The 144179-nt window shown below is 36.6% G+C and overlaps 2 protein-coding genes across 2 annotated transcripts; one reads left to right on the top strand and one right to left on the bottom strand.

The window, feature by feature from the left end:
- Nucleotides 1–32594: 32594 nt before the first annotated feature.
- On the bottom strand, nt 32595–44433 carry RBM11 (RNA binding motif protein 11). The gene is made up of 5 exons (XM_046648314.1): nt 44330–44433; nt 40616–40778; nt 39328–39400; nt 35243–35336; nt 32595–33599 (listed from the first exon to the last, which is right to left on the bottom strand). The coding sequence occupies exons 1-5, from the start codon at nt 44423–44425 to the stop codon at nt 33312–33314; spliced, it is 714 nt and encodes a 237-aa protein (XP_046504270.1). The 5' UTR covers nt 44426–44433; the 3' UTR covers nt 32595–33311.
- LIPI (lipase I) lies at nt 44433–123924 on the top strand. Its single transcript, XM_046648331.1, has 10 exons — nt 44433–44622; nt 61746–62131; nt 71068–71176; nt 73060–73161; nt 87599–87688; nt 88653–88820; nt 90474–90575; nt 100347–100458; nt 106292–106468; nt 123837–123924. The coding sequence occupies exons 1-10, from the start codon at nt 44433–44435 to the stop codon at nt 123922–123924; spliced, it is 1524 nt and encodes a 507-aa protein (XP_046504287.1).
- The last annotated feature ends 20255 nt before the right edge of the window (nt 123925–144179 follow it).

The following is a 144179-nucleotide window of genomic DNA, read 5'->3' as shown; positions in this document are numbered from 1 at the left end:
TCTGAGTGCTATATTTGTACTCACGTTTTCTCAAAGTAAATCTGTGAGCAAGAAACTATAATTATCCTCATTTTATAACTGAGGAAACTGAGGCACAGGGAGAAAGTCTAAGAACCTTGTGCCAAATTGTACAGAGCCGAGTTTGAACCCAGATTGTTTGTACCCAGAGCCTACGCTTTCAATCATTTTGCCCAAAACAATTAAATCCTTTATATATGATGACTTTCTTCAACTTTGTCTAGCAAGTCCTTTTGTCTATAGCTTTGCAGATTTAAATTGAGACCCTTTGAAATATCTTGACTATTCGTTTCAGCTGATAGAGGATTCCAATAAAAGATCAAACAAGACTTAACAAATGTTCTTGTTCAGGATTAAAGCCTCACCCTAAAACAAGACAGTGTGCATAGTATGGATCAAATATAGAACACGCCTTTCAAATATGACTTTCCAATTAAAACTATGAAATATGATTATAAGGTGTTGCCCTTATGCCTACAATACTTTCTGATTTAATTTCAAGACTATTTTATGATTCCATAAAAACTCTATCAGTGAAAGTCTATAAAAGCTGTAAAATATTGGTTTGACCTTTATTCTTTCTACACCAAAAGTAAAACTAGCAATTACACTCAGCTCCTATAAAGAGGCAGGTAGCTGTCCAGCCAGCATTAACAACTGCAAATGCAGCCTTCACCATTCTAAGGAGCAAATCAAGTCTCGGATCAGCCAGGAGGGGCCCCCAAGTTAACTATGCGTGTTACTTGGGCACCATCTGCTGGACACTTTGAATAGCAATCCATTTGCTGTGGACTTGGGAATCCTAACAGATACAGGGAGAATTCCTGAATTCCAGATATACTTCTACTTATGCCCCCTGCGTAGTAGCAATCCATTTCCTCCAGCTATTCAGAATTAATTACCCAGCCAGGACACGCTCATCCTTCTTTCCCTATTGATTTACTGGTGTGAGGAGTTCCAAGTGGCCAGGTGGTAGGCTCAACTTCCGGTTTAAAGGAACCATATCACTGGGTCCCCTGATGGAAGAATTCCTCCCTTCGGAACCAAGATCACTAAACCAGAAGAACCACAAATCCTGAGGGCCCTTAGGTCTTTGACGGAACTGCTTAACTCTGCCATTGTAGTGTGAACGCAGTCATGGACAGTGGTGTGGCTGTATTATTATAAGAAAAGTTTTTAAAAAAATAAGCTGCAAGCTGAATGTGGCTCATGGTTCATAGTTTACCAACCCCTGATATATATGATATAAATCTTTACAATTTTTAATGACTGCTTTTATGACATAGTATAAGTTCACCTCTGTTAATTGTTCAGTATTCTTTTTGGTACCATGGTAGATAGATGGACATATAGAGATAGAGATAGATAAATAGTCAGATAATTGAATTATTGAATATAATTGATATTAATGACAATATCAAATATGAATTATCAATATATTTGTATCAATATCAGTTACATCAATTATAATTGATAATTGCTTTGTTCAACTCTTCTAAATCCTTTATTGATTTGTTATCTGCTTCTTTACATTAGATATAAAGATGTGTAAAATCTCTCACTGTAAGTGTGAATTTGTCCATTTCTCCTCGTATCTCTGGCAATGTTTTGCTTTATCTGTTTTGAGGATGGTATTAGGTGCATACAGCTTTAGATTTATGTCAAACTAACGAACTGAATCTTTTATTATTTTCAAGTGCCCACTTTATCACACGTAATAGTGTTTGCTTTAAAGTCTCTATTTCCTGATATTAATAAAATCATGCCAGGTTTGTTTTTGTTCTCGTGGTATATAATTTTCCATTCTATTACTTTCAACATTTCAGTATCCTTTTCCATTAGTTGGTTTATCGTAAATAGCAGATAGCTGGACTTTTAAAAACATCTAGTGTGAAAATGTCCTTTATCTAGAGCTTTTGTATTTCATGTTATTATTGATATATTTAGATTTAAATATACCATCTATCTTGTGCTTTTCTTTTTTTTCTGTCCTGTGTTTCCTTTAGTTGTCACTTCCTCTAAGATTGCCTCAGCTGCAGGCAGTAATCTGGCCCATGGCCATGCGTTTCTGGGAGCAGCCAACATTAAATGACTGTTGGAGGTTGGGGTATAAAGGCCAGACCATTCCAGTCCAAACAGTATAGCTTTAATTATGATGGGAATGTGGGCTCAATCAGGCTTACATCTCCCTCTGCCCATTACTGATCACATCTCCCTCGTTTACAAATGTTGACCCCAAGGACACTCTGCTGTAAACATCCTACACAGTAAACTGCCTGCAACACAACCTTTAAAGAATGAGACAGCCAGACCAAAAGACTGTACAAAGCATGGCAGATGTGAGAGGTGAAGGACTCTCAGTATAATAGACACGACCAGATCAGTATAATAGACACAAAGCGTTATCGAGTGAGTGTCAGGGTTACAGAGTATGGCACCAGCTCTGAGAGATACGCTGCAGAATTCCACGGGAATAGTTCTCAAAGGAAAGGTGTAGAGAGATGATATATATTGAAGGGGATTTGGGCAGAAGAGGCCCAGACGAGTCCAGGCTTGGGTTTGATGTTGCTCTGATAAGAGAATACCTTCCGAATGAGAAGTTCCAATTCAACGAGATGCAGTTGGGAAATATTTGTACAATTGATGCTTTTCACAGATGCATAATTAATTGTGTATGTTTCATAAATTTCTCTTACTGTGGGTGGCCCCTCAAAACAAGAAAACTAGTCTGGGCCAGAAAGCAAAAGAAAACTAAAAGGAGCACTAAGGTCCAGCCAACATTAGAGAAGAAAAACTAATGTCCTTCTGAGACAGGAACCAGCCTAATGAGACAAGGCCATCTGCAAGGCCCCGGGCCTAACAAGATAAGGTCCTGACAAGATTGGCCCTAACCAATCGGCAGGCTAGGAAAATCAGATAGAGGCCACCAAGGTCCACATTCCACAGGCTCTGGACTTTCCTGTGCATACACATGTGCCCTAGAGTGCAGGAGTCAACTAAAGGTGACCCCAGCCCCATTAGCTTAGTAAAAACTACACGCAGAGGCGGAGAGCTAGCATGCTAATGATACATGCATCACATGTAGTAGCATGCTATGCGACAGCACAGGTGCAAGCACAACACCATCTCTACATGCCATGATGGGAAACATAATCCTCTGCCGTAGCCTGAAAAAGACCCTAGCAGTGTGACTATTTGGGGAGCCACTCACCTCTCTCTCTCTCTCTTCTCCCCTTTCCATGATTGGCTCCCTTGTGCACAAGCTAATAAACTTTCTGTCTTCTCACTCTTGCTTCTTGTCTCTCTTCATTTCCAACATGGGGGACGACAAGAACCTAATAGGCAGGTAAAACATCAAGGTTGAATTCTCAGGAACAGCTGAGTCTGGCTATAGCAGTAGGGGAGAGAGCAGAGGGCAATCACACAGTAGAATACATGCAGGTGCTGTGGATGTATCTTCCTTGTATAGCCTCGGCCCACTTGAGTCCACCAGCAGCTAGGTACAGTGCCTGGTAGCTCACAGTTTTCTCCCTCTAGCCCTGCCGGTCTCTCTTCTCTGTTTGAAGTTTCTCCAGAGCCCTGGAAACGCTGGAGTTGGGTAGTTAATGTGCCCAGGGTGATTCTTGATTGATGGGGGATGAGACTTCAAGGACAAATGGCCAAATCTCCGCACCCTTCAGTGGAATGATGTTGAGGTATGATCTTGTGATCTTGTGATTTGTAATAAGAAATATATATTTGGTCTTCATCTCTGTTTCTGGCCCAGAGCTCCTAAAACCCTTGGAATTTTCTAAGTGATGAGAGCAATAAAGTTGTCTCTTGTTATATTAATGAGACGACTTTTGGAACCCACCTAAGGGTGGGGGCTGGTTGCCAGGAGAACCAACCATGTGACTAGAGGGTTGGACCTGACCTCAGGGAAGGGGGAGGGCTGGAGGTTGAATCAATCACCAACGACCAATGATTTAATCAATCGTGCCCATGTTATGAAGCCTCCATAAAAACCCAGAAGAACAGATTTGGAGAGCTTCCAGGTTGGAAAGCATGTGGAGATTTGGGGAGAGTGGTGCACTCAGAGAGGTCATGGAAGCTCCGTGCTCTTTCCCTATACCTTACCCTACACATCTCTTCTTCTGGCTTTTCCTGAGTTATATCCTTTTATCATAAACTGGTGACCCTGTAAGTAAAATGTTTCTCTGAGTTCTATGAGCTGCTCTAGCAAATTAATCAAACCCAAGGAGGAGGTCATTGGAGTATCCAGTCTCTAGGTGGTTGAGCAGAAGCAGAGGTGACAACCTGGACTTGCAACTCTGAAGTGCGGGCCTTAGAGGACTGAGCCCTTAACCTGTGGGATCTGATGCTGTCTCTGAGAAGAAAGTGTCAAAATTGAGTTGAATTGTAGGACACCCAGGTGCTGTCAGAGAACTTGTTGGTGTGGGGAAACCCGCCTCCCACACTGGAATTGGGTTCAGAGCCCTTTAGATCTATATTGGATCTCAGAGGATCCCATGGGATTGAGCCCCAATTGCTCACAGCAATAATCTGTTCGTTTATCCATACTTTGCTGGATTTCCTCCTTTCCTTGTATCATTTTCCCTACTTCCTCACTTGTGCTTCTTAGGATCACTTCCCAAATAACCTACCTTCACTCAGTCTTTATCTCTGGGTCTTTTTTTTTTCCAGAAAACAAACTAAGATTGGGTATATTTCACTTGTGCAAGAAAGAATGCAGCAGAAAGATTCACACAGAGTCTAGAGCACTGAAGTGCTGAGCAGGGTCCTGTCTTGAGGTCAGCCGGCAGAGGCTCTGGTCTTCACTTGGCCTCCACAGCCACAGCCTTCAGAAATTTTACCAGCACCTACAGTTCAGAAGTCTGCTGAGGATGCGAGGGGAATCCTCCACAGAAGCAGTTTGCATGAGCCTAACCATTTTCCTAGCAAAGGGTGATGGAAGCAGTCACTGTGTCCAGAGACCAAGAACAAACCACAAAATGTCTAGAGGGAGTTCCCCTTCCATGCAGGCTTAGAGGATGAGAAATCAAGGTTGAAAGGGGAAATCGAAACCATAAGGTTCTGGATATTTGGAAGAGTCCCAAAATAAAGAACGTCAAAAAACCTGGGGATGGTGCTATCACTATGGGAATTTTCTAAGTTTTACAAGTAGGAAATAATCTCTAAATGTCTCTGAGACAGGAAATGGGTGCTCAGATGAACTTTTCCTTCCAGATGTGATAAAACATATTGCCATAATAAATCCTCTGATGGAAGCTTTCTCCAGTTGCTTTTACTGGATCTGGAAAACCTTAGAGACTGTGAGGCAGAGCCCAGGTGTAGCCCGCAAAGTAAACCCAACTCCCATGAGGCATCGAGAACTGCTTGGGCTGCTATGGGCAGAATACAAAACCAGGAAATATTTTAATTTCTTTGGGATCCAACTAAAAATTTTCAGAGAATTTTGGGACCATTAACTCATAAGGGCAAGATTATTTGATTTCAGTCTGTGGGACTTTAATTTCTCTTAGGTTGTAAGGGGATTAACTTTGTTAGTTCATTTCTTACTGGAAACATCATAAGGAATTATATTGAAATAAAGGAATCCTTTATTGGCATCTTATTACTGAAGCATTTATGCATCTTATTGTTAGAGTATCTTAATGTGATTTGATTTCCTTGCATCACCTCTTGTGGTCTACATTAGCTAACATGGCTAGACATAGTGGGAATGCAAAGTCAGAGCTTGCAATTCCAATTCTAGTTTCTTGACCCTGAATGAAAGACAGAGCTTAAAATTCCAAGGTGAAAACAACTCTTTAGCTATGAAACACAACATAAGCTGCAAATGAGGGTTCCAAGGAGGGCCTTTAAAAGAATCAATGAAAACTGGAAAGACCTATGAACACTGCCTCCCATCAAGTGTAGACATTGACACAGCCAAGTAGTGAAAAGTTTCGTTCTACAGAGCAGACATATATTCCCAGGGCTGTGGCCTCATGTGAGTCCAGGGAAGATCGGGAAGAAGATATGAGTTGAATCCCAGGACTTTTGGTTTTTATGAATATGCTCATACAGTCAGGAAATGTGGATTAACCGGTTTCTTCAATCAAGAACCACACACCTCTGTAAGGTCAAGTGAGTAAGATGTAGGACAAGAGGCCACAAAGAATTACTTCAGGGCTGTCCGTGGAATGGAAACATGAGGTGAGTGAACAACATATCTCCCTCTCACATCCCTGTGCTTTTTGTTCTCTCCATCTATTGGGCTTAATCCTTAGGTCAGTAGTCAGCCAGGGACAGGAGGAGACCAGCATTCTATCAGGGCAAACAGCTTCCACCTTTAACAGCCGACTTCTCCAATACCCAACACTACTCTTTGGGATTTGCTCCTAGGCCCCTTAATGAGCAGTTTATGTTTCCTCCTAGGAAAATCATGAAATGGGGCAGAAACTAAAATTCAAAGAACCCCAAAGTGAGTTTCAAGGTAACAGTATTATCTCAACTCTGAGAGAGATGGTCCAGAATTCTAAAGGAATTCCAAAGGAAGGCACAAGGTATCACCCAAGCGCTTAATTAATGAATTCCCTATATATGAATTAATGACTTTCCTATATTCTAACTATATTAACAACTCTTTAGCAATGTTAGGAATTCTGTAAAATGAAACTGTTTTTATTAAATTTACCTGTCCAGCCCACAGTACTGGAATTAGTACCGATATTAATACAGTAATAGTAGAGTTTTCTTTCTATCATAAAAATAGAAATGTAAATGAAATAGAATCAAAGAGCAGTCTACAAGTCCTTGGCAGGTGTGACACGCCTCTCCCAGATCTACCTGGAGGCGGAGGCCCTGGTGCTGCTGCTCGCAGGAGGAGCTCACAGTGGATGGGCTGGAGTCACCCAGCCTGGGTGATCCTTCTGCAAATAGCCCAACAGATCACTCTGTCAGTTGCACCTGTACCTTCTTTGGCTTTTGTTATCTGCAGACTCTGGGTCTAGGGTACTTTTATTGCTGCCCCCACTCTGAGGAGCAGTGTGTTCCATAATTGTTTTGGGGTTCTGCTTCTCTTCCAGGATTTCTTACGGTTTCTTATCCCCTTGTTTTTGGCAGATAGATGGATAGAAAAATTTCTAGTAATTAGGGACGTCTACTTGGCTGCCAAGACTATTGTATCTGCCACTGTGAACCAGTAACCCCTTAAAAGCCCTATGCTAACCTTTTTCTTGGTAACCGAGGTGTGTGTACATGTCTCTGTGTGCATGTGAACCTAAACAGTCTTGTCACAGCTAAACTCTTCCTGCTACTTTAGGCTGTAAAATTGATTCAAATCCAAAACCCATGTGTTATGAAATATTCAGTGGTCCTCAGAAGATTTCTGGGAATACTCAGAATAGTCATAGCCATAGTCATGTTTATTTTCATACTCCTGCTTCCACTAAATTAGTACAAATGATATATTGGTACTGCTCCACACCTTGTTATCTCAGTGAACTCAGACTTTTCCTTATTTTCAACACACACACACACACACACAATTCACAGAAGTCCTTTGCTGGCATAGCTGACTTTACTGATGCTCCGGACAGATGACCTAGGTTGGTACTGCTGCAAAGTAAGTACTCTGAAATTGAACATTACTATCCCGTGGTGTTTTCCACCAATAAAGGCTCCAGTCTCGCGCCATTTTGATCAGTTGGCTTCTCTCTTGCTCCTCTTCCCGTTTTTCTCAGTTTCTCTTCTCTCTTCCCCACCATTCTATTAATTTCTGGCTGTTCTGATAACGGTTTTTTGTCCGCGTTTCCCTCTGACCATTGCCCTCTAGTGGCTTGTCAAGGTATTTTTCTAAACACAGACTTCCCGATCTAGTAAGAACTCAGGCGTCAGCTATTACGATTAATTCATTTTTAAACAGCATTTCACTTGTTACAGACTAAGCCAATTTTCAGAAAAAGTTTTATGTAACTTTATTTTGTAATTTATTTAAGTTCTTGAGGAATAGCTAGGAAGATGTTAAGTATTTTTTCCACTATTTTGCAGAAACATGGCTTCTCTGGAAAGAAATGATCTGTCAGTAAACAATAGCAAATAAAAATATCTTCCAGTAGGACGATTCACTTAACTACATTTCATAGTAGTTCATCTTGCCTTCTGTAACAGAAGATTATAATTAAAATTAGAACGTTTAAAGGAGCAATATAGAAGTTTTTGTTTTGTTTTGTTTTGTTGAACGATACTGGCAACTGGATTTTGCTACCCATCTGTAAGTTTCCGAGGCCTGAAATAATGTTTCATTCTCAATGATCAAATCTCAGCCAAATACCTATACAGACACTTGTGTGATTAAAAATACCTTTTTTTTTTTTTTAAAAAAAGCTATCCATCGTCACCCCTATGATACATTCATGAGGGGGCCCTACCTGAGGAGGAATCTAGAGATGACTCATTTTTTGGAGCAGAGCTGTAACTTTGGCTTTTCTCCTGTTCTCCAAAACATCAGCTACATCAAATCTCTGCAGCGAAGGCACAGTATGGGCACTCGTAAACAAGGGCGTGGTATTCAGGAGCCAGCTCAGGGATGGAATATGGACTCAGCTAGGAGTCACAGAGATCATGGGCGAGACTTTTTTGACAAAGAGCACAGTGAGAGAAGAGCAAAAGGTCAGGGGGATTTGTCGATCAGTGCTAAGATATACTGGGTGCCCTTGACGCCATACATTTTACTAGAAGCTCGATATCTAAAGCTTCTTGAATTAAGGTTGTCAGAGTGAAGTTTGATTTTGCTTAATACAGAGTTAACTAGTTGTTACTCTCTACTGGACTTGATCATTCAGACCAAAAAAAAAAAAAAAAATCCTGCACACAGGATTGCTGGATTAATAACCAAAGCCTGTCTTTAAGGTTATTTACAAAACCCCAAAGGAAGTGCCAGCGAGGGAACTCAAAATAAGGGGTCCTATTCTCTGCAGGTAGTTTTTAGTTTGCTCTTGTAGTTCTTAGGACTCAGTGCTTTCCTTAGCCTTCTTTTGATATCTGCTAAGAAGGATCAATGATTCTGTATAATAGTTCTATACGCAGGACTGCCATCCATCTTCTCAGAAAGCCGTGGGATTATAATATTGCAACTCTAAGACATGTGCAAGATGCAATTTTTCTCTTTCTCATAGCAAAAAATGAATTTTGTAAGGGATTTTAGACATTGTTATATCCACGGTAGCAAAGGGGATGATGGGTATAAACATTAATGTTGTCTTTGCATAGAGAAAACCATAGAATAAAGTGAGGTGGTCCGTTGAAGACTTGGATGATCTAGTCACGTCCCTCCATCGTCACAGCACTCTGGGACATGCTGATAGTTGCCTTGGGTTTGCTGAGAAGAACTTTAATCACTATTTCTGCTGTGTCACATCATAGCAATTTATTTCTTACAATCTGATGATGCTAGTTAGATAATGGGTAAAAAATTTACGGAAATGAGATATATCTCTCTTCTCCTGATCATGTTTTTTACAGGATGAAAAATATTAAAATTCTTCCTTGCACAGATAACTTGAATTGGGGAATTGTATCAATTACCTGACTCAATGGCTAAACACAGGCACAGACATATGGAAAACTGAACATAGTTATAATATCTTGTTAGTACTCATGAGTGGATTCCAACTCCTGGCGCCCCTGTGTACAGCAGAGGGGAACCCTGCCCCTCTTTTTGTGCCATTCTCTCACCTTCTGGCGCTATAATCAGAAAATATTTGCAGGGTTTTCATGGCCAATTTTTTTGGAAGTGGGTGGCCAGTTCCTTCTTCTGAGTCTGTCTTAATCTGGCAACTCTGCTGAAACCTGTCCACCGTGGGTGATCCTGCTGCTATTTGAAATACCAATGGCATAGCTTTCAGCAACACAGCAACACGCAGCCACCACAGTATGACAATCGACAGATGGGTGGTGTGGTTCCATGACCAGGAAATATACCTGGGCCACAGCAGTGAGAGCGCTGAATCTTAACCACTAGACCACCAAGTTATAGTATATCCTTGTGTTAATATTGAAAGCTATTAAACGGCACTGCTGTGTTGAGTGTTTTCTCATTGTTGTGGAGCAGAACCTTTTGCTTTGAAGTGTTTGTCCTGAGAAAGTGTCAGTCCACTTCCATGCACCCTCTCATGATTACAAATGGAATTCTAAAAATAAACGTGGGATATTAGAATTTTTTTGAGATCCAGAGTGAAAATAATATTTACTTAACATTTGTAGGATGTCTAGGACATTCTTAGTTGCTTTATCCTTAATATGTGAAATAGATCATTGTTTGTACATTTTGTGTGTGAATAAACTGAGAATAGAAATGAGACGAATTTCCATTATCCATGTTTCTATATTTGATATGGATTAGATATAAATTTGGGGCTTTCAATCTCTTGAAGAAATGTTAAAGGATCTGTTATAAAGGGAAATTAGAACGACTAGCATATGGTAGTTTCTGAAAATGTCCTCAGTAACATTATAAGACAATTTAAATGCATATGTTCCTGCAATCAAATTATTTATTACTGCACACTGACTTAAGTATTAAGTATTAGTAAACAGTGATATCTTCAGATGAGTAGTAACAAGAATCGATACCCAGTCTACTTGACTCAAAGGTACCGTATCTTCCTCAGAAGCTGTGGTGACAGAACAGATGAACTTGTCCTCATAATATAAGATTGCCATTAAGAGAAGTCATCAGGACTAATGTGAGTTTTATAAGGTATTTACTCTTTCTCATTAAATTAATTGTACCCCTAGCATGTGTTTAAATGCTTTTCTCAGTAAAAGGTAAGGTAAATGACAGAAAGTATCAGTAGTTTAAATTTTCTTTTGAGACAATTTGAAAACAAAAGCAATCTTTTATACAGTACTTTTTCCCACCTACTTGCTTTCATGTCCTTTTTATGTCTCATGCATAAAAAATGTTTAATTAATGACCTCTTATCTTTTTAAGAAAATGGCTATAATTAATTTTCCTCACTCAGCTTCCGACTCAGATAACTAGTTCTAGAAGCAGAAGAAAATAATAACTCACAACAAACGTGATAGTAAACTTGTCTGACTCTCAGAAAATTTTCTGCAAACTGCCAGATTTTCTGCAAACTGGTGGAAGCAAGAAGCCAAGCAGCTCAGCTGTGGGAGGCAGCGAGCTGCTCTCTCTCCATCCTCTGCCATTTTCTTCCTGTTTCAGAACTGGGAGATTTTCTATCAAATAGAAAAATTGACAGCCATTCCTCTACTTCCTAGATGCTACTTTGGGATGTCAACATCTTACATCCAAGCTCAACTTTTTCTACATCTAATTAGAGACCAAAATTCCTGTAATACTGGTGGGATGGCAGCAGGGGCCACCCAAAATCGAGACTGTTGGTGGCCACTTACTATCTTCTGAAAGATGTGATGGTCACAAATAAAGCAGTAGAAACAGGGCTAAGGTCTGGAAGATGCCTGGTCACAGTGCACACTGAGGGTTCTACAGATCCATGCACATCGTGTGTTCAGAATATTAAAACCCAGATGGTGAATGCAGACAGGGCTTGTCTCATTCCTGCAGAACCCAAATAGATAAAAGCCTTCAAGTAATGAAAGAGCATATGGACTCAGCACATGTCCTGAAATGGTGTTCTGGATAAAGTCCCAAGCAAAGAATGAAACTTGCACCCAAGTTGGCCCATAATGGATATAAAGCCATTCCTCATTGCATGCAGTTTGGTAAACACTGTGCTTGGGAAGAATTCTCAGTTAAGAATGAGTTCACTTTTAAAAGAGGGAAATAAAAATGTATGATAAAGCAACAGAAAAGAAGTCTTCATGAAGTTTCAGAGAAAAAGGAGACTCCAAAAATTATTTACTTTAAGAAATGTAATAATGAGCATGATTATTCTCTTCAGGACACAAGATGTTTCCAAATTAATTAAATGTGGCAGAAGACCACCCATAAAGACCAGGTTGGCATGAAAGTGAATAAGAGATGATAAAAAGAGAGATGAGTGAGGAAAAGGGATTTTATGTATCTCCTAAATGAAAAAAGAAGCCAGATTGGAAGAAGAGTACACCTTATTTCAGGTAAAGTCAATGAGAATAAATTCACACCTTTAAATATCCTGTAAATGAGAAGAAATTAACACTTTGGATATACCTTCAGGTTTTAAAAACAGAATAGTAAAGAGAAAAGTTCTAAAAATATTAAGGCAGAATAACTAAATTGCTTACAAAGAATGAAAGGATACTTATACTGGCCTCAGAATTCATCTTGGGAAATTTTTTTCACATATTCATTGGCAATTTGCTTTTTTTCTTTGTGACTCAATGGTTAATATTATTTGCTATTGTTAAAGGTAAAAGATTTTGGTTATATAACTAATTTGTAAGTGTTGGTTCTTATTTTAAAACTCAAACAATGGTAACTCCTCTGACCAAAGCTAGCCATTTTCAACTCATGTAGTAAGAGTAGCAAAAGAGCTCATCCTTCTGAATCTATTAACTCCTGGAATTGCATGTTAAAATAAATCATTAACAATCAGCACTATGCACAAAAATGTCTAGCACAGCATTATCTACAATAGTGAAACTTGGTTCAAATTCCTAACAATAGAGTAATGGAGCAATATTATGAAATATGTGTTTCTGTAGCCTACATTAGTTCTGGGTTTAAAATTTGATCAGATCAGCTCTAATAGTCTCTCTCTTGCTCTTGTACACACCTATTAATGGAAAGACAGGAGTTGGTTGGTAAAGAGCAGGATTCTTGAAATTGAAATATGGACAGATTGCATTTTTTGGTAATGGGGCAAGGTCTGAAATATGACCGTGGGAGTGAGTGCATGAGGTAGGGTAAGACTTGAGATCCTTAGAGAAGAGTTCAAGGAACTCAAGGACCAGTGTTTTGGATGGATCAGATAGGTGTACATTGAAATCACTGAGAAATTTGGCAGGAACAGCATTGAAGAGACTAACAGTGAGCAAGGAGTTAAATTCAAGAAATGAGAGACCATTGTAAATGAGGCAATGAGGAGGCATGGCAGGTGACAATGTTCCAATGGATAGCAGAAGGGAGAATGATCTTGCAGTGTCAATGTTGAGCAAAGAGACAACTCTCCCTCCTCTAGACTGAGCAGTATGAGGAAAGTCCAAGAGAAGACAGACACCACCTGAGAGGGCTGCAAGACAACCCGTGTCTTCAGGGTAGGATCTAGGTTCAATTAGAGCAGGAAGGTAAGGGAACTGGTTAAAGATATAGGGGATTTTATTATTGAATGACTGAGTTCTAAAAGCACAGCAGGAAGGTTCAGGAATTGGGAAGAGGTGGGATATGGATTAGAGGAGGGACGTTCACATACCATAAAGTATGTTCTGAGAAATGAGATAAAGTAAATTCTGGGAGGTGAGAGATGACCTGATGTGCTTTTTGTAGCATCTGAAGTAAATCAAGATGAACACCATAATAAGACTGATCGTCATGGTCTCAAAGGAGATAAGGAGAAGCTATGAGTACCAGGGTTGGAGGTACGGGCAGAAAGAATAATGAGGCTCTTGGCAGACATTATAGAGATATGGAGCCTTCCTTTACTCCTACTGAGGAGGCCAGAGGAGAGGACATCTTGTCAGTACACGACTGTCCCTTTGGATGGAACTCCACAATAATCCAGTCTACTGAAGGATTTAGAACTATGATTTAAGCATGAAATAACTATAGATTCCAGATTTTTATTTATAGATTGCTTTATTTTCTATTCTTTCTTTTATCTAGATTCTTATTTAATGGTTTTAGGAAATATTGGGCAATCAAATACCACTTTGATGTTTGGAGGTGGAAAGCCCGAGAGTGACAAGGCTGGATCTGCATGGCAGTCACTATGAATAAACAGGGCGGATTTAGAAAGAAGATGGGAAGGGACTATTTTGTCTCCCTGAATGAAATGCAAAGAAATAGAAGGCATTTAGTGAGATAAACTGTACTTTTGTAATCTTACTTGACTTGAGAAGATTAAACTGGGTCTGAAGCTTTCTAGGTTGTGTAGCTTGTGGTGGCTGGAGTTTAGATGTAAGGGAAGAAGTCCAAGAGATAGCCACACAGACGGCCAGCTCAGAGAGGAAACCAAAACCCAACAGTAAGCAGAATATGCAAATTCTTAGAACAGCTTTAATGCAAGTTATTTCCTAAGACTTTTTAAGACCAGGTTTTAAACATATCTGTTTATGGATATAGCATATGATTAAATGGGAGTTTTTATGGTTAAAATTAAATGAGCAGTAAAAATTTTGCAGATTAACTCTGAGGATTAAAGCTATATAATTTTACACACTCTCTAAGCATAAGGAGGGAGAGGTGTTATGTAGATCTAAACTTCCCAGTTAACGGATATGTTGCAAAAAGATTAAAGGCAGGTTGACGTGCAAAAATGCATTTAAATTGTTCAGTGAGCATATGGAAAGTTATTTGTGTTGGTTAATGGAACGTGACCAAAAAAAAATCAGTTCTTTCCTTCCCATTTCACTGGTATTTAAAAGCAAATAAAACCAATCTGATTGCACTAAAATTCTGAAAGTTGGGCTTGGAAGAAATACTTTAGAGAGGGATGAAAAAAAATATCTTCCCAGCATCTCCACCTGAGTTCTGAAGATATGAGAAGACAAAAGCATGGCAAATGGAGGCCAAAACATAACGATTATTATCCGTAAAGCTCGGGAGGAAGACATAGTTGAATATTAGATCCAAATGGCTTCCAATTATTGGACTCCAAAATCAAAAAGCTTACTAAACCAGTAAAGGTGGTGCTGGTAAAATTTGTGCTATGGGGACCAGAGAATACCTCCACCTTGAGGCCATCTTACATCCAAGAAGCCCAAGACCACTGGAAAGAACAGGGCTTCTCCTTTTCCATATTAAAATGACGTGAATGCCTTTTTCTGTATCCCAGCGGTTACAGACGGGGGTGTCTTACATGGAAATGTTGTTTCAGTTATCTATTGCAGTGTAATAAATTGCCCCAAACCTTAGCGGCTAAAAACAAAATATTTTATTATATCTCATGATTCTGTGGGTCAGAAATCTAGACACAGCTCAGCTGTGAAATTCTTCTCTTCCTGTTGTTAATTGGGGTCGTTTGGTAGTATTCAGCTGATCGACTGATTCAGAGGTGGAAAATAGATTCACTCACATGCCTGGCCTGAGCAGGGATTGTTGGAAGGCTGGGTTCAGCTGGGCCCTTCTCCCTCTCCGTGTCATCTCAGAACCTCTTCACGTGGTCGCTCTAGCTACACTTCTTACATGCTCAAGACTTAAAGGTGATTATTCCAAGATACTGGAAATGGAAACATTAGTCAATTGGACCTGAGCTCAGAAACCGGCACCATGTCACTTTGACCATATTCTGTTTTCCAAAGCAGTCAAAGAACCCACTCGGATTCAAGGAGAGGAGACACAACACCCTAAAACTCTGTGAGAGAGGTGCCAAAGAACTTATGGTCATCTTTATTGTATGATAGTTTGCCTGTCCTCTACCCACACAGAAAATACATTCAACCCCTCCCATGACCCCCAGAGTTCTCATTGCATTACAGCATCAAGCTCAGGCCAGGTTCCAGGCGGTCATCCTCTAAATCAGGTGCAGGCGTAGATGAGGCTCCTTGGCTCCTGGGGCATGGTTCCTTTCTAGCTGATGAGCTGTGAACTAGAGACAAGGTTTCTACCACCACACAATGGTGAGACAGATAAGTGCAGTAGGAACTCCAGTTCAAATGGGGAAGGACTAAGAGGCACAGCGGTTACTGGTCATTAGTTGTTGTGAAATCCAGGATTGGGGACTGTTTTGCTTCCTGGGAATAATTCCCCTCGGCTCTTGGCATTGCCCTCTGAGCTCTTGGTTCTCCTTTTGGGTCCTTATCTATGTAGAATGGCCAATCTTTTGCAACTAAGTGACTTTCTCAGCCTGCTTCTTGCCTATCATATGCTAAGAAAGTCCAAAAACTCTTCTTTTCATTTTATACTTTTTAAATTCATGCCATTGGCATAAACCATACCTACATTTTTTACTGAGTCAGGCCCTTTTCTACCTTGGGCCAAGAGTAGGGATGTTGTGGGTCAACATCAGAAAGATCCTTTAGAACCGTGGGAGGCGTGTCCTTAAACTCTTCTGAGGTCTCAACAAGAGAATTTACAAGAGCCACACACTTACAATCTTTACCTTGAATTTCTTTTAGTGTTCTCAATTTTATATTTGCTAAAGCTATTTCTTTCTTTGAGAACCCTTTTCTTGGAATAACTGGTGATGAAAAACAACGTTATTTTCAAGCCCAATAATCCCTGGATCCTTTATATTTCCTCTAAATTCCTAAAATCTGAATGAAAATAGTACAGTTCCTTCTTTAGTTTCTCTTTCTCTTCCCATTCCCCCTCCTATTTTGTACTTAATTATTGGAAGCTAGAGGAAGCCTGTTGGAATTTTCCACATCTGTCTATAAATCTCTTCAGCTAGATCCATGAGTTCACTAAATACCCTATTTTCCACATTATGACAGGGAGCTATGTTATCAAACATTTCAATAACAATTTCCTTACTGTTTCTCAAATCCTGTCTTCTAAAACCCCTCCCATCTTCTGCCCACTACCTTCTTCCTGCCGTCTTATCCCAAAGCCAATGTCACCTGTTTGAGGTTTTTGTTATGACAGCACTTCCATTTCAGGCACTGACCTATGTAAGATGCAACCAAGGAAGAAGAACTACTATGAGTGATAAGGAATAGGGATTCGACCTTATGCAATTGTGGAAATTGGGGAGAAAGTCTACGGACGAGTGTTGCCTTCTGCATCTGGTGACAGCCTCAAGTTGCTATAGATCAATATGGCCAGGAGTGGGGAAAAAAAGCTGGATGTGAAGTGGAGTGACCAAGGACAAACTGGAGCCCCTATCTATTTCTCAGTATCTCTAATCATGATGAAGTGCGTGGTTGCAGAAGTAGCTGATGTCTTCACTACAGAACTGTACACATGCCTGCCTCAGGCCTCAGAAAAGCTGAACAAGGAGATCCAGGGTACACAGAGAAACTGTGGGCTTGGCTGCTGCTCTGTGCTGGTAACGTGACCCAATTATAACCCTGATCATGTGTGCAGCTCATACATGATCAGTAACTAACATGTGTGAGCTACAACAGTGTCTGACACCCTACATGGACCTTCAAAGCCTAATGGTTGTTGCTTCCATGCTTACTTTGGAACATTGCTTCTCTTATGGCTAACCTGACCTGGGATTACAGAGAAAAGAATTCCGGGAAATGTAGTTCCAGCTTAGCTAAATTGACACACTACAAAATTACTGAAAATGGATGTAATTCCTTAGAGGTGAGTTAATTCACCACCAAATCTCTGATGTACCTCAACTTTTAAAGAGTTCAAAGGATTAATAGGATGCTTGTGAATATCACTGCACTGACTCAACCTCTAGCAAATTTAGAAAAAAGCAAATTCCATGAAGCTTCATTGCATGAAGGCTGTTGTTCCAGAACTCAATATTGAGCATTGCCAAAGGCTATTTTAAGAGACTTAGTTGTCAATGAGTGAAGATGGGTAGATGGGAAGATGGGTGGAGTATCCTGGTTTCGGCCCTGATGCAATGCTAGTGCTATTCATTAAATGCTAGGCAGTCAATGCTCATTGTAGAGATACATGCATTGTAAACTTAAACCCTTTTAGGATGTTTTCTGGTAAGAGAATTATTTTGATACAAACATTTACCATATTTCTGTGGAAAATTCGCCTAGATATACTCTCTCCTTTTTCTGAGAGTGGCAATTGAAACATTGCTAATGTCTTATAAAGTGTGAAAGTTTGCAAAGGTGGGTGGCTTTCTTGCACTGGAAAATCCCCTTCATTTTTGTTTTCTGGCTTTTCATTGCTGCATCAAAGGGGAGCTTTGCCAAGTAACGTGTGCTCCACATGTGGGCAGATATTTTTGGCCCTGTTTTAGCCTCTGCCTTTTGTTACAGAATTGCCTAGACCTACAAAACTTTCCTACCTTCACATTTGTTTCAGCTAGAAAACACTTTCTCTGAAGATTTCTCAGTTGAAGTTGTTGATGTTTCTGGTGCCCATGCACCTCACAGCCTAGAGAGAACAGGTAATTGTGTCATGAGCTGCTCAACAGTCTCTCCACTTTTGAATTCCAGGACTTGCATGGACATGTTCCTTTAGGACACAGTAGGTATTTTCACGTCCACCTGTAATAACTTTACCACCTTGGTTCTCCCTCCGATAACACTAGTATTACCTGCTCTTGAGCTGAAGATCGTGTATACAACATATAGTATTCCAGATCAGCCTCTTCCTGGTGTCTGGATGCTAGAGGACCACAACAATGGAGGTCTCTCTGTGAGGAAACACTTCTCTAACATAGATATAAATGTTCTAGGACTATAGGATTGTTGATGCAAATAATCAATAACCATTAAGAGCGATATTTAAGGAGCTAATTTTGAGGACTAGCCCGGAAGTGTTCCTTTCTCAGGGAAGAATGCACTGCAGAGAAGCATGGTTTACAGCATGCTCATATACCTTTTCAGAACAAAGAACACATATGAAGCACAACAGGAATACAATTTTTTCCCAAATTCACAAGAAGATGTTTTGCTGCAGCTTAGCACATATACAGCAAGTCAACTTGACCTTGGTTGTCTGGGAAGAACAGCTTATCTTCAGGGAAATACTGGTATTGGTTTCAGAGAAAAGAAGCCATTCATCTCTGTCTTTAAAGAGTACATTCTTTGCTTTGATAAAATGTTTGAAGCAGATGCATGGTCAGTGGGCATAAGCCAGGCTGCTCTGGGAACAAGTTTTAGGCTGAACCAGATTTAAACCAGAATACTTCCCCATATACCTCAATATGTGAAAACTTCTTATTCTTCTTATTTTCATCAGGATGTTTAGTCTTTTTTAAGTATTATATGCTAATACTGCTGGAAATAGGATTGGCACACTTTTGTAATTGGAAAAGAATTTGTAGAAAAAAATAAATTTTCGTGTTACAAGAGCTATCAGTTGAACAAAGATGAGAGAAAAAAGAGAGAAAAGAAAAAAGCAATCTTAGATTGTTTATTTTTCTTTATCGGTAATGATACATTCACAGAAATGTTCAAAAATATTGATTCTGCTTTATTATTTATTTATTTACTTATTTATTTATTTTTTGGTGAGGAAGATTGGCCCTGAGCTAACATCTGGTCTATCTTCCTCTATTTTGTATGTGGGTTGCCTCCACAGCATGGCCTGATGAGTGGTGTAGGTCCATGCCTGGGAGCTGAACCTGTGAACCTGGGCCCCCAGAGCAGAGCGTGCCAAACTTAACCACTATGCCACGGGGCTGGCCCCTGTTTTATCTTTTTCACCCTAAATGGAGACTACATGAAACTCATACGATTGATAAAAATGTAAATTATATTGTCACAAGAGGGCAGCCTTTTCAAATGTATTTTTTAAATGAATTGCTGTGACTTCAAATAGTTTCAGAGATATTTTAGCTTACATTAGAAAAAAGGGAAAAAGAATCCAAAGCAAAATTAACCAAGGTGTTTATTTTGCCAGGTTCCTGATTTAATTATTGGTAAGTAATTCTTGAATTTAAACTATTTTACATCGAAGAAATAAAGCACACAGAAAAATTTTAACTACAGAAAATTTTATTAATTTAAATGTTTTATGGAGATGCAAAAACCTGTGGAGATACCATCTTGTATTCTTAAGTTTGAGTAATTAAAACAATGTAGTATTGTTCTAAAGCCAGATAGTTCAATGGAATAGAATAAAAAGTACAGAAATACCAATGAGTAAAATTTTATTATATGACAGAGGAGAAATTTTAACTATTTGGAGAATAAATAAGATTTGATTCTTAACTTACACAATAACATTAATTCTAGGTAGATTATACATACGAATGTTAAATAGAAAACAAGTGTCAAAGGAAAGGCTGGAAATAGTCACATAACTTAATAACGAAAATGCCTCCCAGAGAATGTCACCCAAGGGAGGTACCACAGAGGAGAAAATGGTAGATTTGAGTATGTGGACAGTGATAACAAAATGGAGTAACATATGTCCGGCTTCTAAAATGGAGCTAGGAGGCTGTTGAGGAAATGGGCCTTGTGCACACACACCACATCTCTACCCAGATGAAATGTAACTTTTGAACTATGCTTTTCTGTTGTCATCTTGACCTTCTTTCAAGAAATATGCTTACTTCCATAGATGACAACTTTTTGCCTTAGAGATGGCCTTAGCAATAAATCACTTATAACCAAGAATTAACAGTAGTTGGCAGGACCAATCACAAATTTTGCAAAACAACCTGTGTAACTTAGCTCTTTCTGCCTTTATAAACCCTTGCCTCCTTTGTCTTCCTCGGAGCGTATTTTCCGTTTGCTGCCAAAGGCTACCTCTCCCCATTTTGCAAACTGTATAAGCAATAAAACTTTCCAAACTAAATTCTTGTGTTCTAAAGATGTTTGTTGACAAGTACAAACTGTAAATCCTCCTTCTCAAAGATACCTAAACAAAATTGAAAGCAAATGACAAACAGAGAAAGCACATTTGCAACAATAATAAATGTCAAAGGGCTAATATTCCTTCTATATGAGAAATCCTTAAAAATAATTAGAAAAAATATGATCCCTCAATAGAAAAAAAAGGACAAAGAACTCAATTCACATAGACCAGGCAATGGTCAATGAATAAGAAAAAAGATTCACCCTCTTTTTCCCTGTAAGTTTCATTTATAATAAAATATATGAAGATTTAAATAACAACAAAATAACATACTTACTAGATTAGTGATTGGCAATTATAAAAAAATTTAAATATCTAATGAGGGTAAGGTTGTTGGAAAATGAGCTGTCTCATATTGTTACGGACAGAATGTTTCTACCCCCCTAAAATTCCTAAGTTGCAACATTACCCTTGATGTGATGGCATGAGGAGGCAGGGTCTTTGGGAGGAAATTAGGATTAGATGAGATCATGAGGGTGGAGCCCCCATGAATGGGATTAGTGCCCGTCTAAGAGTCAGGAGACAGCTTGTTTCCCCTCTCTGCTCTCTGCCATGTGAGGATACAACGTCAGCCATCTGTAAGCTGGAAGAAGGTCCTCACCAGAACTTGACCATCCTGACACCATGGACGTCCAGCCTCCAAAACTGTGAGTAATACATTTATTTCATTTACAAATCACCCAGTGTATGATATTTTGTTATAGCAGCCTGAACTGACTAATAATGCTGATAAAATGTAAATTACCATAATCTTTCTGAAGCGAAAACCCAAACAAGAAATGTTAAGCAACTTACCCCAAGTAACAGATGAGAAGAGGGCAAACTCAGATTTTAACCCAGTGATCACTACCAGTTAGACATATGGTCTTTATTTTACAATAAATGCTTAGATTTAGGGAGTGTGTTATTTAGAATCTAAACTGAAAAGCTAAACAAAAAGAGTGAATTTGCTGTAAACTGAGAGTCTTAGATAGATTCTTGACCAGAGTCTCAAATGCTTTTCTTACTCTCTTTTATTTCTGCTTTTCTCTGCATGTCTATGTTATTCTATTCTGTGAAGGACTTCATCTGTTTTTCTTAACCACGGATGAAAAACCGCTACAGACAGCTCCTGAATTTACATTTTCTGAATAAAACTACTCTTTCTCTTCCCTTTTTGTATTTTCCAGCAGAAGAGATCACGACTGAGCCATCTTGGATTGGGTGCCAATCTGGACCCAGCACTTTAGGACTGAAGTGGGAGATGGCAAGGAAGAGGTTCTGATTGGCTCAGCTTGGGTTTTCGTACATTTAGCTGGTTTGAACATCTGTGACTAAGGACACAGGGTCCTCTTACCAAAACTGGTCTTTAAATGAGATTATTAAATATAAGGCAATCCACAAGAGGTGTGCAGACGTAATCAGGTTTCTGAACTTCAAAACGGAGGACTAGAGTCTTCATATTGAATTTAACAATCCACCTTGTAAGGCTCTTGTCAGGGAGCTGGTCACTGTCTCTGGGCAATAATTTTGCTTTATACTGTACCTTTCTTTCAAATTTCAATACAGTCAATATGCCTCAATTTCAAGTTTCTTTAAGCAAGTGACAAAAATTTAAACAAGCAAAGACAAAAACTGAAGTATTTAAAAATCATTAGGAATGTGGCATGCCATTGTCACTTATCTATGTAGGAAGTGGTTTTCTTGCATTTAAAAATTATTTTCAATTCTGTTTTTTGTGTTTTTTTGCAACTGATGCCTCTCTTCTTAAATACACACACACACACACACACACGCTATGCTAGTCCTTTTAAAATTTCTCATCTTTATATTTCCTAAATGGCGCATATTGTATGGAGAAAAGAGAATCGAAACTTGAGGAAATATGGAACTGAAATAGGATAACTAGGGGATCAAAGAATAACAAAGCAGTTTTGTTATGAAATGGTTCCCTTGTACAGAATATTGTAGGAAAGCCTCCATTTAACTTGCCCAAAGTAATTTTAATAGATTTGACATTTATATTAAGTTAAGGCAGAGTCTCATTTTCAGTCACATTGACCATTAGGCCCAGGTTTATATCTGTTTAGAAGAAGTGACAATGAAATCAATTCTGGCAAGAGGTAATTATGATATCTGTTAAACGAGTTTCCATTCAAAAGCATTGTCCAGGTGTTATAGATCCTGCAAGTAAATCTTTAGGACCAACAGTGTAGTAATATATTTAGAGCACTGAACAGCTCTTGTGAGACTTATGTTCTAGATTTTCTCTGCTGAAAAAAGATGTGCTATTTTTGGCAACTGAACTTCAGCTTCTTCATTTGCAAGGTGTTTTTCTCAGGACTGATGTGTGGTATTCAGTAGCCTGAATAAATAGTAGTTATTGTGATTATTAACCTCTTAAAGCTTCAGTCCCTTATTCATTCATTCATGCATCATCATTCATTCATTTATTCCTACTCTCAAAATCAAGTAACGAACATCTCTGGCAGTAAAGAAAGCTTGACTAATGTTCTTTTCTACTATTGCTTGAAAATTTAGTTCTTTGAAGCAGTTCAGTGAATTTTATCTGCAGTGTTCTTCAGAAAAGTACATTATGGTATCCTGCATAATTCTTTCATAAGGTTCCCAATTACTTCTGGGGTACAGTGGATCAGAATGGTTGTCTTACTTCTGCTTTGATGGGGGACAAGGAGAGAAGAAGCTGCTGTGTGGGCAGCTGGATAATCTGTGGGTAGAAGGTGGAGGTGGTACCAGTTTATGAAAAAGTCAGACCTGAGATTTTCATCAAAGTAATGACTTCTAACTGCCTCTCTCCTATTTTGACATACAACCCACAGGCTGAGGTTTTGAAGTTTCTTATCTTCTTATTTTCTGACTATGACATTTATTTTAATCAGATTCTACCTGTGTGCACACATTCTGAGGGAGGAATTGGGGCAAATGGCTGGTCTGATTTGCCATCCAAAATCTTGTGACATGGCCCTGAGCTTTGCCAGTACCTAAGAATGAGGTTTCAAGCTCAGGAGATTTTAACTGAGTTTTCAAGCATTATAATTACTAATTTAAGAATCTCTAGTTAAAGAAATATGCCAATTTTTGAAGCCAAAGTATTATGCAGGCCTTTGAATAATTAAAAAATGTACAATCCATGTCTGGATGTGCATACAGAAGTATACGTTAGTTGAACCAAAAATGCCCTAGCTCCTAATAAATACAGGTTAAGGGTTACTGAATTTTTACCATTTAAGAAAGACTTATTTTTTTCAAAATGTAGTATCAGGTTCTTACATTAATCTAGACAGGCAAGTCTATTTGCTATTAAAGGGACCAAAACCCTATCAGAATGGTATGTACAAGGATTACTTTAAACTGAAAACATCTGAATAAACAGCAGCCTCAGAAAGAAACCTTATCTAAACTTCCTTTTACTGACTTAAGCAGAGCCATAAACTCCCCTCTCAAGGAGTTTCCTGTTCTGGAGAAGACTGATCCTTATCGCTGGAATGTGAGAGTTCAGTTGCCATAAACCCCCATGGGAAAGCTTCCGGCCAGGGAAGAGACTGCTCATCAACACCTGGATGAAAAATTGTGTAAATGAGCCGAATAGAAACTTCCATACGTTCCCAGTGAAGCCTGAGCCCCTCCCTCTTTTGTTAAGCTGGTATGTAAACCATTACCCCTGGCAATTTGAGGAGTCACTTCTTTAGAGTGTTCCCACATACCTGTCAATTAAACTTTCCTCCTATATGATGGTTGATTTTGTGTATCAACTTGACTGGGCCAGAGGTTGCCCAGATATTTTGTCAAACATTGTTCTGGGTGTTTCTATGAGAGTGTTTTTCAATGAGGCTAATACTTAAATTGATTGAGTATAGCAGATTACCCTCCCTAACGTGGGTGATGATGTGGGGTCGGTGAGCCGAGAAGTTGAAAGAAAGATTTCTTAGACTATTAAGATCTGGCAGTACTGCTCTTTTATTTAGAGAATAGTATAGAATAGCATGGGGACAGGACCCACGGGCAGTCAGAGATGCTGCATGGGGACAGGACCCATGGGCAGGCAGAGCTGCTGCGGGCATGTTGATGCTGCCGCCGCTTCTGCTGCCCCAAGTTGAGGGTTAGAGCTAAATTTAAGGCATAGGTATGTGAGTTATCTCTTTACAAAACAAAGGAAAGAATATGTAAAAAAGTTAAAATGGTATCAGTGCCCTTAGGGTCTGGCTATTTGGCGGTCCCACAACTTTTAGATAAGACTCAAACCGGATTGAGTAAATGGCAGAAGTCACCGCTTAAATATTATCCTCAGCTAAAGACAAAGGAGGATTTGGGGGCGGGGTCAGTTACATGAGGTTGCCAGACAGTAAACAACTTAAATTCTTGCCTCTGGCATTGATTAAGAGTTTCTAGAGATAAGGCAATCCCCCCTTCTTCCTGGCACAGACAGGGAGGCATCTTCACAGATAGAGGTTTCCCTTAGAAATGTAAATGTTTCCCAAGAAAGGGACAAGCAAATTCCACTCCTGGGAGCCTGCTTCTCATCTGTAGTTTTAAAATTAACCAGCCTAAAAATCCTCATCATAAACCGTTTTAAAATTAACCAGCCTAAATCCTCATCAGGTGAGGCTCATCCAATCAGCTGAAGGCCTGAATAGAACAAAAGGCTGACTTTTCCCTGAATAAGAGGGATCTCCTCTTGTCTGGATGCTTTCAGCAGTGACACTGGTTTTTTAAGGCCTTCAGACTGGAAGTCCACCATTGTCTCTCCTGGTTCTCAGGCCTTCAGAGTTAGACTTGAACTACATCCTTGGTTCTCCGGGGTTTCCAGTTTGTCAACTGCAGAACTTGGGACTTGTCAGCCTCTATAATCACATGAGCCAATTTCTTATAATCAATTAGTCAATCAATCCTATTGGTTCTGTTTCTCTAGAGAACTCTAATACATCCTGTTAATCTGTATGTTGTCAATTAATTCACAGGCCCTCAGCCACTTGGACATAAGTCGGTAGGGGAAAAGTCCCCCCCGCCACAGTTTTGATGATGAGGATGGGGCGCTTGGGACTCCCTACTCACTCTGGAGGCTGCAGTTGAGATTTTGAAACCTCTGACCAAGAGAGAGAAGGTGAGCAGTCCTACCAGTCAGACTCTTGGTTCTCTGCCCAGTGTCCAGTCAAGCAATGGCGGTAAGTGATGCGGGGTTGGTGAGCCGAGTTGTCGAAAGAAAGATTTCTTGGACTCTCAAGGACTGGCAGTGGTGCTCTTTTATTTAGAGAATCGTACAGAATAGCATGGGGACAGGACCCATGGGCAGTCAGAGCTCCTGCTGCTGCTGCTGCATGGGGACAGGACCCATGGGCAGTCAGAGCTCCTGCTGCTGCCGCATGGGGACAGGACCCATGGTCACTCAGAGCTTCTGCTGCTGCCCTGAGTTGAGGGTTAGGGCTAATTTTATAAGGCATGGGTACGTGACTTATTTTTACTGGAGAAAAGAAAAGATGATGTAAAAAGTCATTAAATGATTTCAGTGCAGATGGGGTCTGGTAATTGTGCGGTCATATAACTTTAGATACAAATCTGGCCATGTAGATCGGCATGTAGGTGAGGATGCCCTGGGCTTCTCTCCCTGGGGCGGTCCTAATTCATACCATAAAAAAAGTCCACTGGGTCATATAGTTTGGCATGTAGGCCAGGTCCCCTTGGGCTTCTCTAGCTGGGGCAGCCTTAATACACATCAGTAAGCACTTCCCTTTGACTTTTCTAAAAGGGGAATAGCCATAATTTAGATTTATAGGAAAAAAACTTTTTGGTTAGAACCAATTCTTTTCGTATTGTGAATCTTGGTTTGGATTCGTCCATCCAATGAGTGGGGAGAATAAATTCAGTCCGTTGGAGTAGTCACTCCTTTTGTCAGGACTGCATCCTCCACAGAGTTGCTTAATATAGGAGCACATTTGCTGTTTTGATGTAAAAAACCTTCATGCAGGCATTTAGAAAGAAACTCAAAATTCCTTACATTGTATGAAAATCGAAATATTTTACCTCCTCATATCCTAATAAAGTACTCCATGAACCAAGATTTATACGTAACATTGAATCTGCTAAAAGCCTAAAAGAAAAGATGAGATAGATTTTTCTTAATCTTTGACTGTGAAAGGCTTTTCTAAGTGTGATAAAAATCCCAGAAACCATAAAAAAGACTGACAATACATGAACTAAATGAAAATTAAAATCTTCTGTTCTGGAGAGAAAATACAAAAAAAAAAAAAAAACCTGGAAAATTATTTGAAACATATATAACAGATAAAGAGCTAATTTTCTTAAGATAAAGAGGATTTTAAAAATCAGTAAACAGAACTTCTTTTTAAACCTGGTATATTGGACCAGATAGTTTTCTCTCTTCTTTCTCCAAAAACCCTATTAAATGAAGATTAATGAATTTCTAAAAAAAAAAAAAAAAATTAAACCACAGACAATGGGAAGACAGACAACAGCAACATTTTAGACATTTTTTAGGTCTTAATGAAAACAAAGCAACCAACCCAACAAAAATCTCTCTTAATCACGTATCTTCCTTGAGTTATGCTCCTATTTCTCTTCTTTGTTTCATAGCAAGACACTTGAGTAAATTCTCTCTTCTTGCAGTCTCCCAGTTATTTCCTCCATTTTCACTTGAAATCACTCTGATCATGCTTTTGCCAGAATCATTTATCCAAAATATCTTAAGTGAAAGATCACTGCTAAATCCAACGATCAATTCTGAGTCCTCATGTTACCTGACATATCAATAGCATTTGATACCACTCATCACTTCCTCCTGGAAACACTTTCTTCCCTTGGGTTCCCAGGCACCATATTCTGCTCATACTCCTACTTTGCTGGCTGTTCCTCTTTATCTCCCCAAGGTACAGATACTGGCAATACTCAGGGCACAGTCCTTGGGCCTCATCTCCTTGCACTTCCTGGGTGATCTTATCCAGTCTCAAGGTTTGAAATACCATTGATATGCCAGTAATTCTAATGTTTAAATCTTCAACCTAGACTCCTCGTCTGGACTCTAGACTTGTGCGTACATGCTTCTTGATATCTCCTATTAGATGTCTAATATGCAAATCATAAATAACATATCCAAAATTCTCTTCCTGATCTTCCTCCAAAACTTGCTCCTCCATATCACTAAATGATAACCTCATTCTTGCAGTTGCTCTGACCCAAAATTTTGAGTCATTGTTGACTCTTCATTCTCTTTCCCAGTGTTAAAATGCTTGGTGAATTGCCAGCTATACCTTCAAAATCTATCCAGAATCTGACCACTTCTTACTACTTCCACTGCTACCACTTTGATCTAAGCAATTATCTTCCCTTATCTGGGTAACTTCTACAGTCTCAATATTTCTGCCATTGTCACAGCCTCACCCCTCACTCCCCATTCACAAAGCATTACCACTCAGAGTCTTAGTCCTTACAATGGCCTATAATGTCCCAGTATCTTCTCATCTCATCTCTCCCTTGATCGACCTCCTTCGCTACACTGGCTTCCTCCTCTCTCTTCCACCCACGCTTCCTCCATGCGGCCTTTGCTTCAGTTTTTCCCTTCACCTGGAGGGCTCTTCCCTCAGATAGTCACATGGCTTACTTGCTCTCCTGCTTTTGCTTTTCAATCTCTAAACAGTTCCCTGTATTTTTTCTTCAGTGGTTGTCAGTTTTTAACATCTAACTTCATATTTTGTCTTATTTATTCTATCTTTCCATGAGAGTTTTCCATCAGAACAGGGATCTTTATCTTTTTCATTTATGCCATAACCCAAGCTCCAGTATTCTAAGAGGATGGAGTGATACCAACAGAGGCAAGCCATTTTTCTTGTACTGGCCTAAAACTTGAAGCCACCCCTCCAAGGAGGGGTGAAGAGCAGGGCTGAAAATGTGAGAACAGTTGAGAGTCAGGATAGAACGCTGTTGGACTGTTAGATCCCCTCCTTTTTTTCTGTGTAGTCAGGTGATTGACTCCCTTCTCCGAAGATTTATTTTCTTGAAGAATGGAGACTCTGATACACTCCCATTGCACTGTGTTTACCTCGACTTTGTTATAACACCATCCTGAAATCACCTTTCTAACTGTCCATCATCCATGCCAGGAGACCGTAAGCTCTTTGAATGTTGGGATCACGCTCTTTCAGTGACGTAGTCTCAGCACCCAAATCTGTTTAGAATGATGTTCATTCACTGTTGACTTGCTTAATGAAAACTCCCAGCAGGAACTGAAGAGAACCTGAACAAGGTCACGATGAGGATCTAATGACCACTTAGAAACAGTGAAGGGAATTATCTAGAATAACTCCCAGGGTTTTGATATTGGCATGCGAGAGAATCTGCAATGTTTCCCTTGTGATTAACTTGAAGGTGGGATAACATAACAAAGATGTTGTCAGCCTAGAGTAGGCAGCCGGGGTGAGGGTTATTTTTCTATCCAGGATATTTCCACTTTTCTTGTATGGAAACAGAAGCAAAGACATTAATTATTAGGATTCAAATAGTAAGTGTGTTGGACTGATCAACACTGTTCATTTAAAGAATGTTTTCATGAGCCAGCACTGATGGCCTAGTAGTTAAAGTTAAGGACTCTCACCACTTCGGCGGCCAGGGTTCATTTCCCAGTTGCAGAACCACACCACCCATCTGTTGGTTGCCATGGTGTGGTGGTGGCTCACATGGAAGAACTAGAAGGACTTACAACTAGGATATACAACCATACAGTGTGGCTTTGGGGCGGAAAAAAAAAAGAGAAAGATTGGCAACTGATGTTAGCTCAGGGCAAATCTTTCCCTGCAAAAGCAAAAAAAAAAGAGAATGTTTTCATTTATTAAGCTCCCCAAGCAAGGTCAGGTAGTTGAGCCAATTGTTATAAATCTGGGTTCCTTACAGTAGATTCTATTATGTAGACTATTGGGCTCAGTCCTTCCTAGAGTTTATAACACATGAAATACATTAGTATCCTTACATACTGGCTATGTTCTCGAATATAATGCAAGTTGCATGCATGTTCCTTAATCCTTATATAATTTGTTGATGCTCTAACAAGATAGTATTGGAAACTCAAAAGGAAGTTTTACCAGGAACCAGATAACAGATCATTGTCCTCACTTGCTAAGGCTGCTTTTGCACGCACATGAAGTAATTTTTGCAGGTTAGGCATGACTGGCAATAAAGAGACTGACTTAGCCCACAGTTGGGGCAACATGTGACCTTGGAGAACTCCTTCTGATCAGGCAGAAAAACATCATCACTAACCACCTCAGCAAATACTGCTTAGCGCTAACTGGTGAGGCTGTGCTCGCTGAACTTCCCCAAGCTTGAGGCATAGAAGCAGACATCCTCTTTGTTAAAAAGATGCTTGCTTGAGCTTTCTGCGGAAAACTATTTCTAGAGAGATTTATATGTTAGTGCTCATTTTCACCAAAATCACACCCAGGCTATTAATCACTTTTCTTGATGGGAAATAAATTAACGAGAGACAGGTTCTGATTTCTGATGTAACCAGCTTTCCTGGGACGTACAGAAATAGAAAAGAGGCAGAATACAGACACTTTATAGAGCCTGAGCTTTGACCAGACCTGAGCAGCTGCAGTTAGTGTTCCACTAGTTCTTTAGTGTGATATTCTGGGAGCCAACTCTGCTCCTCCAGCCTTCCTTCCCTTCTTACAGAAGAGAAGATGGCGAACCAAACAGCCAAGCCAAGCTCCAGGAGTAGTTATTTAAACCACGTCTGCCATGAGCCACACCCACTCTGAAAGAGAATATGCCCAGCCCTTAAACATGTTTAAATAGAGATGGGGCTGAACAATGGCTGTCACTTCTCTCTTTTCATTCTGTATGGGGCTATTTTCATTTCTTTACGTGCCTGACATCAAGAGTTTTTCCTTCTCATTGAAGCATGCAAGTGGGCTAAGAGGGACTGAAACCGTCTGTTCAGTCACTGAAGTGAGGTCAACAACTGTCGCAACCTTCCAGCAACCAGTCCATACTGGAATATTGGCCCACACTGGTCAGAGAAGAAAATACCTGGGGAGAAACAGGGCAAAATGAAAGTGTTGAGTGTGTGGTGCTAATGAGACACTCAGCTGTGTACGCTCAGTAGGCACTGGAGAGAAAAGACTGGAGACACAGTCTTGGAAGTATTGGCAAGAGAGAAATCTCACTTTCTAATCACCCATAAATTTATTAGTATTTAGCCATAGAAAGAAAGAGGCTGACCACGTATCAGTGGACAACGTCACTGCACCCAGACGGTGCTCCAGAAACTGTAATAATTCTTAGTTGTTCTTCTTTCATTAAACTCTAAGCAGGTTGCCAAAAACATTATGACATCAGAATTTTATAATAATCATGTTACAATAAAGTAGTTATTGCTTATCTTATAATAACTGCATTTAATGCTAAGATTTCAAAGGTGATATACTTGTCTTAACAGCCACACATTTGAAACCACAGCTCAGGATGCGTCATTTCAGCAAAGGTTTCAAGGGTGTGTTTCACACTCATCTTTTTGACCAACTTTAATTCTAAGTAATTTTTCTAGTTTTGCCACTGCCTGATGCATTACAGAAACTCACTTACAAAAAATTGGTGAATATGAGAATAAAAAGATGACTAATTTTGTTCTCAAATTCCAAGTTTCTTTTAGCATTTGAAGTAGAACACGTACATAGATACTTAAATAGATTTTGAGAGTGGAGAACTAAAATTAGAAAAATAAAACCCTTTAAGGCAAATAATTTAGATGATTTTTAACTCAAAGATGTAGCATTGGGAAAATTGATAATTTAAAGTTATATGGGATTGTGGATGATATTAACATTTTAAGGGAAGTTTTATATTTTCTAACAATGAAATATACCGGGGTAAATAGGTGAATTTGCCTTCTGGTTGGTTCACATTGGTTGACCTGCTAAAGTTGATATCCATGTAATTCCTGCCTGTGATGGAAGAAGTTGCAAGAATTCTTTGCAGTTCTAAGATTTTAGTTCATGTAACAGTATTTCAAGATAATTTTCTTAAAAATAAGCCAGTCTTACTTGCTGAGAAATATTTCTTATGTACATATTTCCTATAATGCCAATCACAGTGAAATAATTTAGGGCTAAGGTACGCTGTAAAGTATAACAAGCGAAGAAAAGGCTGAGGTGAAGTTAATGTGTATAAATATATACTATTTTCTATTTACAGAGAAACATATTTTTCCCTTTGGCATAATTTTAAATTGCAAAAATGTGAATTTAAAAAGAAAGTCATCTTTTTTTAGTTTGAATATTCAGGAACAGAAAGGTATATAGATCTACCTACATCACACAGAATTCAGTTTTTCATGTTGATCAGATGAAAATAGATTAATATTTACACTTAAAACTCTACTGCATTGTATATTTATAACCAAAAGTTAAATTGAGTTACTCATTTTGCTAAAAAAATCTTTATTATTTTATTTTATTTTTGTGAGGAAGATTGGCTCGGAGCTAACATCTGTGCCAGTCTTCCTCTATTTTGTATGTGGGACGCCACCACAGCGTGGCTTGATGAGTGGTGTGTAGGTCCACACCAAAGATCCGAACCCACGAAACCCAGGCTGCTGCAGCGGAGCACAGGAACCCACCCACTACGCCACTGGGCCAGCCCCTTTATTATTTTAAATAATAAAGGTCTATAAAGTGTTATGCAATACGCAAAAGAAATATCCAAGCATGGCTTTTCCTGTTGAATTGGGTGGTTAACTCGCAATGAAGTTGCATGATTCTTTCAATTAACTTTAGTAAATAAAGACTTTCATTATTCTAGTTTGTGATGAGCTACAAAGTTAACAGAAACGTCCAAATACACCATTAATTTTACATGTAGTCTATTTATCTTCTAAAAATAAATGAACCAGAAACAGGAAACTTGATTTGATGATAAATGTTAAATATCATACATTAAGGAAATCATTCTATTTATTGTTCATTATCAAGATTTAAATATGTCAAATGTACCCTCTCAACCCAGCTGGCAAAAAGAGGTGGATAATAAATACCGACACCGCCAACTAATTTTCATGAAATACAATTAATACGTGAGAAGCAAAGCAGATATTCTTATTTACATATAATCATGTAAAAATGAAATGATCCAAAAACGAGTCCCATGATAATCATCTTTCCTTTGGTATCACTGTCATATATCCTCATTTTATGAAATAAATCTGTGGGAGAATAAGGCTCAGACAAAACATACTTAGACGTAAAAAATAAAATGTTAGTAACGAAGCCTGCTTATTTTGTCTTCATTAGGAACAACATGCAACACTTCAATATTTGCACTAGTTTCACTCAGAAAATCCACCACTCCACTTCTAATCCCAGCCTATTTACAGTAGAGGGTTACAGGCGACAATCTCGGGCAGCATGGTGCCTTATCCGTAAGTGCTCAGTAAGTGACTTTTGATTGACAGTTTAGAGCAATTTCATCATCGGTACTAAAATATAACAACTCAAAGTGTATTTCATGTTAACAATGGGTCAACAATGCCATTATGAATACAAAAGTAGCACATTATATTAAGTTTTTGTCATTCAAGACAAAAATTGAATAGCAAATCAGATTTCATATTATTATATACTTCAAAAAAGACAAGAAAGCCATGATACTGGTCATTTGGTAGAATACAGACTTTTTTTTTTCTTTTAAGAGAATTAAGTCTTGTGTAGATAAATTTCATTTGAAGGTAATACTAATATCTTTTCTTCTTCTTACACTTTCGAAACTTTTGGCTGTATTCATTTCCTCGACTGTTTTCTGTGCTACTATCACTATCACTGGTTTGTTTTTGCCTCTTTCGTTTATTCATCTGATAAAGGTCAGAGTCACTTGTCTGTTGGTGAGTCCATTCGTAAGAGCTGGGGCCAGCCTCAAAATCTGAAACGCAATTTAGTGAGGAAGAGACAGATGCGCTGTTAGGAAGCGGTGCTGTCATCTCATAGTAAGGAAGCTGCAGCGCTGGATTATATGCTTGCCACTGCTGTAAACAGAAGACAGTCATCGACCAAAGCAAGCCCAAAAAGGTCACAAAAGAAGCTGACAGTTTACACGCATTATACAAATAACCACGAGCAAACCAAACCATGGTCTGGTTAGTCTAACAGGGACAGTGGCTTTTCATAGTAGGGACATGGTAGTTTCCTTAAATGGTCAACAGAAAGATTCAGGATAGTGTATAGCTCACTACAATAGAGATCAGTGCTGCCCTTTAGAAATATAATGCAAGCCACATATGTAGTTTTAAATCTTCTAGTAGCCACAATATGAAAATGAACAGTTACAATTAAATAATGTATTTTATTTATCCACAAATACCCAAAATATTGCCATTTCAACATGCAACAAATATAAAAATTATTAATGAGATATTTTACCTTCTCTTTTGTCACACTAAGTCTTCCAAATCCGGTGTGCCTTTTATACTTACAGCATATCTCAATTCGGATGTTAAATTTTCATTTAAATACTTGATCAGAATTTAGTTACATAAATCTTACACTTGAAAAAGTAGATTCATATACTCAAGGTCTTTCAAATATATTTAAAAATTTCCTAATAACTGAACTATCTGTTTTTAAATTTTAATTAAAAATAAAGAAAACTAAAAACTCAGCTGCTTAGTCTCACAGATGGTTGACGGCCACCGTTCTGTACAGCACGACTGTCAACTATTAAGACAAGGAGATATTTCCTTATTTTTAACTCAAATTTCTAACTATTCAAAGTAGTTTAAAGATTAATAGAAACAACATGAGCTTGTGTGTGTGTGTGTGTGTGTTTATCTTCTCTACCAAAGATAAATGATGGGAAGAAGATATTGAGGTTTCGGATGAGAACTGGTTGTTTACTAATATCTTAATAGAACAAAGAAAAGTTTTTTCCAAGAGTTAAGTGATCACTCTTCCTTATGTTTACAAAGCGAAAATGGCTATTCGGAAAATCTGAAGCTCACATGTATGTTGAATGTTTGCAAAATCATACCGTGTGAATCAGATACCTGTGTTACCGTCCTACACCTGTCACTGACAAGTTGTATAATCTTGGCCTTCTTGATTAATATCCCTGGGCCTCAATTTCATTATGTATAAAATGAGGAGCCAGAAGAAAGAAATTTCCTATATTCTCCTTTAACAATAAAGACCACAAGTATGATTTCTAGGCCAGAACCGTATTTTTGAGTATTTAGAAATAATGTAGTTTACTATCAACTGAGAATCTTTGCCTTCTAAAAAAATTATTTAAAAAAAAAATCCATGTGCAAAAACAATATATTTGTGATTAATGATTATATGAAAATGCTTCACTAAATAAAAGTACTCAATTCTAAAAAATATCCTTTAAAATAGTCATTGAAATAAGAAATCTCTACTCAAACTTCACTTGGACTGTAGTGCACTGTCACTACCATCTGTCCCTTTTCTGTTGACACTGGCTGTTGGCTGAAGTTCTGTGTGTGGGATTTAAGAGGACTGCGTTAGAGCAGACCGCCACCAAGGGACAGTGCTCAGGGCACTTTCTGCTTGCATCTCGGGTTTAGATTTGAGCCCATAAGTTCCAAGTAGTTTTCAAATTTTTCATAGTTTGTATATATTGTATAGTGAACCAAAGGCATATCAAACTTACCATATTCTGAAAGAAAAAGTATTCTTGAGGTAAAGCTGCAGTAATTGGAAAGAACGGCATGGGAAAGCAAGATCTGCTTGCGCCTTCTTCATTTCTTTGGGGAGTTAAAAGAAGTGATAAAAAGTTAAGATTCCTACACACAAATGTCCTTTTTTCTTAAAAAGAAAAAGACAGCTCTTTGTAATTAAAAAATAAACAGCTTCTCTAAGAGAGCTCAGTTAAGATTAATTAACTTCAAACTCACACAAATAATCAGTTATCATACTGATAACGTAGTGACATACCAGTATCCTAAGTCTTATTAATTACTTCGTATTGAAATCTTAATACTTAGAGTCATGTTTGGCTTCCTGATAGGAAAACGTTAACCAATGTTATAGTTGTATAAAGACAAAGAACACTTAGAAATGAAGAGAGCAAAGCAAGTCACTAATAATCACCAAGGGTACACTCAATTTTCTAGAGATATACAAAGTGAAAGAAAGGTAGAAATTTTCCTCAATTTATTTTTGAAGGTATCTTCACTGTTTGACAGTAAAAATTATGCTCTTTTCTAAATGGACTGTAAATCTTAACATGAACACACATTTGCTGACTTCTTCCACATATTAATTAAGATAATAAAAATTCCTAATTTAAAAACCATGGTGTCCTAAAGTTTCATTTCTAAGTGTAATATTTGCTTCTAGGGAGATGTTCCATAAACTCCAAAGTTACCAGTACTGGCTACATTCTATAGCTAGTTTTCATTAGTCTACTTGCTCCACAGTATTCCACAATTTTAATGCTAATACCACTATCCTTAGGACAGGAAGTGTGCTGTGCGGGAGAGAGAAATTAACACAGGCAGGTAGAAGCAATGATGAGGGCAGGAGGTGACAGGAGCAGTCACATGGAGAGGTGGAGATCCCATTTACAAGTGGTGAGACTAGTACCACAGAAGCCAATGGAAGAGTAAATTTCATTAAATAAGGAATTAGACAAGTGTCAGTTGTTACAGAAGAGTAAACTGGATAAGCACCGAAGCCATTGAATTCTTGGTCACAAGGTTCCTGATAACCTTTAAAAGAGCAGCTTCCATATAACAATGAAGTTAAGAAGCGAATGGGAAGTAAAGATGTCAAGGATGAAACATTTGTCTGTGAGAGGATGGGGAAAACTCTAACAGCCTGATTCAGAGACAGGATTCAGGGAGACCATAACATGTGTGGGGAAAGTGATGGTAAAGAAACAATATAAAAAATGCAATGAGGTTCTAGAGTGGGCAAGATATGGCCTCAGTAAGAGTTGGTGAGATCAGCGCCGTTATAAAAACAGCTGCAGATTCTCTAAAACCACTCTTTCCCGTGTGAATCTCAGGACCTGCATAGTTGTCTGCATAGAGGAATCATAAGTTAGAGTTATGAGTTAAATTGTGTCATTTCAAAATTTATATGGTGAAGTCCTAACGTCCAATACCTCTGAATGTGAGTTTATTTGGAAATAGGCTTGTTGCAGATGTAGTTAGTTCAGAGGAGGTCATGCTGGAGTAGGATGGGACCCTAATCCAACTGACCGGTGTCCTAATAAAAAGGAGAGAATTGGAGACAGATGCATGCAGGGAGAACACCGTATAAAGACGAAGGCAGAGATCTGTGATGCTTCCACAAGTCAAGCAAAATCAAAGATTGCCAACAAACCAGGAGGAGGTAACTAGAGGCATAGTGTGGATTCATTCTCATGGCCCTCAGAAGGAACTAGCTCTGCAGACATCCTAATCTTGGACTTCCAGCCTCCAGAAACGTGAAACAATGCATTTCTGTTGTTCACGCACTCTGTGGTACTTTGTTATAGCAGTCCTAGCAAACTAATACAGGAAGTATCTGTTAAAAACAGAAGGTATAAAAGGTAATAAGAAGCACAAAAACTCATTTCCAAGGAAGACCAGTGAAAGACTAGGGCATAACACGCACACCATCTTTCTCCGCACGTGACTTCTAGGACACGATAACCTCCTTCTTCCTTCATAATGTAACAAATGCTAGAAGAATACAGTACCACCGCTGAAGTGTAGCATTAGGGAATGTACACAACATTCTGACTTTATACCCTAGAACTTGTGATGACTTAGAGTCTATCAAACATAAGTAGAGAGCACAAGAGATATGCCATCTTCTAGTGCCTATCTAGTCTCTTCCTCCACCCAAATCCTGGCAATGGCTTGTCCCTTCCTAGCTCCTGAGGAAAAAGAGGTATCTTTTCCTACCAGAAGAAGGGGGGAAGCTCTTATATTATGAGCTCATACATGGCTCAACTCATGGGTCTCTAGTGCTCCCCCCACAAGCAGTCAGTCACTACCCCTTCTTGCTAACATTTGCCGAAAGTACTCACTGAATATTTGCTATGGGCCCAGTGCTTTAAATACCTTGGATTTATTATAAAATTTGACTCTTACAATAACCTTTTGAGGTATCAGCCTCATTTTGGAGATGAGGGTACAGAGTGGTGAAGTAACTTGTTCAAAGTTGCACCATTAATAAAGTGGCAGAGACACAATTGAAATTCAAGCACTCTGACTGCAGCACCTACTTTCTTAATATCTGATGTCACTGCTATTTCACTGATATAGAAACGCCGGGGAGAGTGAAGATGTGCAGCACACTGTGTTTTATTTGGGGTGTAATACTTCTCCTAAAGATAAACCTGGGGAATTGCCAGTTCCAAGAGGCCGCTCTCCTATGCCTCAAAGGGCTGATATAATTGGCAGGGATGGGAGCTTCAGCTGTTGTTAGTTTACTTGAGAATATTCAGTTCTGCTGCAGAAGACAAGAAAACAAACAGGACGGATGAAACGCACAAGACATGCCTGGAGCAGACTTTAAGTGAGCTCGTTGTTTATGAGTTAGTGATGAAACTGTGTTAGGGATAGAATAAGCAAGTGAGGTGGGAGATGCAGGCAGAACTCATAATATATATTAAACATAGATAGTAAATAGGTTAGTATGCTGTAAGACTTGCCACAGATAGATAGATAGATAGATAGATTCAATAGAAAATATGATGGAAAAAATAGCAGTGTTACTTACAGATAGAGAGGGGAGGCAATATCAAGTCCAGATCAAACCACCTCCGGGCTAACTTTTGCTTTGCTCTGCCTAAGAAACTCAGATAAAATCTATGGGCATCTAGCCTACTAACCAGCAAGATACTTCTGTGGCCAGGTGTATTTGCCCCTATGCCTCTTTGAGAGAGCAAGCAAGTGAGGTTAGCTCCAGGAACTTTCCAGCTGAATGGACAGCCTTACCCAAACCTCAGCTCTAGGCCTTATGACCACCCTATCACTGGGGAAGACTGAGGAAGTGGAGAGAGAGACGGGGCAGTGAATGTTGGCATAACCAGAACTCGGCTAGCACGGCCCTTCTGCCCTCTTGTACCCTATCCTAAGTGTGCTAGCCTATCCGGTATCTTTCCTCTTACTTTTCACTGTATCTTTTAAATCAGCTTAATAAACGGTGTGATTCGAGCATCTTAATTTGGTTTTGGAGCTTTTTTCCACAACCTCTGGGATAATTTGCCTGGAATGCTACAATCGCATTAAGAAATCAGCCTATACAAAATTTTAGAATATTTTGAAAATGACCATAGAGAAGTTCTAAAAAAAATAGTAAAATAAATAATAGAATGGCTTAATGTCAGAACGCTTAATTTCAGGCCCAGCACTATCACTTTTTCATCTTTGTGACCTTGGAAATTAGTTAATTTTTTCATCTTCACTTATTCAAATATAAAACATGCATAACAGTGTCTCTATGATCCATCACAATGAGACCCTGGATGCTTAAATGACTTAACAGCTATGAAAAGCATATGGTAAACTATAAAGAAGACTACACATACAAATCTCTCCCACTTACTGCTGAAAATATTAAGACTGAACTTTGAGAATATTTTCTGTTGCTTTTCATGGTTTCAGAAAAATGAATTCCTTAATTTTATCCTATGGCTAAATAGTAAGGTTTTACAACAGTCCAGAATATATAAAAACTCTTCCTGGCATAAGAACATATTTATTTGCTTTAGTTTTAGGAAAAAATATTTTTAATTACCTGTAGCTGTGTGAATTTATCTTCACACAGCTCTCAAAACTTTGGTTAGCAGGTTCGGAAGAGCGAGAACTCCCTTTAAAAGAAACAGAATAACAGATTACTTCATGATATAGTATTTTGGGGTTCTCACATTAAACCATAAAAAAAACTCCAAACCCAAAAGAACACAGTATTGATTAAAATTCCATACTCATAAGAGACATGAATCTGTCTTTGATCTCTCAAGTAATATTTACAGATTTTTTACATCATATAGATAGAATTATAATCAAGCTCTGTCCAAAGCAATGAATGTACAGAAATATTATACTGACAAGGGACCATATACGATAAGGGACTTATAGAAGACAAAATCAGTGCTATTTGCCTCCTGTGTAGAAGGCCTGAGTTCTCTAAACTGCACTGACAAAAGCCAGTGCACTCAGAGAGGATGCCGAGCAGCCGGCTAGGGAAGTCTCAGAACATAATGTCCCGTCTACTCTACCAGCCTGGATGAGTTAACTGGACAGTGCCTGAGAGTACAAGGCAGCCAATTTTCTTTCCAAAGACATTAAAAAAAAAAATGAACCGCAAAGAGAAGCATATTTCTTTGCAACGAGGCAGTGTTTCGTTATTATTTGTTTATTTCTAGTAGAGCAAGAGGAATAAAAAACAAAGAAGGGATACACCAATAAGCCTGAATCATTTGGGAGAGGGAGGCAACACAAGCCTCGCCTCCCTCAGCCCCTCAAAATGTGAAAGGGCCAGCGTAACAGTACAATGTTCTCCGGGCAGCTCATCAAAGGTGATCAGTCCCTGACGCGTGTGCAGGAGAAGGCATTGGAGGCCATTCACGCCAGGAAGCTCTCCTCCACCACCATTAAGGGTCACACTGCAGCTGCCTTTGGCCAGCTGCTCTTACAGGGGCGAAGATCCAGGGCCACATATATAACATGACAAGAAGATCAGCAAATAGCCCTGCTATATAAAAGCTGGCATTGTGTGTCCCCAGTTCACTTAGATTTGCTTAATTTATAACAGCCAATAGCAACTATCATAGGTACTTGCTGGCTGATACTAAAATAGAACATTTAAAATTTTAACATAGAAGAGATGCTATAGAGTTGGCAGTGTAGTTGACAAGACTAATAACTTATATACCATTAGGAATCAGACGTGTTCTGGGAAGATTTAATAGAAACCACAGGGGCACTTTTCCGGTCTAATATAGAAAACAGAATGCCGACACCTCTGTGAACACCACCACCACCAAAACACACTTGGAAGATTCATCAGTGACTGGACCTACCAAATCGATACTGCACGTTAATGGGTCTTCCATATAAACGAATTCCATTCAGCAAAGCTATGGCATAAGACACCGATTCTGGGTGTTTAAAGCAGACAAATCCAAAAGACTTCGGCTTTCCTTCTCTGTCTTTGCATAGAGTAACTTTGGTTAATGGCCCAGCCTAGAAGAAACTTAAAAATTATTTTCTCATAAATCTAAAGATTTTTTTACACTCAGACAAATCAAGTATCTTCAACTTTAGACTAAAAAAATCTGTTAGCAATAATAGCTTTATGTAGCTCTGCTAAGAATGCATTCTAACAATAAATATCATACTTTATCACACTTTCTTGGTATTTTCTGGCTCATCAAGAAACATTCCTGCTGTTAAGAATAGGAAATTCTAGGCGATCATTACAAATCTTAAAAGGAAAGACTTATTACTCTTCTGTTAGGCTTAACAAAACAACTTAAAGAGCACTTAAATCCAAGATTAAAATACTACTTTGTCTCCATACATATTAATAGTGTATAACTCAAAAATAAATTGAAATGACAAAGCCAATGTTGGTTATCATAAAAAAAAACTGGTAACATTATATCACAGTCTAACTCTTTGTTCTGTCAAGAAATGTTTTAATATGTTTAAAACTTTTAAGTGGGCACATTATTTATAATAGTGAAAAGTTAGAAAGGCTCTAAATCCAACTGGAGAATATTATTCCATAGTATCTTATTAAAACAGAAGAAAATAAGGTTGCATCAATAATTAGCAATAAGAGTAAAAAAGCAGAGTCAAATATTATAAAAAAGCGTTAATTACAAATAAGAAAAAATTTGCATCTCCGTCATGAAAATGATCAGAGGAGGCACTCAGAAAGACCTATAAACAGGGGCCGGCCTGATGGCGCAGCGGTTAAGTGCACATGTTCCACTTCAGCAGCCCGGGGTTCACCGATTCAGATCCCAGGTGCAGACATGGCACCGTTTGGCTGTGGTAGGTGTCCCATGTATAAAGTAGAGGAAGATGGGCATAGACGTTAGCTCAGGGCCAGTCTTCCTCCGCAAAAAGAGGAGGATTGGCAGCAGTTAGCTCAGGGCTAATCTTCCTCAAAAAAAAAAACCTATAAACAGCTAAGATTTAATGGTGAGCGGCTCATACTTTTTAATTGTACAATCATCAGAGATCGATTGTTTTTCTCTGTAGAGTTGGATAAGTGTATAAAGAAATTGCTTTAATCTAAAGAAAAACGCTAATTATCATCTTTAAAATGATGCTGTATTTTGGGATTCAGTCTTGCTCTTTTCATTCTCTGCTTTCCCAGGGACCAGCTCAAAGACCACTTCATCAACAAATCTATTTTTCCAACTCACGCCTCTTTCATGGAGACAGTCGCCTAGAGATCTCCCTGTGACTGTACTTCAGACTCAACATACTTGAAACTGAATTCATTATCTTTCCCCTCGAAATCTCTACTCCAGTATTCCTTAGCTAAAAGCACAAAGATACGAAACCTTACTTTCTCACTTCAAAGGATAATCAGAAACTTGAAAGAAACTAGTAAAAGGATAAATACACAGTAGTAAAAGAAAACCAATTTTAATCAGTACTTTTCCACTACTGATATTAAATACATCAAATCCCAAAGGGACAGAATATGCTTAAATGCTTTGAATTTTACAAATTCAAAGATATGCCAAAGCATTTTTAATAATGAAATTCAACAAGGAGCATTGCTTCTGGCAACAAGCACATCATCTTATAGTCTTTTTAAAATCAGAATGAAACACACAGTGTTGCAGTTGTCGAGATCTGCTAGGTTTTGCTGGGCTGAAGCCTTTCTAAAAGATGCCTCATTTTAGCAAATCCTTCCAGAATATACAAGAACCTAGGAAAAAATTAAAACATATGCTTGGTTGCCTGATCTGTTAAACGAGATGAACATTTTGTTTAGGTAGAAATTATAAAAAATGAGAAGATAATACATATATAGTCTTGTGGATCCTTCCAACTGACACAGATCCAGTTCCTATGGACTAGAAATAATGCATGTGAGTGGGGTCTTCAAGCCTATACCCACACCCCTTAGTAAACCCCCTGCCCCCAGCCTTTTTGGAAGCTAGACATGAAAGAAGTCTTCTGGAGAAAAAGAACTGTGAGTTTGTTTGTTTCTTTCTTTTTCCATTCCTTTTTTTTTTCTTAAAAAAAAAGTGACATGATAAATTTCAAATGATATTGAGGAAAAATAACTATAGGAAAAGACAACTATCAGAGCAGATGAAAAGAGCAAGTTTAAAAAGATGGCAAATTAGGCGAATAAGCATAAAAGCCTTAAAATCAACAATATTTTCAAATAAAAAGTTTTATGTCCAGAAAAGGAAATCATATTCCTGGAGGAAATTCCTTCTATCAAACTGTTTGTATCTATAATTAAAAGAGGAGTGATTTAGTTTCAGAGACAAAGTTTGGGCCTTTCCAATAGTAAATAAAGAACCTTTTCACTGCTTGTACTCATACTTAATCCTGGAAATTTACCTTTGCTACTGTCTCCCTTGAAACTTGCCCTTATTCTGATAGGAGAAAGTCACTCTTTCTTGATTTCTCTTGATGTTAGTGTTAGTATTACTAATTATTAGTAATTATTAGTAATTAGTAATACTAATACAAATAGTAGTGCTATTAGTAGAAGCAGCAGCATCGAACACTTAGTAAGTGCCAAGCTCAGTTCTATCTGTTTTAGCTGGATTAGTTTATTTAATCTTCACACCACATCATATTGTAGAAACTATTACTCCTATTTGATATGTGAGGAAACTGAGGCATCGAGATATTCATTTACTTGCCCAAAGTCACAGTGCTGACATGAGAGCTCCACACTCTAAACATTTTCAATATACTACTATCCCTCTCTTTTGTAGATTATCCTAAAGCATGGTAATTAATTTAAAATTTCCCATTTTAGAAAGATCGAAGGCTGTCTCTTACATTTGTATGCCCAGCACCTTACTTAGTGTTTGCCATGTCATTCTGAGTCATTAAACGTTTAGAGGAACGGCTGAATGAGTATGTCTCTAGCAAGTGAGACCTAGATGTATACAATGGGTGAGTGCTTACAGGAGACAGGATGCTTCATCCTGGAGGGACCAGGTCCGAAAACTTTCCCGAGGGTCCTCTTGGTATGAAATGAAAGGACTTGGTCAGGGAATCAATTGGTCACAGTCATGATTTGGCTGCCCCAATCATCTCAAACCTCATTTATCAGACTGGAGTAAAAACATTCGCCACATAAAAGGGCTTGGGGGAGTAAGTAACGAACGTATAGGGAAACACTTAAAAATCTGTACCTTTCATTTCACGGGATGTAAGACGTGAGAGTGCTTATTACCTGAAGGAAGACAGTGACAGGGCTGTTGTTTTCTTCCTAGCACACCCAAGGCCCAGGCAGCCTCCGCGGAGCCCTCACTCAGGGCTGGGGGTTGGGGGAATCCCAGTCACTCTGCACCCCCAGGACTCTGCAGTGGGGATGGGGATGGCGAGCACGCTACGGCACTTTACTACCCAGCTGCACACCTGGAGACAGGTGCGCCAACGCGGAAATAAATTAAAACCAAGACAGAGGATGGGGCGCGAAGGGGGCCGGGCTCCGGTGGTCCAGGTGTGCCCCGCCCCTCCGGTGAGCTCCCGGCTCGACGCGCCCCGCCCCTCCGCTGCCCCTTCCCCGCCGATGGTACCTGAAGGAACAGCTCGTAAAGAATCTCTTCCCGCACACGGGCCTCTAAATTCCCCACAAATACCGTCCTGTCGGCCTCCTCCTGAGCAGGGAACATCCCTCCGATGTCGGCCCGAGAATGGAGGAGGCGCCGAGACCCCGCCCCCTCTCGCCGCTTTACTGCGCCGCCGGGGCGAGGGGGCGGGGCCGGCGACGAGGCCGCGCGCGCCGGGGCGGAGCGAAGCTGCGAGGCCACGCCCCCGGCGCCCCGCGGGGACCACCCACGGCGCCTCCTGCCCAGGTTCCAGCGGGACCGTGGGAGAGGGAGAGCGAGACTGAGAAAAATTAGTGTGCCAGGGCCTTTGCCCTCTTCTTTGTGGAGTGGCCTCCGTTTTCCCGGGCACGACATTATTAATTAATTCTCGACTTACTCGTCCAACATTTTAAATAAAATGTTAATAGAAATGATTTAAGACATGCTAACTGCATTACCGAAGCTGGCAGGCTAATGAGGGGAAGATTAATTTCTTTGTTTCCAAAGAGTCAATGAATAAATAATTAGGATTTTACAATTATATTCTTTATAAAATAGTTTTTGAAAGAATGAACGCGTGCACGCGTGGATCTGGATACACAGAGTACTAGAATTGAAGTTTATTTACCTAGGAAGCGCTCCTGGAGAGGTCTTTGAAAATGGCCACGGAGGTTTTTGGTGGACTCCAGAAGGCGTTTGAACTTGAGAAAACAGCCTATACCAAGGAATACTAGAAAAGGTATAGCAAATTTTGTGAATTCTGGAGCCAGAATTCTTGAGGATGGCTGCTGGGCCCTTGTAGCAGGATCTAGTATTTGTACTGTGTATCAAGGGCTGTACTTTGTACACTGCGTACCAGGGTGAAGAATTGATTTTTACCTGAGGAGGGTTAAAAGAAAAGAATCCTAAAAACGATCAAGATAATTAAAAGAAAGAGGGAAGAAAATTTATCAAAAACTCAGTACTTTGATAAATCAACTGTTAATTTGGCCTCCTTTCTGAAGATACTGTATATCTATATAGGACCCTGAAAACGTCCTGCAAATATCATACAAGTAATCAAGACACCGTTTTGCCTTGAGGTAGGCGTGGTGATAATTCATTTTGAATTGAAGAGGCATGCTTGCCCTTGATTGGTGGACCAAAAATAATCTTTTCTAATGAAAACGGACACATCTTTGGAACCCGGATTTCTAATTGAACTATGACATTGCTTAATTTTTTGACCTTAAATAAGTAATTTCATTTTTTGGAATTCAAGTCCTATTTCTTAAGGGATGGATGGGACTTACATAATTAGTTCATTTAATAGGTGTTTGTTCAGTGCTTACTGTGTGCCAGGCGCTATCTTTAATCCTTGGGAAGCAAAGGTCAGTATAAAGACTGCCCTCCGAAAGCTTACAGAATAATGAGAAAGACTGTCTATACCTATAAATACAAAATAATGTGTCAGTAATTTCAGTAGTCACTTTCACCTGATATATCATGTCTGCTAAGTCCTGTCTCTGTTTTTTCTTCTTTCCTCTGTCATCAATGTTGTTGTAGGGTAGGAGGGAGTTAAAGAAACTAGCACACTGCAGGCATGTAACAAATATATGTTGATATGGATACCTGCGAGTCTCTATTATGTGTAGACCTATTGATTTTTTAAATTCATTTACCACATAAATCTTATCCAAACCAACATATTTCCTCTTGAATTTCCTCTTAAGACACTGCTTATGTGGGAGATATATCTTCAGGTTCATTGTAAAATATGCAATGCGTATATATGACTGTGGATGCTATAAACCTTTAACTATATTTGTGAATAATTAATTATCTTATCTTGCTATATTGAAATTTATGTCATTCTTTGTCTACGAATGTGTATGCTTTTGGAGTTCTTATCACATCCTCTTTTCATTTGGCAGTACATACGTTTATGGAACTTATAATTCTAGAGTACTTATTTAATGTTATTAGCTCTGAAAGTTAGCTCAGGCTGTTAGCTGTTTGTTCATAACTTGACCTCAATATATCATTTTTCTAATGTAAGCATACTGTATTTCCTAACTCATATTGGATGCATGCATGGTAAGAAACCCAGCAGTAGCTAAAAAATAATTCACTTTACTCTCAGCATTTACTGGACCGTTAGTCACACTTAAGGTTTAATGGGTTAAATGTATGAACACTGTATAAGATTAGCCTTTCTTCACTCATATCAGAATGTCTTATACCCCTAACTATATGAAGACATCAAAAATGAAAATGTTTATATATAAATATCTGTATATATAATATATAAAACTATAAACTATGTTTATGTATAGATATATATTTTAAATATGTATGCATATAACAAGAACGCCTTTCTCCCCTTCTTTGCGCAGCTGGCTCTTACTCTCTCTGTAGCTCAGCCCGGGAGCACCTCCCGCAAGGCTTCACTGAACTCCGCACCCTAGATTAGCTGGCTGCCCCACCTGTGTGATTCCATAGTTTCCTAGATGTACCTTTTTCAAGCAAGCCCTACTCACTGTGAAGTACTACGGGGTAAATATATTTTAGTACCTGGGACAATCCCTGACTCATCTGTGAATGTGTAATAAATAGTTGTTGAAATAATACGGTTTGAATAAGTGAATGTCTCTACTTTGTATGTCCAACAACTAAATTATGCCTGGAAATCAGTGGATGCTTAATAAAACTTACATACATGAATGAACAAATGAGTGAATAAATGAATGGAGAAAGTTGGTAAATTAGTTTTAAGGGAATCCAGTGGATGCTTTTTTAAAAACTGACCTTACTTGTCCTCATTATTTTTCTTACCCTCATTTTGTCTTTATTCCGATTTTCCTAACCATAGTTGTCTCAATTAAATATAGATTCTTTGCTGTTTTACTTTTATTAGATGTTTATTATAAAGAAATATTTTTAATATTTAGAGAAATAAATAAGAAAGTGAAAATCACCAATAAGTCTATGATGCAGAGATAAACATTTGGAGGAAAATCTTCCCAACTTTGACCTATGCATATATACATAAAACATATCTTAGGAAAGTAAACCTTACTATGCATATTGCTTTTTAGCTTGCTTTTTCTCCTCTAAAACCATGTAATGGAGGCTTTCTACACCAATAAATATTGATTTATCTACATCCTTAATTTTCATCCACAGTTGTACATAATTAGCCTAATCCCCCATGATTAGCCATTTTCATTGTTTCCTTTTTTTGACTGTTATAAACATGCTGAAATAAACATCCTTGCTTATATGTCTTTGTGCGTGTGTTAGTATTTCTGTAGGAAAGTATCTTGGATGTTTAATTGCTGAGTCAAAGGGTAAAATCATTAAACATTTTGATATATATTGCTAAATCATACAAAAAGGTTGTGCCAAAATATATTCTGATAAAACATGACTCCCCATGTCAATAAACACTCCTAAGCTCCTCTTATAATTGCCTGTAAAGTGCCTAGAAGCATGGCTGGTGCATGGGGCTCAATCCATGTTATGTCTTTATCACCATCATCCTCATTGTCACTTTTATATTATTGTTATAGTGTATGCATAGCTGTAAGCTACTTAAAATCATTTTTTATATACAAAGAAGACTAAATAAGTGCATAAATAAATATTGTCTGCTGAACTATAGGCGTTTTTTTGTGTTTTTATTTTGGTGAGAAAGATTGTCTCTGAGCTACCATCTGTGCCAATTTTCCTCTATTTGTGGGATGTATGTGGAATGCTGCACAGCATGGCTTGATGAGTGGTATGTATGTCTGCACCCAGGATCCGAACCCGTGAACCCCGGTGCCACCGAAGGAGAGTGCATGAACTTAACCGCCATGCTACTGGCTTGGCCCCTATAGGCATTTTATATAATATTTTATCATTCCTCAATGATTTGGCTACTTAATGCAATAACATTAATAATCCCAACTTTATCACTATTGACAGTAAGAAAAAAAGTGAAAATGAAATGTAATTTCATATTTTGCAACTCTGCTATGTATTGTACTGTCTTAAATTTGAAGTTGATATTCTCAATATGAGCTCTTTAGAACAGTAAAGATAAAAATAATGTGCAAGATTCATATTACAGTGTCACATCAAAAGCACACAGCAAAAGAAAAATTATATGTTAAATAGGAAAGACATCTTTTAATTTGAGTATGAACTTAAGAAGAATCTCTTTTAACATGTAAGATGATTGATTACATTATTTTTCTTCCCACGTTCTGAAATGATGTGATTTATTGTTATCTTTGTTAGAGGAGTGTAGTTGTTACAACTAAATGATGTGGAAGGATCTAGGCTATTTGGTGGTCTCCAGCCAAAACGTAGTGTTGACACCGTTTTAAGAATGAAGTCTCACATAAAATCTCGAGAGTTCAAACAGATCAAAATGATGAGAGGTTTCATCAGCAGTTAAATGTTTCATGATTTTTAAATGAATACTTCATTTCGTTTGTGGATCCTGTAAAGTACCTCCCCAGACCTCAGACTAATTTCTGCTGGTTGATCATGTAAATTAAACAGTTCTGTTCTTAAAATATCTTTGGATATTTACAAAGACTTGAATTTCAAAAAACAAATTTAATTTTTTAACTATAATGCAGGTACTCAGAAAAATTTTCTATTTTCCTTGCCTACTATGTCCATTGCTTGAAGGAAAATGAGGGAAACATTAAGTAAACGTGTAAAAAGAAAACCTATAATAATTTAAAAATATTTGTTATATTCAAAACAAAAATATTTTTGATTTTCAACTTGTAGGTCTCAAGGGACAGGCTAGAATTTTTAGTTTTAAAATAGCCACTGAGTTTGAGTTGCAAAATGACATAAGCAAGCAAAGGCTGTGTTTTATACTTGACAGCTGGATGGATATGGATTTCATTATTGATTTTATGGTGCATAAAGACAACTTAGTTTGTTTCGAAATGAACGTAAACCACAACTTTTTCTAACTCTTTCCATTTCTAGCATTTTCTAACATCACATTTGCTCTAGGCTTTCAACCAACATATTCTTCATGACCACTTCTGACATCCTGAGGTTAAGAGGAATAAAGAAAGATAGAATTAGCTTTTTCTTTCCCTTAACTTCAGCTTGTGTAGCTGAATGTTTGTGACTTATTACAGAGTCTTTGACTTAAAAATCCTTCTCACAGCCACAAACTAAATGGGAGAAAACGAACTACCTCACCTTTCAACAAACAGGGAGGAGCAAAAGGTCAAAGACCTTTTGCATCAAAACCTACTGGACTGTGACAATCTTACCAGAGAGAAACCATAAGGAATTTCAGTATTTCTTTTTTGGTGAATCTGAGTGCTTCTTTTACTTTTATCAGATTCCAAATGAGAGTATACATTTTTCTCTGTTTGATATGCTGGGCAAGATCTGGTAAGAACTTAATAATTTGACTTATCATAAAAGATTGTGCATAAAGTAATCAGTCTGGTCTGCATTCTGGGATGAAGAATACTATGACACTGTTATCTGAAAAAATATATACTATGAGTACAGGGGCTAATTACATCAAAAAGATTATTATGAAGAAAGATAGTGTATATATGTATGTGTGTGTCTGTTTGGTAAATGGTATATTCTGTATTTTATTAGCTTTTCAGATAAATAGTAACTAAAAAACCTTTTGCAAGGAAATGTAAATAGAAAAGAAATAGGCATATTCAAGAGAAAGTTAGAATAATTCACTAATAAATTAATTCAGTATTTGAAAATCATGACTTAATAAACATCTTGTTTCAGTTTCATTTGTTCAAATAACCTTACTTTTGAGGAACATTTTTATGTAGGTCACTTGTCAATTGCAAAGCAAACAAGTAAGCATTACCATGACTTTCTCTTTCTTTTGTCTTATGATGCTAAGTCATAAGAAAAGCCAAAACTGGTTTACGGTAATAAAGTAGAACTTTATTCTCCTGGTTTACTCGTGTGTGGTAATAAAGTTTACTAATTTTAGTGATATCATTTACTACTTTGTGGTAATGAAGTAGAACTGCTTGTTCTATTTTATGATAATAAGAAAAGTAATAAATTTAAAATTCACCGTGAGTAGTTTCCTAGGGGGATTTTGCAAAAGCAGATCGTTTTCTTGTTTTAAATTTCTCTTTTAAAAAATTCTTGAATGTATACTTGAATAACCTTAAAACATCAACTAGAAATTCAAATTATTTCGTGTTTCTTTTCAATTAGATATTTGAACTAATCATAATACTGGAAATGTTTGAGTTTTATATTCAAGTACAGAATCTAAATGGTACTAATATACAGTTTATGATTTATATTTTGTAATTTAATTATCTTGGAATAATTTTGATATGAATATCATTTATATTTGGAGGTTTCTTGATAGACATTTTCTGTTTGTGTAACGTATATAATAGTGACACCTTAATTTGAAAGTCAGAGAAATTTGAAGTCTAGGCCCCTAACCTTTGTGTCGTATCATAGTTGACATCATTTTACATCATCTTAATATCATAGTTTATACTACAAACTTATGTGGCAGACTTTCTGAGGTTATTGTTTTGATTAGTAGTTAGGCAGTTGCCTAAATTTTCAGTTGGGAAAACTCAGATATAATTACTAAGTATGTTTTTATCTCTGTTGACCAAAGTAGAATATCAGACCTTTTAGATAAAAATGACAGTAAATAGAAAATAAGGAAATTAAAGATTTGGTGAATCTCAAAATCATTCTTAACCAGTGCGAACTCTTATGCTTTCTCTTGTTTTCCTTGAATTCCCAGCTGCCTAGGAAATTTTCTTGAATTTTCAGTAATTTATTTCATATAAGTATGTTTTATTCAAATTATACATGCTCCTCCGTTCTCCGCTAGAGATTCTAATATATGTAATTGGAGGGCATGTTTCATACTCCTCAGTGTGAAAGGTATTACATGATTGTATCTGCCTTCAAAAAAGGAAAAACTTTCTGCAAAACAGATTAATCAGATGTTTTTAAATTTTTAAGTAGAATAAAATGGGAGCCGAGAGGTGGCTGAACAAACTGTATACAAATCTATATCGATATGCATATATATTCCAATAATATGCATTTATATTCTTAGTATGGTTTCTAATTCATAGTAACTGCTTAACAGCAGTTGTGGTTATTGCAGTTATAATTATAGAAAGAGTCAGCAAATATTTCCGTAAAGGACTGGATAGTAAATATTTCAGGCTTTGAGGGCTGTACAATCTCTGTTGCATCTATTCAGCTCTGCCATCATAGCATGAAGCAGCCACAGACAATTAGTAAACAAATGAGTGAGGCTGTGTTCTAATAAAAATTTATTTATGGACATTAAAATTTTAATTTATTATAATTGTAACGTGTCACAAAGTAGTATTATTTTTATTTTTTCCAACCACTTAAAATGTAAAACCCATTCTTAGCTTGCCAGCCAGATTTAGCCCACAGGCCATAATTTGTCAATTCCTGTGTTTGGGGAAACTAGATGAGATGTTAAAGATAGATTAATTCATCTTTTTCATTTCACAGTTGAGGAAAGTGAAATTCTGAAAAATGGAGTCGTTTTTCTAAGATGATAGAACTAACAATACGTGATATAGTACACGTGGGAATCTTGTTTAGAATGCAGATGCTTATCCGTAGACTGCAAGTGATTCTGTAAATCTAATACACTCCCAGGTGATGCTCATGGGTATGTACACAACACTCTGAGGGGTAAGAGGATAGGAAGTTATAGAACTTTACATAGTAGGCTGTTTGTAGGGCAATGATCTTTCCAAAACCCATGGAATTATGAGTTTACAGCCTCAATAAATTCATCGTTATTTTCCTCTAAATAGTCTAAAAATCTTTCTGATGTAATTAGTAATTTATTTCTGTTGATTTACTAAAATCAGATGCACACAAGCAACTTTAATTTATTGTGCCAAAGTTTGTTTATTATAAGGGCGACATGAAGAAAAACGAAATTTGCAGTTAAAAGACCCAGATTCAAGTCCTGATGGCTTGTTATCCTAGGCCAAATCGTTTAACCTTCCTGAACCCGTTTCCTTATTTTTAAATGAAAATAAAAGTCATAATACTATTTGCATTGTGAAGTTCAAAGGAGATAACATATATGTGCAATTTGGACAATTATAAGGCAACATAAATTAGGTTAGAATAAATCAGTGTTTTCTTCTACGTGCATTTTCTCAGATAATTTCCAGATGGAGAGCTTCAGCATGTGTGGCCCATGGACAGTCTGTACCAGAATCCTCTGGATTATGCACTGACTAAGTTGCAAGGCGGAGTAACTTCTCTCAGCAGCTTACCAAGTATGAAAATAGGTTTGAAATGAAAGACTAACATGAGTTAGAATAATATGAATCATAGGGACCATTTGTTTCAACTCCTTCCCTTTAAAGAGATCAGGGCTCAGAGATGAGAAAGAATTGGCTCAGAGGCACAAGAGATGTTTGAGAGAGGATAGAGGGACTTGGGTCTCAACTGTCCATGTTCAGGGCACTGTCCAGGGCTCTGGACTCTGTCCATTTTGATCTCCTTGTCTTCTTCACAGCCATTGTCACTAGAATGGAAATGTATTCCAGAGATACAGCTGAACAACTTAGAATGATTAGTCCTCACTTCACCATATGTCTTTGGTATTTTTAACAATTTTACTGCTTCTATAATTTGAAACCTTAGATTGTCAGAGAGTCATTATCTTCCTACGTATTTGGCAATAAAATTCAACATTGTGCTCCTGCTACTGAATTTCTAATCACAATCGAGTTACTTAGTCTAGTCCTCAGAACTTCAATTTGTTAATTTTTTAAACAAGGTTTTAAAAAGTCAACACTTATCTGTTTTAGATATCTTCATCTTTTGCTGGTGACAATATTTTTTGCTATTATTTTTTAATTAACTGGTCTATTTAAACCACTTTTTCCTCATTATAAAACTAGTAAATGAGTATTTCAGATCTAGAACACTCAGAAAATATTAAAATGCAGAAAATATAAAACACAGCAAAATATAGAAAAATGGAGAAAAAATCTACTCTGATAATACCATCTCCACAAACAACAATTAAGGCATTTGTTTATTTCTTACCAGTTCTATTACAGTAAATATGTGAGTATGCATGTGCACAAATGTGTGTATGTGTTTATAGTGTAGTGTATATATATTACATTTTATAGGTAAAATTAGGGACTATATATGTATATATATGGATTATATAGATTTCTTTTTTTTTCTTCCCCTTTTTCCTTGAGGAAGATTGTTGCTGAGCTAAAATCTGTGCCAATCTTCCTCTATTTTCTGTGGGATGCTGCCACAATGTGGCTTGACGAGTGGTGCTACATCCGTGCTCAGGATCCAAACCTGTGAACCCCGGGCCGCTGAAGCAGAGCTCACAAACTTAAGCACTACGCTACTGGGCTGGCCCCTATATAGATTTCTTTATTGCTGCATAGAGTCCCCATTTTATGAAGGCACCATAATTTATTTTTCTAGTCTCTCATCACCATATATTTAGTTGATTCCTAAATAATCACTTTTTAAAACATTTTGTATTTTTTTTTACCGGGAAAGATTCACCCTGAGCTAACATCTTTTACTCTTTTTTTTTTTTCCCTCTTTTTTTTTTCCTTCCCAAAGCCCCAGTACGTAGTTGTATTTTCTAGGTGTAAGTCCTTCTGGTTCTTCTGTGTGAGCCACCACCACCTCATGGCTACTGACAGATGAGTGGTGTGGTTCAGTGCCCGGGAACGGAACCTGGGCCACTGAAGTGGAGCATGCTCAACTTCAAGCACTAGGTCATCAGTGTTAGCTCCCTAAGTAATCACTTTTTAAAATCCTGTGATATACATTGGTGTTAATGGTCAATGGGTATAATGGTAAAGATGATATGGTAATATTATTTTAATTGATCTTCATTTGATTTTAAGAAGGTTGAGCACATTTTAATATGTTTATGAGCCATTTGAATATTTTATTTTGTAAAATATCTGTTTATATCTCTCACTTGGTGTTCAATTGGGGTATTCTTTTTCATTTATAGTTCTTTATATGTAAGTATATTAATTCCTTTCCTACCTTATATTGAAAATATTTCCCTAGTTTATTTATTTTTGTCTTTTGGCTGGTTTATGGTGTTTATGTACAGAATTTTTAAATTTATGTGCTGTGAAATCTATTGGTCTCATACTTTATGGTTTCTTCCTTTGTTTTTATGCTAAAAAGTCATACCTCAATCTGAGATCATGTACATATTGACTGCATTCTTCTTCCATTTCATATAATTTTATTTTTTCATGGAATGTTTTAATATAACCAGAATCAAGTAATTATCCTAGCCATTGTTTATTTAAAAATCCATTACCTTTGACTACTTTGAGTTGCCGTAGTTATCAAGAGTAGTATAATATATTTTTGGGTGTTCCCATTCTGTTGCATTAATCCATCTTGATTCAGTTTCACAGGCCTCTTTTTACTCAATTTATAATATAAACATAATTTTAACTGTCTTTACAATATTATTCATTTCTCTTGGGTACTTTCTCCTTTCCCCAAGACATCTCATCAATTGAGATATAAAACATTTTCTGCATCCCAAAAATCTTTCCAATTAATCCCCTTACCACCTCTGGTTATATACAATCCTGATCTACTTTCTGACACTGGATTAGATATCCTTTTCTAGAATTTTATATAAATAGAATTAAAAAATGTGTACCTTTTTATTTCTGGAATCTTTTTCTCAGCATAACGTTTTTGAGATTCATCGAAGTTGTTTAAGCTGCTTATTCCTTTTTATTTCTGGGTAGTATTACATCATATAGATCCACCTACCACAATTTGTTTTATCTATACTCCTCTTGATTGACATGTAGGATCTTTCCAATTTGGGGTCTTTATGAAAAGAACTAGGAAGTTGTTATACATATAACATGTGGACAAATGTTTTCATGTATCATGGGTAAACGACTAGAAGTGAATTTTGGGGGTCATATAAATGCATATTTAACACTGTAAGAAACTACCAAACTTTTCCAAAGTATTATATCAGTCTGTCATTTCCCTCAGCAATGTAGGATACTTGAACTTGTTTTACATCCTCACCAATGCTTGGTTCTTTTAGTCTTTTTCATTTAGCTATTCTAGTGATTGTGTAGTGGTCTATTATTTTGGTTCAATTTACATTTTCCTGATGACTAATGATGTTAAGCATCATTCTTGAGCTTATTGGCCATTATATCATCTCTTGTGAAGTGTCTTCAATTCTTTTTCCAATTTTTAAAAATCAAGTTGTCTTCCTGTTTTACATATATATGTGTGTATGCACACACGTACAACACACACACATATTCTGGATACAGGTACTTTTTCAGATGCACATATTGCAAACCTGCATATTCATATTCTTAGCAGTGTTATTTTAGGAACAGACATGCTTCATTATGACAATTTTCAATTTATCATTTTTTCTTTTGTTTCATGCTTACTGTATCTTATCTGAAAAATCTTTGCTTACTTCAACATTGTTAATGTTTTTTCTCAATATTTCATACACATAGCCTGTTACCTGCCAGGGAACAAAGCCAATCAAAACAAGCAGAGCTGAGAGAATGAGAGAAAGAAAGGATGAATCTAAGTTCTCTTTTAATCTAGATGTAGTTTAGCTCCATTACAACTAAGTCTGACTCTTCTAGGGTCTCTACTGAATGTCTCTGATGTTCATTAGGGTCTTCCTACACTGGCTAGTTGGAGCTTCAGTGTCTCCCAGTACATTGTGACCTTTGGGATTATTCAGCTCACAGCTTTTTGTGGAGTTTCACCCTAGGCATGCCTAGGTTTGTACCCAGCGACAAACTAAGAGTCCCATCTGTAAATTTTGGAGCTCTGCTTCTGCACAGCTCCTTCCTTGGTGCCGCTCTGCGATGCAAATTCTAGTTGTTACAGCCCCCCTAAACTCCAATCTTTCTCTCCAACTCAGCATGCTCTTCTTGGATTAAACTTTACTGCACTGGTCTGGAAACTTCCTCCAGACAGAAAGCTTTTGGATTAGAGTGTTCAAATCATTTGTTCTCTTTCTTTCAGGGATCACAGTCCTGTGTTTCTTGTTGTCCGATGTCTAAACTTTTTTTTCTGTACATTTTTATCTAGTGTTCTGGTTGTTTACAGAAATAAGGCAAGTCTGGATTCAGATATCCATAATGGCAGGAATTGGATTCTGTAAGTTTTGTTGTTGTTGTTTTGTTTTGATCATGGTAAAACATACATAAAAATTAGCATTTTGAAGTGTACAGTTCAGTGGCATTAAGTATATTCACATTATTGTGCAACTACTGCCACCATCCATCTCCAAAATTTTTTTAACTTCCCAAACCGAAACTCTGTACTCATTGAACAATAGCTCTCTACTTTCTGCTTCTTCTCAACACCTGGCAACAACTATTCTACTTTATGTCTCTATAAATTTGACTACTTTAGGTACCTCGTATCAGTGGAATCATACAGTATTTGTATTTTTGTGACTGGCTTATTTTACTTAACATAATGTCTTCAAAGTTCTTCCATGTGGCAGCATGTGTCAGAATTTCCTTCCTTTTTTTTTTTTTTTTTTTAAAGTGCGCTTTTTCTGGTAGAAGATTGGCCTTGAGCTAACATCTGTTACCCATCTTTCTCTTTCTTTTTCTCCCCAAAGCCCCAGTTGTATATCCTATTTGAAAGTCCTTTTAATTCTTCTATGTGGGATGTCACCACAGCATGGCTTGATGAGTGGTGTGTAGGTCTGCACCCAGGGCCTGAACCAGTGCACCCTGGGCCCCTGAAGTGGAGTGTGTGAACTTAACCACTATGCCACGGGCCCAGCCCTGTGAATTGCCTTCCTTTTTAAGGTAAATAATATTCCATTGTATTTATATGCAAGGATTTTTTTTTTTGGGTGAGGAAGACTCGCCCTGAGCTAACGTCTTTTTCCAATCTTCCTCGTTTTGCTTGGGGAAGATTGTCACTGAACTAACATTTGTGCCAATCTTCCTCCATTTTGTATGTGAGATGCCACCACAGCATGGCCTGATGAGTGGTGTGTAGATCCATGTCCAGGATCCAAACCCACAAACCCTGGGCTGCCAAAGTGGAGCATGCAAACTTAACTACTACACCACCAGGGCTGCCCCTATATATACACCAGATTTTATTTATCCATTCATCTATTGATGGACACTTGGGTTGCTTCTACCTCTTGGTCATTGTGAATAACGCTGCTGTGAATATTGGTGTATAAGGACCTCTTTGAGTCTCTGTTTTCAATTCTTTTGAAGATATGCCCAGAAGTAGAATTTCTGGGTTATATGGTAATTTTATTTTAAATTTTTTTTTAGCAACTACCATTTTCCACATGTTTCACTATTTTTCATCCCCATAAGCAATATCATGAAGTTTTCACCTAATAATTTTATAGTTTTAGCTTCATGATGTCTTTTTTTGTCTTTTGTAAGAATTTTTAACTTAAAGTCTATTTTCTCTAATATGAGAATAGCCATCTCTGCCCTCTCCTCCTTCTTTGCCCCAAACTTTATTGAGGAATAATAGACAAATATAATTGTATATATTTAAAGTGTACAATGTGATGATTTGATCTACATATACATTGTAGAGTGATTACCAAGATCAAGATAATTAATACACCCATCACCTCACATAATTAACTTTGTGTGTGTGTGTGTGTGTGTGTGTAATGAGAATGTTCAAGAACTACTCTCAGCAACTTCCAAGTATACAAATTGTCTTATTAATTATCAAGTATACAATACCATTATTTATTTATTTATTTTTTTGAGGAAGATTAGCCCTGAGCTAACTGCTGCCAATCCTTCTCTTTTTGCTGAGGAAGACTGGCCCTGAGCTAACATCCGTGCCCATCTTCCTCTATTTTATAGACGCCTATATTGTGGGATGCCTACCACAGCATGGCATGCCAAGCGGTGCCATGTTTTCACCCGGGATCTGAACCCATGAACCCTGGGCCGCCAAAGCAGAATGTGCCACTGGGTTGGCCCCTTACAATATCATTATTAACTATAGTCATCATGCTATGCATTTTCAGTGTGTAGAAAGTTATGTGTACGATTTTACCTAGTGCAACAGTTAACATTTAAGGTTTTCAATATCTTTTTAAACCCATACTTATCTATTTATTAAAATTTTAAAAATTGTCATCTTTTAGGTCTCTCCATTAAGGAATTTTTTTACTACATTTACTTCCTTTATACTCCTTTTAACCTATGCTCCAAACTTATTAGTATATTGACTTATACTAATATTTAAATATTTTTACTGAATGTTTGAACAAGAATGGTGTTAAATTATGTTTACATTTTACTAGGTTTTATAATGTTTACACTTACGTTGGTGTCTAACTTATTTCCATGCTCACTTTCAATCTTTTCATACTGTGAGTTTCTGTGGATCTTGTCTCCAATAAATCTAGCATTTATTTAATAGTGATGATGTCAGGAACTCTACTCATTGATGAATGGTGCACTTTAGGAAGGGTATAAAATTATTAGGCCACAAATTTTCCATTTATAACCTTCAGTTATTACACTTCTATCTGTCATTGTTTTAAAGGACAAATCTGAAGTCATCATAACTTCATTCCTCTATTTGTAACCTGGATTTTCTGCCTCGATATTTTTAGGATATTTTTCTTTTTCATTGAAACCCAAACCAGTTTCTAGGATCTCTCTCGGTGAGTCTGATTCACTGATTTTCTCTGGGTTGTGATGTCCCTTTTCTTTTCACACACCTTGGTAGACAGTTATTTCCTTAGTTATTGTAACTGCTATCCTCTTCCCCCGCAAATTTCTCCCTTCCCAACAAGAGAACACCAATGACTTGTAATTTGAATCATCATTTCCTGTCCCATATCTATGTTTCCCTTCATAATTTTAATCTCTTTCTTCCTTCATTTCTTACTATAAGGTGAGCTTTCCATGTTTTTTTTTTTACCATCTATAATGTGAGTTTTTATTCTGCAGTTATATTTTTACTTTTCCTGAATTGGAGTATCTCAGTATTCCATTTTTCATCTTATTCTATTGTTTTTTACCTCAATTTTCTCTTAATTGTCTCCTGCTCGTGTTTTTGAGACATGATCTTTCTTGCATTCTAATGGGGATGCTGTAGAATTTTCTGCACTCACTCCTCCATCTGGTAATAGATAATAGATTTCTCTGTTGACTGTTTTGGGTGATTTCTTTCCATTATTTTATCACAGGGATCCTGCTAGTTTATTCCTGCTTACTCATTCTAGGGCCAGGTAAAATCCATCCTGGCTTGGACTCGACCAGCTGTTTGGATGTATTGGTTGCACTTGGCCTTTTTAGAGTTCCAGCTGGTGGGGAAGTGGATGTACACAGTTCCCTACACAGTTCGTACAGTGGAGGAAGCATTGCTATTGCACTGTGGTTTGATTTATTGCTCTTCTCCACTTGCTCATTCCCTAGTGCTGAGAACAAGTGAGTCATCAAAGTTTTTCACCTGTCTAGGTATCTCTCAACTGTTAACCTGGGAATTTTAGGTCTTGCCTCTCCTTCATTACCTTCCTCCTTTGTCTTCTTCTAAATAATTGTGACAGTATAACATATATACTTTCCAATCTAGAATTATTAGAATTAATGCAAATTATCATGGATTTATCAAATATATGCTATATATTTATAGTTTTAAATATATTTATGTATATTAAATATTAAATATGTATATTAAATATAGTAAATATATTAAATATTAAATATTTATGTATATTAAATTAAGTAAATTAAATTATGTAAATGTAAATAAATGTAAATTAAATATGTATAGTAAATAAATATATTAAAAAATTAGAATTTATAAAATACGTGTACACGTAGTTTACTTAATCAAGTTATTTCTGAGTACTTATATCACTTTGATTTCTTCAGTATTAAAATAACGTATATTATTTTATTGTTTTTAATGTGTTTTCAGACTAGTTTCTTAGGATTCATTCTTAGAAGTGGAATCACTGGCATAAAGTATACTAACATTTTTGTGAAGTTTTGGTATATATTAACAAATTGTTTTCCCAAATCTTCTGACAAGTAAATTCCCAGAAACAGTACAAGTGTATGCTCTCATTACAAACAATGTTTTAGGATTATATGCTTATTTTGAAAAACATTCTAAAAATTATGAAAAAGAAAGTAAAAAGCAGCCATTGTTTCACTGCATAGCAATGAGTGTTGCTGTTGATTTGGCTTAGTTATTTCATTTTCTGCCCTACTTCCTTCTAGGATGGATAGATAGATAGATTGGAAGATAAAGAGAGAGAGAGAAGAAGAGAGAAAGAGAAAGATAAGGGGGCTGGCCTGGTGGCGCAGCTGTTAAGCGCTCAAGTTCCACTTTGGTGGCCCAAGGTTCATCAGTTCGGATCCTGGGTGTGGACATGCCACCACTTGGGACATCATGCTGTGGCAGGCATCCCACATATAAAGTAGAGGAAGATGGGCACGGATGTTAGCTCAGAGCCAGTCTTCCTCAGTGAAAAGAGGAAGATTGGCAGTAGTTAGTTCAGGGCTAATCTTCCTAAAAAAAAAGATAGGATACACACATGGATGAGACTAGTATATATTTATATTTAAGGTGTTTTCAATTTTTTCAATTATGCATCCCTGTGGTTAATGTCTTTACATTTAATACAAATTGTTTATTTCGTTAGTTAAATCCCAGAAAAAAATCAGGAAGAATAAATATTTTTAAGATTATGTGTGTGTGGTACACACACACACACGCACATAAAATTTCAAAAGAATGTTGTATCAACTTATGCTCTCAGCATCCACGTATAAGAATATTTGTTACCTTTACCCTCACAAGTGTTGTTAAAAGGATTTTTCCATTTTGCTTAATTTGATAAGAAGAAATGACACCTTATTGTTTTGATTTGTATTTATTTGATCATCAGGCAGGTAAAATATTTTTTTTCTAATGCTGATTATCCATGTATAAGTATTCTTATATTATATTCTCCAAAATTTCTGTTATAGTTCATAATTTATCTACTTTTATTGGTATGCATAACACTTTATTAACAATGTTAATGATTGTAGTCACATCATTGCTATTTTGTACTGATAAAAAATAATTCTTAACGTTTACCCAACTCCATTTATCTCTGTGTTTCATTGTAAATTTTGAATACTTCTAGTTCAAAAAGTCTTTTTACATAATCCAAGAATTACTTTAAACCATGTAGTTGCTCATAAATTATGTTTAAGTGCTAATGAAATGAAATCCTTCCCACCCTCCAAGTTCAATTCTATTCTTTGCAACAGCAACAGCATTCGAATCAAATGCTATCCCAGTACATACTCAGCTTGACTGACATTTTTGATTTCAGAGAATAAAAGACCATGCCTTGAATTCTCCCATCTAAGTGTAAAGGATTCCTTCAAAGATCTGTTTATTCCCAAGACGGAGACCTTTCTGATCATGTATACAAGGAGCAACCTGAACTGTGCTGAGCCACTGTTTGAGCAGAATTACTCACTTAACGTTAATTTCAACGTAAGCAAGAAAACCGTCTGGCTTATTCATGGATACAGACCCACAGGCTCCCCTCCAGCATGGCTTCAGAACTTTCTAAGGGTTTTGTTGAAGCAAGACGATATGAATATAATTGTAGTAGATTGGAACCGAGGTGCTACAACTTTTATTTATGATAGAGCAGTTAAAAACACCAGAAAAGTTGCTGAGAGTTTGAGTGAGAGCGTTCAGAGTCTTTTGGTAAGTCTGGAATTTTATGTATTATATACGTTATACAATATACAGTGTGTTGGGCAATACCTCAAAGTGGTAATAAAATACTTTTTTCCCATAAAATTAAGAATTACAATTTTGATATACTAATGTACGCAGTCATCTTTGTGTAAATCGATAGCTCTATATCTAGATGTGACATATCTTATTTTTTAAAAATTGTCTTAAAGACTCAGTTATTGTGTTTTATGTTAAAATCTTATTTTCTTTTTATTTTTTTTATTGTGGTAACTGTGGTTTATAACATAATATAAGTTTCGGGTGTACAACATTATATATTTCGATTTCCGTAGAGATTACAACATGTCCACCACCCAAAGACAAATTACAACCCATCATGACACACAGGTGCCTAATCACCCCTTTCGCTCTCCTCCATCCCCCTCTTCCCCTCTGGGGTAACCACCAATCCAATCTCTATTTCTATGTGTGTGTTTGTTGTAGTTTTTATCTTCTATTTATGAGTGAGATCATACAACATTTGACTTTCTCCCTTTGACTTATTTCACTCAGCATAATGCCCTCAAGGTCCATCCATGTTGTCACACGTGGCTGGATTTCATCATTTCTTATGGCTGAATAGTGTTCCATTGTGTATATACATCAGATCTTTTTTATCCATTCGTCCCTTGATGGGTACCTAGGTTGTTTCCAAGTCTTGGCTATTGTGAATAATGCTGCGACAAACATAGGGGTGCATATATCTTTATGCACTTGTGTTTTCAAGTTCTTTGGATAAATACCCAGCAGTGGAATAGCTGGATCATATGGTAGATCTATTTTTAATTTGTTGAGCAATCTCCATACTGTTTTCCATAGTGCCTACACCAGTTTACATTCCCACCAGCAGTGTATGAGGGTTCCCTTCTCTCCACATCCTCTCCAATACTTATTATTTCCTGTCTTTTAATTATAGCCCTTCTGGCAGGAGTGAAGTGATTTCTCATTGCAGTTTTTTTTTTTTAAAGATTGGCACCTCAGGTAACAACTCTTGTCAATGTTTTTTTTTTTTTTTTGGTTTTTCTCCCCAAATCCCCCCAGTACATAGCTGTATATTTTAGTTGTGGGTCCTTCTAATTTTCGCATGTGGGACGCTGCCTCAACATGGCTTGATGAAAACCCTGGGCCTCCAAAGCAGAGTGCCCAAACTTAACCACTTGGCCACGGGGTGGCGCTTCATTGTAGTTTTGGTTTGCATTTCCCTCGTAGTTGGTGATGTTGAATGTCTTTTCCCGCGCCTGTTGGCCATATGTATATCTTCTTTGGAGAAATGTCTGTTCAGATCTTTTGCCCATTTTTTAACTAGGTTGTTGGTTTTTTGTTGTTGAGATGTATGAGGTCTTCATATATTTTGGATATTAACCTCTTATCAAAGTATATGGATGGCAGATATCTTCTACCAGTCGTTAGGTTGTCTTTTCATTTTGTTGATGGTTTCCTTTTGCTGTGCAGAAGCTTTTTAGTTTGAGGTAGTCCCATTTGTTTATTTTTTCTATTGTTTCCCTTGCCTGGTCAGACACGGTACCTAACAATATGCTGCTAAGACCAACGTCAAAGAGTGTACTGTCTATATTTTCTTCTAGAAGTTTCATGGTTACAGGTCTTACATTCAAGTCTTTAATAAATTTTGAGTTAATTTTTGTGTATGGTGTAAGATAGTGGTCTAGTTTCATTCTTTTGCATGTAGCTGTCTAGTTTTGCCAACATCATTTATTGAAGAGACTTTCCTTTCTCCATTGTATGTTCTTGGCTCCATTGTTGAAAATTAGCTGTCCATAGATGTATGGGTTTATTTCTGGGCTCTCAATTCTGTTTCATTGATATTTGTGTCTCTTTTTGTGCCAGTACCATGCTGTTTTGATGACTATAGCTTTGTACTATGTTTTGAAATCAGGGACTGTGATACCTCCAACTTTATTCTTTTTTCTCAGGATTCCTTTGGCTATTCGGGATCTTTTGTTGTTCCATATGAATTTTAGGATTCTTTGTTCTATTTCTGTGAAAAATGTCATTGGAACTTTGATAGGGATTGTGTTGAATCTGTAGGTTGCTTTAGGAAGCATGGACATTTTAACTATGTTAATTCTTCCAATCCAAGAGCACAGAATATCTTTCCATTTCTTGGTGTCTTTTTCAATTTCTTTCAATAATGTTTTATAGTTTTCAATGTACAGATTGGTTAAGTTTATTCTTAGATATTTTATTCTTTTTATTGCAATTGTAAATGGGATTGTATTCTTAATTTCTCTTTCTGCTACTTCATTGTTAGTGTATACAAACACAATGATTTCTGTATGTTGATTTTATATCTTGCAACTTGACCGTATTTATAATTTTTAAGTTTTTTAGTGGATTCTTTAGGGTTTTCTATGTATAAAATCATGTCATCTGCAAATAGTGACAGCTTCACTTCTTCCTTTCCAGTTTGAATCCCTTTTATTTCTTTTCCTTGCCTAATTGCTCTGGCAAAGACTTCCAATACTATGTTAAATAAGAGTGGTGAAAGTGGGCATCCTTGTCTGGTTCCAATTCTTAGAGGGATAGCTTTCAGTTTTTCTCCATTGAGAATGATATTTGCTGTGAGTTTGTCATATATGACCTTTATTATGTTGAGGTGCTTTCCTTCTATACCCATTTTATTCAGAGTTTTTATCTTAAATGGATACTGTATCTTGTCAAATGCTTTCTCAGCATCTATTGAGATGATAATGTGATTTTTTTTCTTCATTTTGTTAATGTGGTGTATCACGTTGATATATGTATTTCTGAAGTGTCAGTTGTAATTTCTCCTTTTTCATATCTGATTTTATGTATTTCAGCCTTTTCTGTTTTTTTCTTGGTGAGTTTATAGCTAAAGGTTTGTGAATTTTGTTTATCTTTTCAAGAACCAGCTCATGGTTTCATTGATGTTTTTGTTATTTCTGCTCTGATTTTTATTATTTCCATCCTTATACCGATTTTGGGCTTTGTTCTTCTTTTTCCAGTTCTTTTAGGTGCACTGTTAGATTGTTTATTTGGGATTTTTCTTGTTTGTTGAGGTAGGCCTGTATTGCTATAATATAATGTATAAACTTATAATGTAATATATAAATATATAAAAAATATAATATAATATATAAACTTCCCTTTTAGAATTGCTTTTGCTGTATCCCATAGATTTTGGCATGTCATATTTTCGTTTTCATTTGTCTCTAGGTATTTTTTGATTTCTTCATTGACTCAATCGTTGTTCAGGAGCATTTTGCATAATTTACACATATTTGTGGCTTTTCTGATTTTCTTCCTATAGTTGATTTCTAGTTTCATACCTTTGTGGTTAGAAAAGATGGTTGACATTATTTCAATCTTCTTAAGTTTGTTGAGACTTGTTTAGCGGCCTGATGTGTGATCAATCCTGAAGAATGTTCCATGTGCATTGGAAAAGAATATGTATTCTGTGGTTTTTGGATGGAATATTCTAGGTATATCTGCTAAGTCTGTCTGGTCTAATGTGTGATTTAAGGCCTATGTTTCTTTGTTGATCTTCTGTTTGAATGCTGTATCCATTGGTGTAAGTGTAGTGTTAATGTCCCCTTCTATTATTGTGTTACTGTCTGTTTCTCCTTTTATGTTTGTTAATAATTGGTTTATATATTTAGGTGCTTCTATGTTGGGTGCATAGATATTTACAAGTGTTATATCCTTTTGTTGGATTGTTCCCTGTATCATTATGTAGTGCCCTTCTTTGTCTCTTGTTGCTGTTTTTGTTTTAAAGTCTGTCTGTTGTAAACATTGCTACCCCAGCTTTCTTTTCTGTGCCATTTACATGGAGTATCCTTTTCATCCTCTTACATTCAGTTTGTGAGTGCCTTTGGGTCTGAAGTGTGCATCTTGTATCCAGAATATATATGGGTCTTGTTTTCTTAGCCAATCAGCCACTCTGTGCCTTTTAATTGGAGCATTTAGTCCATTGATATCTAAAGTAGCTATTGATACCCTTACTGCCATTTTGTTACTTTTTTCTGGGTGTTTTAGCAGTTCTTCTCTGTTCCTTTCTTGTTCTCTTGCTCTCATCCCTTGTGGTTTGATGGCTTTCTTTAGCATTATGTTTGGGTTCCTTTCTCTTAATTATTTTTTCTTTATTATAGGTTTCTGGTTTGTGGTTTTCATGAGGTTCATATATAATAATCTATGTAAATAACAATCTATATTGATTTGATGGTCTGTTTAGCTTGATCTCTTTCTAAAACCTCTACTCTTCACTACTCTCCTCCCACATTTTATGTTTTTGATATCATATCTAACTTCTTATTTTGTGTGGGTGTATCCATTACCCTCTTATCATTGAAATAGATAATTTTAGTTATTTTGTCTTTCAACCTTCATATTATCTTCATAGGTGGTGGTTCTGCTACCTTTATTGCCTTTTTTTGATAATTTTCTTATTCCTATTTGTCATGTTCTCTTTCCCACTTAAATAAGTCCCTTTAGCATTTCTTGTAAAACTTGTTCATTGGTGATAAACTCCTTTAATTTTTACTTGTCTGGGAAACTCTCTATCTCTCCTTCCATTCTGAATGACAGCCTTCCTGGGTAGAATACTCTTTGCTGTAGGCTTTTTCCTTTCATCTCTGTAAATATATCATACCACTCCTTTCTATCCTATAGGGTTTCTGCTGAGAAGTCTGCTGATAGCCTTATGGGGTTTCCTTTGGTTGTCACTTGTTGCTGTTCTCTTGCAGTTTTCAGGATTCTCTCTTTATCTTTAATTTTCGACATTTTAATTATAATATGTCTTGGTGTGGACCTCTTTGGGTTTATCTTATTCGATGCCCTCTGTGCTTCCTGTGCTTGGATGTCTGTTTCTTTCCTTAGGTTAGCAAACTTTTCAGCTATTATTTCTTCAAGTAGATTCTCTGGCCCTTTGTCTCTCTCTTCTCCTTCTGGGACACCTATAATACAAATGTTAGTGGACTTAATGTTGTCCCAGAGTTCCCTTAGACTTTTCTCATTCTTTTTATTTCTTTTATCTGTTCAGCTTGGGTGATTTTCTCTAGTCTTTTTGTCTAGCTCACTGATCCATCCTTCTGTATCCTGTACTCTGCTATTGAGTCCTTCTAGTGAATTTTTCATTTCCAGTATTGTATTTTTCATTTCTGATTGGTTCTTTTTTATATTTTCCAATCTTTTGTTGACATTCTCATTGTGTTTATCCATCCTCCTCCCAAGATCAGTGAGCATCCTTATGACTTTTTGCTTGAACTCTTTGTCTGGTAGATCATTTATTTCTGTTTCACTTATTTCTTTTTTCTGGGGTTTTGTCTTGTTGCCTGGCTTGGAATGTATTCCTTTGCCTCCTTATTTTGCCTCTTTCTCTGTGCTTATATCCATGCATTAGGTGGGTCAGCTTGTCTCCTGATCTTGGAGAAGTGGCCTTATGTAGGAGACACCTTTTGAGGCCCAGCAGTGTGCTTCCCTCTAATCACCAGTTCCAAATATGCCAGGAGTGACCCCTGTGTGGTGGGCTATGTGTGCATTTCTGTTGTGGCAGGGTTACTTTTGCTGCAGGTGCCCAGGGAGTCTAGGCTGTGCCCCTGAGCAGAAGAGTGTAATGCTCAGCTTTGTTTGGCTGCTATGGACCCTTCAGTTAGTTTAATGGGTTTGGGGAGCCCCAGCACAGTTGGCTGCAAGATCTTAGCACATCCCTGTTGCACTTTTTCTGTTGAATAAGTAGGCCCCTGGTGTGGCTGATTGTGAGGCTCAGGGGCTTACAATTGCTGCAGGCCTCTGGCCTGCAAGGCTGTTGTCAGCTATCTCAGGATTGTAGCTGACTGGGGCCAGGAGCACCCAATTGTTTCAGGATTTGGAAAGTGGGGCTGATCCCCTATGTGGCTGTTTGAGAAGCACAGATCTTCTGCCACTGATACACCCCATGGCCCACAGGTCCACACCCACTATCAACATACTCCTTGCCTGTGCACAGTTCCTGACCCCCTGGAGTGGACCCTGTCACCCCATTGCAGTGGCCCACACACACTCCACCAATGTCCCACAATCTCCAGCCCCTCCTCAGATGCACTCTGCCCCACAGAGATGGACCCACTCACCTGCCTGCAGAGGATCCAGACACCCAGTCTATGCAGGCCAAAAAGTTGCCCAAGGGCTTGCTGTTGTGTTGGACAAGTCCCTAGAGCAGGCTGCCTGCCCTGGCTGAGCTGGATAAAATGAGTGCTCCAGTGGGCAGGGCAGATCCCTGGGCTAACGGGCGAGGGGAAGTACTCCAATGATGTCTGCCAGTGTCTGTGCCAGCACGACTGTACTAAGTCATAGTAATGACTGCTGTCAATGTCTTAGTTCCTGGAGAGGTCTCACCTCTCACTGACATGCACCCAGAGCCTATCAGGTGAGTCTCTTTTCAACAAAGGACTGTGCACCTTTCTTTCTGGTGATTTTAGGTTGCTTTCTGAAATAGGTGAATTTGTGTATGGGCCCTTTAAAAGCTGGCTTTTTTCCACTTATGTTCCATAGCTTTTCTAGGGTTTTTCCCCATGGTAGTTAATAGCCAGCAAAGCCAGATATTGTGACACTTGTCTCATTGTGCTGAGTCTGAAGGATGCTTAGAGCAGCAACATGCCCCTGCTCTGGTCCCTGACTCCTCCAGGGAAGGCTATGTACCTTAGAGTCACTGCTGGGTGGCTGGCTGTGAAGTCCCACGTCTCACAAAGGTGGCTTTTTTCTCTCCAGACAGGAATTTCTACCTCAGTCAGGACTATACCTTGTTGCAGTGGTTCTTTTTAATCCAATTTTCAGTTCTCTCTCAGGGGTAATTGTTCCAAAAATAGTTGTAACTTGGCGGTGTTTATGGGAGGAGGTAAGTTCAGAGTCCACCTATGCTGCCATCTTGACACCCTCTCCTTAAAATCTTTTAAGATTTTTATTTTTTTGACTCTACCTATACCAACTTCAGGTTAAGGTAGTGACTCTGTGTGGAGAGAGGGGATAAACTATACAATCATTAGATTCTTTAGATATCTTTCCTAAGGTATGGCTAATATGTTTATAGTAAATCAAATTCGAATTGGTAAAAGTTAGGGAACAGCTTGGAAATTAGCATGCTTCTGCCAGCCTTGGAGGAAGGTCTCAGTTCCATTCAGATTTATCCAGTATTTAGGTCTGGGCTTGGGATGGGTCAGACAAATTCAGGTCAGTTGTAGGTCATCTTTAGTTTGAATGATCTTTGTTTACTAAATCAACCCATGTGGAGATTCATGTCTGTTCTATAGAGAGCTGATGGTGATGGGCACGTGAGAGAAAGAAGGGTGATATCTGATGTGGGAGCATTCTTGGGCTTGAAATCTGCCTTTGAATTGTGTTGTGCTGAACTCCCAAGCCTCTGCTGAAATTGAAGAAGCACAAGAGATCCAAGAAGCAGTTACATGCAGTGGTTAGGAGTCAGACTGGAGGAATTTAAAGACCAAATCCATCTCTTATCATCTGTGTGCTTTCGAGCAGTTGTTTAACCTCCCTGACTCATTTCCATATCTATACATTTGTGTTAACAAAACTTTATCACAATATTTTATTTAAGTATTCAAGGAAATTAATTCTTCACCAGTGCCTGGCATATGATTGAATAAAATCAGATATTGTTATTATTTTTCTGTCCCCAAATTTGGACGAAACCAAAACATCCATCTAGAGAGAAAGAGGAGGTAATTGATTCACCCATTCTTGCTGATGGTCTGTAAAACACATAACTGATTTTTCCTTGTAGCAGTGGTCTTTTCTCTAACTAATAAACATATATCTCAAAGTATGGGAAATATGAATGTTAAATAGAGAAATGTAGGAAAATTTGTAGTATTATGTAAATTTCTAACAGTGCTTTTGCTTACAAAGCCTTCATATTAAGGAGAAGGGAGGAAAAGATCAGAACACCAAAGTTGAGAGTGGTACTACCTCAAATTTCTGGACTTTTCTCTGAGAAATTTGAAGAAAATTATCACCCTGTGCCTGGCAAGCCTAAGTCTAATTTCTCATTAGCAATAAATGCTCCACATTTGTCTGTAAGCTGTCAGATGTGTCACTGTGTAGAATGGACCATGACCTGCTTCCTGAGAGGATGGTGGGAGAAATTCTCCCTCATTTAAGCTCCTAATGGCCACCTGGGGCTGAGGCTCTAGGAGGTGTTCAAAACTTTGGCTTGGAAGTTTGAACTCCGTCATTCTCCAGCTTGCAACTGGGGAAACCACTTACAATCCATGAGTCTCATTTTATCATCTCTGAAGCGGGGATGGTCATTCACACTGTTTAGTTTTCCTAGAGTTTTTGACACAATCTGATCAGATGAAAGAGGGAGGCAGATTAGTGTATCTTTTGGAGTTAGACAGACCTGGACTTGAGGACCATCTTTTTCCCTTGTGGTAATAAATATAGATGGTTTCATACAACTCTCAAACCATATTTATTCTGCATTTAATAGGTGCCAGGGACAGTTTTAGGCAATAGGATAAAAATAAGTAACTCCTAGGACTATTTTGAATATTAAATATGAGATTTATATGGCACTTATCAAGGTAACTGGCAAAAAGTAAGTAGCAAATAATATTTAATTGTTTAATATTATAAAATGCTTCATTAATTAAAAGTATTTATTATTTTGCATATGTTATTCCAGATAATAGATGACAAAGGTTTTCAAATAAAAATTTAATGGTATTATTAAAAACGTATAGAGAAAAATCAGGTATCTTATGGAAAAAGTTGAATAAAGATGTAGTTGTTTTGAAATTATAAAATCCCATTCCCTATCTCCCAGAAATGGATTAAATCAGAAAAAATAATAAATTTTGGAATATTGATGCACATGGCATGATTTGTGATTTTCTGAAATGAAAGTCATAACACTGCATTTTCCATTGCAGAAGCACGGAGCATCTCTTGATAATTTTCATTTCATAGGTGTGAGCTTAGGGGCTCATATTAGTGGGTTTGTTGGAAAGAAGTTTCAAGGTCAACTTGGAAGAATAACAGGTAAAATATTTTTGATAAAATTAATGTTTTATGATACTTTTCAGCATCAGAAGTTCCTTTATTTAAAATTTAACAGGTACAATAATTAAGCCACAGAAATGACGCACAAACGTTTATTTTTTTCTATATGATATTCAAATGCTACTCTTTGTTTTACTTAGACTCTAAAGTCTTATTCAGTTCTTAACAGAGGTTAAGTTACCCATATAGAAATGGTGAGAAAAAGATCAATTTATGTAGCCTCATATGAATTTTAAAGACACATTATTATAACAACCCAAAGGAAAAATTGGCCCATTAAGTATATAATACTTTTTATGTATTAACTAAGACTATATCCATGTACTTAAGTTTTACAAACTTTGATGGAGTTCAATTCTTTAAAAAATTTTACTTGAATGCCAGAAGAGAGAGTCAGGAGTTGGTATTGAAGCTTGAGGGGTTCTGATCCCAGTTCCCCTCATATTTCCTTAACAAAGTTACTGCATTCAGAAAGTTTAGTAATCAAATAATACTGAAATGGGTTTTCAGGCTTCTTTTTAGGAGTGATGGTGATTTTAGAACTAGGAGGTTAGTATCCCTTTCCAACCAATTTTGCTTTTTAACAAGTATTGAGATCTGTGTCCATAGAAGATTTATAATAATTTCAAGTATTAATGAAAGATACCAGAGTCCTGTTCAGTTAAGCAAAGTGGGAGAGCAGAAGTGATAACATATAGATAGTATCTTTACAAACCTTATGTATACCCTAACTTATTACTCCGCTCAGTTTTAATATTATTCCCATTATACAGATGTGAAGACTGAGGTTAACTGAATGAATGTAGGAGGGTCAAAAAGTTAGTAACAGCCAAGCCAGAATGTACACAAAGGTCTCCACCACGCAAAGCCCATTCTCTTTCAACCAAATCACTAGCTCAGTTTTAACTGGTGATAATCCCACTTTATTTTAAGGTGTGTTTACTCCCATATTAGTCTAGTTTGAATGGTTCCACATACTAAGCAAAAATTAGGGTTTACGAGGGCAGCAAATGTGGTGGTTCTACATCTGAGTAATTTATAGGAAGAGAGAAGTTTCTGCCTCATTCAGTGAAGTCAACTAAATACACTAGGGATAAGAGAAGGGCCTGAGTTGGGCAACATTATATTTTACTTTTCAGAATATCTTAAGGTGATTCTTTCTTCCATTGCATTAATGTTCCCGGGCATTGAAGTTTATCCCTTCCTTCCCTGTTTTTTGACAGTCTCTGGGAGGTCATGAGCTTAGAATTTTTATTTAGAATTTCAAATACACCAGAAATAATATCGTCATTCCATGGAACTTTTAATGTATTTTTCTTAAGTGTGTTTGGGAAGCTTTTGTGAGAAGTGAATGAGGTAATAATAAATAGGTTTTATCTTACAGCCCAAATTGCATTTGACACCTAAAAATGATCCTATTAATCTATTGATAGATCCAGGATGAACCTGTGAGGTTTGAGGTTCAAGATAGGACCAGACTAGTATTCATCTTTTTTCCCCCTCAGGAATAGTAGTAGTTATTTGTTATTAAACATAAAGTTACTACCGATTTATTCCTAATTACTTCTTAAACAAAAATGCTTAAGAAAGAAACTACAACATTCTGTTGAGGCATCTCTAGTGTGTCTTGACACTAGCTTGTTGATAAACTCTGACGACTGGTAATAAGTATTATTCAAATAATAAAGATGCGTGCTATTCATCCAATTTTATTTATCTTTAGATTTATTTTTTGACAGGTTTAAACTAAAACTGTATAGGTTTATTATGTTTATAATGTAATAATAATGCAAGAATATGATCTAATAGACACTGCGGTAGGACTTTATTAATAGATTAATAGTTTCTTTTTTAAATTTCAGGTGTTGACCCTGCTGGGCCAAAATTCTCTGGAAAACCATCAAGTGGCAGATTAGATTACACTGATGCAAAGTTTGTGGATGTCATCCATTCAGATACCGATGGTAACAAGGCGGGATTTATTGCTTAAACATTTGAAAATGAAAGGAGACGTAGACATTGGGGAAGAGGAGAACATAAGAGGAGGAAGAGCAGTGGATATAGTGATGATAAGTCTGCAATTATGTAATGATTATATTTCCCACAAGCAATATTTCTTGAAATTAGTGATATCCCGTGTTGTCAAACGGCACTCTTTGCCTTCAGCTCTCTTCCTTTGGGTTTCAAGAACTGTCGTGTCATCCTAAAAAAATTGAAATTTGATAAAAAAAAGTTCATCCTGTTTATGCTATTGACAGTTTTATTGATTTGATCACAATTTCTCCCATGCTTAACATTCTTCTGTGATTTATACAAGGTTACCCTCCTTCCCACTCATGTTCTCACTGTGTTGCATATCAGCAAGAACTGAGCACAGCATGTCACGCACAGATAGAGAATACCTTTCCCTAAAGGTAGGGAAATAATTTCTCTATTTCTTTTAGTTACCTACCTGAAATTGTCTAACATACTATTGATAGTTTTGGCCAGAGTATATTGGACAGACACTTTCAGGGAATAATTTAGACAGCCCTGATCCCCTTTCTGATTTGAAACTGATGATACTAATATCTATTGAGCACTTCCTACACATAAGGCAGTGTTTAAGTGAGTTAATTATGGAATTCTCCTAAGTCTCTATGAAATGAGTAGACATTATTATCCCTTTTTACTGATGTGGAAGCTAGGGTCAAGGTCACAAGGCCAGTAAGTGGAAGATCCAGAATTTGAAATCATCTCTTTTGATTCTAGAGTCTGTACGTCACTAGTATGTTGCTCTGATTAACTGATGATTTATGTGTGTTGTGGCTGTGGGCACGGGGAAGATATGGTGCTGAGATAGACACGGGAGGAAGTGACAGTAAGACTGCTCCTATGTCCCTCTTTCCTCAGGTTTCTTTTCTCTTTGGTCCATGTAATTTATTTGCTCCCATATTCCTCTGAATTTACTTTTTGGTGATCCATACCAATGTTTTTGTGAGAGACATAAATGCCATAAACTCTGTGGATGACAATTTTTCAACTTCCATATCTGTATGCCAATGCGCTTAGCCTATAGTAGAAAAATTCTGCCCCTATTTGGAATCTAAGTTCCCCTGCTTCCTACAGGGAACCAATGCCTCAAGAGTCATAGTTCTGGTATGATACTTCCAGCCTTTCAAGACTTTATCTTTATAGCAGCCTTAACGTTTACCTTCATATCAGCTTAACATTCTCACACACAGCACATCTACTACCCAATTACTCTACAGTTCTTTGTCTGAACTCTTCTTTCTGAAATCTCAACTTCAATTCTGCTATGGCCTTTTGAATTAGCTCTTCATGCTTTTTATTATTTTTGTTTGCATTTTTGACTTTTCCTAATAAACTATTTGAATTGTCTTATATTCTAAACATCTTTTGATGACTCAACCTATCAGATCTAACTTACCACTAGATGCCACATAATTGGCACCTTTGACTGATCTTTTTATGACCATCACAAATGAGAAACACAGATTTTTGACACTGTATATTAATCGGTCTCAAGGAATTTCTGAATGAGATACTTGCAGTCAGCATGTATCTGGCAGACTGCCTTTTCCTGGAATACTAACCAGTGGTGCAAATCTTCTACTTCCTAGTAATTCTTGTCCTGATTCAGTTGTGTGTGTGAAAGAAGCTATGTGGCATTCCAAAACTGTGGATTAGATAATTGGGACAAACATTCTTGTTGGGCTATCAGGGAAAAATTACTAGAGCAATATCCAGAAGATAGAAAAATTCCAGGGAGGTTAACTGGTATTTTGGAGTCACTTTTCTCATGGAAGGTTCCCTGATGCAGAGAGTTTGGGAAGCGCTTTTGAAATTCTCATATGGGTCTTGTAAAACATCTCATACTCTTGTTTGGGACCCCAGAGGACCGCACTATAGGAGAAAGGGTAAACCTGAAATAAACCAGCCTTTTTATGGTCTGTAACCAAGCTTCTAGTACTCTGAAGTGGTCCAGAAAAATCTCATTTGTTGAGTTTCATTTAAGGAAATCCTGGATTTTGGACCTGCTAGATGCCTGACAAAAGCAAATAATAGTGCTCTCTGTAGGAAAACCACATCATCTTTGGTCTCAAATTATTTTTACAAACAAATTTAAAAATAAACGTCCAGCATCCAAATAAAGGTAACCAGGCACACTTGAAGGAAGACAGCATGCATGAGAACTCATAGAAAAAATAGCCAGTAGAAACAGACTCCTAGGGCTCCAGCTATTGGAATTATTATACACTGGCTATAAAAATATGCTTATTATTTTCAAAGAGATAAAAGATAAGACTACCAATATCAACGGAGAATGAGTAAGTATAAATATGACCTATTATATTTGATAAAAAGTAATAAAAGTTGTTAACCTAAAAATGTAAAAATATTTGACATTTATTGAATGGGTTTAACAGAAAATTTGAATCAGGTAAAGAGAGAGTGAGTGAACTGGAAAATAGGTAAGAAGTCTATTTCTAGAATGAAGCAAAAGGATACAAAAGAATGGACAATACAGACAGGTGAGAGGTACATAGGATACATAATGAGAAGGTCAATCATGTTTCATTAGAATCCCAGAATAAAAGGAGAGAAAAATAACAGAAGCAATATTTAAAGATAATATCTCAGAATTTGACAAAATTGAGGAAATAGAATTAATCCAAAAATTCAAAATGCCCAATTACTTCCAATCTGAGTTAGTAAAGAGACTCCCATTGAGATGTGAAAGTAAAAGTTGCAGAAAAGACCATTGTCAAAGCATACAGTTTAAAATTAGGTGAATCAAAATGATCAAACTTACAACTAATTTCTCAACAGAAACAATGGAAGCCAGGAAATAATAAAATGATATTTTCAATATGATGAAAGAAAATAACTGCCAACCTAGTATCCCAATCTGTTTCAGGAAAAAAAATGGAATAAATATATTTTGTTTCAGACAAATCTACATTGAGAGAAATTGTCATAACAGAAGGAAAATTATCCTTAGATGGTGATATTCAGGAAGGAAGAACAATGACAAATGGTAAAATATAGTTAAGTCTAAATGGATATTGATAGCATAAGACATGTTATAGGACTTAAAATATAGAGAGAATAAAAATACATTACAAAAACAGCATATTATTTGGGCTGTTAAGTGAAATTCAAGCATTCTTTGTCCCTTTAATTGTATGGAAAAAAAGTAAAAAAAAAAATAGTCAACATTTGGTGTTCATAAGTCAAAGCTTCATGTTGAGTCTCTCGGGTATCCAAAAAGAAGAGTAAAGGAGTATATAACTGCCAAGCCAATGGAGGACAAAAATGGGATAAATATATTTTTTTTAGTCCAAAAGAAAGCAAGAAAGGAGAGAAAGAAACACACAGAACAGGTGAAGCAAATAGAAGTAGACAGTAAGATGGTAAAATTAAACCCAACTATACCATTAAATGTAAATGGCCTAAGTGATCCAATTAAAATATTATGGTTGTCACACTTGGTTAAAAAGACAAAAATCCAATTATATATTATTTATTAAAGACATATATATAAAAGGAAGCAGAGTATTTGAACCTAGTAGAGGGTTAAACAATGAGATGCAAATATTATCTGCTAAAAGATGGTAAATCTATATTGACTTAGACAAAAACGGTTTTATCACAAAATTAGTAGAAATATGGAGAGATTTTAAAGTGATAAAACTTCCAACTCACCAGGAAGATATAACGATTATAGTTTGTGTGTACCTAATAACATGGCTTCAAAATACATAAAACAAAATTGACACTATCATATTACAAAAGAAAAATGAACAAGATAACTGCACCATCATGGTGGGATATATTAATTAGCAAAATTGATCTAATGGACATTTATAAAACATTACACCAAATAACTGTATTGTTTACATTCTTCTAAAGCATACATGGCTATTTTAAGAGAAATAAAGTATACACTGGGCCTTAAAAATATTCTTAAAAGTTTCAAAGAGAAGAAATCATAAAGAGTGATATTTTCTATTTTCAATACAATTTAAGCAAATAACAAAAAATATAACTTGGAAATCCATATATGGAAGTTAAGAAACACATTTTAAAATAACTAGTGGAGAAATAATAAATAAGAATGGAAATATAAAATATTTTGAATTCAACATTAAAATTACTACATATTTAAAATTTGTTGGAATCAGCAAAAGCCTGACTAGAAGTAAATATCCAATTTTTAGTACAGATATTTTACAATGCTGAAATTCAATAAGTATCTGTCTTGAGAAACTTAGAATTAAATATAAAATACACCCATAGATATGGAGAAAGAAGCTAATAATAAATATGCAAAAGAAATTAATGCAATAAAAAATATGAATTAGAAGTGATTAAAAAGGCAAAAATTTGCACTTTAGAAAAGATAAAATTAATTATTTTAAAATTTATGTTGTTTTTACCTTCTTTCATAAAATGAAAGAAACATGGAATGCTTGAACTTTATATCTCAGCCTCCAAATTAATAAGTTCTTGGAGAGGAAAGACAGAAAGGACAAGAAAAGAAGACACAATGAAAAAGGAGATAGTGTGATAGATACTACAGGTATTAAAATGATCATAATAGGATATAATGAACAATATTATGTGAATAAATATGAAAATGTATGGGGATATGGTATGATATACAAAATAGAAAAATTCTTATGAGAAAGCAAAAGCATTTACCAAACTGAAAAGTGAAGACAAAGAATCTGAATAGTTCTATAATTATTAATGAAATAGAAACTGTAATTTAAAGCTTTCCAACAAAGTTAATTCCAGACAATCTTTTCTTTTCTACCAAACAATTAAGGGAGAAATAAGACCACTTTCATACAAACACTTTCAGAAAATTAAAAAAACATAGGGAACTGTTTGCAACCTTTTAAAAAAGCCATCATAAACTTAATGTCAAAACTTGAGAGACATTACAGAAAAGAAAATTTGCTGGACATTCTCTATTCTAATCATGGATGTCATATCTATGATAGAATTTGGAAGACTTTCTTTTTGAGATTGGATACTGGACAAAGATGCCTACTACTAACATTGTGAGGCAGCATTTTACTGAATGTCTTAGTAGAGTAAGGAGAGAAAAGTAATAAAAGCTGTAAGAAGATGAAATCTCATTTTCAGATGGTATATTAGCATACAGAGATAATTCAAAGGAATCTCCAGATAATTCACCAGAATTCACAGGTGAATTTTGCAGGGTTGTTGGATGTAAGTTATATAGACAAAATTCAATTCTTTCTAATAACCAACAATAAATTTAGTTAGCAAATAAAATTGTATAATTATACCATTTTTAGTAACAATATGTAAAATACCTAGGAATAACTCTAACAAAATTTTGCAAGAGCTCTACGCAGAAAACCACAAAACATTGTAGAATATAATCAAAGCATACCTAAATAAAAAGGAAGTAAACCACACATATGAACATATTGTATGCATGTGAATTCTTTGCAAGTTGACTTAGAGATTCAGTGCAATCTTTGTTAAAAGCCCTTTTTTTTAATAGCTTCACTAGCTAATTATAAAATTAATATGGAAATGAGAAGGGCCAAGAATTGCTAAATCACTCTTAAAGAAGAAAAAAGTACAAAGACATGTTTTTCCAGATACCGAGTCTTATAAAATGATAGTAATTAAGACAGTGTGGTATTCACGTGAAGGCAGACAAAAAAGCCAGTAAAACAAAATACGAGTCATGAAACTAATGAGATTTATGATAATTTTGGTAGTGCTGGACAGTGTGAAAATGATTCTCTGTTCAATAAGTGGTTCTGTGTTAGTCAATTGAATGCTCAAAATAAAAGTTCTCTAACTCACATAAAACACAAAAATTCTTTCGTTAAGGTGTGTATAAATGTGAAAGGAAAAACAATAAATATATTTTGAGCTGTTATTTTTAAAATCTTCATAATATAGCGTAATACATTTTTCCAAAGTGTGCACAAAACCCCTAACCCAAATCAAAAGATTAAAATGTCTGATTATATTAAAATTGAGAACTTCATTAAAGAACACTTTAAGAACGCTAACGGCAAGGTAAGAAAAGCAAGAAGAGATAACGAACCACCATACATCAATAGTAAAGAGAAATACAACTTAGTTTAAAAAAAAATCAAGGCTTGAACAGACATTTTACAAGGAAAAACTCCAAATAGACAAAAAATGTGAAAAGTTCTAAAAATCTTGGGTAAGCAGAAAAATGTAAATGAAGACGCTAATGAAATACCACACGCCTACCAGAATGACTAACGTTAAAAAGGCTGACAATGTCATTTATTGGAGAAGAGGGAGAAGGACAGAAATACTCATATGTTGTTGGTGAGGGTGTAAGCTGGTACAACTTCTTTGGAGAACTATTCAGCATTACTTAGTAAAACTGAAGAAATTATATTCTATAACACAGCAATTCCACTCCTAAGTATATAGCCAATAGATATGCCTTCACAAATGCATTAATTTTTGTTCAAGAATGTTCATATATTAGCACATATTAGCCCCAAATTTGAAATAACATATGTCCCCCAGAGAAGAATGGATAAATAAGTTGTGGTATTTTTGTTTAATGAAATACTATATAGCAATGAATGATTACAAATGAATGACTGCATTTACGTTTGACAATGTGGTTTAATATCACAAATAGACCAATAATTGAAAGAAGCCAGACACAAAAGCATACATGAAATATGAGTCAATTTATATATATTTCCAAAATATGTAAATAGAAACTATAATGTTTTGGGAGGCATTCTTAAATGGTAAAGAATGCAAAAAAAAAAAAAAGGTTTTATTAAAAGAAAGGATGATTATTATTCTTAGAGGAATGAGAGAAGATGGTGATTGGCAAGGGCACACTGGGGGCCTCTAGGTGCTATTTCTTGGTTTCTTTTTTTATTTTAATTTTTTTTTATTAAGGTTATGAAAGTTAACATCCTTGTGAAATTACAGTTGTACATCATTATTAGTCATGTTGTAGGTACACCACTTCACCCCTAGTGCCCTTCCCCCACCCCCCTTTCCCCTGGCAACCACCGATCAGTTCTCTTTGTCCATATGTTAACTACCACCTATGAGTGGAGTCATACAGAGTTCGTCTTTCTCTGTCTGGCTTATTTCACTCAACATAATACTCTCAAGGTCTATCCATGTTGTGAATGGGACGACTTTGTCCTTTTTTATGGCTGAGTAGTATTCCATTGTATATATATACCACATCTTTATCCAATCATCAGTTGCTGGGCACTTAGGTTGGTTCCATGACTTGGCTATTGTGAATAATGCTGCGATGAACATAGGGGTGCATGGTTCTTAGGATAGATACTCAGTAGTGGGATGGCTGGGCCATGAGGTATTTCTATTCTTAACTTTTTGAGGAATCTCCATACTGTTTTCCATAGTGGCTGCACCAGTTTGCATTCCCACCAACAGTGTATGAGGGTTCCCTTTTCACCACAGCCTCTCCAACATTTGTCACTCTTGGTTTTGGATATTTTTGCCATTCTAACAGGTGTAAGGTGATATCTTAGTGTAGTTTTGATTTGCATTTACCTGATGATTAGTGATGATGAGCATCTTTTCATGTGTCTATTGGCCATCTGTGTATCTTCTTTGGAGAAATGTCTGTTCATGTCCCCTGCCCATTTTGTAATTGGGTTATTTGATTTTTTATTGTTGAGCTGTGTGAGTTCTTTGTATATTATGGAGATTAACCCTTTGTCAGATAAATAACTTGTGAATATTTTTTCCCAAGTAGTGGGCTGTTTTTTTGTTTCAATCCTGTTTTTCCTTGCCTTGAAGAAGCTCTTCAGCCTGATGAAGTCCCATTTGTTTATTCTTTCTATTGTTTCCCTCATGTGAGGGGTTATGGTGTCCAAAAAGATTCTTTTGAAGCTGGTGTCAAAGAGTGTACTGCCGATATTCTCTTCTAGAAGACTTATTGTTTCAGGCCTAATCTTTAGGTCTTTGATCCATTTTGAGTTTATTTTAGTAAATGGTAAAAAATAATGGTCGATTTTCATTCTTTTACATGTGGCTGTCCAGTTTTCCCAGCACCATTTGTTGAAGAGACTTTCTTTCTTCCATTGTAGGCCCTCAGCTCCTTTGTCAAAGATTAGCTGTCCATAGATGTTTGGTTTTATTTCTGGGCTTTCAATTCTGTTCCATTGATCTGTGTATCTGTTTTTGTACCAGTACCATGCTGTTTTGATTACTGTAGCTTTGTAGTATGTTTTGAAGTCAGGGTTTGCGATGCCTCCAGCTTTGTTCTTCTTTCTCAGGATTGCTGTAGCAATTCGGGGTCTTTTGTTGCCCCATATGAATTTTAGGCTTCTTTGTTCAATTTCTGTAAAGAATGACATTGGAATTCTGATTGGGATAGCATTGAACCTGTAGATTGCTTTAGGTAGTATGGACATTTTAACTATGTTTATTCTTCCAATCCATGTGCATGGAATGTCTTTCCATCTCTTTATGTCGTCATCGATTTCTTTCAAGAAGGTCTTGTAGTTTTCATTGTATAGATCTTTCACTTCCTTGGTTAAATTTATCCCAAGGTATTTTATTCTTTTTGTTGCGATCGTGAATGGGATTGAGTTCTTGAGATCTTTTTCTGTTAGTTCATTGTTAGCATATAGAAATGTTACTGATTTATGTATGTTGATTTTATACCCTGCAACTTTGCTGTAGCTGTTGATTGTTTCTAATAGTTTTTCTAAGGATTCTTTGGGGTTTTCTATATATAAGATCATGTCGTCTGCAAACAGCAAGAGTTTTACTTCTTCGTTGCCTATTTGGATTCCTTTTATTTCTTTTTCCTGCCAAATTGCTCTGGCCAAAACCTCCAGTACTATGTTGAATAAGAGTGGTGAAAGTGGGCACCCTTGTCTTGTTCCTGGTCTGAGAGGGATGGGTTTCAGTTTGTGTCCGTTGAGTATGATGTTGGCTGTGGGTTTGTCATATATGGCCTTTATTATGTTGGGGTACTTTCCTTCTATACCTATTTTATTGAGGGTTTTTATCATAAATGGATGTTGGATCTTGTCGAATGCTTTCTCTGCATCTATTGAGATGATCATGTGGTTTTGTTTCTCATTTTGTTAATGCACTGAATCATGTTGATTGACTTGCGGATGTTGAACCATCCCTGTGTCCCTGGTATAAATCCCACTTGATCATGGTGTATAATCTTTTGGATATATTGCTGTATTCAGTTTGCCAAAATTTTGTTGAGGATTTTTGCATCTATGTTCATCAGTGATATTGGCCTGTAGTTTTCCTTCTTTGTGTTGTCTTTGTCATGTTTGGGGATCAGAGTGATGTTTGCTTCATAGAATGTATTTGGGAGTGCTCCAACTTCCTCTATTTTCTGGAACAGTTTGAGAAGGATAGGTATTAAATCTTCTTTGAATGTTTGGTAGAATTCTCCAGAGAAGCTGTCTGGCCCTGGACTCTTATTTTTGGGGAGGTTTTTGATTACTGTTTCTATTTCTTTACTTGTGATTGGTCTATTCAGATTCTCTGTTTCTTCCTGATTCAGTTTGGGTAGGTTGTATGAGTCTATCCATTTTTTCTAGGTTGTTCAATTTGTTGGCATATAGTTTTTCATAGTATTCTCTTATGATCCTTTGTATTTCTTTGGTATCTGTTGTGATTTCTCCTCTCTCGTTTCTAATTTTATTTATTTGACAGTTCTCTCTTTTTTGTTTAGTGGGTCTGGCTAAGGGTTTGTCGATTTTGTTATTTTTTTTGAAGAACCAACTCTTTGTTTCATTCATCCTTTCTACTGTCTTTTTTGTTTCAATATCATTTATTTTTGCTCTAATTTTTATTATTTCTCTCCTTCTGCTGACTTTGGGCTTTGTTTGTTCTTCTTTTTCTAATTCCATTAGGTGTTGTTTGAGGTTGCTTATGTAAGATTTTTCTTGCTTATTGAGGTGAGCCTGTATTGCAATGAATTTCCCTCTTAGGACTGCCTTTGCTGAGTCCCAAATAATTTGGTAGGGTGTGTTTTCATTTTCATTTGTCTCCAGATATATTTGTTTTCTTCTTTAATTCCTTCAATAATCCATTGTTTGTTCATTAGCATGTTGTTTAGTCTCCACATTTTTGGCCCTTTCCCAGCCCAATTCTTGTAGTTGATTTCTTGTTTCATAGCATTGTGATCAGAAAAGATGCTTAATATTATTTCAACCCTCTTGAACTTATTGATGCTTGCTTTGTTTCCCAAGATATGGTCTATCCTTGAGAATGTTCCACGTGCACTTGAGAAGAATGTGTAACCTGCTGTTTTTGGATGAAGTGTCCTATATATATCTATTAGGTCCATCTGACCTAATTTTCACTTAATTCTATAATTTCCTTGTTGATTTTTTGTTTGGATGATCTGTCCATTGGTGTTAATGGGGTGTTGAGATCCCCTACTATTATTGTATTGCTGTTGATGTCTCCTTTTAGTTTTGTTAATAGTTTCTTTATGAATTTTGGTGCTCCTGTGTTAGGTGCATATATATTTATAAGTGTTATGTCATCTTGGTGTAGAGTCACTTTTATCATTATATACTGCCCCCTTTGTCTTTCTTTATCTGTTTTGCTTTGAAGTCTACTTTGTCTGATATAAGTATGGCAACACCTGCTTTCTTTTGTTCATTATTAGCTTGGAGTATTGTCTTCCATCCCTTCACTTTGAGTCTGTGTTTATCTTTGGGGCTGAGGTGTGTTTCCTGGAGGCAGCATATTGTTGGATCTTGTTCTTTGATCCATCCTGCCACTCTGTGCCTTTTGATTGGAGAGTTCAATCCATTCACGTTGACAGTGATTATTGAAATGCGGGGGCCTACTGTTGCAATTTTATCACTTGTTTTCCGGTTCTTTTGCATTTTGTCCTGATGGAGAGCTGTTACTTTGTGTTATTGTCCTTCTGCTTATCTCCTTTGTTCTGGATTTTGTAACCCCTTTACTTTTTTTGATTTTTCAGGAATGAGTTTCTTCCTGAGCAATTCTTGCAGAGGAGGTTTTGTAGTGATGAACTCCCTTAACTTTTGTTTATCTGGGAAAGTTTTTATTTCTCCGTCGTATTTGAAGGATATTTTTGCTGGGTAGAGTATTCTTGGCTGCAGGTTTTTGTCCTTCAGAGTTTTGAATATTTCATTCCAATCTCTTCTAGCCTGTAAGGTCTCTCCTGAGAAATCTGCTGATAGCCTTATGGGGTTTCCTTTGTAAGTTATTTTCTTCTGCCTGGCTGCCCTTACTATTTTCTCTTTGTCGTTGACTTTTGCTAGTTTCACTACTATATGCCTTGGGGTTGGTCTTCTTGTGTTAATAAAGTTTGGAGATCTATTGGCTTCTGTCACATGAAGGTCCATCTCTCTTCCCAAGTTTGGAAAGTTCTTAGCTATTATTTCTTTGAACAGGCCTTCTGCCCCCTTCTCCTTCTCTTCTCCCTCTGGTATACCTATAATCCTTATGTTGCATCTCCTAATTGAGTTGGATAATTCTCGGAGAGTTTCTTCATTTCTTTTTAGTCTTAGTTCTCTCTCCTCCTCTGTCTCCAGCATTTCTATATTCCTATCCTCCAAATTGCTAATTCTGTCCTCCATATTATCAACCATACTGTTCAGAGAGTCCAGATTTTTCTTAATCTCTTCCATTGTCTTCTGCATCTCCAGTATTTCTAATTGGTTCTTCTTTATAGTGTCAAGCTCTTTTGTGACATAGCTCCTGAACTCATTGAGTTGTCTATCTGAATTCTCTTTTAACTCATTTAGCTTTTTAATAATGGCTCTTTTCTAATCATCGTCATTTAGGTTATAGATTTCATTGTCTTTGGGATTGTTTTCTGGGTGCTTATCATTTTTCTTCTGTTCTGGAGATTTAATATATTTTTTCATACTGCTTGATGGCGTGGATCTGTGCCTCTGCATAGAGATAGAGTTTAGTTGCTGCTTCCACTTGTTGCAACTGGTGTGGGGGGGGGGGGCAGCTGTTTAGACTGCACCAACCAGGAACCCTGTCAGCTGTTACTGACTGTACCTGGACCCCTCCTTGTAGTCACAGTGGTCCTGTGGGTCCCTCATCGGTTGTGGGGGCAATAGCAAGGGGGCCTCAGGCTGCTGGTGCCTACTGTTGCAGCCCACTTCGACGCGCTCCCTCCTTGTGTTCTGCAGCGGTGTTGTGGGCTTTCCCATCAGCCAGGAGCAGGATCACCTAAAATCGCTGATTTGTCCCTAACAGAGCCCACCAGATCACACTTGTCCACTATAGGTCCCAGCAGAGCCATGGGTATCTTCTGCAGTCTATCGTTAGCTCACCTAGCTGTACTGCTTTTGCCCCAGGGCCTTCCCGCCTTCCCATCGCCAGTCGGGACCTCTCCACTAGTGCTGTGCAGAGGCTTTCACTGAGGCTGCTGTAGGAACCTGGAGTTCCCCCCGGGCTATGTAGCCATTTCACCGGAGCTCTACTCTGCCCAACTTTACTCTCACAGGATCTCTGGGAGCCCCTTGCCTTGTCTGGGACATGGCCAGAGTCTATGGGCCCGGTGGTGGCTTGTAAGCTGCTGCCTTGTGGGGAATTCTGCTCTAGGGAGCTTCCTGGTGTTCCGAATGCTGTGCTGGGCCTCCCTGCCAATGGCGAGCAGAGGCCCTCTCTGCTGGGGGGGTGCGGGACCCTGGAGCGTGCCCCCAGGCTGCAGAGCTGGGTGTTGGAGCTCCACCCAGTCCCCAAGCGCGTCCACAGGAAGTCCGGGCACCCCTGAACCAACCCATGCGCTGGAGACCGTGAGCCCAGCAGCAGCTTACGGTCTGGTGCCATGCTGGGGAATCTGCTCACCGGGAGCTTCCCTTTGTCCTGGATTCTGGGCATGGCCTCCCTGCTAATGGTGAGCAGAGGCTTTCCCTGCTGGAGAGGTGCGGGACCCCGGAGCCTTCCCCTGCGCTGCAGAGCCAGGCACTGGAGCTCCGACTGTGTCCCCAAGCACCTCTACGGGAAGTCTGGGCGCCCCCTGCACTGACCCGTGCACCGGAGACCGTGAGCCCAGCCGCAGCTTGTGGTCTGGTGCTGTGCCGGACCTGCCAGGAGCTTCTCTTTGTTCTGGCTTCTGGGCAGGGCCTCCCTGCTAATGGCGAGCAGAGGCCTTCCCTGCCGGTGGGTGCGGGACCCTGGGGATTCCCCCTGGGCTTAGGTGTGATCACGGAGGTCTTGGGTAGGGCTGTTGTCACCTGTTTCCACCGTCGCTTCGCTGGTGAGTGCACACTCCCACCCTTGGTGTGTGGCGATGCTATGGGGGAGTCAGCTGGAAGAGAGCCTCCTGCAGGAACTAGGCTGTCCGGGGGTCGGGGGTCGAGGGTCGGAGAGTTTTCACCTATTTCCACCTCCTCCCTGGGGGAAGTCCATCCACCTTCCAATGTGTAGTAGCATGAAACTTTTAGGCATCTTGAGATGCTATCTGGGTATCCTTTGTTAATCGGTGAATGTCCAATTAGTTGTGGATTCGACAGGGGAGAGACAAAGAAGACCACTCTCTCCGTCATCTTGGTCCCGCCCCCTTTCTTGGTTTCTTGACATAGATGTGGTAGCTAAATGGCTATTTGCTTTATAATAATTAATCTTTAGCTTTATGTTATATGTTCTTTTCTGTATGTGTTATATTTTATAATAAAAAGAAATTAAAAAGCCACATCTGCTCTCCCCACCCTTCTTGAAACCAAGGGAATGAATGACTTAAGCAGAGCAACCCACTCTATCCCCTCCATCTGCGAGAAGGGAAATGACATGCCTGAATTAAGGGCTGCTTGTAAGTTAATAATAGTCTTTTGCTTCTCCCTAATGCCTGAGCAGTCCTGGTTTGATTCTACTTCAGTGGCAGGTTGGAGAAAATGGTGGCTCCAAATCTGGAACCCCTAGTCTTAGAACTCCATGTTGAGTTCACATATGAGGAAATTTTAAACATCTCCAAAATGATTGGACTTTTTTTTCATCATATCTAGGAGACTGTCCTTTCTTGTTGAAATTCCGCAAGCTAAATAGATGATGGAATGTAAAGAGAGATTGGTTAGCATACCCTCACCACTGTCACAATCAAATCACACACGTGCTTCTTTGGATTCTAGGGAGTTCTAAGGAAGTCATCTAAGTTGTCCTTTGTCTTTCATTATATGCTGACTCACCTCCGGCTTAACGCACGTGCCCAGTGTTATCATGCTCTGCCAACACCTCAGCAGCTGTTATCTTGTTCTGTTCCATATTAGAACTAAATCAAGTTGCTGCATCTTAATCCTTAATGTCTGACCCAAGTATTTATCTTTGTTATGCTAATCTACTGCTGATCTCTCTCAAGAGTTCATCACAGTTACTGTGCTTTTTTCTCAGGTTTAGGCATTAAAGAACCCTTGGGACATATAGATTTTTATCCAAATGGAGGAAAAAAACAACCTGGCTGTCCTAAATCAATTTTTTCAGGTATACCAATAGTATTTTTGAATTAATTTTACTTATGATTCAAAATGATGAAAGAAAAGCTATTTACTTTTTTCCCTCTTAATCTGTAGGCAAGATTTGGATTACCATTGCCCATGATTCAGGAGAGTTTATTGGTGAAAAATGGCTTAATTTGATCCTTCTCAGTTCATAAAGGTTACCAGTAGACATCATTTTAGGTCATGGATGAGACCTATCCATTATAGTTTCAACAGTTTTAGTTCACCATTTTAAACATTAAGAGAAAAGTTATAAGTCATTGAAGAAGCAAATATAGCTAAAGTGTTATATAACTCAAGTTCGGTTTCAGGATTTAATCTTTACCATCACTGTAGTACTGCACAAACACAGATTTATAAACTTCTGTGCTTGGTTGTTCTGTACATAAATAGATGAGCAACTACTCCAGGTGTGGAATTTGGCTCACTTCAGAGCCTTAGAGAGAAATGTTCTGAGGTCTGCAGTGGCAACAGGTCAAGTAACACATCACTGAAGGCCGCTGCAGACAGAGAAGTTTTGTCAAAGGGATAAAGATGTGAGAAGCTGGGAAAGGAAGGTTTTCACTTCACCTGTCATAGTCATCTCTGACACTGAGAAGAAATGTCAGGGGTCTGGGATTAGAAGGGAGAGATGTGTACACCAGTTATTGTGGGGTAGCACTATGTTTGTACAGCTTGTTAAATTATTGAAATCAAACATTTTGCTGTGTTAATTATTACTTTAGAAAAATTTCTTATAAATCTCACATAAAAGACATACTAAATTTTAGTTTTCAATAGTACCATTTGTTTAGTTGCTTGAGCTAAAACTCTGTATTGAAGTCAACACTTTAATATTCATAAAGTACACTGTATTGAGTAGAACTTAATCTTTAGGTTTTCTCTAATTTACTTGAACTTGGCTTAATACATCTATAATTCTTTTGCTTGATTTTTAACACTTAAAGGAATTGACTTCATTAAATGTGACCACCAGAGAGCAGTGTACTTGTTCATGGCCACTTTGGAAACAAACTGCAATTTTATTTCATTTCCTTGTAATTCATACAAAGATTACAAAACTGGGTCATGTGTGGATTGTGACAACTTTAAGACAAAATCGTGTCCTAGGCTAGGTAAGAGAGATTGTTATAATTATTATAATTCTTTGTGGAAAATGAGTAACATAATTGTGTTAGTGGTTCTGCTGGAAGCTTTCCTATTTACTTGTGAATGTATTAACATTTTATGGCAAAATTATCTGTGGAACAGCCAGAGAAAATAGTTCATTTCCTACTAAATATTTTTAAGGCATTTAGTGAGAGGAACTTGATCAACTTCCTTTCTCTGCTCAGTGTAGTGGGCAAATTTGGTCATCTCATGATGTTCCTTGTTCATGATATTCGAAAGGATCTCACTGTGTGTCATCCATCTGTATTTCCACTGAAAGAAGGAGACTTATGCATTCCTAGTGGCACTGAGGGCTTTTTAAAAAATAAGTCTTAAGAGCAAGTGAAGAAGTGTGAACCATAGTTAGCTATTAGCCAGTAGACATGACTCATACATGGTTTGCACCTCCTAAATTGATAAAGCTTGGCTAGAGCAGTTAAGTCTTGAAACTTCTGATAACTAAAACCTGCTGATGGGGAATTATGGAGAAAAAGAATCCACGTAAAATGGAATATTAGAGCTGGAAAGAATCTCAGAGGCAGAGGCTATTTGTTCAGGTTTTCCAAAGAGAAGACCAGACCCCCAGCATATCATGAGCATGTAAACATTTGATCAGTGTCATGACAGAATCTGCCAGAAATGTTTCCAAAGCTAAAGGCGCTCAGAGAAATAGGGAGCAGTTACAAAGGCTGAATGAAACAGCCTCCTGCAGTGTTCTTCAGCAGGAGGCTATTCTAGCACACCCAGAGAACTGCTAGGAGAGACATGCACTCTGCAGGCTTTGCCAGACTTATTTTCTCATGGACCCCTTCTGTCCACAAGGCATCTTGTGAGACTAGTTTTCTTCAGACCTCATGTTGGGAATTGCTTTTCTGGTCCCATTTCTTTTCCATATAAATGATAAAATTGTGGCCCAGTGTGAATATATGGGTTGATTAAGGGCACAAGTGAGCACGAGAGTGAAGTAGTTCAATATTCTTTCTACGATAATCAAATCTCAAATTTGGAGGTAGCAATGTAGGAACAGATGAATACATGAAGTGGGAAGCATTTATATATATAGGTGTGTGTGTGTATAATATGTATTCTATATGTACAAATAATGTATGTATCTGAAATATATATGTTATATGCACAATATATGGTATGTATAGATGCTATCTAGAATATATATATAGCATATACAGTGTACACACATGTGTAGCATATCTGTATGAATGTATATATAGGAGAATTGGAGGCTGTACTCATGGAGCTAAATTTTGTTTTCTCTAATCAGTTTATTCTGCTGAATTTATTAAAAACAGTTACAAGTAAAATTCTGAATTTATAATATAACAGTAAAAACTGCTACAAATGGACTGTAGCCATATTAAGCTCTGTTAAGAATTCCAAGGAGTGGATTTATTTGTGTCTTGAATTTAAGAGTCATTATTTTAATTAAAAATAAACAGAATGTGAAGTTCTTTGAAAAATGATTTTTAAGTTATAAAAATCCACAAATGACTATTATAATTTTATTGTAATACATTGGTCCTTTAGTTTGTTTAGTAATTTGAAAATTTTGTATACTATTTGATGGAAGTCCAATTTCTAACATTCTGTTTCTCAAATCTCAGGTTATCAAGCTGAGTTATGGAAAGATGTTTTAAAAGAAAAAACAGCTGGAAGATTTCAGACCTCTGTGTTCTTGGATACTACTGGCGCAAATCCATTCTGTAGTAAGTTGTTGATAGTTTTCCCAAATGATTTATTTTATATTCTTACTTATATTTTACCCAAAATGATCTTTTTGCTCACTCAAATTCCATCATGTCCTTTCAAAGAACTTTAAAATTTGTTAGAGCCAGTTGGACAAATTCAAGTAAGGACCTGATCCTTTAGATAAAATGAACATATGCTTTGGGTAATATTTTCCCAAAGAAACAATCAAAGTCGTTTGTTTTTTCCTGCAAATTTGTGTGATTTATCCTTCCCACCCTGAGAGTTATGTCAGTGTATGCCAGTTTACAGAGTTTAAGACATCTGTCTACACTATTAACACCTCTTTGGGAACTGAAACTAAACTACATAAATACAAAAATAGTGGGTAAATAATAATCCTCCTAACACGTTTACAGTCAGTTAGACAGAAGGAGAAAGTTTGAAGAACAAAAGATAATCTCATAGAAATGTATTAAATAATTAGATTTATGAAGAGTTATTAAAGAAAGCAAAATTATTCTGTTTAGAGGTGAAAAGCTGGAAGTGGTTTATAAATAAAAATAAATTCTTTTATATGAAGAATCTTGTGAAATTTTCAGCCACTGACCTTGACCTTGGTTACTGGGGGATAAATATTTAAAATAGATTCTCAGATTTAAAAATATTTTTGGATCAGTTATTGTTAATATCTTACAGTAACACTTGCTATCAATTTTAAGATATTATAATTCCTTAAATGTTGGTAATGTGTCCTATCATTCAGAATTGGGCCTATCCATTTTTTAAGTTAAAATTTTTATTGAGTCAAATTTAGGTTCACATGGAGATAGAAGAAATAATACAGAGAGATCCTGTGTAGACTTTATCCAGTTTTCCTCAATGGTAAAATTTCACAACACTATAGAATAATATAATGTGACTACCATGGTTTTGACTTTGATACAGTTCATCATTTTATTCAGATTTCCGCACACATTCGTATGTGTGTGTGGGGTGTGTGTGTGTGTGTGTATTTTTAGCTCTATACAATTCAGTCACACTTAGAGGGCTATATATCTACCACGACAATGAAAATATTGAACAATTCCACCATCACAATGATTCCCTTGTGGCACTTTTATAACCACATATATTCCCCTCCCATCCCCGGCGCAAATGAATACATTCCTAAAATGTCATTTTGAATATGTTGTATAAAGGGAATAGTTCAGCATGTGATCTTTTAATTGGCCTTTTTCCCCTCAGAATCATTCTCTGAAGCTTCACTCATGTTGTAGCATGTATCAGTAATGCATTCCTTTTTATTGCTGAGTAATATTCCATGGAATGCATGTACTACAGTTTGTTTAATTGTTCATTTATTGTAGGACATTGGGATTTTTTAGTTTTTGGCTGTTATGAATAAAGCTGCCATGAATATCTGTGTACAAGTTTTTGTATGAATATAAGTTTTCATTTCTCTCTTATAAAGGCCCAGGTATACAGTTGCTGACTCATAAGCTAATTGCACGTTTAGCTTTATAAGAAATTGATGAAGTGTTTTTCTGAGTGGCTGTTCCAGTTTACATTCCCCCCAGCAATGTATGAGTAATCCAGTTTCTCTGATTTCGTGCTAGCATTTGGTGCTGTCGTTATTTGTAAAATGTTGTCTATTTTGATAGGCACATAGTGATACCTTATTGCAGTTTTAATTTTTATTGCCCTGATGGCTGATAATACTGAATATCTTTTCTGTATATCCTCTTTGGTGAAAGGTGTGTTTGTTTTTTTGCCCATATGCAATTCAATTTTTTTTTTAACTGTTGAGTTTTGAGAGTTCTTTATATATTTTAGAGAGTGGTCCTTGTTGGATATTTGGTTTGCAAACATTTTCTCAGAGTCTGTAACTTAACTGTCTTTTCATCTTCTTCATATCTTCACTTTTGCAGAGCAAAAGTGTTTCCCTTTTTTTTCTTTTTGGTGAGGAAGGTTGTCCCTGGCTAACATCTGTGCCAATCTTCCTCTATTTTGTATATGGGATGCTGCCACAGCATGGCTTGATGAGCAGTGTGTAGATCTGTGATGAGGATCCAAACCTGTGAACCCCAGGCTACCAAAGTGGAGCACGTGAAGTTAACCACTATGCCACCAGGCCGGTCCCAAAAGTGTTTACTTTTGATGAGGTCTAATTGATCATTTTTTCTTATCATGTAACATGATTTTGCTGTCAAAGAACTCCTTGCTGAGCCCTAAGTTCTGACTATAGCTATGTAGGAAGCCTTATTATCAGATGGAGTGACTATTTCCTCCTTAATCTTCTTTGTCATGATTATTGTAAATATTCTAGGGTATGTGCTTTTCAATATAAATTTAAAATAAATTTGTCTATGTCTGCAAAAACTTGACTGAGACTTTCATAGAAATTGTGTTAAATCTATAGATCAATTTGGGATGAACTGATGTCTATAACATGTTGAGTCTTCTGCTTCATAAACATGTTATGTTACTCCATTTACTTTGATTCTTTGATTTCTTTCATCAGCATTTTAGAATTTTCAGCATACAGATGCTGTGCATCTTTTGTTACATGTATATTTAAGTATTTCTCTCTTTTTTGAGTGATGGTAAATGATGTTTTAAAATTTCTATATCCCCATGTTCATTGTTACCATACAGAAATGTGATTGATCTTCTGTATTGAACTTGCTTCCTGGGAGCTTGCTGAATTTATTTATTATTTCTTGGATTTTTTAAATAGATTTCTTGGAATTTTCTATGTAGCAATCATGTCAACTACAAATAGAGAAAATAGGGAAAATTTATTTCTTCCTTTCTAATCTGTATGCATTTTATTTCTTTTTCTTGACTTATTTCAGTGGCTATGTTGAATAAGAATTGTGAGAGTAGACATCTTGCCTTATTTCCAGTCTTAGAGGGAAAGCATTCAGTTTTTCACTATTAAGTAAGCTGTTATCTGTAGCTTTTCTGTAGATATTCTTTATAAAGTTGAAGACTTTCTGTTCTTCCTTTCTGTTCTTAATGCTGCGTTTTTCTCATAAGTGTGTGTTGGATTTTGTCAAATGCTTTTTTGCATCATTGATATGATCATATGATTTTCTTCTTTAATTTGTTGAAATATTGGATTACACTGGTTGATTCCAGAAGGTGTGCCAGGCTTGCATTCCTGTAATAAATCCAACCTAGTCATAGTGTACAAATGCACAAATTTTATACATTGTTGGATTTGGTTTGTTAATATTTTGTTGAGTACTTTGTGTCTAAGTTCATGAGAGATGATTTGTCCATAGTTTTCTTTTTCATGCTGTCTTCATCCAGTTTTGTCATAGGAGTAATGTTGTCTTCATACAAGGGCAACACTAGTTCCTAAAAAGAGTTGGCAAGTGTTCCCTCCTCCATTATTTTCTGGAATATATTGTGAAATTTGGTGTTAATTCTCATTTAAATGTTTTGTAGAATTTTTCAGTGCATTCATTTGGGCCTCAAGATTTCTTTTTGGGGAGCTTTTTAGTTATGAATTTAACTTCTTCAGTGGTTATAGGGTAACTCAAATTGTCAATTACACGTTGGTTGAGTTTTTGTAGTGTGTGGTTTTCAAAGAATTGGTCGATTTCTTCTAAGGTGTCAAATTTATGAGCATAAAGTTGTTTGTACTGTTTCTTTATTACCTTTTTAATTACTACAGGATCTGTAGTAATATTTTCTATTTCATCACTAATAGTGGTTATTCATGTCTTCTTTTTATTTTTGTCTGTGTTGTAGAAGTTTATCAATTATAGTTATTTTTCAAGAACCAGCTTTTTGCTTAATTGATTTTCTATTGCTTTCCTGTATGAAGTTTCACTGATTTCTGCTCTGTTCCTTTTTACATCCTTCCTGCTGCTTTCTTTGGATTTACTTTGTTCTTCATTTTCTATTTCCTTGAGACAGGAAATTAGATTATTGGTTTGAGATATTTCTTCATTTGTAATGCTATGAATTTCTCTCTTAGCACTGCTTTAACTGTATCCCACATGTTATGATACATTGTATTTTCCTTTTCACTCGATTCTATGTATTTCTTTTTTGAGAATTCTTCTTTGGCCATGGGTTATTTATGAGCGTGTTGTTCAATTCCACAACTTTAGAGATTTTCCTGGTTTTTTTTGTTATTTATTTCTAATTTCGTGTTATTATGATTAGAGAACAAGCTCTGTATGATTTCAATTCTTTTAAACTTGTTGAGGTTTTTTATAGCCCAAGATATGGTCTGTTTGGATAAATGCTTCTTAGGCCTTTGAAATAAATGTGTATTGTGCTTTTGTTGATTAGAGCGTTCTATATATGTCAATAAGATTCTGTTGGTTGGTCTCCAACATCATCAATTCATTTCAGCATCAACTCGAAGTAAAAAATCTCATCTAAACTCATCAGATAAAAAGTTCTAAATTGTATCATTCAATTCTAAATCTTAATCAGAATTGACTGAGGCTCTAGATAGAATCCATCCTTGGGCACAATTTGCCTCGGTTTGGGAGCCTGTGAAAGTCAAGAATCAAGTTACCTGCTCCCAAAATGCAATGTTGAGACAGGCGTAGGATAACAGTTATAAACATTCCTCTTCAAAAGCAAGAAAATGAAAAGAAAACGGAGTCAATGGTCCCCAGCAATTTTACAGTCCATCGAGGCAAATTTCATTTGGTTTCAAGACATGGGAATAATCCTCTGTGGTTTATTCCCTCTGGGTTCTACCTCCTGGGTTCACAGTTCCATGTTCTAGGCTCTCAGAGTTCTTCTTCTTCTTTTTTATTATTATTTTGGTATGAATGCTGTCATATGCTTGCAGCTGCGTAGTTTTATCAGCTTGTTTCTTGCCTGTAGGATTTTAGGGGTCTCACAACCTTCTTTATTTTGTACGCTCTGCTCTGTTCCTTTCAGTCCAACCTGGCAGTATTTATGCTGCTGCAACATTCTCAAAAACCTTGTAGATCTCCATGTATGTCACAGAGTTTCATTCCATTAGATAAGAGCCTCCTCCAAATATAAAGAAAAAAGAAAAGTCTAGATAATCCTATCTCTATGTTTTTTCTCTGCTGAGATGGCTGAGGGAATCTATGGGTCACACACTTAATCTTTTCAAAGAGCCTTTTATGTTACTGAATATTCTTTTTGATCTTTCTAAAGCAAAAGGTTGTCCATCCACACTCTTAACATTTTCTTAAGAATATGATTTCCTGATGGTGAATCTCTTAGTTTTAGTATCTTTTATAAACTTGATAGGAAAGGATTTTTCAAATTGTCAGTGCAGGATTTGTTTTTAGCACTTTTATCTCAATTTTTGTCTTTCATCTCACATTTTACCATAAACACCAATAAGAAACAAGGCCACACCTTTGCATAGAAAGCCCTTCAGCTAAATGTCCAGTTTCTTCCTTTACACTTTCTGCTTTCCGCATAATTTCAGGGCATAATTCCACTAAGTTTTCTGTGACTATATAGCCTGAATTCTTTTTCTTTCAGTTTCCAATAACGTGCTCATTACTTCCTTCTGAGTCCTCACTAGCAGAGTAGTTAATATCTACATTCCCACTAACAATATGTTCAAAGTAACCTCGGCTTTTCTACTATGCTCCTCAAAATTCTTCCATATTTTGCTCATTGCCAATTTCAAAGCCACGTCCTCATTCTTCAATATTTGTTATAGCAGAATCCCACTCGTCATACCAAAATCTTTATTCATTTTCTATCACTACCATGACAAATTACACAACCTTAGTGGCTTAAAAGAGCACAAATCTATTATCCTACTGTTCTGTAGGTCAGAAATGTGACACAAGTGTCACTGTGCAAAAATCAAGGAGTCAGCAAGACGACATTCCTTTCTGGAAGCTCCAAGGGAGAATCTGTTTCCTTGACCTTTTGAACTTCAAGAGGCTGTCTGCATTCCTTGGGTTGTGGCCTCTTCTTCCACAATGCTGGGTTGAGTCTTCACATTGCATCTCTTAGACCTTTCTTCTGCATCACATCTCTTTTTCTGACTCTCTTCTGTCTTCTTCTGCTTTTAAGGTCTTGTGATTGCATTGAGTCTACTTGGATAATTCAAGATAATGTCCCTATTTTAAGGGCAGCTGATTTGCAACCTCAATTCCATTTGAGATCTTAATCATCCTTTGCCATATAAAGTAACATATTCACAGGCTCCAGAGATTAGGACGTGGAGATATTTGGGGAGGTCTACCACAATTACAATATGCATACGTGATTTTTCATAGTCTAGTGGTATCAACGTTTTACCACTTCAGGTGAAATGTGGGAACTTCACTTTTATTTAGGTTCCTTTACCTTTTCCACGTTTAAACATCATCTTGAGTATCAGATCATGTGATAATTTTTGCTTTAGTCATCAAATATGATTTATAAGATTCATGACGTAAAGGGTAATCTATTGTTTGTATCCGTATTTCTTCTCTTCCCATTGTTCCCTCTTGATTTCTGATTCTCCAAGATTATTTATTTCATCAATTCCTTTCCATTTGAAGAAATTCCTTCTTACAATATTTAGGAATGAGTCTGCTAATGTGAAATTCTTTTAGTTTTGCTTTGTCTGAGTTTCTTTATTTCTCCTTTATTCTCGAAGGATAGTTTGGCTGGGTAAAAGATTCGGAGTTGAGTTTATTCTTTTAGCACTAGAAAAATGTTATGCTACTTCCTTTTGGCCTTTGTGGTTTCAGATTAGAAAGCCGTTGTGACTCAAATTGACGTTCTTCTGTAGGTAATTCATTATTTCTCTTTGGCTGCTTTCAAGTTTTTTTTCTTTGTTTTTAATTTTCTGAAGTGTAATTATGATATGTCTTGGTGAGGATTTCTTTAGGTTTATCTTGTTTCAGATTCATTCATCTTCTTGAATCTATGTGTTTGATTCCTTCACCAAATTTAGAAAGTTTCTAGTCATTATTTCTTTGAATATTCTTTCCACCACACTCTCTTTTCTCTCCTCTTAACACCTTGATAATACAGATGCTACATCTTTTGTTACATTCCCACATGTGCCTGATGCTCTGTTAATTTTTTTCCCTCAGTCTGTTTTCCCTCCGTTGCTTAGATTGAGTGGCAGATTGATCTGTCCTCAAGTTCACTGATTCTGTCCTCTATCATCTCCACTCTACTATCAAGCATATCTGGTGAGTTTTGTATCTGTTATTGTATTTTTCACTTATGTAATTTCTACTTTTATTTTTTTACCGTTTCTATTTCTTTGCTGAGATTTTTCTATTTCTTTATTTTTTTCAATAAACTCTAAAGGACTTTGAAGAATTTTTATGATGGCTCCTTTAAAATCCTTGTCAGATAATCCTGACATCTGATTCATCTCAGTGTTGGCATTAGTTGATTATCCTTTCTCACCAAAGTTGTGGTTTTCTCTGTTCTTGGCATAATGGATAATTTTCAATCAAACCCTGGACATTTTGTCTATTTTGTTAGAATTTGAGTCCTATTTAAATATTTTATTTTAGTAGACAGTCACTTTGTTTAGGTTTTGGCTTTATGTGTTCTGAAGCAATGATTCTTTAGATGTATAAATGTCCAGGATTGTTATATTTTCCTGGTGACTTGCTTCTTTTCTGCTTTATACATAAAAATGCATGTTGCCTCACAGACTATTTTACTGGATTCTGTCACAACACTTTGCCTCATAGAGCCTTTGAATCGTGTGTCTTCTTTTCTATCTTCAATCTCATGTTCTGTAGTATTTTATTTTACTTGTTATTTAACAATCAATGTTTATTATGAATATTGTCATTACAGCAAATGCTCATTTATATTTACCAATTTCAGTTTTCTACATTTTATCTTGTCCTCCCCTCTCTTTTCCACTCCTTCTTTCTGAGTTTACCTTCTATCTTGCTGAAATATACCCTTAGTGACTTATCACTACTAGTCTTTCTGTTTATTTGTTTGTTTCCTTGAAAATGTCCTTATCTTTCCCTCACTCTGGAATGTAAATTTAGTTCAGGGTAGAATTTTCCACTGAGAGTTATTTTCACTCAGCATTTTGAAAATATTAATTCTCTTGTTTTCAGATAAATTTACTGTTTTCATTTACTGTCAATTTAATTGTTCCCTGCAGATAATCTGGAGTTTTATTCTGGTTGAATTTGTTTATTGAATGATCAATTGATCTATCTATTTATGCATGATGTATTTTTATTATTTTCTAGTCTCAGTGGTCAATCTAAGTCTCTGTTAAAAATTAAAGAAAACATATTTGTGCCATTTTAAAATAAAGATTCATGTCTTCTTTTAATATAGAAAACTCCTCAGAAGTCAGCTCTTACTCAAAATTCTCCCTTCAGAGCAAGTTGGGTTTTGTTTTTTTCAGAACTTTTGTACCATAATCCTGGAGCATTTTTTATGTACATTTTGGAGGTGGGTCCTTCACCAAGTGGCAAGTGTAAATTTAGGTTCTGCATTAGCTGGAGGGAACATTTTTTCCACCTAAAACCCACACACAATCAGTAGGAGGAATTTTCCAAGTTCCTCTTTCAATGATGAAGCAGAGAATTAAGGTCCCTGACTCTGTGCAGGGATTTTCATTTCAGTTCGTTCACTTTGCCTCATATGTCCTGGTCCAGCATGGAAGTTGATACTTCAGCCTCTGTCTCCATGCTGCACCCACTTCTCAAGTCCTGTGGAGATCCAGGGCTTCAGTCCTTCTGATAGCCTTGACTTTAATTTCTCTTCATTTCTGCCTCTTGATATGTCCCCTTCCTTCATCTGAGTTTAGTTGTACCTTTAATTTATAGATTGCACATCCAGAATTTCTATGTACTTGTAGTAGGAGGTGGGCTTATTCTCTAATATCTCAATATGTCATGCTGCCAGAAATCATGTGAGCAGATCTGAATGCCCACTTTTTTGGGTAAGGTAAACCAAAGTGTTTTCTCTAAAGCTGGGCAGTCACTTCAAAGTGAGATGCATTTCTTGATGTATCTTGTGTTCGAAATTGATGAGGTTCAATCATAAATCTATTACCTTATGTGAAGTAGTACTAAGCATCAGGCATAAGGCAAGAAGTTATTCTTGGCTGTTTAGCAGCAACATTTAACACCTAGCATGTGCAATTTTAGCACAATATTTCTCAGAAGAAAATTTGCGTACCATTTTCTGTGTATATACGTTGTCTTCTAAGGGATGGTGCCAGGTACTTGGGAAACTCACATAGAGTCAGAACTTTCTGTATAGCCCAGACAATGTTGATTACGGAGGTGAGTTCAGCATCTTTGCCTCTGAAAGATATACTATATCAAGTTTTAGTAGGGATATTTTGAGTAAGAACTACCATGAGCTCACTCTGTATAGGATTGTTTAATTTTACAGTCATTCCTAATCAACCAGTGAAACTTGGAATTATATTTGCCATGCAAATTTAGCTAGGACTATTAATCAGATAATTAAAGAACCTTATCATATTTACCTTAGATGTGCTATTGAAAAAGAAAAATTGTTTAATTGACCTAAATTCTGAATTTTTTTGGTTTGTAGACCAGTTAGTATTCACTAATTGTTTGGCCAACTCTTCACCATACCTTGACTGTCTGGAAGGCTTTTTCTTTACTCATTTTCAAGACTAGTTAAGAATTGACAAGAAGTAAAATATATTACCCATGTACCAAATGAGTGCCTCTCAATATTATTTGCATATTTAATATGTGCCTAGATTACATACATACGTACAAACATGCATATCTGCATATGTGCCAAAATAAATTTAGAAAATAATACGAATTGCACTCTATATTTTTGTTTTGTAGCCTATTATTTTGTTCTCAGTATCACATCTCTGGATGAAACTATGAAGGATGGCTATATTACATTTAAATTATTTAACCAGATTGGAGTGGTTGAAAAGGCAAGGCTCTATAAGTAAGTATAATTGAGTATTTTTTTTCTTTTGTAAATTAAATGCTTATTTTCTTGAGCATTCACTTTGGAAGATAATCCAAACGATGTAAATTTTCTATCCAGTGAGTCTTGAAATGTTAAATATCAAAAGGATCTCGGGTGTTATATTCTAATTCATTTATTCTATGGAGGATGATATCAAATATGAAAGAGACTAAAGAACTTGTTTCTGTTATACAGCTAGCAACCACGAGTTAGGAGAAAATAAACTTTTTCCCCCTCTTTTGACTATCATTCTCATGTTCTTGCTCTCAGACCATCCTGTCTTCTAATTCTCTCTCTTTTCAGTCATGTCATGTTCACAGTGCTGTGAATAAATATCTAGTGCTTCTGTCCATAGAGTGCCCCAATTTCAGTATTTCAGAGAACCACTCCTAGCCACAAATTCCTCAAATAATAGGAGAGGACTCTGGTTTTTTCTTAATCTTCTATTTAACTTTTTATGTTTGTATGGGTAGGTCAGTATACATATTTTTAAAGTTATCTAATAATCTCAGAGAATGTTCTCAGCTTGAGTTTGTTGACTGTGTATTTGGGTTTTAATAAATTCTCAAACTAGGAAATTCATTTTCCCTTCAACAAAAGAATGATATAAAGGTGCATGTTACTGTTAAAATTGTGGTTTCCAACCTGCCGTGTTAGACTTCTAGAAATCCATTAAATAATGTAACTGTTTTCAAAAGGCTCATAGGTACCATGTATAGTGATGAAGTCAATGATAAACTTTATTTTATTGTGCCTGGACTAGAAACAACTTGGTTTAAGTTTAGACTGGTTACTGTTGACATCAGGGGAATCTCAGGAGGCACAGTTGGGATAGCCAACATTTACTGTTGTCACAGTTTAGGTAGCTACAGTACCCGAACTGATTAAATCTAATATGCGATGGACCTTAGACTTGAGTACATTGTGACATCCAAACATGTTCAACCATTAACAGTGAACCAGGAAAAACTCCTTGCATGCTTATTTGTTTGCACATTAGTATCACAAACAATAGTAATCTTATATTTAATTTTACAGCGTTATCATGAACCCTTAGTTAAAATGTAGAACAACATAAAAATATAAAAAGTAGCCATAGCTCATAACACATGAAGTTTTTTTTGTACATTAATCTTTAAAACCTTAGAATTCACAAAGAAAATGATAATAAAAGAAGTCCATGATGATAAAATATTGAGAACCTCTGTACTGAAGTAACACAAAGACTATTTTGTCATGGAATACCATGGTCATCCTTGGAAATAATATTCTGGATTACAAGTTAGGCAAAATTTTTAAAAATTTGAGATAAACATATTTTTAATATTATATTCTATAGATTTAATGTTCTTAAACTTAATAAAGGCATTGCAGATAATTTAATAGTGGCATAGAAATGGTAATGAGTGAGCACCAATTATTTTTGTATTTTCCCTTCTTTCAACTTCCCTTCAGTCACCCAAAGAAGAAGATAAAAGAAGGTAAACCAGGATTTCAATCCAAATTCTTCAGTTACATCAAGGGCCATCTTTTACTAAGAGAAACTTTTAAGCTCTTTCTACTTAATTTTGAGCACTGATTGAATGTATTGTAATAAATAACATTATTGCATAATAGCTTGTTACTTTAAATTGCTTAAAATCATGTGTGTATACATACATACATATATATATTTACATACAGGCACACACGTATGTATGACCTATTATTTATTACTATTATGCTTTATTAGTTTTTGAATTCACTTATTCAACAAGTGTTTTTCAGCACCAACCAAACTTATTCAGGCTTTTCACCAAATAATGGAGATCCAAACAAAAATAACAGTGTTATGATTCTCAAGCTGGTCACAGAATATCAGAGGAGACTAATGCATAATTACAGTGCTGAGTAATACGTTTTATAGTAGTCAAGCACTTACGTGCTGTGTTAGTACAGAGGAGGAAGCAAGGAAGCATTTGAAGGGAGGTATTGCAGTCAGGGAATGGAGAAAGGGTGCCTTCGAAGGCGTGGAGCTAGGGAAGTACCCAAGTTCAGTAATGGCGCACAGCCTGCTGTCCCAGAGAAGTTGTTTCAAACTTGTTCAGATGGCAAAGAAATTGTGAGTCTTGATTTCCTTTACAAGCATCATGTTCTGTGCAGAGCACCATGAAATATTGATGCATTTTATTCAAATTCTTGAATTAGTGCATTTTTCATGAAGGAATGTAAAATATGGAACACTATGCACAGTAAATCTGTCCATCTAAGCCTGGCCAGTGGCTTTATTGTTTTTCTATTAATAATTCTTTGCTAATAAGTTTAGTCATGCTTTGGGATTTAAACTGTTTCAGATGCCAGGGAAGTCAAGACTTGTTTTTCTTTTTGAGGAAGATTAACTCTGAGCTAACATCTGCCACCAATCCTCTTTTTTTTGCTGAGAAAGACTGGCCCTCAGCTAACATCCATGCCCATCTTCCTCTACTTTATATGTGGGACGCCTACCACAGCATGGCCTGACAAGCAGTGCCAGGTCCGTCCACACCCGGGATCTGAACTGGTGAACCCCCAGCTGCCAATGTGGAATGTGCAAACTTCACTGGTGTACCAGAGGGCTGGCCCCTCAAGACTTTTAAATGATCTTTTGGGCTTTCCTGTCCAAAATTAAAATAGGAATGTCTGCTTGCTATAGAAAATGTCATACTATATAGTAGAAAGTGAGACTCATTTGTAATTACATCATCCAAGGATATTCACATTCACCATTTAGTTTATAACCATTCCTCCTCCACCTCTTCCTTGTCTTCCTTTCTTCTTCTTGTACATACCCCTGTGCACACACACATTAATTTTTTTAGAAAAATTAGGACCTTATTGCAAATGTGTTCTGCATCCTGATTTTTATACTAAATGCTACAGTGTGATCATTTTTTCTATGTCACTAAAAATCACTTCCACATTATAATATGATGCCAAATATATTAATGTGCCAATAGAGGATTTTAAACAGTGTGTATCAATATTGGATATTCAGGTTAGAATAATTTCCAAGATGGATGAGTGATGGGGAGATTAGAGCGGAACAAGTCCAGAGAGGTGGCTATTGTGATAATTTATATGAAAGATGATGGAAACTTAGACCAAGTCAGTGGAAGCGGGTTTTTAGGGTTTAGAATAGATGTATTTTTATGATTAATTAAACATGTGAAATTGAAGGAAAGAAACCAATCTAGAGTGACTTCAGGTTTTAAGCTTGGTGACTATTTAAATTATGTTGTCATTCCCTGAGCTAGGAGATACATGGAGAGAAGCTAACTTAATCATTCAACAAAAATTCTTGAAAGCTTCTGTAGGTCAAGAACTGTAATAGAAATTAGGGGTAAAATTTTGGACAAATTAGATTTCTGTCCTTACATAATTTCAGCCCAGTGCAGCAGATAGACTTTAGAAATACATAACACAAATAAAATGATGATGTTCATCATTCCTCTATTCAAACAACTTTTAATGAGTGTCTGCATTGAACTAGGCATTATGCTAAGTTCTGAGGATACTGTGATGAGAAAAATAGACATGGTCCTACCCTCATTAAGCTTACAGCCTAATGAAAGATATAAACGTAATCAAATAATTATAAAGGTATGCAAATAAAATCTGTGAAAATTGTCTTTAGCCACATTATAGTGTGTATGGAAACATAAAATAGGGTATATGAATTATAAGGGTCACTAAAATTTTCTTTAAGGATGTTTTGTATTAGTTGAGACCTAAATGGTGAACAGGAGTTAGTCTGCTCTGCTACATTCTAGGCAGAAGGACCAATAAATGCAAAGATCCTGAAGCAGGAGGGAGCATAGCCCATTTCAGGAGCTGAAGGAAGTTCATCACATCTGAGAATAGAGGCAGGGAAAGAAGGAGAGAGATGAAGGGTAGAGAGCATCTGGATTTTTTAGGAACTAGAACTTGCAGTACATATTCCAGGATTTATATTTTATTGTTTGGGCCAATAGAAATTACTGAAGTGTATTCGTTGGAGCAGTCTGGTTAGGGCCAGGATTAGATTTTTATTTTGGAAAAACAATTTGACCACAGTGGATTGGAGAGTGAAAAGATAGGATGGTGTTGCAAGAATATAGGCAAGGAATAATGGTGTCCTGAGATTCAGAGTTTGCAGTGAAGATGCAAAAATGAGGCTGGATTCAAAGCAGATTCAGAATCTTTCATAGACAAAGTGAGTAGGAATTTATGATGGATTGGATATAGGGGTTGAAAGAGGATGATATCAAGGGTGAATTCTAGTTGTGTGACTTGGGTAATGCATGGTGATGCCATTTAAAATGATAAGGAAATTTGGAAATTTTAGGATTTTTTTTTTAGTGAGAGTTGGGTGTTGGGGAAGATATCCTTTAGATTTGAACCTACTGAGCTTTAGGCATCCTTGAGATATCCAAGTAGACGTGGTGAATAGCAGTGGATACCTGTGTCTTGATCTCAGCACACAGGGCTCAGCTGGAGGCAGAGATTTGGTGGTCATGAGTGAACAGATGACATTTGAAACCATTGGAGTGGATGTGAATTTGTGGGAGAAGACAACACATTCCCATCTGGATATGTTGACTTTGAAGTATCTCTGAGAAACCTGGATAAGCTCTTGGCCAGAAATTAGAGATATGACCAATGACACTATATTCTGTGAAAGAGGAGGTAGTAACTCTGCCAAGAGGGAGTACAGATGGGCTTTGAAGGGAGTGCTGACATCCTTTTATGGGCCTGGCTGCTTTGAAGAATCAAAAGGAAGGGAGAGCAGAGACAAATAGAAGAGGCCCGAGTGCTGGGTGTTCCACTGGGTGCTCTTCAGCTGTTCTATGTGAGACTGTCACCTTTGCTCAGGCAAGTTGTTGCCTCAATGGAGGAAGTTATTTCAACAAATTTTTAAAACAATTCCTTTCTCTCCTCTCCTCTTCTCTTATTCTCTCTTCCCTCCTTCCTTCTCCCTCCCTCCCTCCCTTTCTTTCTTCCTCCTCTTCCTTATCATTATCCTCCTCCTTTACAGTTCCCTTTGGAGTCAAGCAGACCCATGTTGACCTAAATGACTGCGGGGTCTCACATTTCTAGTACATAAGGATGAGGAATTGAGTAGAGTGGTGAAGAGCATGGACGTGGCTGTGTTTGCATTCCAGCTTTGCATTCACTTGCTTAGGAAAGGCACTTGTATGTTCTGATACTCAGTTTTCTCATTTGTAAAATGGCCATACTAACAGTACCTAATAAAAGGAGTTGTAGAAATAGTTAAATGAGGTCAAGTATGTCACGCTACATGAAAGTTCTGGGTTTATTGTAAATGCTCAGGAAATCATACTTATTAAATACTACCTTTATTTTTTTCTTTTGAATCTTAGGCTTTTATAATTATTACTTTAATTGACAAATATTTGAAAAAGTGGCATAAAACAACAAAAGATTATTATTTGAGTCGCCAGTCTATTCAAGGAACTGTAATATTTGTTCAGGGGTCTAAAAAAAGAAGCATAAGATGACTTCTCTAATTTTAGACAAATGTGCAATCTAGACACCTAGTCAAAAAGACAAGGTATATGACTGTTTTCCCAAAAAGTATTACCAAAATATTTGTGTAAGGGGATGCATATATTATTATTATTGTTTTAAATTTTTGTTCAAATTATTTTAATACATTAACAAATATTTTATTGTTTGGCCTTTTCCTATAATATTGTTCTCTCTTTCCTACACTGTTAAGATTACATTGATTTTAAAGTTAAATTATACGTTAAATTACTAATATGCTGAGCATATCAAATTTTCTGTTTAGGAAGAACAAATCATTTTATAAACTTCAAGAAGCCAAGATTCTTGCTCAATTTTTCAACGATGTTGTAAATATTTCAAGCATTCATTTGGCATATTTTCAGAGCTCACATCAACGATGTTCCACGTGTGAATACATCATCCAGCGTCTCATGTTAAAATCACTTACATATCCAGAAAGGTAAGAAAACTATATTTTGATTTCAATATGTTATCTTTTCAACTTCAAAATATGTTTACTAAGGAATGGTTTAAGAATTCATGTACTCAAATATCTGTTTATTCTGTAATTTAGATTATATTTTACATAAATATTTGAATATTTAAAAGGTGCAAAATGCACTTTTTTTTGCTTGGATGAGATTTATTTTGAAATCACATTACCCAAGCAAAGAAAAAACATACGCAATCATTTCATAAGACACAACAAAAATGACAAAAGTGAGACAAATATCTGCCTTATAATTTATCAATAATTTTCATATATGCATATATATTTACAGAGTGGTTGAAAGTCTTTTTATACAATCCTTTAAATGAGGTCCAATGACTGAATGATAAGATATATGGTCACAGAAGACAGAAGTTATTATGACTGTCAATGATCTTTTCTTTCTCCCAAATTTGTTACTTTTTATTTGTGGAGAGAAAAAAGTGCATTTTCATCTGCTGTGTCTAAGATTCTACAGATCACTGGAGATTCAGCCCCAAGAATATTCTGACAGGAGTGATGCTGATGCTCCATCATGTGTACAATAACAGCGCGAGGAGAATCTGACTCTACACTTTAGTTTTACCATCACCTATCTTGGTTTATCAGTTATATTGCAAATATCTCCATTCCAAAAAAATGTGACACTGTCATGACAGTGTGGGTAGCATTTTCTTGAAGACAACAGGCTCTAGAAGTATTTTTCTTAGCCCATTTAATATACTCTTCTTGGTTCCATGTCCTCACAACAGAAGAGATATTCCCACTATCTTTATCCTCATAGTATTGATGTCTGTGTTCATCATGGCAGAGTTCATATTTCTACAAAAACACCCCTGTGAAAGCACTCAGAACTACGAAAAGTTCTTTAATGAGTTGATCATCTGTCAACTTGGATATGTGAATTGTTCCAAAAGTGAACATCAACTGAGAGCAAATAGCAATGGGTTTGTGGATTGCTAGAAATCTCTCTTCTTTAGTTGACTGCAATGCTTCCACTTTATGTTCTTTTATTTATAGATTTAATTTCCCAGTTTCCTTTCTAGGGTGTTGAGCATAATAAATAAGAACTTTTGGAGAATAAAAATAATAAAAACAATAAATGATAAAAACATGCATTTAGATGAGGTCTATATCAACAGAGGAGAGTTAGGAAAATTCTTTGAAGTGTAAGTTATTTTGTAACTTTTGATATGAGACTATTTTGTCATTCAAAAGCCAATAGGTAAGATGTCTTTATAATGGAAAAAATCTAGGAGTAATTTTACTGTCCTTTGCCTTTCGTTGAAATACTTACAAAAATACCAAAATATATGGACATTTTCAGTTAGGAATATTGACAACATCATTCCCTGCCAAAGCAAAACAGAGGGAGAGAGAGAAAGGTCAGGGGATCATGTTGGAAGGACTAGAGTTGCAAGACTTTTAATTTTCAACTGATCTCAGTATCTATTATCTTAAAGATGCAAAGCTTCTACTAACATCGGAATAGAAACTATATTTATCTCCAAAAGCTAGGTTTTACAGGGGCTAGTGTTGTTGCACCATTATATTTCTCTAGTTTCCCCCATTAATACTTCTCTAAACACAAGGAAAGTGGGTATGAACAGAGACGTCTAGAGCTTATAGTTTTACATCCTCCATTACTGCCACTGCCACTTAAATGTAAAAGTTTCATGTTGTCCAAAAATAAAGTCTTCTCCCTATATATCATAACTGGAAAGAGAAACAAGAGTTTCCTCCTGAATCTAGAAGAAGTATACAATGTAAGTCTCGGCCAGACACCAGAAATTTAGCTAGAAGCTTTGTATGTAAAATAGCATATGAGCTCAAGATGAGAAAGAGAAATTTAGTTCCATACGTGTAGACAGTAAAAGGAACCAAGGGTAATCCACCCTTTGTCAATATGGGCAAATACCAGGGCTAGGCGCTCTTCTCATCATTTCAGCAGATGTGAACAGGAAAAGCACAACAACGCAACAACAAGAAAAGTGCCTAATTCAGCACCAGCAACATAAGGAAGAAAGATCCAACAATCAAGATTTAGAAATAAGGTTGACTTTTTAAAAGGTTTATTACAGGAAATAGAAGTAAATCACATAAAGCACTGCTTCTCAAAATATTTAAGAAAACAGTAATTGATGAAAGAACAAGTAAAGAGAAAGATGATGAAGCAACTGACTGTGATTAAAAGGAAGCTGACTGAGTTAAGAAACTAAAGTCATGGGCCGGCCCGGTGGCGCAGCGGTTAAGTGCGCACATTCTGCTTAGGTGGCCCAGGGTTCACTGGCCCGGATCCCGGGTGGGGACATGGCACTGCTTGGCAAGCCATGCTGTGGTAGGCATCCCACATATAAAGTAGAAGAAGATGGGCACAAATGTTAGCTCAGGGCCAGTCTTCCTCAGCAAAAAGAGAATTGGTAGCAGATGTTAGCACAGGGCTAATCATCCTTCTCCTCAAAAAAATAATAAATTTAAAAAAATTCCCCAGTGGATTTAAAAAAAAAGGAAGCTAAAGTCAACATCAAATTTAGTATCAACATTAAAAACCAGAAAGAGTAGACTTGATCAATAATGTAGAAAATTCATTTTATAATAACCTACAGAATAAGGTGATATAAATAATACAGAGGATTGGGGTATAATTATTGGGGAAAAATAATTGAAATGCAAAATGCAGATACCTAGTGTTGCTGAAGAGGAAACACAACAGAAGGACTATTTGAAGATATGATAAAAGAAACCTCCCCTAAACTGAAGAAAAGAAGGTACAAATCTTAAATTGATAAGATGAACTACGAACCAGGAAACTAAAAGAGGCCAACAGTGAGGTGCACTTTAATATATTTTATTTTTAAAATTTGGCAGTAGAGATAAAATTCTGCAAGTATTCAAAGAAATCTTCATGGAGTGGAAGATTGAATGTTGTAGCAATGGTAATTCTTATTAAAATGCAGTTTAATAGAATAAAATGAAAACTCCAAAACCTAATTTTGTAGATGATACAAATAACCTTTCAAATAATGACATAAGAATAAGTGATTGACAATTGAAAAAGAGTTTGATACCATATTTATAACATACATCAAAATTAGTTCCAGATATAGTAAAATATTAAATCTAAAATGGTAAGGAGAAAACATAGGCAAGTGTTTATGTTTGCAGACTAATGAAAACTGAAAGGAAAATGTTAATCAGTTTGCTTCCATACAAATTTTAAAAATAATGTCTGTATGTTACAGACATCGTTTACAAAAAGAAACTAGGAAAATTTTTATAATATATAGGATACAGAATAGCTTTAAATTATTTATATGTAAATAATTTTTACAAAAATATGAAAAGTTACATTCCAGCTGAAACATGGAGAGAAACATCTTTCCAGTTGTGTAAGACAAAAACCTGGGTTCATCAGACTAGTCTTTTTCCCTGACATTCTGCAGCAAATCAGAAATCCTTCTGTCCCTACCTTCTAAACACATCCAGAATTCAGTGACAGTTTGAATAAATGCCAAAGTCCTCACAATGGTTTACAAGATCCCACATGACCTCCTCTTTACCTCCACTACCCCATGCCTCTTCAACCTCAACGCTTCCTCCCCTCACTTGCTCCTTTGGCTAAAGCTTCACAGGTCTCATTGCTATCCTTGAACACACCAGGTAGGATCCTTCTTAGAACCATTGTGCTGGCTGTTTCCTTTCTCTGGGCATTTCATCCTCTAGAAGACTAACTTTCTCACCTCCAAGATTTTGCTCAAATGTCATCTTCCCCATGAAGCAACCCCACGACTTCTGATCCCCCTACTCAGCTCAAGCTTTTTTTTCCTCATAGAACATATCTATAGTGTACTATATACTTATCTATTTTGTTTGTTGTTTGTTTGTCTCTCCTCATGTAGGATGTAAGCACCTTGAGGACATTGATTTTATCTATTTCATTCACAGAAGTCCTTGCCTGGTATACCATAGTCACTAAATGAATAGTTGTTGAATGAAGTACTACAGAAAATAAATTGGTAAAGGACAATTTAAGAAATTAAAAGGATGAATAGTTAATAGTCATATTTTTAAATGTTTTACTCCAATAGTATTAAAAAAATAGTATTCAAATAAATTAAAATTAGGCGATACTATATATCTCTTCTTAAATTGAAAAAAAAAAGTCTGTTGTTACTGAGATGATACAGAAATTGCTACCCTGTTTCACTGCTAGTAGGTATGTAAACTTGTACACATATTCTGGAAATAGTTTAGCAAAATATACTGAAAATTCCTAATGTTAATACTTCTGGCCCACTGTTTCCTCTCCTAGAACTTATACTTCAGAGACGTAGCATAAGGTGATGTTCAGAGTGCCTGAGTGTGAGTTTTAGTTCAGTTACTTACTACCTCTGTGACCTTGGGGGAACTGATTTATCTTTCTGTGTCTCAGTTTCTGTATCTGTAAGATGGGAATAGTAATAGTCTACTTCATAGACTGATCAAGAAGGTTAAATGACATAACATTTATAAAAGGATAAAAAACACTGTCTGACATAACGTGTTATGCAAATACTTTTTAAATAAATACAAGGATGTATCAGAATGAACATAAGTATTTCTATATAAGAAATTTTTTCCATAGTCTGGTTTATAATGCTGAGGAATTAGAAATAAATCAACTGCTCAACAATAAAGTACTTGATAAGTTTATTATGGAATATCCATAATATGCAATGTTAGGCAATCAGTAAAGTGGAAATATGACCATAATGTAATGGTTAATGCTCATCTTTTTCAAAATATAGTAAATATATACGTATCTCATAATTAGGAAAAACTTAGTCAAATGATTTTTTCTCATGAAAGGATTTTGATGAAAATAAATAATTTACACTAATACCTAAGTGAAGGGCTTTCTTAAGAAGTTGTAATTTGCTGTATACTTTAACAATTATTGCTCTTCTTGGTGGATATGTAGAAAAATTAGCATATACCAGAAATTGTGATGTTTACAGAAAGTAAATGAAATTGTGGAAACTTTTTGTATTTAAGAGAGAAATTATTTTTGGATTTCAAAGTTGATAATGTGATTTAAAAATTATTTCCATATCTACCCCTTGAATTTTTTAAAATTGTGGACTCAGATAATTAAGAGACAAATAATAGTTTGTGTTATTTACTAGAATTGAGACCTTTGGTCCCGGCAAAAGTCACTGAAGATTTTTGTATTTTATCTTCAGTAAGTAATGTTATCTAATTTAAGCTCAAAAGGAATAGATAGATTAAATATTGCCATAGGGTTGTCTTAATTGCATAACTATTGGGGAATAAAATTGACATCATTTGGTACACCTGATACTGAATGGAGATTTTGGTATAGTGACAAAGAGCTGTTTGGGACAACAGTGAAATGAATGTGAAAATGGATGTCAAAATCCCAATTTAAGTAACTGGAGGCTCTTTTTCAGAACATTCTTGGATACAGAATTATATTAACCCTTCTCTTACATTTGTCCAATGTTATTTCATAGATGTTATCAGAACCGTAGGGTGAGATTTTAGGCACATTTCGCCATCTTGAGAAAAAAAGACTTATAAAGAAGGCAGAAACTGTGTGGGTGAGTAGGTTGTTGGAAGTAGTGGGGCAGTGGGAGGAGCTTAAACCATCACAAGAGCTAACTGTTGCCAAAATTGTGTGTAATTTTATATGGTTTCTCACACATCTCCAGGCTCTCCCAATTTATAACCTCAGACAGGTATTCTATTTCCTACTCTAAGTCAAGCAAATAAAAAGTGTCTAATTATATGCATACAATTTATCCACAGGCCGATACACATGCTTACCTACCTAACTGCCTACATATATATCGTTTCTAATAGACTGGATTAAGTTAGATCTTCAGAGACCAGCAAAGTAAGGAGAACAGAGCCAAGAGATACATTGATGAGGAAGGCAGGCTACTTTGGACAAATTGCTTCCCCAATGTCCCAGGTAGACCTAATAACGCAAATAATTGGAGAAATAAATGGCACAATGGTAAAATTTCCCTCTGCTTTGGAACTAAAGTGAATTTCAAAAGTTTTGCCCTCTTTTTCCCAACTAGGGTGTATTTGATATTAGCACAGATGGATAAAATGCAGAAATTTCTGTAATTTAAGATTTTTGTTTGAATATGCCAATAATTCAATAGCAATAATTTTTATTGTCTTCATAAAATACGAAGAAAAGCATTTCTGCGTAGGCAAATATAGCATAATGACTTGTAACAAAATCCTTGAATTTTATACAGTTAAGCATGTGATGCTTGACTATGGGCTATAATTAGTTACATAATTTGAAGAATTACCTGCATAACTAAGCACGCACTGAATCATTACTAATATATCTTAATAAAAATGGTACTTCTAAATTTGGAACAAATTCTAATGATCATTGTAGTCTTGATTGAGAGAAAAAACAAGTGGAGGGGGGAGTTCAAAGGCTAGGTTTGTGTAGGAAAAAACAGAGAATAATGTGTCAGTTGAAAGTATTACATTTGACACCAAAAGGAAAGACAACAAAAGCAAAAATAAAAAAGTGAGGCTATGGTAAATTAAAAATCTTCTGCACAGCAAAGGAAACCATCAACAAAATGAAAAGGTAACCTGTGGAATGGGAGAAAGTATTTGCAAATTATGTATCTATAAGGGGTTAGTATCCAAAATATATAAAGAACTCATGCAATTCAATAGCAAACAAATGGTCTGATTGAAAAATGGGCCGAGGAACTGAATAGACTTTTTTCCAAAGAAGACATCCAAATGGCCATCAAGTACAGGAAAAGGTGCTCAACATCACTAATCAGCAGGGAAATGCAAATCAAAACCACAATGAACTATGACTTCACACCTGTTAGAATGGATATCATCACAAAGACAAGAAAAAGTGTTGACTGGGATATGCAAGAAAGGGCCTTTCCTTGTGCACTGTTGGTGGGAATGTAAATTGGTGCAGCCACTATGGAAAACAGTATGGAGGTTCCTCAAAAAATTAAAAATAGAGCTATCATATGATCCCACATTCCCACTTCTAGGGTATATATATCCAGAGGAAATGAAAATAGCGTATTGAAGAGATAGTTGCACTCCCATGTTCATTGCAGCACTATTCACAATAGCCAAGATATGTCGGATAGAGAAAGATAAATACTATATGAAACCACTTATATGTGGAATCTAAAAAGCCAAAATCATAGAGACAGAGTTTAGAATGGTGGTTGCTAGGGCCTGGGGAGTGGGGGTAAAGGGGAGATGTTGGTCAAAGAGTACAAACTTCCGGTTATAAGATAAATAAGTTCTGAGGATCTGATGTACAGTATAGTGATTATAGTTAACCATACTGTATTACATACTTGAAAAGTTGCTAAGAGAGTAGATCTTAAATGTTCTCACCACAAAAAAGAAATGGTAATTGTGTGAAGTGGTGCAGGTGTTAGCTAAGGCGAAGGTGGTAACATTTTGCAGGATATAAGTATCTAATCAACACTTTACATATCTTAAACTTACACAATGTTATATGTCAATTATATCTCAATAAAACTGTGATTAATTAATTAAAAAAAGAAATCTTACAAATTAATAATAAAAGAATAAATGCATTCAGGGATAAATGGCCACAGACACAAATGAGAAAATTTATAAACCATGGAGATGGTCTTCTGAGAGCTTTTTATTTTTTATTTTTATTTTGTCATGTAAATAATGTGTAATGTTGAAGATGTAAACCAAATACACTTTTTAATAGCTGTAGACATTCTGTTGAGAGCCATTACTGCCCAAGATACCCCGACCCTACCTGTTTCATCAAGTGGCTTACTCATTAGAACTTTCCCCTGCTGCTCCCTGGCAAGAGGCCAGCTCCCTTCCCCCCTCCCCCGCATTAACTATCTTCTTTGCTATTGTTGTGGTAGGAACACTTAACGTGAGATCTACTTTCCTAAATTTTTAAGCGCACAATACAATATTATTTACTACAGGCACAATGTTGTACAGCAGATAAAAACCCAGCAAACGAAAAAACTCTTACTACTACAGAAGACAGAAAACCCAACCATAAATCCGTAAAGATAAAGGGGACATGTCGCCAGATGTGTCTGAAAATCCTATGGAGGATGTGGCTTCTGGCTTGGCTGCATTCAAAGGACTGAGGAGCAGATTTGTGCCAGCTTATGGCTGTGCCATTCTCCTTGCTTCATTCTTAGTCTTCATGGTACCAAGTTGGCTGCTGGGACCTTTAGCCCACTTAATTGCAAGTTCAAATCCCATACCAAAAAAGAAGTTTAAAGTCTCGTTGCATCTCATTAACTTTGGTTGGGCAAGTATATTCCTTTGAACCTCACACTGGAAATAAGTCCTTTGATTGATTTATGCTTAACTCTGAGACAAGATCAGATCAAACTCATCTAAAGTTTATAGATTGAGAGTTGGGTAAAGAATGAAAAGGGTTATATTACCAGAGAGGATAATATTACCAGAGAGAGCATAAATGTTTGGTGGCAGAAATAACAGGTTACTACAGAGAGACTGAAAATATTTTGATGTCAGGCAGAACATCAATTAAAAGTAGATTGTTTGGCTTGTAATGTATCCTGTTAAAGGTAAATATTGATTTAACTAAAACAATATTCAATATAATTCTGACTGGCTGACACACCTAACTTGTGAATGAAAGCACCAGATGAATAGCTAAGCTGGAGCACTCAAATTCAGATCTCTCAAGATCTGGATACTTCAAACAATTTGGGGTAAGTTAGATTTTTTAAATAGTTGTGTATATTGTTCTGCATGGCTATAGTGTAATATTTTGTCTGATGACACAATGTGAGATTGAACAAAGAAGTAACTCCTCAAATAATTTACTACTATGTATCATGGAGGGCTTATGTATAAATTTAAGTATATTGTCATTTTTCAAATTAATTAATTATTTAAATATATGGTTTGTTGCCTGGACTTGAATGAGTGACTAACCTCATGATAACTTCTCTAGTTATTTAGTATTTCATTTAGTTCAATAATTTCAAGATTCTTTTCAAAGTATCATACATAATGCTTAGATTTCATGAGAGTAAGTATTTGGTTAAGCACAGCCAAAAGAGCTGTATTTAATTTAGACAGTAACGTCAGGAAACTAACTTACAGTTGTATTTTTTGTGCTGAAGTCTTTAACAGTTCATTTTTGTCTTTTAAACTGCATGGGTAACAAGCCAACAGTAGTTTGGGAGAATGTGGGGATTGAAACTCTAGACCTCTGCAGGGTGTTTAAAAGCAGCAATTCTGGCAAAACTACTTGACATTTTTACAGTTCGTTCATTCATCCTGAAACCTGTCCCCCATCTTCACTATCCACCCCCCCTGCATTTCTTTCCTGGGTCCTCAAATAATGCTCTCTAGGTCAGTGTAATGTTGAGAGGTTTTACAAGGAAAGAACTCCAAACAATGTCAACAGTTTGATGGTGAATGTGTGTTTCTATGTGTAATGTAAGCTACACCTCATATGAGAAAAACCAAGTGGTTTTAGGATGATTGGAAAAGAACTTTTCTTTTATATACCATTAGAATCATTCTTGAACAAAAAGGTTGTTATCCTTAGATATTTTTGGAAATTCAATATTTTCGTTAGGGGACAAGATACTTTTATTCATATTCCACTTCGAAAATTATTTGTTTTAGATTAAAATTTTTGTTGCAGTTATATAAGAATTTTAAAAATATTTGATAATTAAAATAAGTGGTTCTCTTTTTAATTTACCTAAAAGTTATTATGGCATAATTCTAAGTAGTAATTGCATAATTAGACAACACAATCAAGAATTTTCAGGTTTTCATCATAAAAACCACAACACATACATTTTCATTAACTATGTTGTAAGGTAAAATTATAGTTATTACATAAACACCCAGTAATCAATACAAATTTTAACAAAATTTGATTGAAAGTACAATACAAAATGTACATAAATGTATTTTACAGTCAGTCGTTTTACTCATAAAGTGGTTGGTTTTCTTTCTATATTTGTCTTGTAATTTGTTCTATACATTTTCAGTGGCATAATATATGTGAATCATGTATTTGGCTCATAGTAAATGCTCAATGAATAGCAATCCTGTCTCCTTATTTTTCTCCTCTTCTCTGATTTGTCCTCAATTTAACTTTCCTTATACCTCCTTTTATCTATGAATATACAGCTCAAGTCACATACTGACCAAGCCAATAATTATATGAAACAGATTCGTCAACTTTGCTGAAATAATTCATCAATAAAATGCGTTATTCTCAATACTTCTGTGAAACTTTAGGTTTCATTCCCTTACCATACAAATACTCCTAGCTTCCTGTAAAATTTTCATTCATTGCTGCTTTCTAAACTTCTTATCCAAACTGTTTACTCCTAGCACACTACCCACTCTGACAATGTGATGATGTGAATCCTTACCCAATAATGTTGTTGAGGATATTGAAAAACTCTGAGCAGAGCTGATTAAGAACATTAGAAAAGGGGGGCTGGCCCCATGGCCGAGTAGTTAAGTTCACGCGCTCTGCTGCAGGCGGTCCAGTGTTTCCTTGGTTCGAATCCTGGGCGCGGACACAGCACTGCTCATCAAACCACGCTGAGGCAGCGTCTCACATACCCCAACTAGAAGGACCCACAACGAAGAATGTACAACTATGTACCAGAGGGCTTTGGGGAGAAAAATTAAAAAATAAAATCTTTAAAAAAAGAAAAGAACATTAGAAAAGGAAATCTGCATTGATTGCAATTTCATCTAATAGAGTGGAATTTATCCTCTGAGTTAGACTCAATTTAGCCTTCTCCTTTAGGAAACTAGTACATGGTGAAGGGATTTTTAGTTTTTTCCAAGGTGCATGCTTTGGATGATGCACGTGATTTAAGAGAAAATTATTGTGTACCAAAGATTGATGATTTCTCTGAAGATTTGGCCACTAAAGGGATATCCCTGGGTGGTTTTTCCTATTAGTGAACTGCTTTCGAGATGAATAATAGCGATTAAATTTGTCTAGCATCTACTACATTCCAGATGCTATTTTTGCAATCTTTGCAACAACTCTATGAGGTAGGTATTTTCTTTGCTATTAGTAAGGAAACAGAAATTCAGAGGTTTTAAAAAACATATCTGAAGTTCCTCAGCGGAGAAGTGCCTTCACAATGATTTGAAGCCAAACTTTTCTTGGGTTTTTAAAATTTTTTTTTGCTAGTTTGTTTTTCGTTGTTATTTTTCTCAGGAATAAATATTTCTTCCCTAATTAATGTAGTCAATTATTCCCTTGTGCAACCTTTCAAAAATTTAATTCATATGTAATCCTACAACTAAGACATAACAACTGTTAATATTTTGTCTTGCTTATAGCCACACATGTTACAGTTGAATTGTGAATTTAGTTATTTACATTATATTATAAGCAGGCTTTCTGTGTAGAATCACGCAGCTTACTCACTGTGATAGCTCCAGGGGTCACTGTTCACATAGATAACAATGTGCACATAATGTTCTTGGAGCTGTGCAACACCATGAAACTGGTTATAAGCAAATTTTTCTTTCTTTCTGTAAGTTAATGGTTGCCCTCATATTCCATCTTTTATGGACTATTCAAATTAGTTTTTCCTTTACTGTTGGTTACTTCATTTTTTCCCAATGTTTCCCAATCAGAAACATTGACTATCTATGCAGAGCAACGATCTGCACTTTAAACAACTTCCTTGCTTTATATTCATAGAAAGAACATCATAGAAAGGCGGAGAAATATTTTCAAATCTTCCACCTCACCACATGAGGGTCACACCTTGATACAAAATGCTGGTGAGCCTACAGTCATTGCTCTCCCCATGCATTTCTCTTTTAAAAGGCACTTATTATAAGGGGAAAGGGAAGAGGAAAGGCAGACAGATGTGTCCACTATTGTATTTGACTCACTATCTTCTTAATCATATTTTATGTACACAGGTGTTATATACAACTCACTCATTGGTTAAGTAAGAAATAGAGTAAAGTCATTGGGATATGCAGGAGAGCAAAAAATAAACATGCATGTAATTTTAATTTTTATTTCAAATCTGAACTGTGGATTTGTTGTTGTTCTTTGCGCTGTTGATTCTATTCTGACTCCTAGTGACACTGTGTACAGCAGAGCAGAACCCTTCTTGGTCTTTTTGCTACATCCTCTCACTTTCCAGTCCTATATCAGATAATGCTCTGCTGCCATTCATGGAGTTTTCATGGCCAAACAGTGGGTGGGCTATGAAAATTTGCTAAATTTACAAAATGCAATTATTTCTCCTAAGGGAAAAAACCAGACTAAAATACATTTTGTGGGTGGTTAGCAAAACTCAACATTTACTGCTGGCTGGGGATGCTAACAGATGCTTGGATGAAATGTATGCTTTGAGTTTAATTACCTAGATAATTGCCATAACCATTTAGTTGCTTTTCCTATTTAGATCTGTCCATACAGATAATGTGCAATTAATGAGAATTAGCACTGTCAAAGTATTGGGAACCTGAGTTATAAAAATGTGATGCCTTATGGTCCAGATTAAACTGTGTATGCACTCAAGCAGTACTTCCCTCTCCATAACAAACTGCTATAAAGACTATAACATAGGTCTCCTTCTGGGCATTTCCAGTAGAGTAAGGCCTTTGAATTTAGTGTCTTGGTAGAATATGCATGATGGAGGTGAGCTGGGACAAATTCCTGAGACAAATTGGACTAGACTTTTAAAAGCTACTTTTAAAAACTTAATGGTACAATGTATTCTTTTGGGTATACACTTCTATGAGTTTTGATAAATTCATGGAGTCATGTAACTACCACCTCAATCAAGATACAGAGCATTTCCATCAATCACAAAAACTGCTTTGTGCTGCCCATTTATTTTTAATCTTGATCCCTACTCCCATTCCCTGGCAACCACTGTACCTAGTTTTGTCTTTTCCAGAACATTATATAAGTGGGATCATATAGTATGTAGCTTTTTAAGTATGGCTTCTTTCACTTAGCTTTACATATGTGAAATTCATCATGTTGTTCCTTGTATCAATGGAATGTTATTGATAAGTAGTATCCACTGTATGGCTATACCATAGTTTGTTTATCCATTCACCAGTTGGAGGATATATGGTTTGTTCACAATTTTTGATGTCTGTATAAAAATAAAGCTACCATAAATATTTGCATATATGTTTTCATGTGAGCATAAGTCTTCATTTCTCTTGGATAAGTACCTAGAAGTGGGATTGCTGAGTCATATGGGAAGTGTGTGTTAAACCTTATAAGAAACTGCTAGACTGTTTTCCAAAGTGCCTGTACATTTTGCATTCCCACTAGCAATATATGAGTGTTCCACGGCTCTCCTGAAACGAAAACTGCAGCAAAAAACCTGACCAGTTCTTTTGTTCTTTGTTTGGTTTTTGTTTTTGCTAGTCTAAATGTGTGTAGAGGTATCTCATTGTGTTTTCAAGTTGGATTTCTCAAATGAGAAATGATGTTGTTGACCTCTGCCATTTAATTGAGGGTATTTACATCTTTTAATTTAATGTGACTATTGACATGGTTGGGTTTAAATCTGTCCTCTTGCCGTTTTGTTTTCTATCTGTCTGTCTGTTCTTTATGCCCATTTTTCTCATTGTTTGCCTTCTTTTGGATAAATTGAGTAGTCTTATGATTCCATTTTATGTCCTTTGTTGGTTTATTTTCTAGAACTCTTTTTATTACTTTAGTGATTTCTTTGGGGTTTGTAGTATACTCTTTAATTTATCACAGTCTACCTTCAAGTGAATTTTACCACTTCACATATAACATTAGAACTTTACAGAAGTATAATTCCATTTCTCCCATCCCAGCTTTTGTGCTATTGTTGGCATACATTTTATTTGTACATATGCTAAAAGCTTTGTAATACATTGTATCATTTTTATTTAAAGAGTCAATTTATTAAAGAGAGAGAAATAATTAGGGAAATTCTTACGTATTTATTCATATTATTCCCATTTCTGCTGCACCTCCACCCTTTATGTAGATGCATATTTTCATCTGATATAATTTACTTTCTGACTGAAGAAGTTTTTGAAGATTTTATTGTAGCGTGGGTCTGCTGTTTGTGAATTCTTTCAACTTTTGTGTATCTGAAAAACTCTTTATGATGCCTTCATTTTGAAAGATAATTTATCTGGGTATAGAATTCTAGTTTGACAGTTATTTGTTTTCAGTACTTTAAAAATGTTACTGTATTGTCTTCTACCTTGCGTTGATCCTAATGAGAAAACTATTACTATCCTTCCTTTGTTCCTAAAAGAAAATGTGGCCTTTTTGTCTGGCTGGTTTTAAGATTTTCTCCTTATTACTTTTTTAAGCAAGTGAATTATGATGTGACTTCTAATTTTTTTTATACCTCTTGTGTTTGGAGTTTGTTGACCTTCTTGGACCCGTGGGTTGCTAGTTTTCATCAAATTCCATCTAAATTTTCAACTATATTTTGAAATATCTTTTTCTGTGTCCCCTCCCTCTAATCTCCCTTTGGAGATTCTAATTTCAAATTTATTAGGCTGCTTGAAGTGGTCCCACAGCTCACTGATGCTCTGTTAATTTTTTAATTTCCTTTTCTCCCTACATTTCCTTTTGGATAGTTCTGCTGCTATGTCTTAAGTTCACTATTCTTTTATTCTGCATGTCTAATCTGCTGTTAATTCCATCGAGTGTATTTTTCATCTCAGATTTTGTGGTTTTTACTTCTTGAAGCTGTTATATCTCTCATGTCTCTGCTTAACTATTTAAATACATGGAATGCAGTTATAATAACTCTTTTAATGTTCTTGTCTATCAATTCTCATAACTATGCTAGTTTGGCTTGTTTCAATTGGTTGACTCACATATGGGTCCATTTTCCTGCATCTTTGGGTGCTTGTTAAGTCTTGATTAGAGGACAGACAATGTGTATTTTATCACTTCTGTGGTCTATATTTTTGTATTCCTATAAATATTCTTCAGATTTATTCATAAGATGCTGTTAAGTTATTTATAAACAGGTTGATTCTTTCAGGTTTTGCTTTCAAAATTTCTTAGGCAGGCCTGGATTAGTGTTCAGTCTAGGATTAATTACTCCCACTACCAAGACAAGACCCTTCTGTGCACTTTACTCAGCAACCTGTGAATTATTGGTTTTTCTCGTCTGGAAGGTGGGAACAGATACCTGTGATAGAGCTGGGAATTTTATCCTAAGAAACTTTTTAAAAGAATTTTGGAGGCATAGATGTGGTGATATGTTGTGCAGAAGCCCTAGGAGTTTTTTCATGTAAGGAAGCATATATATTTCTTCTAATTTGGTATAATATATATGGATTAAAATAAAAAAGTAGATTGCTTTGAATTTTAGAGAATTTTTAATCACTTAAGTTCTGTTATTTTTATCAAAGTTTAAACTTTATCAATGTAAGTTCTTCATTTCTGCAAATTTGTGGTAAAAGTGTTAGAAATGCAGTATTCAGTGCTCTTTTTGAAATAAAAAATTAAATACATAATATTCTTCTTCTCATGGTAATTCAACATATATCACAAATTTTCTTCTAAGTTATAGTTTTTAAATTTTTTATTGCCTGAGGAGAAGAAATATTAATAACATTGAATAAATGATGCTGAAATTAGAGTCATGGAAGTGGAACTTTTCACAATGTAAAAACAGAGAAAATTCATTTTTCCATGCATTTTGGAAAAATTTAACTTTGGTAGGCATTATGAACTGCCTAAACTGTTGTAATGATTGCAGAGGCTTTGTAAAATGTTGATTATTTAATAAAAATATGCATTTACTATATTACTGATTGAACATATTTTAGTGGTAACAGGATTGCAAGCTTTTATTTTATTGTAGAAAAGAAATAAAAATACGCTAGCCTTAATATTGTTTTATAAATATATGAACAAGAGAGTTACATAATGACTGAGGTAACTTATCCATGAATAAATTTAATGACACATTTGTCCTATTATGATAACTTAAAAATGAGGTGAATTAGGGAGATCCAGAGCATTGAAAGCACATTTGGTGAACAAGGGATATAACAAGATAGATAAAGAATTGATGTAAGTATATATATATATTTGTTTGGGAAAGTGGTAAAATCATTCCCCCACTTATTTCTTAATAATGGAGAAAGGATAATGTCTGATTTTTCAGTTATATTCTGATCTCTGACAACTTAACAGAGAGCTACTTTTGCTAACATCTACAGATCTTGTAAGATTGAAATACCATCATTTTACATTTACAATTTACTACTTACATTTACTATGGCACATAGTATTAAAATTAAAATTCCAAAATTCTTTTATTTCAAATGGAAAGTACTGTAGTGTCCTATATCAGCTTTTATAATTAAAGACAAATATGCCTGTATTTTATTACTTTTAATCACATTAGCAAATATAGAAAATTGGTTTATTTAAATATTGAATAATTTAACCTAAAAATGCTGTTGAATATTTTTAAAGCTTTTTTAATGTTGTCTTAACCAAACTAGAAGGAGACTGGGAGCAATGTATTTCTTGAACTAGAGCAGTGCATGTGTCAAATAAAGGTGAGCTACCCGCACCTGCGCAGTTGAATTGCCTAATTTTCCTCACCTAAGTTATTATTACTGACACAGGAAATTTCCGTTTATTACTACCATTTTTTTCTTTAGCTCCTTTCCTGAACTTTTACCAATCTTTTCTCATTCTAATTTACTACTTTTTTGGGGGAGGGTTTTTAAAACAGGAAGATAAATAATTAGACAAGATGCCTGATTCACCACAGAGACTTGACTTCTCAGAACTCTTCAGATACTAAGTATCTAACCTCTCCAACATTCAGAATTAAAGTAACTTTAGACATTACTATTTTCGTTTTAGTAGGTGACAAGGAGGATTGATTAAAGCCTTCTGGGAAAATTTGTCTATTCAGTTCAGCCCAACTCTTCCGTGGTGGCTGTCATGGTAGAAGAAGGGTCCCAGACACTAAGTGTTGAGTTCAGGTTTCAGCTCTCCCAATATCCACCGATATCTCCCGTACCATGTGAGTATTCCAGTGGAACAGCAAGGAGAGAAGAAGTTGAAACACAAGATTTTTTATTTTTCATCAATATTGCTTCTACTTTATCCCTACATGGCCAAATGAGATAGTGCGGAAACATTCCTTTAGGTTCTAATGCCTTCATTTGGAGAACTAGTTAATTACAGGCATAAAATATTCCAATATTTATAAGAAGAAAATAAACTTTGCTGTTTTACTAATGGTTATTTTTTCTCTCTTTTTCTCTTTCACAGACCACCACTTTGCATGTATGATTTTGTACTTAAAGAAAGTAAGGAAGTCTTTCTCAATCCAAGCGCATGCATAACAAAGGAAACATAAGATGCCCTCTTCCATCAAATGGAACACCTTGTTTGTGAATTAAAGAACTTATAAATAGAACAATGTAATTAGTATTTCTTTTACAATGTGTTGTTCAATCTGGGATTCAGATATTTCTACTTCTTGAATAAGTTTTTAAGAATCAAAAAGGTAGAAAAATTTTTAAATACTTATGGTCAAGCATTCTGATATATTCTAAAAGCTGTTTATTTCTGTTTTTACATCAATCAAATGTTTATCACTGAATGTTTCCATAAATTACTTATTTTTAATAGATATGTCTTTAGAAAAAAAGAGAAGCTCATTGCTTCAGTACGCTGTCTAAACAGTACCATTCTCCGCTTCTCAGACTGCAGTAGTAAAATATATGAATTTTTTTAATTGTAAACTTGTCACTTGAGATGTCACTTGGATTAATGTAAATCTTGTAAACATAAGTACACCTTCTTTTTAGGGATCTGTTTGGCATTTTTGTGATGCGTTATAAATAAAGGCTTTTCTTCTATGGAGCACAATAATCTATGGGTTTGTAATGCTTGATGTCAAATCTCAGGTCCACCACTTACTCATGGTATGACCTGGAGTAACTAAGCTTACCTCATCATGTTTCAGTCACCAAAGAGTTTCTATGAAGATTGATTCAATACTTTGACTAGTGTCTGACCTAATCATCATAATAAAAACAATGATAATTAACAATTACATACATCCCTGTATTCCTACATGGTTTAATACTTTATATATATCAATTCCTTTAAAACTTATAAAATCCCTGTGAAGTAGACCTTTTTATATCCATTGATGAAGAAACTGAGGCACAGAGAAATGTTAACTAACCTATCCAGGATCAGGCACAAAACCAGAATTGAATTCTAAGAAGGCTGGCTCTTGGGTCCTTGTTTTTAACTCCTACGTTAACTGCTTCTCCAGAGCTCAATACACATTAGCAGCTATATTTACAAACAGTCACATTCAAAATAATCATCTAAATGTCCTTGGCATTCTCCCACTTACCTGTTCAGTTCAGGAATTCCTGGGCCTCAGCTCCCTCTTACTTACGTCCGCGTGCTCCCAAGGTTGGCTTGATATGTGTTTCTAAACCAATCTATCAGTCACAGTCACAGTCTCTACGCTTTTGATTTCCTGTTGCATTAGTTGGCTGGGGCTGCCATAGCAAAATACCACAGACTGGGTGGCTTAAAAAACATAAATTTATTGTCTAACAGTTCTGGAGGTTACAAGTCCAAGATCAAGGTGTCAACAGGTGCGGTTTCTTCTGAGCTCTCTGTCCTTGATTTGCAAAGGGCAGTCTTCCTGCTGTGTTCTCACATGGCCCTTCCTCTGCATGGTGTCTCTTCTGTGTGTCTAAATTTCCTCTTCTTACAAGGACACCAGACAGATTGGATTAGAGCCCACCCTAATGGACTCATTTTAATTTAACCACCTCTTTAAAGACCCTGCCTTCAAATACAGTCACATTCTGAGGTACTGGGGGTTTGGGCTTCAGCATATGAATTTTGGAGAGACACAGTTCAGCCCAAAACACCTGTCATGACTCATTAGCTCCACAGTGATGACCTTTGCCTAATAAAACATTTGAAAGTGAAATGGGGTCATTGTATTTGTACCCACCTGGACAACACTGATGTATGAAGAAGCTTGATGTATTAGATGTTTGTTCCAGGCAGAAACAGAATGCTCTTTACTTTTTGCCTATGAATTTAAGCACTGCTGCCTGCACCTCTGCTGTCTGACAGCCCTTGAAAACAGCTCCTTCAGTTTCTGCTGCAGCCCTTCCTTCTACAGGCCTCTGACTCCAGTCCACAGAGATACCTTCTCTCTCCTCTCTGTCACTTAGGCCTTTGCTCACAAACATCCAACATTCTTTGTCTTTTTTGGTGAGGAAGATTGGCCCTGAGCTGACATCTTTGCCAATCTTCCTCTATTTTATATGTGGGACACAACCACAGTGTGACTTGATGAGCAGTATTTAGGTCCGTGCCCAGGATCCGTACCCATGAACCTTGGGCTGCTGAAGTGTAACATGTGAACTTAACCACTATGGCACCAGCGGCCCCCTACATTCTTAAACAAAACCACAAACCCTCATGTAATTTCACTTTTCCAATCCACCCCCATTAATGTGCTAAATATCCTCAGAAACCTTTGAATCTCAGTTTGTAACATTAATGACATTGAAAATTAAATAAAATGCGCTATAGATATGTTATGAGGAGTGGAAATCCCCCTCTAGTATTCCTGGTTGCTTAGGGCCTCTGGGTAACAGAGAAATAGCAGTCATCTTGTCTCATAGCATATTGAAGGACCCCATAACCCTCATAATAAAACTTCCTTGTCATAGGTGAGAGAGTCACCCGAGAATAACATGAAGACAAACTTAAAATGTTCACAGCTCTCCATATTGCAACATCTTCTCCAGTATCCTAATTCCCTCCACTTTTTTTCAAGATAAGAGTTAACAAGAAAAGGAAGCCTTTGGAGCTTGTCTTGGTGGTGAGGGAAGTAAACTCTGAGGCTCAAGTTCATAGTCTTCAAGCAATATTTTCAATCACATTTGTTTTTTCCAAATTTGTGGAAATCATATATCAAAAATAGAAGAGGGAAAGATGTACTTTTTTAGAGGACCGTAATGGAGTACAGGTATTCTATAGCAATTATCTGGGACAACAAAAGGAACAAAGAGCCATTATGCACAAAATATGTTATGCCAGGCTGCTTTGAAGACATGATGTTCTGGGTCAGATATAGAAGGAAACAGAGAGATGAGGTGCTTAAATTCTTTACCCTTCATGATGCCTGCCTGGATGCGCAGCCAAATCGGACTCAACATTGTCTTTCAAAGTTCTCTCAATAGTGTAGTTTGACTATTTTTAGGTTAATTTTAGGATTTGCTTAACTAAATAATATATTACCTGTTTTATTGGTGTAATTTCTTTGTGTTTCCATTGAATGATAAACTTTATATTTAAAAAAATAAATTACCAGCAAACTGACAAATCATACCTTTGTTACCCACAATGGTCAACTGAAATGACGAGTGGACATAATCAAAGGCCTACTGGATTTTGTTTGTTTTAATAAACTATAAATTAAAAAAAAATAAAATTGCATATCCAAATAGGCTGTAATATCCTTCTAATTCACTGAATAATCATTTAACTGTGTGTGAGGCCAATATCGACGAGGCACATTGTGTAAGAGTACTTACAATTACTTATATTCATAAATGTGGTCTTGTGGGTCGTAACATTTATGTCTTATGCATTAATCCTGCTTTTTCACATTATCATAATAATAGCAAATACATAATGAGTGCTTCTTATGTGCCAGTCTGTGATTTAAGTTCTTGACTTACAATGTTTCATTTAGTCCTTATAAATGCCCTATAAGTTATGTGCTTGTATCACCTTTAGTGATTGAGGGGAGAAGAAGAGGAAAAAAATCCTTTGGACAATTGACAATACTTGAAAGATGTTAGTTGTGTTTCGATTGTTATCTATTGAGCATATAATGGGAATATGTAAATGTTTATGAATGAATAAATGGATGGATGTATGGAACAGGAAGCCAAATCCTCTGGAAAAGAAGCATAGGAGGAAAGGGGGAGCCTGGCTCTGAGAAACTGTGATGTGGCTGGTGGGCACGCTCCAACTGCCATGGAGCTTGCTGAACGTGACCATCCCGGCAAATTGCCAGACACATGTGCTGGTTTTCTGGCATGTGATTTTAGGATCTTAAGGTGAAGACACTGCTAAAAGTTACCAAATTCCTGAGTTATGCCCCAAGACAATAAACTTGCTTCTCCAGGTGGCATAAACAATGTTGTCAGAGAACATTAGGGGATGACTTTGGGATTATGAAATGTAGGACTTCAAAGGCCAGATAACATTTTCATTCATAATTTCTTTTTTCCTATGAACATGTGGTACATGAAAAAAGAAGGAAATATGGAAGGTGAACAGCTGGTTATGTAGATGGTGTTGATGAACTGAATTTGGATTTCTGTATCATGGCTTAAGTTTCTGGAATGCTAGGCTCTTGGCTAAGGGTAGAATTATATCTCACAGGGACATGGAAGAATGTGTTTGCATGTAGGCTAGCAGTCACGAATAAAATGCTTTAAATGGAACATAATATTGCAGAAAGTGTTTGAAGATTCAAAGCAACAGATCATTCATCCAGATTCACTAGGACTCTATTGAATGTTCTTCCAGCTTTCCTATTTGATCCCCATCAGCACCTTCCAGTTGACTCAGATTTGTCCTGACACCTTCCTTCTCATTTGGGTCCTTTCTTGGCCTTCTCCTTGGTTGTCTCTCTCAAACTCCCTCCTTCCTTTGTTTTTGCCTCCTTCTCTGTTTCCCAGAGATGCTCTTTCATGTCTCTGTTACACCACGGGGTATTATAAGTCTGCTTATTTGTCCATATCCATCCTTAGAATGTGACTTTCCTGAGAGCAGGAAATTTTGCATTATACACCTTTGTATTTTCAGAGTCTACACAAATGCCTGGCCTGTTTCAGGGGCTCTATAAATATTTGTTGGGTGATAAATGAAAAATTAAGTAAATGAAGCAGTAAGTTTCTTTTTAGCTTAGTGGAGGAAGAGTGGGCAGACACCAGTGATTGCAGGCTATTTAGAAGAACAAAATGTTACAAGTGGTTCTGGTTAGAGATCAGAGAGCTCTCACAGTACAGCAAATTTAAGATTATCTGTGTCTTAAATTCTTTTTTAAGAATGTAGCAAAACTAGGTTTTAATGTTAGATGATTTCAGTCAAAACAAATATCATATTTAAGAATAATTTGCATTTAGAACTGAATTGAAAAAAATTCTTCCACATATATCGTTAAAGTACTAAAATGTTAACACTCTGAACGCCTAGAAGAATTACCAATTTCAAGTCTTTCCTTAATAACTCTCTGGGGAAAGAGACAATTTGAAGGTAAAGAAAACAATGTCTGCTCCAGGCATAGATTCTGAAATAATTGGACCTTTCTCAGTTGAACTTGTCATAAGTTTTCAAAAGATTTTTTACTCTCCAACATTTGTTAATGTTGCATTATTTTTTAACACTTGGTAGGAGAGATGTTTAATTGGGAAAATTAAACATATTTAATTGGGAAAATGTCGATGGAAAAAGTTTTCAAATAATGGATCCCAAAGTGAATGAAGAATGAAGAACTAGAAAGTGGGCTTACTCTTAGCAGAACACTCTTTAAGTGGAGGGATGTGTGATGAGACAGAGAGAGTAACAAAGAGAGGGAATTAGAATTTGTTAAGAATAAATTTTACTTTAATGAACGAACTAAATGTATTCTCAGAACCATGTAACCTAGGATACCACACCCAAGAAACTTTCATCCTAAATGATAAGATACAGTTTCTGATCATGTGTTACTGAACATAGGGACTGTCTTATTTCAATCTTATTTTCACACAGCCTGTACCAAAAAATAACACTTGATCAATATTTATAGATTTAAATATAAGCACAGTTTTGCATATAGGGTGAAGAAAAATTATTTGGAAGACACCCAGAGTTATGATGATGGTGGCCAACAATCCTGGATTCACCCTTACCTTGCTGCCCATCGAACAAGTCAAGAAAATACATAGAGAGACTATAGGTTTGAAAACCTCTTCAGACTGGGAAAATTAATCACAATCTTCCAAACTTCAGGAGGAAATTATGATAATCAAACACAAACGAGACATTGAGGCAGATAGTTGAGCTGAGAATCGGTGGGAAGAGGTTGCCCACTGCACTGTGATTCCATTTCATTTTCCAACCAGAGTTATATGGTCACTTTTCTACAAGGAAGTAATTACTTTCTGGGAGCAAGAAAGTTTCCACTTTCCATTATATTCTCCCCCAGTATTTCACTTTCTAGTCATCAGGAGCCCCCAGATCCAGGAAAATTACATTATTGGAAACAACTTTAAGCAGGCAATGATGGCTTGCCACCTGTTAGATTGTTTCAGTAATGGCCCCCAATTTGTTCAGATCTCCCTGTAAACATCTTATAGATAACTCCCTCAAACCCCAAGCCTGGGCTTGAACATGTGTCTTACTTGGCCATTGGGACAATAGCAAATGTGACACAAGCTGAGGCCTGAAAAGTACTTGCTGTCCTTGGATCTCAGACACTGTGTTAAAATGCCCAGGCGAGGCTACCAGAAGTTTGAGACACCAAATGGAGGAGAACTGAGACACTTCAGCCAACAGATGCTACCAGCAGATTGACCACAGACACAGAGATTGGCAGAGTCAGCCCAGACCTGAATAAACACACAACCGACCTACAAAAACAGGAACTAAATAAGTGCTTGTTGTTTTAAGACACTGTTTTGGAGTGGTTTCTTGTGTAGCAAAAGTTAAGCAATATACTTCCTGAAATATGAAGTAGGTAGAGCATCCATGGCGGCAAGAAACACTGTTGCTTCTAGAAGAATGTGTTACATAATGTGTAACTGAGGCATGTCTGCCTAGTGCCTAGGCATTCATTCATCAAACGTGCATTGAATGTTTATTATGTGCCTGACATTTTGCTGGAGACACAGCCATGAACAAAGGGGATCAGGTTCTTGAACATAGCTTAGTTTTTAGAGGATAAAGCAGAGAATAGACAAGATAACAAACATGTACTTTCAAAGAGGGATGAGGCAGTGAGAAAAATAACAGTGAAAAGAAATTGTGATATTATAGGGATTGAGTTAGTTGAAATGATCAGGGAAAGCCTCTCCAAGAAGGTCATATTAGGGCAGAGGCCTGCATACCAAGACAAAGCCACTCATGCAAGGACCTGGCAAACAGCATTTCCAGCAGAGGGTACAGCAAGTGTAAAGTGTAAAGAGGAATGAAAGCATGTTGGAGGAATAGGAAGAAGACCAGTGGAGCTGGGAGCTTAGCATTTCAGAGACAGAGTTGTAGGAGTTGAGGTTGGCGACATTGGCAGGAGTGAGATTTTTAACATCTTCTTGGTCATGGTAATAGTTTGGATTTTATTCTAAATGTAATATAAAGCCATTGGTGTGATTCAAGCCTGAGAGTAACAGTGTCTCTGTTGCATTATTGCAAGGGTTTCTTTGGGTACCAGGTAATTTTGGAAGCAGAGAAACCACTCAGAAGGCTGAGTGATCATGGTGGCTTGGTCCATGGTGGTTTTGGTGGATGTAGTGTTGGACTAAGGTGTTTTGAAGGTAGAATCATGACCATGCCAACTTGTTAAATATGGAAGATCAGGGATAGAGAGATACAGGATGACCTCATCTTCACTAATGACATCTGCAAAGACTCTGTTTCTAAATATGGTCACATTCTGAGGTTTTGGAATTCAAGAATTTTGGGGGGGCACCTAATATTCAACCTAGTACAAAATCCAAGACTCGTCTCAAAAATAGAAGGAAAAATAAAACTTTATTAAACTAGAAATAAAAGGGGACATTCTTAAGATGATAAAAAAGTACATATCTTAAACCAACGGTTTTCACCTTAATTAACAATATGACAGCCACGTTACTCTTGTTGAAATTAGAATCAAGGTAAGGAAATCTGTTATCGCTGTTGTTAGTTATTTTTATTTGGAAATTTTACCTAAAGCAATAAAATGTGAAATGGAAACACATACATATATAAAATACATGTAAAATTGGTAGACAACAAAGAAGATAAATATAACATAAATAAATCTTACATAAGTATGTTACATAGTATACTTTAGTAGCATATTACAATATATTATATATATTACTACCATCTGCAAACAATACTGACTTTGGGTCCTCCTTTCTAAAGTTATTAGAAGATAATACTGTCTACCAACAAAACACAATAGAATCAGCTACTCTTACAACAAATAAGAATGCAGTAGAGTGGTAGGATATAAAAGAACATACAGAAATTAATAACTTCCCAATATTATATGCTAGAAAACATTGAACATACAATTGCAAAAGAGACATAATTCACACTGGCAATAAAGTATTGTATACCTAGTATAATATTTTTATGAAACATTGACTTTTTTCTGTTTATGAACATATCAATTGCAGAAAAATGGAAAAATAAATAAAAATGAAATTCAAAAACTAAAAAATCTTATCCCTATCAGCATTTTTCTTAAATTTCTCTTTCTCCCTACTTCACTGATTCACTCCACACATATATTTATGTATATAAACATTCATTAAAAAATTTTTAGATCATATTTGTCAATAACTTAGAAGGGTTTGAGATGTTACTCTACTTGCAAGCTAACAAGTTATTCTGCCACAGTTTTATGGATGCTGGCTGAAGACATAAGATTTCTGGCTCAGAGAAAAAAGAACCTATTGCTCGTAGCAACAGCATAGCCAGAGCATACAACTCTCACAGCAGAACACAAAGAGGGCCAAATGATGGTGCACACTGCACTGCAGGAGAGCTGCCCTGATCTGAGGGAACTCAAGTCTTTTATCATGGCAGTTCACTTGCCAGGACTTTTCCCCAGAGGGTGACATTGTCTATATTAGTGGACGGTAAACAAGCCTTTCCTTCGCTCCAGAAGGAGACACTATTTCTATATTCCAAGGCTGTTTTCTATACACACATTTGTGAAAAAATATTCAAGAACAAGGAGGCCAATGCTTGCAAATTGTCCAGAAGTGAGGAAGACCCAAGAATTGTGTTCCCCCACCCTGTTTTATTAAAAACTAGTTCTTTTTACATAATAATATGCCTTTAATACACTATCATATTCTGAAATGGTCTTAAAAATTAGTCCAATTTCTAAGTCTACAAGGATACTATGGATTTAATTTTATTTAGTACTACTTTAAATAGTAATGATTATAATAACTATCAGTTATTAACTTTGTAGTATTAAGAAAAAATAATAATATTGTGAGATGACACGTACAAATAATGCCAGTCACAATTCCTAGTTGTAATAGTGAGTGTAGTGATTATTTCCTGTTACAAAACTGATAAAGGGGCCGGCCTGTGGCCAAGTGGTTAAGTTCGTGCACTCCACTTCGGCAGCCCAGGGTTTTGCCAGTTCGGATCCTGGGCGTGGACATGGCACCAGGTCAGGCTGAGGTGGCGTCTCACACGGCAGAATTCGAAGGACCTACAACAGGAATATACAGCTATGTACTGGGGGGTTTGGGGAGAAGAAAAAAAAGAGGAAGATTGGTAACAGATGTTAACTCAGGGCCAATCTTTAAAAAAAAAAACTGACAGAAAACAAAGAAAGAGATTAGAATAAATGAATTAAATGATACGCTTTCAAATATAAGTGGGTAAGTGAAATTGATTTCTGAGGGAAAAGATCTGAAGAAAAATGCCCATGAAGCATCATCCCTTAATGGCAAGAACTGCCTGGACATCAGAACACTTACATTGGCCAGAGGAACTCTGTAAAGTCCTGGATGGACCAACTATTATGGTATTAGGAACAATCAAAGTTAAACTCAACATAGAGGAGCCACATTCCAGGCTACTAAGCCAAAGGTAAGGAATCTAGTCTATGGGTGTCCCTGCATCTAACCCGAAAGAGTCTAGGAACGATGTTAGTTTTGAAATATTTTATCAAGATTATAAATATTCTGCCTACTTCCTCTATGTTTTACCAGATCGAGGCTATCTATTTACAACTGGGGAATGACATACAAACTATATGTTTCGGAATAAAATGTTATGATGAATAAATGTATAGGAGAAAAAAAGGCTATGCCTTTGTCACTGTCACTATTTCCTCCCTGAAATCTCATTTTACAAAATAAGCTGCAGAAGGAAATTGATTGTCCCTTCAGACTTCGTGTTGTAAGCAGTTCTGAGTGCATTTCCACAGAGCTGGAAGGTCTAGCATTCTGACTCTGTTGGAGCGAGACTCCAATGACAGGGCTGTGGTGACTGAGAGTGGTTTCAAGTCCAAGCTTGAGAGCCAGTCTTCCTGAATTCAAATCTTGGATCTGCCACTTACCATCTGTGAGCTTTTCATCCGACTACTTAAGCCCTCTGTGCCTCAGTTTCCTCTGCTGAGAAATGGTGATATTAATCATACTTTCTTCACAAGGTTGGCGTGAAGATTCAATAAGTATAATGTCTAGCACGTAATATCAGAATACCCAGAGACATAGTAATTCTTATAACTATTACCTGCATGCATGGTAACTATTACCATTATGTATGGTAGAGGCAAGAAGCAGGACATTGGTCACTGGTGTCAGCTAGTTCACAAGTTACAGAGCAGCCATGCTATGTGGACGGCATACGTCAGGGTGATGTTGTACTCTGAGGTCATTAGTCTAGATTATATGCTAGATGTTCTCAATTCAGATACTGCCTGAAACATTTTCTTTTATTAAGACTTTTATTTTTTAGAGTAGTTTAAGCTTCACAACAAAATTGAGGGGGAGGTGCAGAGATTTTCCACATACTCCCTGGACACATGTTCGCACATCCTCCCCCGCTGTCAACATTCTCCACCAGAGTGATACATTTGCTACAGCTGATGAATCTGCACTGACACATCATCATCTCCTAAAGTGCACAGTTTACATTATGGTTCACTTTTGGTATTGTACATTCTATGGGTTTGGACAAATGTATAATGCCATGTATCCATCATTATGGTATTATACAGACTATTTCCATTGCCTTAAAAATCCTCTGTCCTCCACCTATTCATCATCACTTCTCCCCTGCCCATGGCAACCACTAATCTTTTTATCATTTCTATAGTTTTGCTTTTTCTAGAATGTAATATAGTTGGAATCATACAGTATGCAGCCTTTTCAGATTGGCTCCTTTCACTTAGCAATATGCATTCAAGGTTCCTCTGTGTCTTTTCATGGCTTGGTAGCTGGTTTATTTTTAGCACTGACTTTTCATGGCTTGGTAGCTCATTCTTTTTAGCACTGAATACTATTCCATTGCCCGGATGTATCACAGTTTATTTATCCCTTCACCTACTGAAGGACATCTCGGTTTCTTCTAACTTCTGGCAATTACGAATAAAACTGTTATAAACATACATGTGCAGGTTTTGGTGTAGACATACGTTTTCAATTCCTTTGGGTAAATACCATGGAGCACAACTGCTGGATCATATGGTAAGAGTATGTTTAATTTTACTTCCAAACTGTCTTCCAAAATGGCTGTACTTTTTTTCATTGCCATCAGTAATGAATGAGAGTTCTTGTTGCTACACATCCTTACCAGCATTTGGTGTTGTCAGTGTTGTGGATTTTGGCCTTTCTAGTATGTGTAGTAGAATCTCACTGTTGTTTTAATTTTCATTTCCCTGATGACATATGATGTTGAGCATTTTTTCACATGCCTTTTTGGCATTCTTATATCTTCCTTGTTGAAGTGTCTGTTAAGGTCTTTTGCCCATTTTTCAATCAGGTTGTTCATTTTCTTATTGTTGAATTTTAAGTGTGCATTGTATGTTTTGGATAAGGCCTTTATGAGATGTGTCTTTTACAAATATTATCTCTCAGTCTATGGCTTGTCTCCTCATTCTTTCAGCATTGTCTTTCAAAGAGCAGAAGTTTTTAATTTTAATGGAGTCCAGCTTATCAATTATTACTTTCATGGATTGTACCTTTGGTGTTCTATCTAAAAAGTCATGACCATGCCAAAGGTTACCCAGGTTTTCTCCTGTTATGTTATACGAGTTTAATAGCTTTGCATTTTACATTTAGGTCTATGATCCATTTTGAGTTGACTTTTGTGAAGGATGATGTCTTTGTCTAGATTCATTTTTGGCATGTAGATGTCCAGTTATTCGGCACCATTGTTGAAATGATGATCTTTGCCCCTTTGTCAAAGATCTGTTGACTGTATTTATGCGGGTGTATTTCTGGGATCTCTACTCTGTTCCAGTGATCTATATGTCTATTATTTCACCAATGCCGCACTGATCACTGTAGCTTTATTGTAAGTCTTGAAGTCGGGTAGTGTCAGTCCTTCAACTTTGCTCAACTCCTTCAACATTCTATTGGCTATTCTTTGAAACATTTCTTAGAGAGTGTATCATTGAAGACTTGCTTTTGCAACGTTAAAACACTTTCAAACACTCAAGTGTTCCTCTTGCATCTCCTTGAAAGGAACGGGGTTACTGTGTGCTTAATCATTTCAATCAGTCTCTTCAACAAGCTTTCTTCAAGTATGACAGGTCTTTGGGATACAAAAAGAGAAAAGTTTGAATTCCTAGATGCAAAGAACTTATGTTCTATTAAGACAGCTACCTGTGTAAACATATGTTGCAATACCATATGATGATTGCAAAAACAATGATTAGTCCAAGGTGTGGAGTAGAGCAAAGGCTGAGTATCAGCTGCAGTGGAGGAAGTTAGGGAAGTCTTGACTGATAATAGAGATGATTAAATTGGTTCCTGATGGACGTTTAGGGCTTAGCTAATACAAAGAGAGGGAGCTATGGAAGAGAATGTAGCTTGGTACAGTTGCCCATGAGGCAGGAAGAGAGAACAGATGTGATACAGGCAGGTCAGATTTATATGAAGTTTTCTGTATCATAGAAAAAGAGTTATTTTAGTCAGGAGCTATTTAACATTATCAGGCAAGGACAGGGCATGAGCATACTTGTGTTTTTAAAAAGATACATCTCTCCTATGCCTAACTGGAGATGGTGTTACCAACCTCTCTGCGGGAGCCCTGACATGCAGAGGGAGGATGATAAAAGGAGATACTAGGTAAGCAAGGAAAACAGAAGATGGAGAAATTCAGCATAGGATGCATTGGAGTTTTGCCACAACAGCCTGGCAAGAGGAAAACAAAAGTTCATGTGTTGTGTAGAAGTGGCCTTCTAACGTGGCATAATTTTCTTCATCGTTCTCTAAAATGTGTTGAGACCTTCTTTCCAGTGCCACCAAAGGGAAAAACCTAGTGGAAGACCTGTGAGTGGCAACACAAGAGAAAATTCAGGACAGCTCTACGCCATCTGCTTCACAATTGTATGCATTTTACTTTGAAAGAACATATAATAGACTTTCTTTCCGGCAATAGCAGGGATGTGAGAAAAAAGACAGGTGGAATCGACCTACATCATAGAAATAAAGTCTGGATGGTACCTTCTGTTTGAAGGGCTGCTGGCGGAAGTGATTTGCAAATCCATGCCTGCATCACGTCATTAATGAATTAGATCCATTGTGTTCTAGGCCCAAATTTCATCATACTTTTGCCATTCCTTTTCCAAGATAAGGGTCTCTTTTGTTTGTGTACTTTTTTTAAAAAATAGAGATCACGATAAGGGGTCTTAAATATTGTTTTTATTTTCTCTTTCATCCTAGGAAAAATCACTGACCCATAACTATATGTATCTACTTATGTCCCTGGGTTGGGTAGGGAAGAGGGTTAGAGATTTCGAAATTTTCTTGTTGAGAAGATCCAGGTTTTCATGTGAGCAAAACTGAATAAATACATTGAATATATGTTATGCTGTAGGTAAAAGTCAAGTATCTACTTATAATATTTATTAATTATACATATTATGTAAGGTAATATACTGACTTAGAAATTCTGATATTTCATGAAACAATTTAATCAAACTCTTCACATGCATTCTTTATATCAATGTCTTTTCTATCAGTTAACTCCCTTTAGAGTTATCTAACAGGATTTTCTAGGCCATAGTCTTCCTGTCTATCTAAGTTGTCTAGTTATAGATATTTTGCCATCTAAGTATAACGTTGTCACAGGGAATTGACTATTGCTTGTTTAAGGGTTTCTGTCTCAACATGATGCAGAATCAAAAGGAATTAAAAGGACATATATCCAGAGTTCCCTGCCCTGGAGTCACAGCTATTACCGATTTCTTATCTTTCCCACTGGAGTTAAACTGTTTATCTTAAGTAATCATTAAATGCCATGTTTAATTGCAATTTTGAAATCACATCATTAGGAATAATTGTTGTCTTTGATAAATTTATTTTCCTCCCTTTTTTGCAGCTTGACTCTGATGGGTCTATAAAACTGTCCCGCATTGGGGTGAAAGAGCCAGGCCTTTATAGGCCCTGACTGACCAGTCTTTGGATATGGCCCGTCCCTGGGAAGGGGCTATGAGTTTGGATGAGATGATTTTATTCAGCTGTGAGCATTGTTACAACACATCAACTATCAATACTCCCAGGAGCTGGGAGAATGATGCTTCGGTCCTGACGAAGGCATCTGGGTGGCAGAGTACAGTGTTTGTAAGCAGAGCCAGAACATGGGTGATGGATGATGGTTAGGCGTTTAGTGCCTGACCATCTGCCCACACAAGCTGCTACTGGCCTCTCCTTTGTCCATTTCTGCATGGCTCGTTTAGGCCCACAAGCTCACTGCTGCTTCTTTACCATATTTGGAGTAAAAAAATCCTCTCATGAGAGTCTTTCCATTGACCCTTCCACCTAGACACACCTGTAGCTCTCTTATTTCTGGGGCCTTTACATGTCCTGGGATATTTCCAGGGAACTGCTCCCAGGTATCCACTGCTTATCAAGGGGCCCCTCTGTTTTCCCCTCCTCTCAACCATGGGGAGAGAATGTAGAGGTGGGGAGAGTGGATTTTTAAAAACGGGGATAATCTCTCTCCTTTCACATTTATAGTCTCTCATTAAGCAAAATATTTCTCTCCACCAGTTCTATAAACCTTCTAAATTATTCCAAAGGCTTAAGCTTATAGAAGACAACAGTCAGAAAGAATTGCAAGTTACTATTCCTTTCCATGAATTGCTTCCTTTTTATTCCTCTACATCAGTGAGCCCAGAATAACTTTGCTCTTAGAAGTGGGGAAGAAGACCCAGGAAGGAAAAAAAGGGACCCTAAAAATTAATATCACAAAAACATTATGGTCACTGTATTTGTACTAGAGAGTAGTGATGAAATGAAAAGAAGGAAACAGTTTCAAGAGATATGAAGGAGAGAAAATCCACTGTACATTATGACCCTTATCTTGTTGGATTCAAATCATTTAATTCTGGTTTCTCCATTATACCCTAGTTCCTTAAAAGTCAGGATTAAATATTTTCATTAATCTATTCCCAGCATCTAGGAATGCTTGACATATAATAAAATCCTGTGTCTTATTCAAATTTTAATAGTCTCTCCAACGTTAGCTTAAGCTAGTCAATTTCTATGGTTCTCTAAAGCAAAGCTAAGCCCTTTCTCTTCCATGTTTCCAGGTATAGTATGTACACCTGTACTACAGCATTTGCAATTTTTCTTTGTAATTGCTTGTTATATCATCTGTCTCCTGCATTACACCAAGAGCTCCTCAAAGCCAGAATACATGCACTATTCATCTTTTTATTAAAGATGTTTACTGATCCTTCAATCTGAGAGTGACATTCAGTTAGAGTAACAAAGATGACAATTTATTAAGTGGCATGATGTATAGCAAATCTATAGCAAAATTTAATTAATTAATGTGGGGTTTTTTTTTTTTTGGTGAAGAAGATTGGCCCTGAGCTAACTTCCTTCATGTTTTTACTTGAGGAAGACTGTCTCTGAGCTAGCATCTGCCAATCTTTTTTCATTTTGTATGTGGGACACTGCCACAGCATGGCTGATGAGACCTGTGTAGGTCTGTGCCTAGGATCCAAACCCATGAACCCTGGGCCGCTGAAGAGGAATGCACAAACTTAACCACATGGCCACTGGGCTGGCCCCCAGAATTTAGCTTTTTAAAAGCGAGAGAAGTGGGTTGTATATGTTAAAAATATATCCATTAAGTTAAATAATGAGATGGCTTTAAACTTTCAGCTCCCAGGAACATCTACCTAATCAGAACTATTCGTTATCCAATGGTGCAATATAAGCAATACATATATTTTTAAATCCCAAGTTACATTAAGGTTTTATCTCTTTCTTACGTTATTATGACTTGGATTTTGGAGGGTATAAGATAAGGTCATTTTACCAGTAAAACACACAACACATTGTCACAAGAGGGCAGCCTTTCAACATGAATGGTTCCTCAATCTGTGGGCATTCCTTGAAATTTTGAGGCAGTTACTTTAATCCACACAACTAAATAATGATAAAACAATACAAAACATTCAAGCAGATGCTTTGCATCGTGTGGTTGTTTTTTTTTCATTACTGCTAACTAAAAATATTTAAAGTCCATAAGGAAAACAAGGGCTGAATTGTCTCACATAAAAAGATGGGTTTACATAGATTCTGCCTTTTTAAACATCAAGACAGTAGATCAATGGCTGAATTGAGTATACCAAAGTTTCACGTGACCAAATGTGAATTCTCCTCTGATCTACTCAAAATTCTAACCTGGCAAAGGCAAGCTGGAAGCATCCAGACTGATATATCAGCCAAGGGCAAATGAATGTCGTTGGATTTATGTTTCTAAATTTTAACCTCTCAAGTGTCTAAAGACACAATGCTATTTGCATATATTGACAAAGAGTAAATTGCAAGATGCCTTGGTGTATGGCTGGTCTTGATCCGTTGGACATGCAGAGGACGCTCTCAGTTCAGCAGCATCAGCATCTCTTCCTGCATGCCCTTCCTGTGTCCTCAGAATAGAGTTGCCTCTCCCAAAGTCACGTGTCCTTCCTGGGAGCAGCCCACAGTGCTCTAAATGCCTGGCCTCACCTTGCTTCAATTTTGGTTTCTTTACTCACTGAAATGGAAACTCTGGGAGTGGAACCGGCCAGCTGTGACTGAGGTCAGCCCTCCAGATGATTCTAATTGAGAATAAAATGCTTCCTTTCTGTTCCTCTAAATCAGGGAGCCCAGAATAACTCTGCTCCCAGAACTGAGGAAGAAGACCTAGGAAATTGAAAAAAAAAGTGCCCTAAAACTACAGTTACGTGTCACATAATGACGTTTTGGTCAACAATGGACCACATGTGGAATGGTGGTCCCATAAGATTAGTACCATATAGCCTAGGTGTGTAGTAGGCTATACATACCTTATATTTCTATAAGTATTGCAAGGGAGGAAGAAATTTCCCTCTACCCTTCTATGTTCTTCTGGCCGGTCTAAGAGTTAAATTGATATGAGACAGACTAACAGGAGAAAAACAAAAGTTTAATAACATGTACACATGAGAGAAACTCAGGAAAACCAGTAACCCCCCAGAGTGGCTGAAGTCCTCACCTTAAATGCTAAAGTAAGCTCAGCTAAAGTCAAAAGAAGATTCTAGGAGTAGGGAGAGTCAGGACTTCAAGTGAGAGAAGGCAATTCACAACTAGGTGAAAAGGAAGAAAAGTTTGGAAAACAAATGTTTGTTTGGTCTCACAGAAACAGAAGAACACAGATGGGAGCCCAACAAGGAGGCTTTTCTAGGTTCTTGCCTAGTTCATGATATGCTAAAGTGATAGCTCGCTGCTTCCTGAGACAGGCTTTTTTATCTGAGTTCTCTTAGGCAGTTAAGGGGGAGGTAACAAGAAAAACTTTCTGAGTCTTTTGTTTCTTAAAATTAATCAGCCTAAAATAATCCTCATGTAAAAGAGATACATTTTGGGGTGTCAAATTTTGTTCCCCTTCAGTACATTCTATAATGTTCTTATGACGCATTTCTCAGAATGTATCCCCATCATTAAGCAACACATGGCCGTACTGGCAGCTACGGACAGAGAACAACAAAGGGCCAAATCACCTTGTGTGGTTTAAAAACTGCAACTCGTTTTCAGCCTTAACCTTAATACCTCTCTCCTATCCACAGCCTGGTCCTTTTGTGCTGCCCCTAACACACACGCATCTGTAGGCTATACTTGCCTCTGTCTCTAGGACCTATCCTGATCTATGGTAGAAGGGAATGAATGAGGTCACATTTGAAGTTTTATTTCTGCATCATTTCTGACAGTTATGGAGTATTCCAGTTATGAGCATGGGCTATCCCATTTGCTCCCAGTTCCACGCCCTTCCTCTCTACCACTCTCTACTTTGTAATTACCTCAGTAATCTTGTAAGTAAGTTTCTGCTCCCTAAAAATCTATATTCCTGAGGTCCTGATTTTGGTAATTGGTTTAGCAGTCCAGTTATCCTTATTGCCTTGAAGCCCCAGAGCACAGCCTTCCCTCTTTGCCCAGCTCGGCTATCAGTAACTAGATCTGCCCCTAAAGGTCCAAGATAACGTTCGTGGGTCAGGGTAATTTCTGGGGTTGATACAAGCTGTGAAATAATCCTGCCTTAAATATGAATTATAGCATAAAAGGGCAGAAAAGAATTGCTCTTTCTTTTCTGATAGCTCTTTAATTGTTCAGCTGTACTCACAGGTGTAAAGCTGTATGAACGCAAACTTAAACCAATGCAGTTATCTTCTTTCGATGGTCGAATACTCTGTCAATGGTCAAATACTTTGATATTTCTGACTGTTTTCTTTGTCATCAAATGTGGGATTTTTTTAATGTTTTGATTAGCGTTTATAATTTTTCATCTGCATCTGAGTTAGACACAAGTTACTACCACATCATTGTAATTTAAACTATTTGTCTATTTTCTTTTGAAAAACCTCTCTAGATTTGAGGACTTTTCCAAGTTGTAAATGCCTCTGTAAACAGGAGTAAAAATCAGGGCTCAAATTCCCAATTTCCCTTGGAGGCAGATGTGTATATGAAACTTAGGCTCAGCTAATCAGATATACCCACACATTTTGAAAGTGAGAAAAGTGATAAAAGGCACTATTTGTAGATATCATTTTAGTTGATGCAGAGAAGAACAGCAATAAGTGACTTTCACTAAGAATGCTGTCTTCAGTGATTGTTTTCCTGCGGATAAGTGGTGAACTTCGTGGTATAGAAATGGAATTGGTGTGGTGGTAATGATTGATTGTGATAAGTATTCTGGGTTTTGTCTTTTTTTTTTTTAATGCTAACTCACCTTTGTTTCTTGTCCTGCTACCTATACAGTATATTATACATTATACAGTATATAATTATTATATGCTATATGGTATATAATCTCCATATACTTTGATACTGGCTTTTGTTTCCCAGATTAAACTGGATTTTGTGTGTGTGTGTTTTTTTTTTTTTCGAGGAAGATTAGCCTTGAGCTAACATCTGCTGTCAATCCTCCTCTTTTTGCTGAGGAAGACTGGCCCTGAGCTAACATCCATGCCCGTCTTCCTCTACTTTATATGTGGGACACCTGCCACATCATGGCTTGATAAGCGGCGGATAGGTCTGCACCCATGATCCAAACCAGCTAACCCTGAGCTGCAGAAGTAGAGAACGTGAACTTAACCACTATGCCACTGGGCTGGCCCCTTAAACTGGAATTTCATGGGCAAAATTCTCACTTTTGAATGTAAGGGATGGCTTTGATTGATATTAGAAAGAACTAACAAAGGGAAAAATAAGAAAATAAGTTTGTCATCTTATAACATTATATTAATGAAACATTGAAAATTCAACAATCCTCTTTTCTAAAAAATAGAAAGTTTCTACAGTTTCTCATTATCTTCAAAGCCATGTCATTAAATGAAACTTCTACCTCATGAGGGATTTCCAGAGATATGCAATACTTAATAGCATCCAGATGATTAGGAGGAAAATGGATAGAAGATTGAAAGAGGTAAGCACTGTGTGGTAATCTAGATGGGACACAGTTGTGTGCATGAGACTTAATACTTTCCATCATGGCATTTATGAAATAAAAGTTAGGTTCCTGTGAATCTGCTAATTAATATGACTTCCATAGACATTTCATTAACCTAAGGTGTTTAGGTTTCCTGTAGACAGACTGCATGTGTTCTCATCTTTAACCTTTTCATAATGTTCCCTAATTACAGATTCCATCGATTCTTAATAGCAAGGGAAAAGTAGTGGATTATAAAGTTATGTTCTCATTTGTTTTTTTCTAATATATGAAGTGATTTTGTCTTTCATTTCACCTCTATGGCTAATTATGCATTCTAGGTTAACAAAAATTCCTGATCGTGCTATCGTTGGTTTAAACTTTACAATGAACTCATTATTTCCATTTATTACTAGCCTGCATTAAGGCAATACATGGCTGATGAGTTCTCGAAATGTTTTTTGAGGGGTGAAAGAGTACCTGAAGTAAATGCCAACGTTAATTTACTGTTATGAATTTTCAAAAAAGTTTTCTTTTTAACCTCAAAGGACACTGATGAAGTTAGGATGCACGCACTCTCTGGTTAATAAAATTGCAAAAGTTAAAATAGATTATTATTTTTTTCATACTCTGGTGGTTATACGATTTTTTTTAAACAGTGAAAATGTTTAATTTTTAAAGGCTGTCTAGTGTCTGTTTTATTCC

Source organism: Equus quagga, chromosome 21, assembly GCF_021613505.1.
Source record: "Equus quagga isolate Etosha38 chromosome 21, UCLA_HA_Equagga_1.0, whole genome shotgun sequence".
NCBI classification, from domain to species: Eukaryota; Metazoa; Chordata; class Mammalia; order Perissodactyla; family Equidae; genus Equus; species Equus quagga.
Note: the sequence above shows the minus strand (reverse complement) of the source record. Positions and strands in the feature narration are given on the sequence as shown.

Excerpts from the sequence above, each read along its gene's own strand:
- RBM11 (XM_046648314.1), bottom strand. The coding sequence starts at position 44,425 with ATGTTCCCTGCTCAGGAGGAGGCCGACAGGACGGTATTTGTGGGGAAT. Across the intron at positions 39,401-40,615 it reads TAACGTGCAGTATCGATTTG|GGAGTTCTCGCTCTTCCGAA; the intron begins GTAGGTCCAGTC and ends TTTCTTTTAAAG. Across the intron at positions 35,337-39,327 it reads ATAAATTCACACAGCTACAG|AAATGAAGAAGGCGCAAGCA; the intron begins GTAATTAAAAAT and ends AACTCCCCAAAG.
- LIPI (XM_046648331.1), top strand. The coding sequence starts at position 44,433 with ATGTCGGCCCGAGAATGGAGGAGGCGCCGAGACCCCGCCCCCTCTCGC. Across the intron at positions 71,177-73,059 it reads TCAACTTGGAAGAATAACAG|GTGTTGACCCTGCTGGGCCA; the intron begins GTAAAATATTTT and ends TTTAAATTTCAG. Across the intron at positions 90,576-100,346 it reads TGGCGCAAATCCATTCTGTA|CCTATTATTTTGTTCTCAGT; the intron begins GTAAGTTGTTGA and ends TTTGTTTTGTAG.